The 123763-nt window shown below is 35.2% G+C and overlaps 13 protein-coding genes, 1 long non-coding RNA gene, 1 other non-coding gene and 4 pseudogenes across 44 annotated transcripts; 8 read left to right on the plus strand and 11 right to left on the minus strand.

Annotated features, from left to right (window-relative positions):
• Positions 1-9040: 9040 nt before the first annotated feature.
• LOC104790693 (uncharacterized) lies at positions 9041-9734 on the minus strand. Its single transcript, XM_010516473.2, has one exon. It carries the CDS (start codon positions 9705-9707, stop codon positions 9123-9125), a length of 585 nt encoding a protein of 194 aa, XP_010514775.1. The 5' UTR covers positions 9708-9734; the 3' UTR covers positions 9041-9122.
• Positions 9735-10922: 1188 nt separating this feature from the next.
• Positions 10923-13168, minus strand: LOC104790695 (putative NAC domain-containing protein 61). The gene is made up of 3 exons (XM_010516474.3): positions 12846-13168; positions 12095-12381; positions 10923-11479 (listed from the first exon to the last, which is right to left on the minus strand). The coding sequence occupies exons 1-3, from the start codon at positions 13000-13002 to the stop codon at positions 11195-11197; spliced, it is 729 nt and encodes a 242-aa protein (XP_010514776.1). The 5' UTR covers positions 13003-13168; the 3' UTR covers positions 10923-11194.
• Positions 13169-22894: 9726 nt separating this feature from the next.
• LOC104698833 (ALBINO3-like protein 3, mitochondrial) lies at positions 22895-27322 on the minus strand. Of its 26 annotated transcripts, none has more exons than XR_015558932.1 (14): positions 26841-27254; positions 26572-26678; positions 26306-26433; positions 25946-26017; positions 25670-25771; positions 25496-25552; positions 25274-25339; positions 24779-24826; positions 23986-24165; positions 23844-23899; positions 23619-23736; positions 23440-23459; positions 23248-23357; positions 22895-23173 (listed from the first exon to the last, which is right to left on the minus strand). XR_015558932.1 is itself a non-coding variant. In XM_087452923.1 (14 exons), the coding sequence occupies exons 1-14, from the start codon at positions 27170-27172 to the stop codon at positions 23011-23013; spliced, it is 1626 nt and encodes a 541-aa protein (XP_087309049.1). In that variant the 5' UTR covers positions 27173-27322; the 3' UTR covers positions 22895-23010. The 26 variants fall into 26 exon arrangements, 13 of the variants coding, with proteins under 13 accessions (XP_087309049.1, XP_087309050.1, XP_087309058.1 ...); XR_015558933.1 differs by having other exon boundaries at positions 23440-23504; XR_015558934.1 differs by having other exon boundaries at positions 23546-23736.
• Positions 27323-34489: 7167 nt separating this feature from the next.
• Positions 34490-35468, minus strand: LOC104790696 (uncharacterized). Its single transcript, XM_010516475.3, has one exon. It carries the CDS (start codon positions 35272-35274, stop codon positions 34549-34551), a length of 726 nt encoding a protein of 241 aa, XP_010514777.1. The 5' UTR covers positions 35275-35468; the 3' UTR covers positions 34490-34548.
• A 549-nt stretch (positions 35469-36017) lies between these two features.
• LOC104790697 (protein BIC2) lies at positions 36018-36796 on the minus strand. Its single transcript, XR_015558945.1, has one exon. It is a non-coding gene; the product is annotated as a protein BIC2 (transcript).
• A 1400-nt stretch (positions 36797-38196) lies between these two features.
• LOC147942489 (uncharacterized) lies at positions 38197-43483 on the minus strand. Its single transcript, XM_087456083.1, has 6 exons — positions 42829-43483; positions 41731-42741; positions 39232-41269; positions 39082-39177; positions 38451-38964; positions 38197-38343 (listed from the first exon to the last, which is right to left on the minus strand). Exons 1-6 carry the CDS (start codon positions 43481-43483, stop codon positions 38197-38199), a joined length of 4461 nt encoding a protein of 1486 aa, XP_087312209.1.
• Positions 43484-49029: 5546 nt separating this feature from the next.
• Positions 49030-50313, plus strand: LOC147942490 (zinc finger BED domain-containing protein DAYSLEEPER-like). The gene is made up of 4 exons (XM_087456084.1): positions 49030-49314; positions 49395-49725; positions 50032-50135; positions 50242-50313. Exons 1-4 carry the CDS (start codon positions 49036-49038, stop codon positions 50311-50313), a joined length of 786 nt encoding a protein of 261 aa, XP_087312210.1. The 5' UTR covers positions 49030-49035.
• Positions 50314-53702: 3389 nt separating this feature from the next.
• LOC104698836 (putative F-box/LRR-repeat protein 19) lies at positions 53703-54778 on the plus strand (annotated as a pseudogene).
• A 468-nt stretch (positions 54779-55246) lies between these two features.
• Positions 55247-57357, minus strand: LOC104790698 (ABSCISIC ACID-INSENSITIVE 5-like protein 1). The gene is made up of 5 exons (XM_010516478.3): positions 57121-57357; positions 56188-57029; positions 55981-56052; positions 55808-55837; positions 55247-55577 (listed from the first exon to the last, which is right to left on the minus strand). Exons 2-5 carry the CDS (start codon positions 57016-57018, stop codon positions 55491-55493), a joined length of 1020 nt encoding a protein of 339 aa, XP_010514780.2. The 5' UTR covers positions 57019-57029; positions 57121-57357; the 3' UTR covers positions 55247-55490.
• Positions 57358-59140: 1783 nt separating this feature from the next.
• On the minus strand, positions 59141-64478 carry LOC104790699 (putative lysophospholipase BODYGUARD 1). 2 transcript variants are annotated; one of them, XM_019246699.2, is made up of 4 exons: positions 64230-64478; positions 63715-63926; positions 62844-63105; positions 59141-59639 (listed from the first exon to the last, which is right to left on the minus strand). In XM_019246699.2, exons 1-4 carry the CDS (start codon positions 64377-64379, stop codon positions 59289-59291), a joined length of 975 nt encoding a protein of 324 aa, XP_019102244.1. In that variant the 5' UTR covers positions 64380-64478; the 3' UTR covers positions 59141-59288. The 2 variants fall into 2 exon arrangements, with proteins under 2 accessions (XP_019102244.1, XP_019102245.1); XM_019246700.2 differs by having other exon boundaries at positions 63715-63938; positions 64230-64467.
• On the plus strand, positions 59708-62105 carry LOC147942491 (uncharacterized). The gene is made up of 4 exons (XM_087455495.1): positions 59708-59713; positions 60660-60959; positions 61056-61574; positions 61652-62105. Exons 1-4 carry the CDS (start codon positions 59708-59710, stop codon positions 61925-61927), a joined length of 1101 nt encoding a protein of 366 aa, XP_087311621.1. The 3' UTR covers positions 61928-62105.
• Positions 64479-65937: 1459 nt separating the features above from the next.
• LOC104698837 (protein HIRA) lies at positions 65938-72173 on the plus strand. Of its 2 annotated transcripts, none has more exons than XM_087452936.1 (11): positions 65938-66104; positions 66546-66677; positions 67346-67621; positions 67721-67972; positions 68143-68534; positions 68678-69683; positions 70053-70263; positions 70583-70823; positions 70911-71033; positions 71314-71428; positions 71503-72173. In XM_087452936.1, exons 2-11 carry the CDS (start codon positions 66570-66572, stop codon positions 71860-71862), a joined length of 3084 nt encoding a protein of 1027 aa, XP_087309062.1. In that variant the 5' UTR covers positions 65938-66104; positions 66546-66569; the 3' UTR covers positions 71863-72173. The 2 variants fall into 2 exon arrangements, with proteins under 2 accessions (XP_087309062.1, XP_087309063.1); XM_087452937.1 differs by lacking the exon at positions 65938-66104 and adding an exon at positions 66280-66389.
• A 4569-nt stretch (positions 72174-76742) lies between these two features.
• LOC147942492 (uncharacterized) lies at positions 76743-76941 on the minus strand (annotated as a pseudogene).
• A 12646-nt stretch (positions 76942-89587) lies between these two features.
• On the minus strand, positions 89588-93283 carry LOC104698838 (uncharacterized; annotated as a pseudogene).
• A 7084-nt stretch (positions 93284-100367) lies between these two features.
• Positions 100368-104053, plus strand: LOC104790700 (fatty acyl-CoA reductase 3). Of its 2 annotated transcripts, XM_010516479.3 has the most exons (10): positions 100368-100702; positions 101251-101354; positions 101728-101933; positions 102175-102275; positions 102388-102580; positions 102689-102850; positions 102923-103004; positions 103148-103414; positions 103509-103636; positions 103743-104053. In XM_010516479.3, exons 1-10 carry the CDS (start codon positions 100612-100614, stop codon positions 103894-103896), a joined length of 1488 nt encoding a protein of 495 aa, XP_010514781.2. In that variant the 5' UTR covers positions 100368-100611; the 3' UTR covers positions 103897-104053. The 2 variants fall into 2 exon arrangements, with proteins under 2 accessions (XP_010514781.2, XP_087309064.1); XM_087452938.1 differs by lacking the exon at positions 102175-102275 and having other exon boundaries at positions 100434-100702.
• Positions 104054-105606: 1553 nt separating this feature from the next.
• On the plus strand, positions 105607-108143 carry LOC147942493 (uncharacterized). 2 transcript variants are annotated; one of them, XR_015558947.1, is made up of 4 exons: positions 105607-105669; positions 105902-105958; positions 106056-106386; positions 108013-108143. It is a non-coding gene; the product is annotated as an uncharacterized LOC147942493 (long non-coding RNA). The 2 variants fall into 2 exon arrangements; XR_015558946.1 differs by lacking the exon at positions 105902-105958.
• On the plus strand, positions 106493-107931 carry LOC147942494 (uncharacterized). Its single transcript, XM_087455496.1, has 3 exons — positions 106493-106807; positions 106904-107422; positions 107500-107931. The coding sequence occupies exons 1-3, from the start codon at positions 106493-106495 to the stop codon at positions 107773-107775; spliced, it is 1110 nt and encodes a 369-aa protein (XP_087311622.1). The 3' UTR covers positions 107776-107931.
• Positions 108144-109527: 1384 nt separating the features above from the next.
• Positions 109528-110429, minus strand: LOC147942495 (zinc finger BED domain-containing protein RICESLEEPER 3-like; annotated as a pseudogene).
• A 3623-nt stretch (positions 110430-114052) lies between these two features.
• Positions 114053-116789, plus strand: LOC147942496 (uncharacterized). The gene is made up of 7 exons (XM_087456085.1): positions 114053-114383; positions 114732-114860; positions 114966-115153; positions 115206-115382; positions 115457-116104; positions 116192-116363; positions 116626-116789. The coding sequence occupies exons 1-7, from the start codon at positions 114053-114055 to the stop codon at positions 116787-116789; spliced, it is 1809 nt and encodes a 602-aa protein (XP_087312211.1).
• Positions 116790-123763: the final 6974 nt, after the last annotated feature.

Here is a 123763-nt window from a genome sequence, read left to right on the forward strand (position 1 = left end):
ACCTCTGTTTCTTCTTGTCTTGATGGTGCTCCCTCGAAACTACTAGTAGAAGAATTGATAGGATCGTTGGACGTCTGATTTGGTTGTATAACGCCGAGATGATCAAGCAAAAACCGCAGATTTGTTGCCCGATCCGAGTTTGAATGAGACAAATCCTTCAAGCTGTCCCAATCCTTCTTGTCGTAGTAAGCTTGGTGTTCAAGAAACTTCACATCTCGTGAAATGAGTGTACGACCATTAGTCGGATCATAACACTTGTACCCTTTTTGACTTGTTGAATAGCCAATGAACATGCATCTAGTGCTCTTGGCGTCGAGTTTACTCCGTTGTTCACCTGGTATTAAAACAAAACAAACACAACCAAACACGCGTAAGTGGTTCAAAGAAGGTTTGGTTTTGTTTAGTACCTCATAAGGTGATACATCGTGTAACACTTTTGTTGGCGTCCTATTGATCAGGTAACAAGCCATCATCACCGCATCTCCCTAAAACCTCTTATTGACATTGTTGTGGAACATCATAGACCTTACAACCTCCATAAGGTGTTTGTTCTTCCTTTCCGCCACTCCATTTTGTTGTGGCGTGAATGGGCAACTTGTTTGCTGTAAAATTCCATGTTTTGAGAGATGTTCTTTTAACTTGTGGCTTGTGTATTCTCTCCCATTATCCGATTTTAGTACCTTTATTTTAGCATTGAAATGATTAGTAACATAATTCTGAAAATTAACAAAGGCGTCATAGACTCTATCTTTATATGGTAGCAATGTAAGCCAAGTATACTTAGATTTCTCATCAATAAAAGTCACAAAATACTTGTTATTATCTCTAGATAGGAAGGGAGATGTCCACACGTCAGAGTGTACTAAATCAAAGCAATGTTCATAAATTGTAGTAGATTTAGGGAAAATAGACTTGCAATGTTTGCCAAGAATACAAGACTCACAACTAGAACTATCAAACGAAACATTAGGCAACATTAACTCAAAAACACGAGAGTGAGGGTGGCCTAGTCTAGCACGCCAAACATCACTTGAAATAGCATTAAGGTGCGATAAAAACGAAAAACAATTAGATGAACTTGATGAGTTATTCTCTAGGACATAGAGAACTCCTCTAGCGTCCCCTTCTCCAAGAATCTTTCCAGTCTCAATATCCTGAAAATGTACACTATTAGGCCCAAAAATAGTATAACAAGTTAGATCAGTAGTAGCTTTCTTAACCGATAGAAGATTAGAAGTAAAGGTAGGCATAAAGAAAGCTTTGGAATTCTTATTAAAAAGATTCAAGTCTCCTACTCCTTTAACCGGTATACGATCTCCATTAGCAATGGTAACATTGCCTAGAGCTGGTTTTATGTTGTGTATGAGACTAGAGTTACTTGTCATATGGTGAGAAGCACCCGAGTCAACAATAAGAGATTTATTAGGTTTTGAAGCAAAGAATGTGGTACCGGAATCCTTTAGTGCAGAGATGGACTTGATGAGAGCCTCCAAGTCGGATTTCCGCACAAAGTCTCCATAGGAAACCATCATGGCCGTGGCTGCTGCACCTCCTTGATTCACCATATCGGTACCTTGACCACTCATTCCTTCTTGTGAGAGATTTGTCTTGAACTTCGCCGGCTTAAAATGAGGGTGAAGAATCCAGCATTTGTCCTTCATATGGCCCTTTTTCTTACAATGGTCGCATACCACCACCTTCTTATCCTCATGCTTGTAGACTCCTTTGTTGGCGGTGAGTAATTCCTCCTTGCCGCTAAAGAGACCAAGTGACCCTTGTTCTTTCTGAACTTGAGAGCACACATCCTCAAGAGTTGGTAGCTTATCACCTCTAAGGATATGCTTGATGAGGTCGTTAAATGCAGGGTTGCGAGTTAATAAGAGACCAAAGACCTTATCTTGTTCTTTTCTTTCATTTAGGATGGCCAGATCTATGGTGCTTGGTCGTAGCATCTCAAGTTCGGCCCATAAAGACCTAAACTTTCCAAAGTGCTTCGCAAACTCCAAGTATCCTTGGTGGAGACAGTTGATAGCCTTCTTAACCTCAAACACTCGAGTTAAGTTGGTCACGTTTCCATAAACATTCGCAAGCGTTTCCCACAACTCCTTGGCCGTCTCGCAATACGAGTATGCTTCAAAGATTGGTGCGTCCAGCGAGTTTTGGAGAATAGCAATCACGGTCTAATCTTCTTGGAACCACTTGACTTCCTTTTCTAGATCAGCCTCCTTGTCTTCCTTTTCTGCTTTACCATCCTCCTTGATGGCTTTCTTGGGAAGTTGATCCGTCTCAACATGGATCCATAGTCCCCAACCACTAAGTGCGGTCTTTGTGGTTCTTTTCCACAACAAGTAATTTTCTCCTTTGAGCACCACTAGAGTAACTATTGGTTTGTTGTTCTCCATAGTCACAGATCTGAGTATAAGCGGGTAGAATATCGAGTATAAAGAGAAAATAAGCGAATGGAATGAATAGAATATCGAGTATAGCTGGAGAATAGAAGTATGAAGAGTATGTTTAGAGAGTTATATATCGAATAACATGCTATGATACCATGTTAGGATTAGCGGAAGTAGTGTAGAGATGTGTGAGAATTAGAGAGATGATGTGTGTGTTTAACAAAGAGAATATGAGAATCAATGGAATTCCATTAGAATACAGAATACAATGTCGGCTAGAGCCCTTTTATAGTATAAGGGAACTAGGGCTACACACTTAATACAATCCCACATATAGATAGGAACATAAGGAAAGTAGGTGCGACATATCCTTGGTTTCCATAAAAGGACTCCACACGTGATCACATTTGATTTCTCGTCTAACGGTTATTACGAGGGATTCTCGATCCTTCTCTTGGGCTATCACCAAGTTCATGATCGATCACGGTCAATAAAAGGTTGCTTTGAAACCCAAAACATAAGGGTTGGATCAAATCGATACAACGCAATATGAACTTTTTGGTAAGGGGTTCGAATGAGGGAAGTGGTTGGATAAAGATGCTTGACATCATCAGATGAACAACTTGGATGGTAACCATCATTGAACATATCTAGTTCAAGACCATGCTTAACACTTTGGCTATAGTGATTCAAAATACTTAGACCATAAATTTGTAGGCTTAAGTAGTCATGCCACAAGTCCCTAAATGCAACTAAAACCAGGGTTCCTTCAGGATATATGGATAATTAAAGCAGCATTGGTGATACCTTTCTCCAATGGAGTCTTCGGCCATTGAGAAGAGGAAGTCGACGCAGAGCTTAACTTTGCATAGCATACACGTTGAGTTAATGAACCTAAGTTTTGTCATTTCAGAAATTAGGTAAAGGTTTACGGACTTAGGCCTTTAGAGTTTTGGTGGGCCGACACATGAAACTAGGTCCACTAGGGAAAACCTTAGTTTCACAATCGAAAGCCAGGGAAAAGCTTGGATGAGGCGGCTGACTGGAAATTGCCGAGAGATTTGCATTGCAGGATACAACTCCGGTGAATGGAAAATCGACAGGAAATAATGTAGGTTGTGGCTTGATTTGAGGTTGGAAACTAAGTCTACTAGGGAAAACTCTAGTTTTACAAACGCTTGCCAAATTAAGAACTGGTTGTGATGTCTGCCCGGAGTTGACGGAGAGATTGACGATGCTATCATCTGCGGTGCGGGAAAGATCAGCGGAAGCAAACAGTGGCCGTTGATTGAATCAAAATTAGAAACTAAGTCCGGAGAGTGAACAATCGGCGGGAGCAGACTATGGTTGTCGTTTGGTTCAGGGACAGAGGTCAAGAGAGTTCGAAAAGGGTTAAACAAGAGGAAAAATGGGGGAAAAGATTGCAAAACAGAAAATGAGCAGAAGCAGATCAGATGCGAACATGGGCTGATTTACTGAAATCCGACGCCGTCGAGCAGTTGCACCGCCAGCGTCGGAAAACTTGGTTAGAAAAGGGTTTCTCGAAAATCATGTCTAGGTGATCTTTACGTTATTTTTCAATCTAAGAGAATCTGTTCACTGATCTATTTTATGAAAAGCAAAGGTACAATTTCAAAGAAGCTTTATCTATAAGTATGCAGTAGAAATGAAGTTTACAAAGCACAAGACATTTAATTACATGTATATGTAGACGATAATTATGAATATTTTCGATAATGTAATTTTAAGTTACTCTAATTTTTTGCTGTACAGTAAAATATCTATAAATAAATAATGTTGGGACCAGAATATTTTATATTAGTATTTTAATTGTTAAAATTTTTGAAATTTTTTTACAAAAATCAAATTAGTCTTTTGTTTTAAATTTTTGGAATTGAAATTTTAATATTTAGAAAGAAAAAATATGACAATAAATTACAAACTATAGATAAATTCACTTTACACATGATATACATAAATTAAAATTTATGATTATTATCAGTTGCAAAGAAGTTTAAGAGAGACTCTTATAGGTGAACTTAGAACACATCTCTTCACTATTTTCGGAGAAACTACAGAAATGTTTGAATTTTGATTTTATTTGAGCTTTGTGTGGGTGGCTGCTGGGAAGCAACCTGATATGTACTTCAATGCTAAAGACCAGCATGAATCTCAGTTTCCCTCTCTTTCTCTCTTTTTCTCATGGTTTTATAGTCATTTAAAAATGCACTTGCTTTAATCATACAAAGACATCTAACAACAAAGAAGGGAACCAAACGACTGAAGATATATAGTGAACTGAGAATTGCTTGGAATAAGAGATTAACCCAAGTTTTTGGAGGGAGAGAAAGAACAAAACAATGCAGTTCTTCGTTTTGTCCATTTGAACTGTAGTACTTATGATGTTGTTTGACCCTATTTTAACAATTGGCGTGGAATGATTAACTTTGTAAAATTACAACTATGTATCTTTTGATGATCTATGAAAATAAATATGCTTTTAACAAATTGGTTTTGTAGTATATATTAATTGAATTTCCAATATATATATTTGAAATAATACAATTGTTTTTGAACGGCAAACAATTATATTATTATAAACATGTTACATAATACATGATACATGAACAATTCAAAAACAACAATTATATATATTCGAAATAATACAATATAGCACATAAAAATTGCTACAAAACAATGTAATATAGCATAAATTATGAGCTACAAGAAAATAAATTAAAGCATTCGATTAGCATTAAAATAAAATCTATATATAATTAGGAGTTCCCTCTCGGTCTAGAGTGTTCACCTAAGCATCCACCTAAGCAACACTATTTTGTTTAACATTATATGTAAATTTAAGATATTCATTTAGTGTATATTTATGTTGCTTATAATTATTAGAAATTCTAAATAAATTTAAATCAAAATATTAAATATTAATGAAATCTCAAAATTAGTAAAAAATACTATGAAATTTTCCTTAGGAGTATAGATAACAGAAAAAATAAAGAAAATATGATCATTTAAAAAAATGTGTTAATGAGCTCGAGAGTGAAAGTAAATTTTAATAAATGCAGGGTAAAATAAAAATAATTTTAAAAGAAATGCTCTACGGTGCCAAATAATCAGTGGCAAAAGGTCCTAAAGTTGTGTCCGTCTAGCAGCTGAATGTTTAACAATTAATTATGGTAAGTTATATATCAAATCTTTTTTTCCTTTTGAATGGTTGTTCATTTTTTTGAAAATTAATAATATATTCATTTTTATAAGGTAATTAAATTGCATAAATTTGTATTTTTATGATTTTTCCCTTAATGATTATTATTATATTATTTATTGAAAACCTATATTTGTATTTGTACTGATAATTTAATATAAACTAGATTAGGACCCGCAAATCGTGCGGGTTTTAAAATTATTTAATAAAATTAAAAATTTTAAAAATATTGAAATATTTCTTGTAAGTGAAATTAATTTTTCGAAAATCAATATTTTTAGTTAGAGAGAAGTTTTTTACTTTAATTAATACAATAATTTCTATTTTTATATTTCAAAATTATCATTACAATTCTTACAGTAACCTAAAGCTAAATTATGGACCACCAAAATGTTTTTCAAACATTAACTATTACGAATATTATCATTGTCAAATTTTAAAAACGTTCAACAACTTATTCACAAAATGTTTTACATGCAATCAACCCATCAAAGTGTCATCTTATTAGCATTCACGTACAATTTTACTCTATGTTTTACCACTAATAATGTGTTCTTACACCATAAAATATTTTATTGTTAAAATATGCTCTTTATCACCACGACACCACCTATAAAATGTTTCTGTGAACAAATTAAACCAATTTTTGTCTCTTTGCTTTCACTTTGATGTAATTTTTCCACCTCTCAATTTTGTAGTGTCAGTTTGTTTAACTACTAAAATTGTTTACCCAAAAAATATTTTGGATGAAAAAGTGAGGAAAAATATCTACATGATTGTAATGGGTTTATGATCAACCCAATAAATTTGAGAAATTAAAAGACAATTAAAAGAATAAAAAATTATAACCACGATGATATAGGAGTATTAGATAATTTATAGATATAAAATATAAACTAAAATAAAAAAAATCTAAAAATACTACAACATAAATAATTTAAAATAATTATTTTAAAAGAAATAAATAAATAAAGATCTTACATTTCTTCAACTGAACAAAAAAACTCAAAATAATATAGAAAATTTAATTTTAAAATATCACAAATTTCTAATAAGAAAAGAGAATCTGTTATAAATACCCTTTTTGAGATACCTTTTTTTTGAACATTTTCATTTTTACCCTCTTTTACACAATTACAATATGTTAAATTAATTCTTAGAATTTTTTTTTAGGTTTGGGTTCTCTATTTTATATTTATGATATAGTTTTAGGAGGTATGGTTTAGTATGTATGGTTCAGAGTTTAGAATTTAATCATTTTATATATTAAAAAGAGTATTTTTGAAAATGGACACCATGAAAGGATATTTTTGAAAAGTGACATAGAAAAATGAGTATTTTTGAAAATCCCCATAAGAAAATAAAATTTAACTAAATAATATAACTAAAATCTAAAAATGGTACGGCATAATTAAATTAAAATATCAAAAAGAATAAATTATAAAATATGGATAGTACGTAGATTGGTATCCAAAATTGTATTAGACAAATAGAATAAAAGTCCTTATTATCGTCTAAGTTGCGAACAACTTATTCATAAAATGTTATACATGCAATCAACCCATCAAAGCGTCATCTTATAGCATCGACGTACAATTTTACTCTTGTTTTACCACTAATAATGTGTTTTTACACCCTAAAATATTCTATTGTTAAAATATGCTATTTATCACCATGACACCACCTATAAAGTGTTTCTGTTAAAAAATTAAACAAATTTCTGTCTCTTTACTTTCACTTTGACGTAGTTTGTTTTCCCCTCTAAAATTTGTAGTGACAGTTTGTTTAACCACTGAAATTGTTTACTCAAAAAAAATTTTAGATGAAAAACTGAGGAAAAAATATCTACACGATTGCAGTGGGTTTATGACCTACCCAATAAAATTTGAGAAATAAAAAAACAGTTAAAAGAATAAAAAATTATAACCACAATGTTATAGGGGTCTTAGATAATTTATAGATATAAAATATAAACTAAATTAAAAAAATCTAAAAATATTACAACATAAGAAATTTAACTGAAAAGTAAATAAATAAAAGAAACTCAAAATAATATAGAACATTTTATTTTAAAATATCACGAGTTTCTAATAAGAAAATCAAATTTAACTAAGTAATATAACTAAAATCTAAAAATGCTACAACATAATTAAATTAAAAATTTAGAAAGAAGAATTAAACAAATATTGATAGTACGTAGATTCATAATATCCAAAATATCCAAAATTGTATAAAACCAAAATAATAAAAGTTCTTATCATCGTCTAAGTTGTGAAGTTGTAATTTGGGAACCCTGTATTTTGGTAAACTATGTTAGACAATGAAAATTTTAAAATAATGCGATGTCTATTATTTATAGATGTGAAAAAATTCGGATAGAACCAAGTCACCTTGGTCCAGTGGTAAAAGGAGAAAAGTCCCGCCACCTGGATTCGCGGTCCTAGGAGATTAGTGTTTGGGCCTTGGAAGCTTTTAGGATTACTTCTGAATTATCAAAAAAAAAAAAAATAGTCAGATTAGTGTAAGTAGTCGAAGATATATGTGTAGCATTGTATAAATATTGTACTTAAACATTGATTTAGTTTGTCTACCCATATATGAAGCGTAGTTAAATTCAGCCTTATATGAGGTTTATCTGCAAGTGTCTTGCAATCTGATCATCACTCATGATACCCCATTTTCTTTTGCTAGCAAGGTTTTCTAATCTCTCATGATTTGTAATTGTCTCTTTGTTGTTCGTGATTTTTTAACATACTTAAGATTTTGATTTGATATGAGATAGCACTTATTATACATTTTTATATAATAAGATAAATGCTCTATTTCCTTACGGTGATAGGTAAATATTTCATTTTTGCTTTTGGATTGTGTTTTTTTTGTTTGGTAAATATTTTTTTAACTTTTTTTTCTAGCGATTAACTTAGACGTGTGTCAAAATCTAAGATCGTTAATTTGACATATATCGCAATCATGTTAAGCAGTAATCTGGACACGTGTCGATATCTTATTTATACAATTGACATGTATCACGATCTTGTTAATGAATAATTTTGACATCAAACTTTATATAATAAATGTATACTATGAGATTTATTGTAAAAATAATTACATGTGGTATCTGATAACCTTAATATTTGTACTGATGATTTAATAATATTATTAGGATACCAGATGCCACATGTAATTATCTTTTTAACATGATGACTATTGTAATCCGAGCTCAAATTAATCGATATAATCACGTTACAAAAAGAAAAACAAAAAAATGATTTCTGAACCAAAAATTTAAAGTTTAATCGTACATATCTGATACCTGTTTGAATCTAATAATTAATTGACATGCATGTACTACGTTTTCTTAAAATATTTTTTTTTTCTATAGGCGAAAAAAAGGGAAACATGTTTATCTCTATACAACAAGATATACAAAAAGAAGTTCTAAGATCATATTGATTAGTGTAATACGCAAAACATATTGTTAATTTGAATGTAATTTTGAGATTGTTCTACAACAAGTCTGCTACACTCATCACAAACGTAATATGATTATACACATCCATGTTGGCCCCAAAAACTAGGGACCTTGTATCGTCTGGATCAACAGACAAAATCATATTGCAATAATCAGCAGCATCACGTGAAAGACTAAGTTCGTCATCCGTATCATCGACATTACCTTTTCCCATTGACAACACTGCCTTATGTAGCCCCTCGACAACAGAATCATTATAGTTCTCCATACAACTCTTGAAACATGGCTTCTTCGGAGAACCGATGAGAAACTGTGTATGTTGTGCCTTCTCTATGGCAAGATAAAGGGCAGCCTTAGCTAACTCCAATGCAGTTGATGCGGAGGCTGTGCGGGGATTTAAGGTTAGAGATTCGATACATGCTTCTTCTAGGGACGAAAATGATGCAGTGCCTTTACAAGCCTTTGATATCAGCCTTGACGGGTATGGACATGTTTTTGGTTTCGTTGATAAAGGGCTAGCAATGTTGAATTTTGCATTGGTAGATGACCATCGTGAGAGGAGAAGAAAGATTACAATATAGATTGATATATATGCATGGGAAGAGTAGAAAAAAGGCATTGTATATATGTTGAGTAAAACTTTTTATTTGGTTATAGGGTTAGGAGAAATATTAGCTTAAAGTTTGTACATATATTAAATTTTGATGTTGTCAATGGTTTAAATTGTGCTCTATTCATTTCCACAAATTTTAAGCATGAGATATATTTATAGGTTTGGAATGAGCGATGGAGGATATATAAACTCGTAAACGCTAATAATAAGAGTATATATGGTAATGAGAGAGAGAGAGAGAAGATTCAATGTCATGGCATGTCTCATGTACTAGGCACGTCAAACGTTTCTTGAAAAACAAATACTCACACAGTCACACAATTTATATAAACGTTCTTAGAACAACAAGTTTTAGAAGAAAAATTTATATAAACTGAACAAGGAAAACACCAAATGAAATAAAACACAATATTTTTTTATCGTCTACTATATGCGCTTCTCTATCTCCCTCTTTCACTATAAGAAACAAAATATATATATATATATATATATATATTATTTTTTATTTTACAGAAAGAAAGAATGAATGATAGGAATTTTAAGAATTATTTGACAGTTTTTTTCTTGTAAACGTTGAATGAGCAACAAACATCCATATACACAATCAGTCATCCTTTTCTTTTTTTTCTTTCAGTCAAGTGATGTATTAATACATATCGAGATCACACCTCTATATATAGTAGAACATATCCAAAATTTATGGGGTCCGATTGATAACATAACCAAAACTATATAAAAAACTGTAAGCTGGAAAAATAAACTGTACATGAAAACTGTATAAAAAAAATTGAGAATAAAATTATTAGTAAAACTTTTATGACTGGTAAATTTTAAAACTGTATATTCCTACAACTTTGTAAAGCGATTACCATTCAATACCATGGTAAGAATGAAAATGATTAAACAACATACTATATTAAAAAACTGAAAGGAATTGAAGAAAGTGCAATAAATGTAGGCGGATCTGATTTGTATTGAATGTGAGACTGATTTAATTGATTGAAGCTAATTTTTATCCATATTTTAGGAGGATAATACATGCAAAGTATTCTAAATATCATCCATGATCAACTAGAAACTAGAACCTTTTAGCAATCTACTCATCATTATTCAAAACCAACGAAAAGAAAAAGAAACAAATCCCACAAATGAACCAAAAAAAATGGAAGAAAGAAAGACGTAAGTATAAAAACATAGTGAATCTTTGGCCTAATCATCCGGTTAGGTAAAAAGAAAAATGTCGTGGTCGTGATAGACCCAAATATCTTCAATCTTCATTAATGTAGTTATTAGCGTGTTATCTCTACACACCATCCTACTACTCATATATAGTACTAGTTTTTTTTTTCTTTCTTTTATTATAACTTCTTATATATACTTTACTAGTTGGCCACTCAAAAATTGAAAGTTGCCCTAAATTTGAGGACTTCTTCTACTTTTTTTTCTTATCTCCTTTTTGTATATTTTAGTAGCAAATGAACATAAGAAGTAATTTAATTCATTTGTTCCCATTCCCAAAAAGGTAGTGATAGCCCATCAACCATCTCTGAGATGCTTATTTGTGTATTAATAGTAGTAGCATTCACCGCCAAATCAACATTGTTTCCTCCTGAATGTGAAGTTTCTGGTGAGGTTGATATTGTAACACGAGATGATGTCTCCACTCTATTGCTAGGAACCTTTCTCTCTATCCCATAAGCTTCTGTGGGACGTCTGTCAAAGGCCCTCGAGCTTCCTGACTTTATGTAGATTCGACAGATACTGAATTCGTTCCTCAGCTATATTGAAATAGCAACAAACTTTGTTAAAACCTTTTCTGATCAAGAAAGATTAACAATTTTTTTTTCTAATTATATATTATCAGTAATTTAGACATTAACGTATGCCTCTTAGGATGGTAGAAAACTATAAATTCGATGAAATTAATATATATAAACCAACAGAGAAAAATATGCATGATGCATGATATTTTTTGGTTTTTTATCATTTTATGTATGCATGATTTGGGTAATTTCAAATACTTAAAACGCATGTAAACCGTTTAAATCTACCGCTCACTCTTTTACCACATACAGTATATCACTTTTGAAAAGACTTGCAAGTAAAACCTGATATATATATATATTTACACATCTATGATAATGATTTTGGACAGAATCATATATATATAGCTAGGGTAATTCGTTTTGATATCTTTCTGTTGTAATAATTTTTGTTTAAAAAGATTATACAGCTAGTTCGCTGCTCATGGTTGTCCAAAAAGGGTTTTGAGACATCAGTTATGTTTTATATTAAAATTCCACATATAAATTTGGTGTTTAAGAAAAAGAAAAATAGTGTTCAATTAGTATATATTTGATGAAAATTTATATTTTAAAGATGTGATTATGCACCTTTGGGTTTGTAGATGCACTGGCTGTTTCATCAACAGCTTTATACTCATTCATCTTCCACTTTGTTTTTCTCCCAGTAGGTGCTTTACCGGTATAGAATACCATCGTCTTCTTAACTCCGATCACTCGGTTATCAGGCGAGAACACGGGGCCTGGTGAACCAGTTGCTTTCCAGTATCCTGAACGAGTGGTCCTGCTTGGTCTTCCTCCTCTAGCTTCCCGCTCTTGTCTTGGCACGAAGAAAAGCCATTGTTCTGCATCTCCTCGACACCTCTCTCCGGCAAGATCTACAAACAAAAACACACACACACCAAGAACACACTTCTCAATTTTTGTGTAAAACCTCACTTTATGTATGTACGCTTACATGTTAATTTTAAACAAAAATATATTTATAGAAAATTATATTGTTTAGTGTTAGGAATAATTATGATTCTTTTGTATATAGTTTGTTTTACATATAATCCCAAACGCAAACGGAAATAAATCCTACCTATTGTTTTTGTTTATAAAAATTTAACCAGCCTATATAGTTACAGCTACAAAATAAATAAACATAAATACAAACAAACAATTAAAACCTATATTTCATGCATACAATCTCAAGATGACATTAATCTACTCAAGAAACGCAAGAAGGAAGACTCTACAGTGAGACGACGTGACGTTATGCGCTCCTAATTATTTGATTACACATCTAGACAACAAAGATATCATCGACATGATTTATAGCTAGTGATTGCATACGTACTTGGAAGCTGAGTAGGCTCAACGCTAAACACATCAAGGATTGGTATGAGGCTGTGAATGGTGGCATTTCCTCCACTGAGCTGGATTCTTAGGTAGAACGTAAGAAGCTCTTCTTCCGTCGGATAGAACCGAAACCCTACACGAAGCTCTTCCCCCATTTGTTTCTTGAGTAAAAGTGAAACCTCATGAGCTCATGATGAGTATAAATAGTTGCAAGTAGCTAGAGATTAGTGTTTTTTCTCCGAGTGAAAAGAGGAAAAGTTTTACGCGTTTGGACTTTAGTTTTTGGTCGAGTGTATTATATTATTTGTCTTTTCATATTTTGTTGGAGAATTGGCCACGGGCCCATATGTGTGATAATTTCGTTCCATTTCTATCATGTCTATACGTGTGACAGTGAGTGCCTTTTTCTCAAACCACATACCTTTATCATTGAATAAGTCAAGGCTTCTTCTTACTAAGTCTCCTACAAATATATATTCATTATTACTATTTTTTATAATTGATAAACTAATATATATTCATTATTATATCCTCGCATTTTCCATTGTTACATCCATCTCCATGCATGCATGTTCTGTTTTGGGTAAATGCCTCGAAATTAATAAATCATATAAAGACATTTTATATATTGATCCAACCATATTGAGCCACCAAACACACACAATGATCCAACCATGACGTCTTCTTTTTGTGTTTTTCGAATTAGATATATTAATATCAAAATTGTAGTTAATAATTTTCTTCATTTTGTAGAAGTATGTTTTTCTACAGAAACATATTGTTTTTATGATGTCGCTCTACTAATGATTCTGTAGACGTATTTGACAGTTGACAAATAGACAAGATAAAATGTATAGTGAGATAATTTATACGAATATCCTTACCTACAACTAGGCATGTCAACTATGGCTAAATTCGGTGGTCTGATTCTGTCCAGCTTTAAAAAATATCGAGTTCGAGTTTAAATATATATGTTCAGAAAAAATTAGATTTTTTGGGCTCAGTCCGTTGAGCTATAGAGTTTTTAGGCTTAGCTTGATCGAATTTAGACCGGCCCAAAAAGCTTTTAAACAAATGTATTTGTACGTTTTGTTAACATTTTTGTTTGATTGCAATATTTGATTAATGATTTATTATAAATAAAGTTTTAAACTCTAGTTCTAGTTTTCATATTTACTTAATAACCTTACTTAATACTTTTTAAATTTTTTTGTGATATTTTATATGAATTATATGGTTAAAGTATATAAACTAAATTTAGTTTTTAATTTTTTCTTTTAAATTAAGCAGGGTTTAGTGGATATAGATGAATTATTTAAATTTTGATTGATTTGTTTTATACTGCACCTATAAACATTGTTTTCCAAGACTTATAAATTTGAATTTTGGATCTGTAAGATAAGCCCGAAAAAACACAAAAAGCCTTGTAACCCTGTTACGGCCGTGTCAAGGTTTTGAAATATAGCCTCGGAAATAGTTTAGACCGGGACGGACGTGGTTGAGCTCAAACATATGCGGACTTTATGGGTTTCGGGTCAAGCCTAGCCAAGCTCAAACATATGTGAGCTTTACGGGTTTCGGGTCGGGCCGGGCCAGTCCTATTAAACCCCTACCTACAACCTACTCAATATTATAAGAAAGTTAGAAAGTTGTTAGATACTAATCGAACAATTTAAAGATGCTGAATTATATAGCTGTTGCGTGATTACTCAGTGACTATAATTAAGTAGAAATGATAAGATAATGTATTTAAGTTTTTGAAAATTTTAAAATATAAAGTTTTCAAGTTGAAGAAAGAATTCATTTTGTTTTTACTTCCAAAGTGAAATTTTCAGTTTTAAGAATTAGTGTTAAAAATTTAGAGTTTATGATTTAATTTTAGAGTTGTAATACTCTAACTTATATATCCCTTTTTGAACATCGATCTAACTCTATAAATCTAATTAATTATATATCAAAGTCCTTTATTCATAATATACGAACTCCAACTTTAAATTGATACATTTTATATGTTAAATTTGGATTTAATTATGGATTTCTAATTCAAAACTAATTGGTAATGAGTGGAAAAATTATAACTATATATATCACTTGATAACTTTTTCAATTACTGATGTGAGACTTATTACACTAACATCCCCTCTCCTCTGCTCCTTACGCTCAGCATGACCATCTAAAATGTAGACATATGTGAGAATAACATCCACAAGTTAACTTTACAATTGGTTAGCTCTCGTACCATATGTTAAATTAGGATTTAATTATAGTTTCAATTCAAAACAAATTGGCAATAATGAGAGAGAAGATATAACTTTTATATTATTTGATAATTTTTTCAACTATATCAATATTTGTAGAAAATATTACATTAATATAATATAGAGGCTATTGAAAAATATATTGTCGAAGATATTTCATATTTGACAGGAATGAACAGAAAACTTATTCGAGACAAAAAAAAAAAGTCAGTCAATTGTGCCACGAGGTTTTCGCGAACAAAACAAAATGTTGTAAGGAGTAGGAACCAAAAGCAAAGAAACAAAGAAGGGTGAGATAGATGTTAGTGGGGTCCTCTTATAATAGTTATCCAAGAGTGATTTAAATCGGGTGGAAAGATTTAATTAAGTTAACACGTGATCACTTAACAGTACTGATCAATGAAGAGAACAACTAAATGGTGTTGACAGGAAGAAAAAAAAAAAAAGGAAGGCTGCCAATAAGAAAAGTGCAAGTGTAAAAACATTCATATGCACGAATAGTAAACGTTAGGCTAATTGGTCCATTAGGTTCACACGAGCTCGTTACTTGTATCTTTCAATATCTAAATATTGGATGTCTTATTAAAATGCACGGTTATAACTAATTCTTATCGGTCTAGTTGTATATATTTTAGTCTATCAATAAATAAATAAATTTAGTCGTGTATATACATATATCGGTTGAAGAATTTGAGGGTTTCATTTTTCTGTAGGAAATCAATATTTTTTAAGCAGCTCCATGACTTTTCTAATAGTTTTTGTTTGAGGTGATTTATATTATGTTAGAAACATAAAAAAAAAAAAAAAATTATATATCAGTATGGGTGAATTAGGTGAATAACCTAAAAAAAAACTAATGAAGAATATAGCCACATATTTGAAATAATTAGAGAAGTTGGATTAAGGGTATAGTAAATTACCTTCAGCGGTGGTCTGGTAATTCTCCGGCGGTGGTCCAGCGATTCCCTGACAGTGGTCCGGCGATACTCCGGCGGTGGTTCGGCGATACTCCGGTGATGGCCTGGCGATACTCCGGCAGTGGTCCGGTGGTTCTCCGGTGGTGGTCCGGCGGTTCTCCGGCAGTGGTCTGGCGGTTCTCCACCGGTGGTCCGGAGGTCGTCGGAAGTGATGGCCGGTGGTCGACGGTGGTGGTGGCTAGAGGAAAACTAAACCCTAGAAGATTGTATATTGGGAATCCAAGTGGTGAGGGTGATAAAGAGGTGGAGGTGGTGGTGGTGGCAAGGAGGTAAAGGTGGTGGTGGTGATATTGAAGTAAAGATGGAAAAGTTATGGAATGACAAAATAGTATATATTGTAGTTTATACAAGGTATATTAGTTTTAATGGTTAGAGTAGTTAGTTCTTCAATTATAATTTTTTTGTTAGTCATACAATGCAGATTATATTTTGGGAACATAGCTATGTTTTGGGATCAGTTCAGCGCTGATCTAATTAATCTCAAATGTTATTTTTTTTTATTTTTAATTTTTTTTTTTTTGAGCAAAACTCAAATGCTATTTCATGAATTTGTTTTTCAAGTATCAGTCCCCACAAGACTCTTTCTTACTGAAAAAGATGTTATCATGGCACTCAATAAATTATATATGTCGTCCTAGACTTCTTCGATAAATAAATACTTAAATAGTCAAGTAGTCGTGATATGTATGGAATATGTCGCTTAGACCGTGCTTTAGCTAATGAAGATTGGCATTGTGTCTTCCCACATTCTAAGGTTGACTATTTAGAAATGATTGGTTCAGATCATTGTCCTATTTTAGCTACCTGTTTTAAAACGGATTTACGGAGATACCGTCATCTTCGGTTTGACAAACGTTGGTTGGATAGAGATGGATTAAAGGGAGCGGTGGAGTCAGCATGGAACCGTACCAAAAATTTTAGGATACCGGTATTTGTGGATAAAATAAAGAATTGTCGTAACTCGATTTCTTGGTGGCGTAAGAATAATGTTTTTACTGGACCAACCCTTATTTCCTCTTTGAAAGCAGCATTGCAAGAGGCAAAGATGGATGATTCGAGGTCGCAAGAGGAAATTCGGGATATAGAAAGGAAATTAAAGGAGGCGTATCGGGATGAGGAATTATACTGGCAATAGAAGAGTAGGAAATTCTGGTTACGGGTTGGCGATAAAAATACATAAAAATTTCACGCTTCCGCGAAACAACGGAGGGCAAGAAATAGGATTCTTGGCTTATTTGGTCCTGACGACACCTGGACTGAATCGGTTACTGGTATAGAGGATATAGCATCAAAATATTTTGCGGAACTTTTTAAGCGGTCTGATGTGAGGGGCGTTTCACAGATGGTCCAGGAAGTTCATCCATTAATCACAGAATGCATGAATAGGGCTTTGATAAGGGAGATCACAGAATCTGAAGTCCCCAGAGCTTTGTTTGCTATGCATCCCGAGAAAACTCCATGACCTAATGGACTGACAACTTTGTTTTTCCAAAGGTTTTGGCCTTCTCTAAAAGAAGATTTGGTGGCGTTGGTAAAAGATTTCTTTTGTACAAATCAGTTTGATCTGCGTTTCCTATGACACTGACTGTTTTTTCTTGGCGTAGATCCATATATCTACTGCCATATATAGTCGAAGAGACGACAACTATCCCAAAAAAAAACCATTACAATTTTCAATATAAAAATTTCAATAAATATTTAACAACACCGCTAGTTTTAATTATTGTAATAATGCCCATGGGTGATGGGTTGATCTGTTGTTACTCATGTGGATTTAACCCTTTTGACCGACGTCGACAGTGAACAAAATTACAAGTCAAAATTTTGAGTAATATACTCTTTCACCAATGTGCATCCCTCCCCGTAAGAAACATAAAGCTTCTCGATTCATAATGAAGGATATTTTTTTTTTTCCTAAGTGAAGGATATTTAATTTGGTAGATAGTTGTTGGTGTGGTCCTCTTAACAGTAATCCAAGAATGAACAAAAGACTAAGAAATTGGGTTGAAATTCAGTTTCAAAACATGCATGTCTTCAAATATTCATGTATAAGTAAAAGTGGTAAAGTGTTCAAACATTTACATGAAAAAGTAGTGAACAAATGACTAATTGTTCCAAGTGGTCAAACAGCTCATTAGCACTATAAACTAATTTGTGTCCACCTGATTGTGTCTATCGATTTTAATTAAAGTTTCATGCATGTTGCTAAATAACTTCATTATATTTATCTCTTAAGCAAGTCCTTTACTCAACGTGTAAATTATTTAATCTAGATGGGAAAAAGCCTATGTTAAACTGAATTTTTTCACCGTGTATTTTACGAACAAATAAACGAAAATTAACAATATGCTCGGCTGGATGGCAGCCGTATCGGTGATGTAGATAGGTTACACAAAATAATATCTCAGTTTATACAGATTAGTGTATGACGTTAAATATGTGAGGTTAGACAAAAAGAACACATAAAATAGTCATGCCTAAGTTTTGATTTCAATATTGCACAAAGACATTGGAAAAAATATTGATTTGTCATTGTCTTATCATAAGACTCTCAAATAAGACAACCGCAAAAAATTTCTCGGAAACTGTCTTGGCTTTTGATTCCGGAGACCTAAAAGGCGAAAAAGTCTTGTTTCTTTTGTCCACATCCTGGAAAATAACGACAACATCATCATATATTCTCTTGGTTTTTTTTTTGTGCAAAGCATTTTCTCTTGTTTTTTTTTGTGTCTACTCCTTGTTAAAAGACTTGTAGCTTGCTCAATCTCGTTTCTTTATGGATTATCTTATTTTCTATTATTTTGGAAAAAAACAAACTTCAACAATTTATTTTCTAAAAGAAAAAAATTTCTACCAACTGAATATTTATCACTAATATAGTTATAAGAGAAAATTCGTCCACTTGTCGTTTCATCAATCTGTAATATACTTAAATTCATATTTCTTAATTAAATTATAATTTTAAAATGAGATATTTCTTATTATACTTTTAAAATGACCTAGTTTGTTTATATATATTTTATACTTATTTAGCTTTTTTCCTAGTTTAATAAGACACATAATTTAGTAGTTTGTGATAAAAAGAAAATAAATTCCTTTTTTTAATATCACTATGAAGTATTTGTGTTAATTATTAATATGTCATATATATATGCTCCAAACTTAATTAACACTGGTAATACGTAATGGATGTTGTTAATAAAAATGCAAAGTCGGATTTATGTCTATGCAAAAACATGAAAGTTTTGGGTAAAAATGCATCTTCATGGGCTATGACACAATGAGCAAATACAAACATAAAGGAAACATCAAGCAATGTTCCATGAGAGCTATGACACAAGGACTAAGAAGCAATTGTAGGCATGTGGGATCATGGTTGCAGAATTGGACATTATCGAGGATCTCGAGAGATGACAAGTAGGTCACGGTCAAAGGACACAGTGCCGTTGATAGTAGATTCAGAGCCAAGGGACTAACTGAAAGAAGAAGCACCAGCAGAAGTACAGCCAAGGTATGGATTCGGGGGACGAAGTCCCGGAGGGTGATGGAGGTGGTGGTACATGTTTGCTCACTAATGCGGAACTTGAAGTAAACAGCTAGAATCATCGAGGGGTGGTTATTGGTTGAGAAGCTTCTCAGACCATAACCACAACCTCGACAATTTGAATTCAGGTCTAGAATACCATGAAACTTCAGGACCTTAGGAGCATGAGATTTTAGAGTTGAACCTAAAACCAGGATTCGCAGAGTATAAATGCAGAACCGTAACATAATAAGTGGATCCTCTCTGCCATGGAAATGTTGATCAAGAATTCCACACAAAGTTTGTAATCGGAAGAACATTGGTGAAGAGAAATCAGACCTGAGCTTTGAAGGAGATAATTGTTGCAGAGCAATGGGAACAACAGAGATTACCGGAGAAGAAGCTAAAAGCAGGTGCACAAAATAAAAGTAGTGTCGTAGCAAACCAGGTGGGTCCTCTCTGCCATGGAAATGGTGATCAAGAATTCCACACAGGATTTGCAGTCGACAGAACCCGGGGACAAAGAAAAATAGCCTGCGCTTCAGGAAGGGGTATGAATGTAGGGAATTAAAGCAAACGTGGTAATTCCAGATATGGGGGCCAACGGACAATGTCGTAAGTTGAGCAGTCGCCATAGTTCTAATATACTCATTGTACATCCAAGACACACTAGCTAACTGGGTTCTCTGATGCAGTCTTCGAACATCGAGTATGACCAAACAAGCTAATAACAGTCTATAGGATAACAGGGAGTTTGATAGATAGAACCTCGTCCTTTGAGGATTTGGCAAAACCATTGGGTCTACCAAACTCTCGAGGTGACACGTCTGGGAGATGAGAGTCCAAAATCGGGGGCAAGACGCAGCTCTGGGAGATACTCCGTAAAGCAACCACTCAAACGAAAGATCGGATGATGTAGCTGAAAGGGGTTCTTTGAAACCTTTGACGGTAGGCCTGGGCGAGAAAAGTTGAGAATGGGGTTCGCCGGACACCACATCTTTCGATATAAGAGCAGAGGCAGGTCTTCATCGTCTGGATCTAGGATGTTGGTCGGGGATTGCAAAAGATTCATAAGAGGAAAATAAAAGGGGAAAAAAGATTTGAAAGAGGAAAAAAGGGAGAGCAGGAAGCAGCAAAGAATCGACGAAAGTGAGAGCACCCGACACCAGCGAGCCGGAGACCTACCGGCGTCGGAGAGAGATAGTGGTCGTGGCGCCTCGATAATAGTGTTTCAGACAGAAATATTAGGGCAAACGGTAAGAATTAAAGAGTACTATCTCCTAAATAACTATTTATAACTTATTATGTTATTTATCTTTTCTAAGGAACTATCTTCTCTACATAACAAAAAACAAATTTGTTTGAAAAGAAAAAAGAAAAGAGAATACGTCTTGGTCGTGAGCTTAAGACCATTTCACAATTTAGTACATAGTGAGTGTACGGATCAACTAGTGAAAATAGAAGTCGGAAATGATATGGAAGGATTTGATAAAGATATTTTAACATTTTGGTTAAAGCAATAAATTTTGGACAATATTAGTAACTATCCTGAAATTCAAAAGAACTTAAAAAAAATACCATTGTGTCAGAAAATTTAGGTAACTATCAGGTCCAACTTAGTACATATGCTGGGGTGCAACAGCACAGGGTCCAAAGGTCCAAAAAAAAGTTTACATGTTATTTTTTTTATATAAAATAATATAGATATATTTGGGTGTATTTTATAAATTAGCATTGGGTCCACCTAAACTTTGAGCGGGGCGTGATAAATTTCTTTTTTTTCTGTCAACAACAGAATCAGCTCAAACGAGTCAATTTTGAGCCGGGCCTGGTAACTATAGAAGGGAAAACTCAAAACTGTTTTTAAACAAACAACAAAAATATAACAATGTATTGCTATTGGTGGAAAAACATATCAGTTAATAAAAATATTATTATATACTAAAAGAAAAAGCATATTATTTATAAAAACAATGTGTTTTAATATTAAAAGTCGTGTTTTCAAAAGAAATCACATGTAATCTAATCTTAATAAATAACGTGTAATTTAAGAAAATAATTTATCAAAATATTATGTTATCACGTGTAATTTGTTAAAGTAGTATGTTACAAAACAAAATGTCATGAATTAAATAAAAAAAACACTACGACGGAGATTCCAACAGAAATTAAAATCCAAAGAGATAAAGTGAGATATCTTATGCAATTTGAAGGAGAGAAACCGAAAAGAAGAAATAAACATTAAAAGTAAAAATTAATGTTGTTTGATGTGTTTATAACAGAATAAATAATGATATCTCATGGTGAGAATGGAGATGTAGGAAGAGAGAGAAACGGAAGAATACAGAGGGAGAATAAGACAAATCTTGGTAATTTTATTAACCTTATGACAAAAGCACTGTAGACAAATGATACTTTCTTAATTATTTTCTATTTTTATGCTATTTACTGCATATTTTCATAAATTTTCCTCTCTTGGATAAGAAATAAATTATTAAAACATATCCCGATATAATAAAACAAAAGTACATAACTTTTTTTTATAGACTATATAATTTTTATAAGGTGGTTACAAAATAGGTTATAGATTAAATATAAGTTGGTTACAAAAAAATATTATAGATTGTTTGGTCAATCTGTGGGCTATATGAATACACTTAAAAATATCTTAAAAAAAATATTTTAAAGAGAATATTCCAATGGTTTATACAAATTCCTAAATAAAATCTTTAGTATTCAATTTCCATGTATTGTTACAAAATATATATTGTTAGGCATAAAAATATATTCTTAAGCGTAAAAAGCAATAAAACCTTGACAATTTATCACACTTAATCGTGATTTCTGAGATCTTATTATGCATGAAAATAAAATTTTACCTAAGCAAGAGTCATATTAAAACAAATTCACCAAACATGTTCAAAAATTAACCATATATAACCATTTCTTATATATAAAATTACAAAATTAACAATATATAACTTACAAAATATATGTTTTTTTAAGCATATGATTTTATTACATATTTTTTATCCAAAAAACTTTAAAAAACAATTATATAAATTATCTTCTATTATAAAATTATAATATAAGTAAAAGGAATTTCAATCTGTGTTCTAGCACGGATCCTAATCTAGCACGGATCCTAATCTAGTATAAATAATATAACCTTAATGTGGGGATCAAGCCATGTAATAATGTGAAAATAAATATGTACTTGCTCTTATTTTTTACTGTATAATAATATTAGTACACTGTAATACACATACTGATTTTGAATAGAATAGAAGATAATAAGCTATCCATATTCTTATTTATCTATAAAAAAAAATCGATTTTAATGGTCCAACTCCCAAAATAAAATCAGTAAAGTTTAAGGAAAGAAAACAACAGAAACAAAAAAAATTATGAAGTTTTGTGGGTAGAATTAGATGAAGAAGAAGTGGGAATGGTATCGGTATCATCTTCTTCGCATTGTTTCAGCAATTCACTGAAGGATGGATCATAAGCCACCACTCTTCTCAAATACTTTGCAGCTTCATCTCTCCTTCCTTCGTTAAATATAGCACTGAACACACAAAATGGTCAACACATTACACAAGACCTAACGCTTGAGACTAATTTACTTGTTAATCTTTCTACCTTGAGTAGAGAACCAATGCGTCCAAGTAATGAGCTTTGCTCTTGGGATCTTCAGGCTCTTCCATGTTTGCTACTCTTTCAAGGTGTGTGATTCCTTCTGATGTCTTTCCCTAAACCAAGAGCGAATAATTCTTTTGAGTATTAACGTGTCCAAAAAGATAGGTGAAACCATAAATTGTGTCAATAATGCACCTGTCGAATATTGGATACACCTGCCCATTGAGATGCAACAATTAAAAGATCAACTTCTGCAAGTTCTGTTGGACAAGCATCAAGAAGCTGAGAGGATCATAATTACCTCCGATTAATATGGTTATAGGTTTCTTATTAGATGTCATAAAAAATAAGATCAAAGAACATCGTCATCTCACCATTGAAGCAGCCTCCTCTAAGTATTTTGCAGCTTCAGCGAACTGGTCTTTCTGATATAAAGCCTGGCCAAGAATAACCATAGCTTGAAGATATTCAGGATCCTTTTCTAATGCCAATCTGAATGAAAAAAAACACAACTTAAATAACTGGAACAGCCACATCGACTAATACGGATCCAAGGATATGCTTTTTCCGATGAGAAGAAATCCTAGCTACATAGTTACCTTAATAGCGGAATTGATTTTTCTTTGTGCCCTCCTGACAAGTATTTGGCAGAAAGCTGGTAAGGAAAGCTGTTAACATTAGTAAAAAAGATGTGGAAGATTAAATACTGTAAAAACATCCCGATCCATCACATCGACTTACAGCAACCAACTCTTTAGGGGTTAAATTATGCACTGAGATCATGCGTCCTTTCGAGGATGAATCAGAGAGTTGCGGTTCATTAATGTTTGTCAATATAGGATTCCCAGCCTCTTTCTGAAGAGTGTCGTTTCCTTGTAGACCCAACTTAGCACTTACAACAGGATGGTTGAGGATTGATTGCTACAAAGCCAATGCACAATATGAGAGGACCTAAGGGTACTTACATCTCTAATGTAAAAGGGAAGGTAGAGTTGTTGTGAACAGAGATACAGACCATGAAAAACTGAGATAAAGTTGGATTATTTTGCTCATTGGTGCTGGATTCAAGAGCTGAGGAATTTCATCTTATGTATTGTAAACTCGTCTACCCATAACCAGCATAAAGACCAATCTCCCTAGAAAAGTTACTAACTTTTAACTAATTACTACAGAGTTATCAGTAACTTAGGGCTAACGTCTACGATAAGCTTCGGATCCTCAAGTTAAACACCCGCATCATCAATGCCTGACTCAGATGCTGAGTAGCACTTGCCACTATATAATGGAGTTTTTAGTTTAGACGAATTCAAGATTACAAACCTTAAATAATGTTTGGATTTGCCCAATTTTTCACAAAATTCTATATCTATTTAGTTTGGCTATGATCTCAAGTTTTGCCTGAATTCGTGACTCTCATTTTTTGGTCTAGAGAATGCTTGTCCCAATTGATACCGCATCATACAAACCATAAATTTCACACCATCAAAAGGCAAACACCATTAGTAGATCTTAGACTGCAATCTTAAGGACAAACCTGAGCTATGCTGAATGACAAATTGGTAGCCCAGTAGAGCAGACTTCCCTGAGAAAATTATGAAAAAAAAAAGAGAAGAAATGAAACTTTTGAACAGGTAGCAATGTAAAATAGAGTATTCCCAACAGAACGAATGGAATGAAAATGCTGTTCCAGGGAGTACTAGTAAACTGATAGCAGTTGCTCTTAACAAAACTCAGCCAAGACACTAGGTTTACAATGGAACAACACATACTCTTAAAAAAGGAAAAGGTCTAGTTTGAATGGCATAGTTTCAAGATTAGTCGCCAATACAGGTTTTAAAAAGGGAATATACGTCAAGTAAATCCGAGTTTTGTGTCCAAAGAAAACTTAGTTGAATGACCTTACGCTGAAACAGTATCAGTCACGATAATGGAAAAGACTATCTGGCTAGAACCTCTTTTTGTACTAACATAACCGGAAACAAGAATATGTGAGCTTCAGAAGGGGGTATATGATGAGAGATTAATCTACCTGAGGCATTTGGAATGAAAGGAAATAAAGACCAACTGTCAAAAGATTCAGAAATGTCTTGTAAGCCTGCAGAAGAATACATAAACAACCATCAATTGTTAGGTAACATGCATAAAGAAAATTTGAGATATTTCCTCTTTCAGTAGAATCTGGTAGTTTTACTTGATGCCAGGCAGTTCAACTTCCTGTTATCAAACTGCACAACGAAGTTGAAAAACTCACTTTTGCCAATTCAGCGAATTTATCAACTTTGTGAACTGAAGATGCTGTAAAAGTTATCTGCAGAAAAATGTATATATATTTCAAACAAGCAGAAAATAACAGGAAGTATAGTTCAGTAGAAATTATCCTAGTTGATGTAATGAGGAATGCAATAAGAGAAACAACAGTATATACCTGCGTGTTTGTGTAATGCAAACCAGCAATTAAAAAGGGGAAGAGTGGACCATAAAGACCATTGGGAATTTCAGTCAAATCTTGAAACCATAAAGCTCCACCCTGCAACCAATGGAACAAGGGATTCTATCAAAAGGAGAGTGAGGCAGAAGACATTTTCCAGAACATAGGCTTAATTACGATAGAAGGCCAGATATACAAGAAAATAATAGTCCTTCAATATATCATTTCAAAATATGCTTATAAGTGATCCCAATATACTGGCTGGTGACTTACCGAATCAAATCCAGGATGATCAGCAAGTGACATTCTTCTTATGCTAGTTATCCACAAGAAAAAACATGAAATCTGCAGAAGAGAATATGAAAGGAGTAAGCCTACAATTCTTGCCACTCAAAGAACTATATCTCATGTCATTCGATACAATATATTTACACCAAGAATGTTACATAAGTGGTAATAACTAAAAGACGCAGTAATAACACAAAACTAGCCATCTAAGCTCCATAAATATGGTCTCATTGATTCACTCATGGAAGAGTCAACAGGGCTACGAAATTCAAATTTTCTACAGAACTATGAGCGGCATGGAATATCAGATTACTTATAGTTCCTCAAGAAGATATGAAGTATCACCTGGATAGATAAATAAGCAGGAACCCACAAAAACGAAGGGCACCCGATAGCTTTTCTTTCCTTCCGGAAAAGCTTAAACTGATCAATAACACTCCTTCCTGAACCCTGTGGAGGCCAGAAAGGCGGTACTACGAAAGTACCACTATCAAATCATTATACAATGCTTTCACAACAACTTATGTTGAGTTCTGCATTAGCAATATCAATCCCACATAAAATTCAGAATCTGAAAAAAAAAAAAAAAAAAAGGGCCACAAGATACTCACACTTAGGTAAAAACTGTGAAATCCGTTTAGTTTGCTTGCGCTGCAGAATCAGTACAGGAAGCAAAGCCGTTCTGAAAGCCACAGTAGACGAAGCAATCACTACCCACCTGACCAATTCATCTGAGGCAAATTAACAAAACTAATAAATTTCGCAAAACCCTCAAAAAGACACAAAACTAGGAATCTTGATTTGTCAATTGCGAGGTGAAAGCTCAAAACTTTCCATCAATCTGAACTGAAATAAGCAGATAACTATGTATTGTTATTACCAAGGCAATCCAGTAAGGTCATGGTAAGAATCAAGCAACGAGATCGCAGGTCGAGTCAAGTAATCATAGTTTGACACACCAGCTCCGATCAAATCTTGGCTTAAATCGCCCAACTCTAACCCATGACCATTGCTTCCAAATCCATCGATTGAAACGTCTCTGAGTCGAGTCAGCTCAGAGTCCATGTCCGAGGGAGTGGAAAAGAATCGGGTTTGGAGAAGACCGAGAGGGATTGACGGATGTGCCGGAGCGGGGACATGGTGAGGAGAGAGAGAGGAGTAAGTGTGACGAGATCGGCGGAGGTGAGAGAGTAAAACCCTACGAAATGCCATTTACGGTGAAGAAGACTGTTACGGTTCCTTCTTTGATATATGAAAAGGTAACTGTTTATATGTTAATTGATATGAGATAGACATTTTTTTCTCATAAATGTTTCCATTTTATTTTATTCATAACAAGTGTTGCCAAATGAAATAAACATTCTAGCAAAAAAAAATTAAAATAAATTATGTAAAAATTATTTATTTGAAATTTATTAAAATAATATTATTTTTCTCTTATTTTTTTCATCACAAAAGTTACCAGTCGATTGGCCAAATTAAGAGAAAAGAGTTTATAAAATAAAATTAGGGAACATATAATAAAAATTCTATAAATTAATTTTTGATAAATTAATAATTTTTCTGATCTTTAATTGGACATATATAGTTTTGAATACAATTCGATAATAAAATATAATAATAACTTTTTGAGTATGACTAGCTAAATTTAAAAAGCTTTTACTTTATAAGTCTATGTTGTATAAAAAATGACTAAACAAGGATTCTTAAATTGAAGTTTTGGAGTGAAACTGACAAAAAAATAGAATATAACAAAGAGAAATACTCTAAAATAGCACTAATAGAAGTTTTATGGACAATTATAACACACATTCCATAAATTTCCGAAAATAGCACTATTTAACACATTAAATATTTAAAATTAATTTTTAGAATTTTGTTTTTTAGGTTTGGGTTCTCAATATCACATTTATGATATAGTTTTGAGGGGAAAGGCTTAGTGTTTTGAATTTAGAATTTAATTTTAAAAGATTAATTAGTGATATATTTGGAATTTTAGAGATGTTGTGCTAGTTTTCGAAAAAAACTTTTTTTGGTGCTATTTTTGAGAATCTCCCTATAGTAAATCTATACTTTTAAAGTTGGCTAACTCTCTTCCTCAGCTTGACACGTTAGCACTCGAGAGAGAGTGACACGTGTACTCTTCCTTCCGCCAAAAGAAAGAAAAAGAAATCTGGGCCTAATTCTAATGCAGTCCATTAGCGTCAAACCACTCGCAGCCCAGCTATACAACATTAAATACAAAAAAAAAAAAGCAAACTGTCGGTTCAGTTTTTTTGAAAAAATCTCAAATTCTCGATCTCCTCCTCGTCTTCTTCGCCATGAACCCTTGCTCCGACTGTGCTTCATCAATCATGCTTCATTTATTCTTCTTTGTTCCACCATAATCCAAGTGATTACTTAAAAAAAATGGGTTATATCAGCGTGTTCTTTTTTTTTCTAGGTATGTTCTATAATTCTGTGAAACCATATATGAGTGTTGTTATTTTGTTTCCGTCGCCGCTGTTTCAACCACCCTCCGCTCTGCCGTTGTCTCAGGCGTACTCCCTTCTCTTACCTCTATCGATCTCTCTGTGAGTTTCCGAATCACTGAAAATTGTTGAGATTGTCTTTCTCCGGAAAAGAGATTTGATTTGTTCGAAATCTGTTATTAGGTTGTATATCGTGACGAGGAGACTCTGAATCACGATGTCGTAACCAAACGAGCAGGTTTGATCTAGGAGTCTCTACTAAAGCGCCTGACCAGTACAATACCCACAACATGGTCGGGATCCTACGCTCCTTTGACCACCGTCTCTCGTCTCTTGTAATAGTCATGCGTCCCACCCAGGTCCCTTTCTTCATCTGTCTGTTTTTGGATTTAAGGCACTTTTAAAAATGTATGTTGACATTTCAGCTCGGAATTTCGGATCTCTGATTTGGAATTTTGGCCTCTTTTTTTGGTTTTCTGTGTGTGATTATTCTGTTTGTCTAGCTAAGAACACATCCTATAAGGAGAGCTGACGAGAATATTGACAGGACATTAAAAGCAGCTGAGGTTATATTGGATCAATATGATCTCAGTAAAAAGGTATGGTCTTTTCACTTACACTCTTCCTTATAAACGCTCCTCCTTTTATTTGTTTGTCTTTCAAGTAATCATTACTTTCCCCTGGCTCTATTAAGACTTCTTTGATGGTTAACATTTCTTTCTCGACTGCAACATTTGTTGGAGAATGCATCATTTAATCATAAAGATCAAATTTCACTTTCTTATGCAGTGAACCCTTACTTCTCCTGTTAGGAGTCTATCTGATTAGGCCACTTATCTCTATGTATGATAATCCATAGTTAAGATATCCATAGTTAATTCCTTTGCTTACATCTCATGAACAGCTATATGGGACACAATGTTGCGTATTGGTATTTGTTTTATTGAGACTTGTTGGGAGGATTGTAATGTATACTTCCTAAATGCTAATGTGTCTCTCTATGCAGGACACAAGCACCAGTTCTATTGTTGCCCGTAGCATTCCTCCTTATGATGCCTCTGCAACTACTCCTCCTAAAGCTTATCCTTTAGAGAATATCATCGATGAGGATTAACGGGAAGCTTTTCAAGATATTTACCTCCTTCTCCAACAGGAATCCATAGCAGCAGCAGTCATCAGTGCTTACCCTGTATTTTTCCGCAGCAGATTGCACAACTTGCGAAATCTCGAGGTAACACTTGATTCCTTTTTACAATATACATTGGTCATTGATGTGCGTGGTTTTTGTCACTTCAAATCTTTTACCTTAAAAGACCACACAACTGCTGCAAGTGCACAGCTAATCGGTAGTAGTATTTAAGGATCGATCCCACAGAGAGAGAGTTGTTGTTTAGAGAATCCGTCGGAAGAGATGTAAGGCTAGGACTCAATAAAAATAGAGTTTTGGTTGTCACGGTCGTAGTAAGCAATAAACCTAAATAAAAATCAAGTATAAATAAATAAAACAAGCGTTGGACATCAAGGAAAATCGCAGGGGTTCAATGATCTATCTATCTAGGAAAGTTTAGGATCAGTTTGTTTATCTAAAACTCAGACTACGAAACACGAATGAACCGTTAACTTATAGTTCACAAGTTAACCATCTAAGATCACTATACTCCGAGACTCAACTGTCGCAGGCAACGACGCATAGATCAAAGCATTTTAAGCAGGTTTGATTCTAATCCATGAGATTCCATAGGTAAGGGGTATGTGCTTCCTATGACTCCTCTCACATCTAAGTTAGCTCAAGCACACATGCAAGCTTTTGGCAAAGCACACACACTTAAGATCATAGTTAGTTCATGAGGCTAACTTAAAGCATTAAGCAAAGACTTAGAATTAAAGCATAGAATAAACTAGAATATAAATCTAACAAACCCTAAAAATTGCCACCTAAACTAAGATCATCTCCCCGTTTGATTTTCCTTTTAAACCCAACTAGAAAACTACTCTAGCATGTTTAAGGGAATCATCACAGCAAGGTTTAATAAACTCATAAACATAAAAGAATAAATAGAGAAAAGGGTTTAGATATTACTTCAATGATTGTCAAACAAAGTTGTAGGGTCTTCTTCCTTTAGAAAACTAGAACAAAAGATGGAACAAATAAAGAGAAAGAGTTTGGTGAACTTCAAGGCTTCAAGGAGAGGGACGAGAGAGAGCTGCTGTTGTGGCTGTTCTTCTGGTCGTGATCTCTTTGGAGGCAGGTGAAGGCACACTCTGATACTTTTTCGGCACACTTCAAACCCTAGGGCGTAGAAGAGTATTTATAGGGTTTTGTCTAGGTTTAGGGTTTTGTAAGGGTAGAAACGTCTTCTCTTGTTAAGTGCATGGCAAGGGGCGGCGTAGGAATGTTCTAGAACGTGGTGAAGACTTGGACTGGGCCGCCGTGGTGGTCGCTGGTCATGCCTTCAATAAAGAGCCCATTGGCTGAATGGTTCTCCTTATGTCGGTTTGTAACACTTCTCGGTAAATCGGGCATAACTTCCTGATGAAAGAACGGATTGACTTGATTCCACCTTGAGGTGAAAGATGACTCTCTCAGCTTTCCATATACACCAAGTACGTCGAAATTTGAGTTGTATAAGTTCTTAAAAAGTTGCCCGTACTGTAAAGCTCTGAATATGTCGTGAAACGTATTTTCCTTGTCTTTTGGTTTTTTTTGCTATAAAACCTGTAAAACTTTCTTGAAACCTAAAATACTTGATAATAGACATTAAAACATTAAAATCATACTAAACTCCTCCTAAATGCATACTAAAACTATAGCTAAAATGGGTAAAATAATGATGTTATCAGTCATCTTGTTGACTTCCACCACTTGCTCTCTTTGTCTCCTATGGTTGTCTAAAGTTGTTTCATATTTTAAAGTTTTCGATTTTGTAAAGTTGCTTTTTTTTTTTAAGTAAAGTCCCACAAACGTATTTGTTTTTTTTTTGCACTTGTTGGAGCAATGTTCTTTAGGGAATTCCTGGGAAAGATGGTCGGTTCTTTTCTATCATTAAACATTCAAACCTTCATCTGTTACTTCAACAAGGTAATCCCCTTCCTTAATATCTTTTCTCATATGAATCCGAAAAAATCTAGAAATAAATTTTCCTTTAAGTGGTGCTGTAATGGGTGTGGTTGGTTTTTTTAATCTGATGTTTTTGAAAAATTGGTATCCTTATTTGTCACTGGCCTTCTCGTCAATAATTAGTGTTCATTACATAATTATTTCATTTTAAATAAAACTTCCTCTTATAAAAAACCATCCTTGGGCCTTACAAAAATCCAGCCTTTGAACGTTAAACCAGTCTCAGCCCACATGGTTTAACTAAGAATTTTTCCTTTCTGCTCACTTCTGCTCCTCAAAACGTCTGCGAAAGAATTTTGTAACTGTCGAGAGACCTATGTTGCGGCCTTAAATTTAACCTAAATTGTGTCATTAACTGTTCTGCCAAAACGGCCACTCACCATAGGCTACCCATACTCTCTCGTCTTCACCATAACCATTGAAAAGTAACTGTCATCTTCGTAAGTACCTTCTCCCTAATACATAATCATTGGCTCCCACAATGACACTCCACCTAATTTGTAACTGTTGATACCTTACATCTCCCAAATTTATTTCTACAAAAAAAACAACAAAATGTCTCCCATCAAAGCCTTCCACCACATTCTAGGTACATATGTTGCCGTTGATGCTTTACGCCTGGGATATTACCCGCAACATGTCGTTGGTAGGATTTTAATTTTATGGGAAGTTCACTCTGAAATATGTACCGTCCATAACCAACGCCACTTCCTTGGAATATCACTACTCCTGCTCGATGAAAAGGTAATGGTATTTCTTCTCTACTATGTCCAATTATATACAACTCTCCAAGATCCTTATTACCCTCTACCACCAGCTCACCCCTTATTTATTTTTCTTATCAGAGTACTGTAATCCATTGCTTCATTCCTGCTTCACGAGCTGAAGGAAACTACGGTATCTTAAAAGAGGGAATCATCCTCCTAATTGGGGGCTTTAATATTAAATTTTAAATATATATCCCCCTAAACTTTAAACCTATTTAATATTAAATTGTTAAATTCAGAATATAACATGTGGTATATCGTAGTACTGTTTGTTTATTTTACATAATCGTAATTTAATAAACTTAATTAGATATACCTAATATTGAAACGTCGATGGTGTTAACAAAATAATGAACTGATGATTTACTAACAGTTAATAAAATAATTATTAATTTATATTAATACCCAAACCCATCCCACTAGATATCCAAACACCATTTTTCTTCTTTACTTAAATACAACATTCACGTTTTTCAAAATCCAAATAACGAAAATGCAAAAAAAGATAGTACTAAAAATCTTGCTAATCAAGTATACTTTATCTTCAAAATATCTTAATTTTGGAATTATTTACATATGATTAAGAAATAAGTTATTAAATATGATAATTCTTTTTTTTCCGTTTTTTTTGCAGATAAAATGGACAAATATGTATTGCGTAAAGATTAATTTGGGATTTGTACATACTTTTTTATTGTTAGCATTAAATATTGTAATAAATTAAGGAGATATTTTAGGAATTTTTTTCTGCACAAAATCTTGGTTTTAAATTTAATTTTATAAATTAAAATTAAAAATATTTAATGCCAATTGCATGCCTGTAAGTAAGCGTGAACTTTATGATTTATTTCATAAATGTCTCAAAAAATGTATATATAGATATAACCTACTCTATTACATGACCACACCCAATATATTAAATTACTTTAATTTTTTTTAAATTTTTAATTATGGGACTATAATTTATTTTAGATTTATTTTAAATCTATTTTTTGAAACTATGTTAAAGAATGAGTTGAACTAATTTTTTTAAGAAAAAAAGTATATTTATCTCTTTAAAGACAAATAAATTTAGTCATAATATCGTAGTTAAAGTGTCACAAATTTGTGACGAAATTTTTTTGTCTCAAAAATTAGTCTTAATAAAATTATTTTTTGTAGTGTTTATTCTATCTGTAAATAAACCTAAAAATATTATACAAACAAAATAATTTATTTTTTCATAATTATACAACTGTTCATTTCTAATTTCTACTTGGGTAGGTCTCCTTTATTTCAATTTGGTTCTTTAATTTCGTTAGGCGATTTAGCTAACTGGGTCACTTGGCAACTATTATTTAACTAACCCGCGTTTGATTCCCCAACTCCCTTTTTAAAATTTTCTAATATTCTCCATCACAACAGCTGGTGAATATTTTTTTTTATTAATTATAATAATTTGTTTTTCTCTCCCCTTTATATCTTTTTCTTCCTCCCGAGTCCCAAACCTCTCTCAATTTTCTGCAATTTCATTTTTCTCTTTTTATTTATCATCATTCAAACGATTATTGTACCCAATAAATGGTGTAACTGACCAAAAAGATCATTGATTCCAGTTATATATTGATCAAATCTTTCACCACCAAATTGAGTTAAACCGAATGATGTTACAAACCAAACCGAATAACCATAGATCCAATTAAAGACCCGACACAAAAACAGGCGGATCTAGTTATGATTATCTGGTTGATTTAATTGAAAATTTGATATTCCTAGACTAACCTTCTTGATTTCAATTAATTGACTCCTTTTGTCAAAATTGAATGGCAAATTTCGTAAATACTAACAACATTTTGGACATTTTATATTTTGTACTTCTCTTTTAATAGTATTAAGATTATCTTACTTTCAAATTAGTTGTGGAATGAATGTGGAATAAGGCTACTTCACACATATTAATAAATTTTTTTTTTTTTGTTTTATTCCTAATTAATATATTGATATATACTAAAATAATAGTGATAAAATTAAAAGATCTCTCAAAAATGGGTATTAAAAACATGAAATGATAACTAATTTGAAACAAAGTTTAACTATTAAAACGACAATAATTTGAAAGTATTTTGTTTTTATGGTTAAGATAGTCATCTTGAATTTTAAACTAAGCTTATTCTAATTCAAAAGACTTTTTCAATAACTGAAAAAAAAATATTAAATTAACCACAATCTAAAAATGGTACAATTAAATTAACTTCAAGTAAGAAACAGATCCATCTGAGACTTATTCTCTTGACCAATAACATCAAGAAAGACAGGATCAACGGTAACGAAACTATCCACGTGGACCCTAAAACTATGATCCCACCACATAACCTTAGCCGCTCCTTCAATCGTAAGCTTAGCCTCAAGTTTCATCTCTCTCTTCGCCACGTCAGAAAAGAACTGCCGCGCGTGTTGCGCAAGCTCCATCCCGTTCAGACGCGCCGGTAGCCGGAGTAGCTGACAAGATCTCGCCGGCTGCGAGCCAGCCTTGACCTCTGCCGAGCCAAGAACCGTGCCATCGTAGAGGATCGTCATGGTGGTGGAGGAGAAATGGATGGGTGCGATGTTAGGGTTAGTGACGTGTACGGTAAGCATTAGCTCTGCATCGAGGATAGGGAGGTTAAATTTCAGTGAGGTGAGGTCTATGGAGATAAGGTGGAACTTTGGATCTTTTGGCTTGGCGCTGAGGAGTGAAGCTGCTGCTGTTGCTGATACTGCTCCGATTAAGGCTGAGCTCCAACTCCATTTTACCTTTTGGTCCCTGGATCCCATCCCAAGATTATACACTCTTTTGCCCTTGTAGTTTAAGGAAGAGAAGAGAACAACTTCGATTTCAATTGTGCCGACCAGAACGATGAAGCTATCGAGATTGAGAAGAGTTTGGAGAAAAATACCGAAATGACCTTGATTGTATAGTTGTTGTCTTAAATGTGACATGGGTGTTTTAGTTTTTCCTACAGCTAGCTGTGTTATTGTTTTTGTGGTGGTTCTAAAGTATCATAAATCACGGACCAGGCTTATGCTTTATGAAAACATGTGATTTTTTCTTGTTCAAATTGATTTAGATTATTATTATGTATCGACCTAATCACGTTAGTGTGAGAATATATGTCTGATCAAATTTTTATCTTTACCAAGAGAAGTGTTCGTTCGCATATAACTTATCATTTCCAAACATGTCAATATCAGAAGAGAATGCATTAGGTAATTTTTTCATCTAATCAAATAGTAGCATCAGAACCCTACCAAAAAAAAAAATAGTAACATCAGAAACGTAAAAGAGTAGTGACTCGGATATTGACATGGAGTAGTGTGCCTCGGAGTTGTTGGCTCTACCAACTAAAGCTAAGTTTTAGGATTCGAGAAATGGTGACCGCAAGTAACTTATTGACCTTTAGATATCCAGCTAGCCCGATCGAAGAAACTACAAGATTAAAAATCGATAGTTTCTTGATTAATCGAAAAACTTGAAAATAGGCATTAAAGAATCATAAATTATAGACAATTTGATGTTTGATGATAACGTTGATAACATAATCTAACGTTTGATCAGAAAATGTCATGTTGTTACAAAAGCATGAATCCTTCACTACACAATTCTCAATCAATATCACTTAATTTTTTAATAGCTAATAAGTTAATTATCCTCCAACCAACGTTTACATAATCAAACTATATAATAGCCAAAAAAAAATAGGTTTGTCTTACCGGCAATTCCATTTACAAATCAATTCAATTACACAAAGTGAACTATATGAAACTTTGAATAATTGTATCAGTGGTTCAAAATTCCAAAATCAATGTGAAGATAGGTATCTAATAAACATTTCAAAAACAAGATGAGAGTAATATTTGCATAAACATTTCTCTAAGACAAAAAGGAATCAACAAGAACTCTCAACTCGAAGGCGTTGAGGCCTACTTCCTCTAGCCCCGGCATCATCTCCAGCGTCAGCCATTAACGCAGCTCGAGCAGAAACAATCTGGCTCGAAGTAAAAGCAGCGTCGAAGGCCGAGAAATCCATCCACCCCATAAGCAACCCTTCTTTTCCCCAACTATCCGGTATAGGAACTTTTCCGGCAACCTCATCTCTATGCCTCTTCAGCCTCTCACGTCCTGACAACACCGTTGTCTCAGGCAGACATGTCTTTGTAGCCGTCTTGCTTTGTTTCTCGACCAATACATGATCTCTTTGAGAAGATCTTGGAGAGGTTGGTTCCTTGGATTCCTCAGGCAAATGGGTGTTCTTCATTCTTGAACTCTCTTTCCTGCAATAGAGATTTTCGACGTGTGTGTTGTGTATATAAAAAAGAAGTTTTAGAGATTTAGATTCGAATAATAAAGAGAAGTAAAAATAATATACAAGGTTGAAAAGGAAGGAGAGAATGTGACAGAGATTTGTGGTGGCCGTGTCTTGTTGTAGGATCACATATAATAGTATTACCATTCTATGGTCTTTGACGTTTCTACGTCTCATGAGTCGTCGTGACATGTTTTTTTTTTCTTTTTCATTTTCTTAATCGGTTACATAGATCTTAAACATCGAAAACAATAAAATGTCTTTTCTTCAAATTATTAATGGGCATATATAACAGTTTTCCAATTTGTATATGTTACAAATTAACAATACGTTTCATAATTTTTGAATAACTTATTTGAAAGATATATTTTTTATTTAATTAAATTGTGTGGTTTTGCTAGATCCTAGATATTTTTTGAGTGTCTCCACATCTCAGATCTTTCGTTATTTCCACTTTGGGAAGAAAACAACGTAGCAGGAAGAATCAATTTTTTCTCTCCTTTACGTCACAACTCACACGCCATGAAAGGCACATTTCATCTTTCTTTTCTTCCTCATCAGACAAATTTTATCAGTTATGAAGATTCAAAATATTCATACAATAATTTAATAGTAAAACCGATCAATGTAAAAACATCAACCGATAAATAAAAAAACTGAATGATAATGTGTAAATTAACTCAAATTTATATTTACAAAAGATATTATATTCAAAAAAAACGTATGTTATGCGAGTTTGAATACGGATAATGACACAAACACTATCATTCTATCAATCTATGTAGTTAGTTTCACTTAAACACTCTGATTATGCTGCATCATTCGGCTTCTTTCTCTAATGCAAAATCACATTTATTTTTGTTCTCTGTGTGGATTGGCTCCATGTAATCTAATTTAGAGCATCAAAATCAAATGGTTGCATCTTTGCTTCATCTTTCTCCCCTGGTGTCAACTTCATTTGTAAGCCACAAAACAAGATATATTGCAACTTGCAGTAACGTCTGTCCACTCATGTTGTGATCATACTCATAATTTCTTTTTGTCGAGTGAAAGCAAATGTATGAAAACTGACCATTTTTAAAAAAGGAAAAATTAGGTTCATGACGATAATTTGTTCATAATTAACACAATAACCTATATTAAAAAAATACAGGCTGTATAACCAAGAAAATGTTTATGAACTAACCACAAAAATTTTATGAACTAACCACAATAATATAGATGTTTTTTTAATTTTTTTTTTTTTTTTTGACAACAATAGAATCAACTCAAACGAGCCAATTTGGAGGAAAAGAGTTTACAAACAAAACATGTTGCGGTGACAGTCGCGCTTGGCGTGCCAGAGAATCCGCTTTGACATTTGCATTACGTGGAACTAGAGATAGAGAGAAGGAAGAGAACTCCGCTTGATCTATCTTGATGTCGTCGAGGTAGGGTGTGAAAGTCGGCCATTCATGAGGAGAAGACACCATCTTCACCAAATCAGAACAGTCCGTATAAAAAACCACGTCCCGATAATCATGTCCAATTATGCAACGCATCGCCCAAATGAGAGCTTCTACTTCAGCATGGAGTGGAGACAAACTTCTACGGAAATTGGTTGCTCCCATATCTGACCTCGAATCTTCAATGGAAGAACAAAACCAACCTGCACCTGCAAGAGCATCTGTCGCTTTCCAAGAGCCATCAACAAAACACCGATATCCTGTAAAAGAGGTAGGAAGAAAAGGGATGGGCCCCCTTTGTCTAGTAGAGGGGACAAGTGGAGAATGGGGTTGATCCTCATCCTCCACCTCCACCTGAGCCTGTAACCAGACATTTGCCTCCCCCTCCGCCAACCGAACTACAACCATTGGATTTTCCATCACAGGGAATACCCCTCCGCCGCAGGTTTGCCGAAACCGAAATACATCCTGACAAAACCTGCCACATAAAATGCTTAATTTTTGGTGGACAAGAGACATCCCAAACAGCAGCCAACAGAAGAGTTATCTCTGGGCCCACTCGAGGGACCATCGTAAGCTGTGGAGCAAAACGACGTTCCACTTCATAACCAGATTTAACAGTATACTTTCCTGATTTCGTATAATGCCAACCCATGGAATCGTCTAGACGACGACTTCCTAAAGGAATAGCCCCTATCAGAGCAACATCTTCCGGGGCAAAAAACTCCTTAAGTCTATCCATACGCCAAGTATTGGTGTGACAATCAATTAAATGAGAGATTTTAAGAGAAGGATCCTTATGGGGACCCTTGCTGAATGCTGGTCTTGGGGATTGAGCCGGTACCCAGGGATCCGTCCATATGGAAATGGACTCCCCCGAACTGACCCGTATAATAAGGCCTTTATTAACCAAAGATCTAGCAGAAATAATACTTCTCCACCCGTAAGATGGAGAGTAAAAGCGTAGCGGATCCATAGGGTTCGAATTGCGATAATACCTGCCCTTGAAAACCCGAGCAAACAATGTATCCGGGGCCTCAATCAGCCTCCACAATTGTTTTGCCAGCAATGCCGTATTGAAGGCATCAACGTTCCTGAAACCCAAACCCCCCAACTACTTACTGAAGCAGAGTTTATCCCAAGCTAACCAGTGCAACCCCCCAGACGTTATTGTTTTTGGAATCCGGAAACAAGACATCACAAAAGTGGGAACCGCCGTGGCAATGGACTTGATCATCACCTCTTTTCCCCCTTTGGAGAGAAGTTTCGTCGACCAACCCGTCGTGCGACCCTGAAGGCGGTCCCGAACAAAAGAGAAAACTTTTGTCTTGGACCCTCCCAGACTCTCCGGTAGCCCGAGGTAAGATCCCATCCCACCCATATTCGAAATCCCCAAAACCCCCTGCATCTCTGACCGCACAGTGTCATCCACCTTATGACCAAATTGAACCGAAGATTTGGCAAAATTTATTTGCTGACCCGATACAGCCTCATACTGGTTTAAAATACCCAAAATAACCTCACATTGAGCCTTTTCCGCTTTGCAGAAAAAAAGACTATCATCCGTAAAAAGCAGATGCGTAATTGGCGGACACTTGTTTGCTACCTTAATCCCTGTTATTTGTTTTTCCCGTTCCGCCCGCTTAATATTAGCAACTAAGACCTCCGTGCACAAAATAAACAGATAAGGAGACAAAGGGTCTCCCTGCCGTAAACCCCGTTCGAGAACAATCCTACCATTAGGTTGGCCATTTAAAAGAACCTTATATTCTACAGAAGTGACACAAAACATAATCCGATAAATCCAGATCTCCCCAAAGCCCATCTTCCATAACAAAGCCTCAATAAAACCCCATTCAACCCTATCATACGCCTTACTCATATCCGTTTTGATCGCCATAAATTTTCCTTTACACGATGGATTTGTTCGTAAACCATGGAACATCTCCTGGGCGATGAGGATGTTATCCGAAATCAATCGTCCTGGGGCAAAAGCAGATTGTGTTTCCGAGATAAGCTCAGGTAACACTCCTTTTAACCGTTGACACAAATTTTTTGAAATAAGCTTATACCCCACGTTACACAAGCTAATGGGCCGCATTTCTGCCATCCGGGTTGGCTTAGCCACCTTCGGAATTAAGCAAATATGCGTCCTATTCAGACTTTTATCAAAAACACCCTCTTCAAAAAACCGATTTACCATAACCACAAGATCCTCTTTGACCACTCTCCAAGCCTTCTGGAAAAACAATGCTGTCATTCCATCCGGTCCCGGGGCCTTATCCGGAGACATCAGGAATAAGGCCTTACGGACCTCCGCCTCCATTGCTGGAGCTGTTAAACGTTCGTTTACGTCCTCCGTTATTACCCTCTTCACCTCACTTAAAGCAGCTTCAAAATTAGACGGATGAATAGAAGTAAACAAGTCCTCAAAATACGAGACCGCCACCGTGCAAATATCATCATCCTTAGTTGACCAAACATTATTCCTGTCATAAAGCCCAGTGATCCTGTTACGAGCCCGTCGCTGCTTTGTTTGAGCTTGAAAATACTTCGTATTTTTATCCCCCACCCGCATCCATCTATTACGACTTTTTTGATACCAATAAATCTCCTCATCATTATAGGCGTCCCGCAGACGCATGGTTAAATCAGTGATAACCCCCGAAGAAACCGCATCATCCGCTTGGGCCACTGTCAACTGGCGTTTGAGATCCTCAATAATGTCTCGCCCAAACGGGACCTGCTCCTTGCGCCAATGAGATATAGCTCGTCGACAATTCACAATTTTGTCCACAACTGATGTCGGGCCCTCATGATGTCCCCCATTCCAGCCCTGTGAAATAGACTCCATCAGACCCGCCTTACCAATCCGCCGACGATCGAACATAAAGGTTCGTTTCCCACGCGATCTCTTGGCACCTATATTGACAATAAGCGGGGCATGATCCGAAGCTATCCTCGGCAAATATTCTGTAACCGTGTCCGGAAACAAATCATGCCAGTCCTCATTACCCAAAGCCCTATCCAAACGACAACGGATTGGTTTTTTATCCCACCAACCCCTCCACGACAACCAATCTCTGAGATATGGAAATTCCAAAAAACCACAGTCCCGAATCATTCCATTAAAGGAGAGAAATGAAGAAGCATGACGAAGTTTACCCCCTCGCTTCTCGTGATTTCCTGTTAATTCATTGAGATCCCCAATAATAAACCAAGGAGTCGACCGAGTTGAGCTTATTCTCAATAACCGTTCCCATACTAAATCCCGATTTTTAGGGACAGGATCCCCATAAATAAAAGTGAGATGAATTACTCGCCCGTTATAGACAGCTTCAACATCAATTATACGATTTGACTCAAATAAAATTGACACATCAAAAACATCTTTATTATAAAAGAGAGCCAACCCTCCACTATAACCAATAGGTTCCACAGTTTTTAAATTTTTATAACCAAAATGGCCTACAAATTGTTCCAAAAAAGAAAAAGATTGTTTTGTTTCCATGAGAAATAAAAAATCTGGCCGATGCTTATTCCAAAGATCCCGGAGATTCCCGATAGTGGCCTTATTTCCGAGACCTTGACAATTCCAACTCATAATATTCATTTAAAAACCATTGGCTTTGGTGGTTTGTGCCCACCGTGACCTCCCTTAGACCCTTCCTGGGCCTTAAGAGTATGCTCGCTTTCCCCAAGAGCTGGAACAGTCGGAGGAGGTCGTCGCCTTGGTGACAACAGCAGATTAGCGTTCCGCTTCTTCGTGCTGACCCCCCTAAGAACCAAATGTCCTTTTCCTTTCTTCCCCTTCTCCCATTGAGCCGCCTGAATGTCCTCACTAGTTGGTGCCGCGAAAACATCCCCTACACCATCCGATTCCACCAGATCTTTTTCAGCCCCCTCTTCCACCAACAGATCATCTGCCTCCATGTTAAAAAACTCCCCAACAGTCTTTTCCACTCCCATAGGATCCTTGTCAGCAACACCAGAAGCGTGTAACCCCATGTCTCCAATAGCAAGCTCCTCCACAATTGAAAAATCCTCAATTGAAATATCCTCAGCCACAACCTCGCTCATTGGAACCTCAACACTTGGGGCACTCGAACCTGCCGCTGCGACCGTGACAGCACAAGAACCACCAAGTAAAATCCCCTCTTGCTCCTCTCCCGCCTTTTCGTTAACCTCCTTAACACCAACTGTATCCATAGGAGGAATACCCGACAAAGACCCGAACGACGCAGTACCCACAACCCCAGGCGAAACATCTAGAATCTGACCTTCCTCACGAGGGCTCTCCACCAAACCAATATTGCTGTTAGACCCTTCCTCAACTATAGTACCCTGAAAAAGAGCCTTCTTAGCAGATTTTGGTGTTGACTGCCCCACCTCTACCTCCCCCATCTCCTCCAAAACTGGTGGCAAGACTGGAGCAACTTGGTGTCGAGCCTGACCCCTAGGGAGACCCTGCCGTCCTCGGACCCCCTGTGTGGAACCCAAACCAGAAGCTCCCTTGGACAACCCCTTTCTACGAGACGACGAGCCTGAACGAGCCTCTACTCTAGGTTTAGCACCTCCGTGATGAGACCCATTATGATGCCCCTTGGAAGCACCACCATAAGAAGCACCACCCCCATGAGAAGAACTCCTTCTCACATCTGCCAGAACCGCCCCTTTATAGCTCATAAGCTGACCCTCATCATGCTTCGCTTCCGAAAGGGGAAGTCAAGAGGACAATCCCTTACCCTTCACAAGGGGACAGACATCCTCAGCGTGACAAATACTGCTACACTTCTTACACCACCCATGCAACCTCTCATAGAACAGCTTGACCACCGTGACTTCCCCATTGAAGAATTCGATATCCGTTTCGAAGCATAGGGGCTTAAGACCGTCAATAGTGACACGCACTCTGCCTCTGTCAATATCGACCTCCTCCACTACCCCCAAATCAGAACCAATGTCCCTAAAAAGGGGTTCCGCCCAAAACTGGATTGGAATATCAGAGATCCGGACCCAAAATTTTAGTGATGAAGGATAGTTGGGATCCACCACTGGTGTCCACCTCACCAAAGACACCATCCATGAATCAAAATGATAAGGCTCCTTTGACAAAACCTCAACAATGTCCGCCTCCTCGTCGAAGTCGAACTGGAACTTGCCTGAGCCTAGATCAGCCCCAGCAACCCGCCCTTCAACTTGCCAAATGCGAGGCAACATGATCAACAACGATTTCATGTCTTGCATTTGTGGGTTAAAAAACCTCCCGACCACAGTTTTTGAATAACCCACAACAATAGCCGAATTATCAAAATAGGAGATCTTGATTCTACGCCTTGGCAACACCTCCCCCTCTTTCTGACCCGCTAACCCCTTACCCATCAGACAAACTTGCGACATCTCAACCCAAACCAAAACTCTCAAACACACGGCTTTGTGACCCGAAAAAACCAAGACCAAGAAGAAGAGAAGATAAACGAAAAATCAGTGCCTAGACCGAATGATTCTCAAGCTTCTTTTATAGTGAAAAAACCACCAACCAATCCCCCGAACAATTAAAACCCGATCTGGAAAATACTGAAGAAGGATCCGAAATGTAGAAGATTGATACCTCAAGGCAACAAATGGAAACATTCGCATCAAGATTGATACGACACCCTCACTCTGTACCACAAACTGTAACTTTGAAGATCGACCAAATCTAAAGAGATTCCCATACACCCTTCTCACGGAGTTATAACAACCCATATCGGATTTCGTATCTGACACTAAACGCAGATCATGAAAATCCAATCTCCGAAATCCCCCATCAAGAACACCACAAGAAATAGACAGAACCGTAACAGATTCGCCCAAAAAGAGCCAATCAATCAGAGATACAGCCTCAAACATCAGATTCACAGACCCAAAATAGATCAAAATTGAAACCACAAACCGCAAACGACCAGCCTTGCAAATCCCCCTTCTCACCAGCAATGGAATACAATCCCTTAATTTGTGTTCATCCGCGTAAACCTCTGATCTAACCAAATCCCTGCTATAGCGAAATAGAAACCAAATCTCCAGATTGAACCTCGAGACACCCACAAAAATCCCCCAAATTATTGACCATATTAAGCCCCCATCACTCCAAATCGAGAAAAAAAGGAAGCCATATCCAAACCTACACCATCGACACCCCACAAAATCAGAACAAATCGCCAGAGGACTCGGAAAGATCCCAAATCCTCCCCAAAACGAGACCCAAATCGCCTCCAGATCTTTGGTTAAGAGTTGTAAAAATGTGAAGATGATTTCATTGATTCTAGCAACCGTTACCTCCTCTTTGAAAGTCTATAGTAGTGGTTAGATGTTTTTTTAATTATAAATGATATTTTCTACACATGGGAAGTTACCTATAATATTACATAAAACTTGTCTTATTATTATAATAAAATGTTTGAAGATCCTCTTACCAAAACACTACATAAAAGTTTCCACATTACTTATAAACCAATATGTTTTTTTTGGCAAACTACTTATAAACCAATACAAGTGTGTTTATTTACGGTATATGCCATTTATACTGATTATAAATGTATATTTGTCTCTTTTACATATACATATTCTCTTTTTGCTTTACTTTTTAATTGTTTCCATTCATTCTCTTTCTTTTATTTTATATTATAATAATAGGTGATCCGAACTTTTATCATCTTCAAATTTTTATCATCTGATTAATCTTTAATGGGAAATATAGCACACTCTAGATTTTGTAATTAGCTTAAAACATGATACAATTTCGACTGGCAAAATATAATGATTAAGTAAATTTTGCATTCTGCGCTAAAAAGGAATCAATTTCTACCGTAGACCTACAACAACAACTCTTTCTCATGTGAAAGTCACTATATACCACTACCACTTAGTTTTATCTCTTCATCTTTCTTGGTCACTTTCTTTTACAATCCATCTCTCTTTTCTACTAATTATTGACCGTTTCATCCACTACTACTATCATTCAACATCACCATTACCACCATCATTATCACTACCATCACCACCATTGTCACTGCCACGCTTAGGGCATCTCCAACAAGACTCCTCATTTTAAAGGGAGCAAATCATTAAAATGAAGATTTGAAGGTGGTTTGCTCCAATAATAACCCCTCAAAAAAATCTTTAAAAACTAATTAATTTGCAATATAGTCCTTAATGTTTCCAAAATTCACTAATAATGATAGAAACTCATAAACAAATCTATAACAAATATTTTCTAATTATACAACATAAAATATTTTTTCTTTTATTATACAACACACTTTATTACATAATAAAAGTTACATGATAATATAAATTACATACATAATGATTAAAACTTTCATATAAATATATATATATATATATATCTAAAACACAATAAAAAAGTATATCAAACAATATTAAAAAATAAAATACCTTATATGATGAAATAAAATAATATGTAATTTCAAAAAACAGAAAAGAAAATTATATGTAAAAGAATAAATTACTCAATACAAATATTTTCATAGTGCTCCCATATATGATAAATTATTGCATTATTGTTGTAAAAAAAATATTTTGTAAATGGTATATCTTTTACATATCAATAATTTTAATTTAGTGTGTTTGAATTTATATAGGTATATTTATAACAATTGAATTTGATAAAATTATTTGTAAGATATATATATATATATATATATATATATATATATATATTACAATGACTAAAATGAAATTTGTAAAAATATTCGAGGGTCTCAATAATGCACCCTCAAATTTGAAGGCTCACTATTCAAACCCTTCAAATTTGAAGGTTTAATGGTTTGTTGGAATTCAAAAACCCTTCAAATTTGAAGGTTTGAAGGTTTGTTGGAGATGCTCTTATCACCATTAACAACTTCATCACTCCATCGTTGATATTGCCACCACCACCACAATTCTTGATGGAAATCAATCGATCCTCGAAGTGATATAGCCTCAAATGTTTTTTAATTTTTCATGAGTTTGATAGTTTCAAAACCTCAAAGGGTTTTGGGTTCGAGGAGAACAAAGCAAAGGTGCTTGGGTTTGAGGAGAACAAAGGAGAAGACGTCATTGATGCCATTGATGTTTAGGTGAACAAAACAGAGGGGTTTCTTTGTTAGAAGAGAAAAGTGTAGAACCACATATATATTTGAAATCCATGATAGAACTTATTTTCGATGACTCTGAACACATTTCCGTTTTGATCTTAAGAAAGTTAATAGCTAGCTTTTAAAGCTTCTCAAAGTCTCAATGACCTCATCTCAGTGATGCAGAAGGAAATGAAGCTTTTCCACTTTATCGAGTTTGACTAAAGAAGATTGATTGGCTTCTGAAAATAAAAATTTTAACTTTAAATAAAACTACCGTGCGACAACCGCACAGGAAAGTAAAAGCTTGAAATGACTAACAACAACCTTCTCGATGTATAAAAAAAGGAGAGAAGGATCTCTCTCTTTCTTATAGACTTTCTTATAGACTTGGGCAATGACTTCTTCTTCTATTTTAGAAGAATCTCTATATATTTCGTTATTTTTAATTATTTTAAATCATAAATCTGGAATTATGTTTTGACAATTTTAAAAATATGAAAGACTTAAGATTTTAAATTGTTTACTAAAATATTATAAGCCCTTGATTAAGAAGTTTGTGATATTAATAAATAAAATAAAAACACAGAATTTAAAGAACAAAAATAGTTGGATTTAAAATTTGTTTTTAATGGTATATTACCGATATTAGCATCTAATTAGTTATTGCAACTGTTTTTACATTTCCACAGAAAAAAAATATATAAATATATATATAATATAAGACTATTTTATCCCTAATTCCTGCACACCTTAAAATGATCAAAAATTTAATAATTCAACAATCTTCTTAAATTTTTAAAACTTTATACCATACCCTAGATTGTAGCATGTAATATCACTAAGGGAAATAAGTTTATTAATTAAACCCAAGTTTCTCACCAGGAAACAAAAAGAAAAGACAAACGGTAAGATATTTATTCTTCAACGTACGTTAAGATGGGCCTTCTTTATTTGATTACTTAAACAATCGATCCATAGTTCTTTATATTTCCCGTAGGCCATAACAAAAGATTCAGGCTAAATTTTCACACGATCATCTTGAAACTCATGTTACCCATACCATGTATTTTTTAGGACATCTTTTCATGAGTATATATGACACTGCTATATAAATCTATCTTAATATTTTTGGAATACAAATTTGTACCACTTTTTTTCCTTTACTCGGATCGGTTTAAAAAAAAAATCTAAACAGGTTACACTAATCGGATCTTCTCTAATTATTCTCCACAAATCGAGTAAAAATCGAAATGTATAACCTGAAATTTATTTACGGATTTTCCTTAATCTTCTACTATATTCGTTACTAAGTATATTTATACTAGTATTTTTGCAGCAGTTTTTGCTCAAAAATACTTTTTGGAAAGTTTTTGCATTTAATGCATTGACTTTAATAATAGTTACCAAAAATTTCAAATTAATTATAAGTAAGGTTTTAAAAAAATAAAAAAATCTTTCTACCTCACTCAAACATAAATATATGATTCCTTTTCATTTTTATTTGAATTTCTATTTAAATGATCTTGAATTATTCTATAATACAAGTTAATAAAAATTGTGATTTTTTTCCTGCATATGATGTAATACAAATTTTTAAAAACAGACATATATTACTCAATTTACGAGAAATGCTCAACCGTTCTAAGAATTCTAAGTATTATAATTATTTAAACTTTATAAGAAGCGTCAATCTTATAAAATGTAAATGGTTACAATCTTAATAAATAACATAGCAACTCAAGCTAATATTTCTAATACAAAACAATAAATATTTAAAATTAACATGCTATAGTGCGAGTTAAAATATCTCTAACGAAGTTATATAGCGGGACGGGTTTGTCGATATTTATATAGATTTAAAATATCATTAATTTGGTGTTACACGGATAAAACATCATTTCATTATTTTGTTAATACTATCAGTATCAGAGAATAGACATATTTAATTAAATTGATTAAATAAAAATTATGTAAAAAATAAATTATATTATGGTATTACATGTTTAAACTTTAAATCATAAAATTAAAAATTATTATATAATTATAACATATTTAACCAACAAATAAAATTTATAATTTAAAATATTTTATTTATAAATAATTTGCACCGCGGTGTACCGCATGTCCTAATCTAATTCTGTTTTTGTAAAGTAATGCAATGAAAAATTCACATTAAATGTAAACTTTAAAATCGCCCTACAGATAAGGAAAACAGTTAATAAGTAGTATATGATCTAAGAATTAATGTGTGTCGTATAAATAAGGGAAGATCAGTTCGTTTTGTTAAGGTGCCTTTTAGAATTAAGGGAAGATATGAACTCAGATTTGCAAAGTATTCAATCGGAATCCACAAAACCATATAACAATTATATAGTTTTTAAGCTATAAATCCGGTTTTGGTAGGGTTTTTATAGATAAGGAAGAAAAAAATGACGATTTAGTGCTAACATAATGCCATTAAATCAAAATAATATCTATATTTAATTTTCTTTATTAAATATTAATAAAATCGCTAAAATACAGTAATAAACTACTAATTAGTACACCTACACGACACTTTAACGGAGTAATCACACCAAATTCTATCATCACCAGAAAAAATTCTATAAATAACGTGTGAAGAGAGACCCAAAATGTCCAAATTGTGATGGATGGAATCATGGAGAGAAAATCTGTGAGTTGTTGAAGCCGCTTAGTGATATCACCACACACTTTTCAGGTTCTAAGTATCCTATTTCTAATGTCTATTTTACACAAGTGTGGAGAATTGAAATGTTGCTGAGGAAATTTGCATCTTGTGATGATGAAGATGTGGCAAAACTGGTTCAAGATATGCAGATTATGTTTACCAAGTATTGGGAGGATTATAGTTTTATTTTGGCAATGGGAGCTGTTTTAGACCCAAGAATGAAACTGCAAATGCTTAAAGTAGCTTATGAAAGAGTTGATCCAACTACTTCTGCATCGAAAATCAAAAAGCTTAAAGACAATTTGGAGATGCTCTATGAAGATTATAAGGCTAAGTCTAGGACATGTTCTTCAAGTGTTTCTGTAACTCCAAATCCGCATGATTGGATCAATGAATCTCCACTTGATGACGATTATGACAATGTAAGAATGTTGCTTTTGTTGTTTATGTTGCTTATGTTGCTTTTGTTGTTTATGTTGCTTGTGTTGCTTCTTTTCTGTAGGATCTTTTTGAGCTTGAAAAAAGCATCGGAGCTGGAGTCGGCAAGACAAAGACACATCTGGATATCTATTTAGAAGAGCCGAGATTGGAGAGAAAGTCTTTTCCAAAATTGGATGTTTTGTCCTTTTGGAAGGACAACCAGCATCGACTTAGGGAATTAGCCTCTATGGCTTGTGAAATACTAAGCATTCCCATCACCACGGTAGCATCTGAATCAGCCTTTAGTATTGGATCTCGGGTCATAACTCCTTACAGAAACCGTTTGCTTCCAAAGAATGTCCAAGCTTTGCTTTGTACCCGTAATTGGTTACGTGGTTTTGCAGATTATGAAGGTAACTAAACAAGTAAACTCTTAACTTTTACATAAAACTATTTTCCTTAATAAGTGACTTTAATTCACATCTTTAAGAGGTAACATAGAGACCAACGATGACATTGGCACAAAAGAATGTTCAAGATGTTATTGTATTTTGATTAAACAGTTGTTGTTCTATGTGATAGGACTTTTGCTACTATGCCAACACAATCTTCTTCTCTATCCTAAGAATGAAAAGCTTTTTATGGTGAGAGTATAAACGGGTCTACACGTGCCAAATAAATGGACAGAGTATAAACGGGTACATGGTCTAAATGGGCAGGGTATAAACGGGTAGGCTATAAACGGGTTCAAAACGGGCAAGGCTTAAATGGGCAGAGTCTAAATGGGCAGGGTAGTCCCATTTTAAGATCACTATGCCCAATGGTAAGATTTTTGTACACTAATTACAATATATTGGCATCTACAATGATAATATATAGATTATTATTTTTACTATATTATAAACTAAATAATTGTTTCTTTTCTGTAGATGTGCTTAACCAAATCGTTAATAATGGGAGATGCAAATGCTAGAGTTGAACAACAAGCCAACAAGCTTTAGTATTAATTATTAAGAGATTAAAAGTGAGTTTAATAGACTGTTTTTTTTTTGAACAAACTGTGAGTTTAATAGACTTTAATAATTGTAATCTAGAGTTCTTTTCATTGTATTGTATGATAGAGAAATAATTTATACTTTTTGGTATAGTGATGAGAGAGAGATTGTTGTGTACCTTGTGGGGTATGATTTTTGAATAGGTCTTTCATATTTTCATGCAACTAACGGAATTATGAATCAATTTTGTATAAATTTTGTTTTTTAAATTTATTTTCTTTTAACGTTTACTAAATATTATATTTTCGTATTTTTAAGTCAGTTTCCTTAGTAACAAAATCAATTTATAGTTAAATTTTATAAATTGGGTTACAAATGAAGTAAAATTTAGATTGGATTATATTTTCGTATTACACCGCGGGACGAAACATAATTAAATTTTATAAATTGGGTTACAAATGAAGTAAAATTTATATGTATAAAAAACTAATATATATATATATTGTTTGTGCATGTCGGATGTAATATATAAGCTATTAATATAATATATGTTTTAATCCGCGGTGCACTGGAAAATAAATGTGTTAATTTAGATTGATATAGTAAGATGATTTGTAGATGTAGTAGTTTACATCAAATACTGGTTATTCGTATTTGACCCGTTTCAAAAATAAGGGTAACAATGACTTTAAAGTCCATTATCGAGTACTGATTTTTTATTATCGGTTTTGTTATTTGATCCATTACCATCGAATTATACGACCTAACATATCCGCTTTATTAATATAATAGAATAGATAAGTATTTTATTTAGTTTATTCAATTTATATATATATATATATATATCTATTTATTTATTTATTTATATGAATATTCTGACCTGATTTGCTTTCATTTTTGGTATGATTTTATATTTCATATATATTATATGTTAGATAATTTTATTTTCTATTGTTATGTGAATTTTTGTGTATTAAATATTTATTACTCATATACTGTAGAACCTCTATAAATTAATACTCGGTAAATTAATAACCTCTATAAATTAATAAATTTCTCCGGTTCCAAGTTGGGACTAGTGTAATTTTGGACACTATTCGATAAAATAATAAATTAATAATTTTTTTGAAAACCTCATGTAAAAATATGGTCCCATCAATATCATAAATTAATAATCAAATAAACTATATATATATATCTAAGAAATATATATATATATATATATTTAAGAAAATCTAGTGAAATATGAATTTATTGTTGTTTGTTTGTTCTTGAATTTGCATTCTTGTTGGAGAGCATCTCTAATCTTTCTGACTGCATCAAAAACTTATGGTGTTGTCTTCTCAAATCGCATCCAAAAATTGTAGAGAGTTCTTGACGCGATAATTGCTTCTTTACGTTAACTGGTTCTAAAGGTACCGTCATATCTTCTTCAACTACATCATCACCTTGAAAAATAGTAGTAGCAATTTCTTCTAAACTCTGAATTTCTGATAAAAAAAATCTTTTCATAAATTAATATTTTATTAATTTATCGATAAATTATTAATTATTAATTTATCGATAAATTAAAACCTCTATAAATTAATAAAATTTCATGGTCCCGACCTTATTAATTTATAGAGGTTCTACTGTATTGAAAATGTGATTAGAATACAACAATTTGAGACAGCGTTTTAAAGATATATAAACTTATGATTTTGTAAATTAAGATTACACTTAATATAGATGTTTAATGTTTTGATACAACTACCAACAAAAAAATGTAGCTAAAAAGTTTGATTATACTGAAGTGACAGTGTAGCACATGAATCCTAGCAAGTAATATTAAATCCAAATTAGGTATCAAATTCAAAATAATGACAAAAGAGATAAAAAGGGAAAAAAAGGTATCTTGATTAATAAGAACCTAGCAAGTAGCAGTAAGAGTGATAATCTGTCAACACACTCATCTACACAAACACAAAATTTATGTATAAGTGATAACCCATAGACTCGAACCTGTCTCAAGAGTTGGAGAATCTTATTTAGTCTTTGGGTCTATAACATTAATAATGTATCTTCAAGAAATTGTTGTAACAATTCTATTCTCATTCTGTTTCTTAGGATTTATTCATCATGACAACTGTGGTGATTAACAATCTCTTTCAAATTGCTTCTAAGTGATCAACAAAGAGAGAAAATAAAGTCATCATCAAAGGAAAAGCCACAATAAAAGATTTTACCTTCTCAAGGCACTCACATAGCGATATTGGTGGCTTCTAATCCATGTCAGGATTTGATTCAAAGTCCCGAATAAAGAATAATGGTTCACACTCCATCTGCAAAGCAAAAGAGAGAGAGAGACAGAGAAAACTAAAGAGACTGAAAATCCATTAATTTAATGCACATCCAAACCACAAAGACTGTATTCTCTCCATCTCCTGTTTAGTTTGCTGCTTTTTGTCAAGTCATCTCCGCTCTTCTCTGTGAATTTTACTGCAAAAATGCAAACACACATAAATCTGATTACATTTTATACACTCAAGTTTAGATTTTTAGTCGATTAGGATATGGATTAATGTACCATGGTTTCATATTTATGTTTCTCGTAAGAGACATAGACTTGTTTGACGTATTCCCCAAAGCCAATAACCTATTTCATATGTAAAAAAAACACAAATAAAACCATAGAGCCTCTAAGCTAAACATCAAACAATGCGATTGGTCGTTTTACAACGACAGAATGGAACACGACCACCGGGAAACCAAGTAATTTCTGACTTGATTCCAACAACGTACAACACTTGGATCTTGGTTTCAACATTGTACTGTTTCTTCTGCAGGTCTAATTGTTGGACCGGTTCTCATTTTTACTTACATAATCCTTATTTGCATCATTCTAAAACTGCAGTCATATACACAAAACATTCAAACACCAACTTACATGATCTCCAGAAGCCAACTTCTCTTCCTTGAAATCCAAATCCAATTTCTACTCATCAGCTTCAGAGCCCAAGCTTAGTCGATTGACCATGAAAGACATCTTCTTCTTCTTCTTCTGGGCGGCGACGATTGACAAGGGAGAGAAAAGAAGGTCAAATTAAATTTATTATTTAGAAAGAAAAATAAAAGTTACAGGATCCGCGTGTTTTTAAAATGGATTCGATCAAACACACGGGTCTTCTTCTATGAAACTGGTCGGGTAATCAAATTTCCATTTTTCCTGACGATTGTATTCTTCTCAATTTCCAGAAATGTTTTCCTTTTTGTAAGATTGAGTGGCAATTTATGTAAATACTTGAATAATTTCGGACATGTTAAAAAAACGTACTCCTCGTTTAATAATAGGAAGATTGTTTAACGTAAGTCAAACTAAAAGAACTCTATTTAATTTCGTCAAAGCTTTGAATTTCATGGAAGTCAACAACGGCGAAGCAAATGCAAAGTTGGGAGCAGAACTCGTCCCCTGACTGGACTGAGCTGACTTGGGAATGTCTCATCGATATATTCTCACGGTTGAGCATGGAACAAAGGTGGAATGCACCTATGTTAGTTTGCAAGACGTGGATGGATGTGTGCAACGACCCGTTGCTCAACTCGATATTTGATCTTGAAACTTGGTTTCTAACTTCCACCGACTCCATGCTCATGCTTGTTGTTGAACGAAGTAAGGGCTGTCTCAAAGAGATTCGGGTGAGGCACTGCACAGATGAATCTCTCTTGCATGTCGCTGATAGGTACGTCTATGGAAAAATTTGATATTTGATTTTTTTGCTTGATTCCATGAAATTAAAGTTTTGAACTTATATTAGAATGGTATCATGCATTGAATGTCTTGAAGTAATATATAAGTTATATGAGTCTATCCACCCAACAAATTTATTTCGAGATCAGATGGAAACTCATGCTTTTTAATATTACAACATGAATTTGAAAAATCTTATCAAATTCCATATTGTTTCATCTACCTTAATTGTAGATGCCCTCATCTCGAGGTACTTTGGGTTAAGCATTGCCCAAATGTTACAGATAAATCAATGGAAAAGATAGCTTTAAAGTGCCCTAAGATCATGGAACTTGATACCAGCTGTTCTTATGCATTATCTTCTGGGTGTTTGGAAATGTTTGGTAAGAACTGCAAGAATCTTCAGATTATAAAACAAAATTTTACGGCACTATCTGAGGTCTCGAGGTTCGAGTCTTTTGATAACTACATGGAGAATCTACCTATCATTCCTATAGGGAATGTTGATTCTCATGGGATTGGGTGTCATATGCAACAACTTAAGCACCTGGAAGTCTGGAACTTCGATTCTTAACAATAACTGATAAAGCTCTTGCCAATGTTTGTAAACGATGTCCAAAACTAGAGTATCTTGACTTGTTTGGGTGTCAAAACTTGACGAGGTATGGTTTGATTAAAAGTACCTCGACTTTGAAGAATTTGAAGGAGATCAAGAAGCCGAATTTTAGAGCTTTATTCTTTTAATAATCTCTTATGGTTTTGTAATAATACTATTCTTTTCCTCCTTGGTTGAATTTGAAATGAACGTTTCAGTTGAACTCTTTTTTGGGGGTTCTTTTATCTTCTCATTTAATTGGTTTTTCATTTGACAACAAAAAATTCTTTTAATTTGTAAATTATTAGATTATAATTTTTTAAAGTTTCACAAAAGTTTGTCTTTTTAAACCAAGTGGTGATGGTATAGTGGTTTTCACTTGAGGAGCAGTTTTCCTATAGGTATCACAAAATCACAAATTTCATCTGATTCTGATTTGAAAGGAGTTGGAGAGAGTCGAGAGATTGAAGGAAAGCAGCGACGGTGGTGGTGACAGCAAGGAGAAAGCAGCAACGGTGGTACTGATGACAAGGATAATGACAAGGTGAAAGCTAACGATTTAGAATTTTAGAGGAGAAGAAGGGGATGAGAGATTGATGTAACTTTTAGTACCGAAATTAACTAATTTACCTCTTATTCAAATTTACACACAAAGGCTCAATTCAATTTTCAAACCATTACACACACTTTCATAAGAAGGAAAATAAGTATCCGGAGATACGTTATTTATGAGTATAGATAAATAGATGATCCTATACACAAATAGATTTATAAATATTTATATATTTGTATAGATTGAAATGACCAAATATAATATTATATGTAAATTACACAAACTCTCATATCTGATATCTTTCTTATCTACCACCCGGCGCTAGCCATCCTCCGAATCTTTCTCAATTTGTCTCCGCTCTTCTCTTTTGTCACATGTTTGCTTCTATTTATTATCTACATATACGCCAATTCATTAATTAATTATCATCAAACTTTTTCCAAAACAAAACGCATTAACTTTGAAAAAATATTTGTTGGATAACGATATTGTTACTTTATAACGCTCTTTACAAACAAAAACCATGCAAACTCCCACTAGTATAAAGTCAACTTTGAACCCAATAAATCATATGTAATCGTTACGTAACTGTTTTAGTACAAATGGAAATTAGAATACTAATTACCTCTTGTCTTCTTTTCTTCTCATTCTCCTCCTAGCATTAATAAAATAAAATAAAAAAGTATAATTAAAAATGGTTAATATGACATTATTTTTCAAATAAGCGAAGAGTACTAGCTTTTTTTTTTCACTACAAATGGAATTATAATAATGTTTTAACAAGGAATTAAAAATTACCACACTTTCCTTCAGCTTCGTGTTTTCTTCGGTAAGGTTGTGCACTTCCAACTCCAGTTCCACAGTATAAGCCTATAGAGGGAAACCGTATTAGCATAACCAAAAAGAAATAAAATTGCAAACCGGATTTAACCAAATGACCCTAGTTCATGTTATACAAAGTGCAGTTTCTATATATTTTTTGGTTCATAATTAACTCCGACTTACTTGTCTCCGGGCACGAGACCGAGCCGCAGATTCCCGGTTTTTGATCATCCGGCGTTGTCTCCGCTCCATCAAAACCTCAGGTGGACCGTCAATGATCCGTTTCTTGATCCTAAAAGCATCTAAACCGGTTATGTACTGATTATTACTGATCCTCCCATTCCCGGTCATACAGCTTGAAGAGTCTCCCAAAACCGAGTAATACGGCCGGTTTTCTTTGTAAACCGACCGGTTATCAGCGTAATTGTTTTGGTTCTGACAATGTAAACCGACTCCAAACTCCGGGTTATTATAATCAAAATCAGCACTGGACGACATCCTCATGGTTGTCTTCAATGGTTCTTGTACAACACCAGCCTTAACAAGAAAATCCTCGAGAGTGATCTCACCAAGGGTTTGTTGCCGGCGGATATCTTCGTCGGAGTTTTGACGGGAAGTTGACGAACGGTGATGCTGTTGTACACCGTTTTGTATCTCGAGCCAAACCTCGTCCACAGTCTTCTTGCACAAAGGAACCGGGAGGGACAACGAACCTTGCCGTGGCAGCACCGCCGGCTTCTCCCCGTGGTGAGCCACACTTCCTCCTCTTCCTCCTCCTCCTCCGCTGTTGTCGTTTTCTTCAACGGTCGTCCACAAGTTCGCTAGGAACTCGTCCATGTTCATCGCCCCGAAGCTCTTGCCGCTTTTCATCTGAATCTCGTCAAGAGTTAGCGACAAGATCGAGTTTTGTCTAGCAACCGGTGCCTCCTCCACGGGTTCTTGCACAAACGTTTGCATTTGCGTTTGCGGGTACATATGGAAGATTGAAGTCTCCGTTTCAAAAACAGCAGACATCGTTTGAACACCTAGAAATCTTGAAATTGTTAACATGCATTCATATATAGGAAACAAATGTTACCAAAGTAATACAAAAATAAAGACGATAAGTTTCGTTACCTTGAAAAAAAAAAGTTGTAAGAAGGAAGAAAAAGAAGAAAGGGAAATAGTTTAGGATTTTGTCAGTGGAAACTGATACTTTTAAAGTGAAGAAGAGGCGGAGTCTACAATGGTGTGGATATATATGCAATATGCATGCACGCGACTGTGATATTTATTTTCATTTTTTATTTATAAAAACACGTTTATTGGAGTAGTAGTGAAGTAGAAGAGTGTAAATTGTAACTGACAAAAGCTACCAAATTAAAAATAAAATATTTTGACATTGATTAATATGGTACGTCGAATCTGGATTCTATTATTTTTGCCTCTTTGTTTATCGATTGACACGTCCATGACACTTGTCTCAAACGTTCTGCTAAAAATCTATCTTATATTCTTCTTGCGAAATTGTGTTATCTTATTTTTTCACTCGTATACGGAATTTTTACCTCGTAGCTAATTGGCTATTCATTGAATCCTATCGGAAACGTTTGTTTGACTGTCTTCTAATATATATACCATAATAGTTTTATATTGCAAGATTTTACAGTATATATTCTACACGTTTACAATACATTTGAAATGTTTTACAATATGTCGTATATGCATGGAATATATCTTCTAGAAGGTTGTAGCTTTAACACAATACAAACAAAGAAATTTAGATGTATTGGCGTAAATACGTGCTGCTTGCTTTCACATATGCTGCAACTAGATGATGTCAGGGCAATGTGAAGAAGTAAATAACGTTTAACTTTTTAAAATATAAAATAAATTAGAAATGTTATTTTGTTGTTGAAGATTGTTAATGGTAGTAATTAATCCAAAATTTATATCAGTTTTTACGGTTTTGAAAATTTTTATGAATAATAGCATCAGTTGATAAAAAGTAATAAATAATAGAATCAAAATAAGACATGAATTTGACAAAAGAATAAAAAGAGAGACAGAACTAAAGACATGTAGAAACTTGGGATACGAATGGACCGGTTGAAAAAATATTATCATAATGACTGTTAAGCTATGGCTTCCATTGGTAACATGTGAAAAAATAAGTAGTGAAAACTGCAGATACATGTTTTGAGTTACTATAAAAAAAATAATTTAATTTTATAAAGAAATTTGATGGGTAATAATAGTTAACAAAAAGGAAGTGATGGGTAATATTTTTTTTTTTAATTTAAATTACTGAATAAATTAAAGAATTAATACAAAGTTTATTAACATATGGTAACATGAGACAGTTTTGGGGACAACTCAAGATTTGTGATATAACCATGGGACCTTTTTTCAGCGACTACATTTGTGAAAGTTTAGTGGACAACTTTATGGATTGAAATTTACATCCAAATTGTATATTTAATAAATAATTAATCAGGTAATTTTTCAATATTTTTAAATGGGGTAAAATCGAACTAATTCACTTTTACTAGCCAAAACATTGATATTATCTAATTTTTGTCGTTATCTTATTTTGATAAAATTATTAAGCATATAAAACTAAATATTTTGATATTCAAATTAATTTATTTAACGAAGTTTCTTGCCAAAAAAAAATTATTATACTAATATTTTCAGTAGACGTTAGTTTCATTTTTAAGAAACTTTAATTGTTTTGTTTGTTTCCGCCAGAAATCACGATTACTTTCTCCTGAAACTGGGCTAGTCAATCATAATCGACCGTTACTTTATCAAACAAAGATAAAAGTAAATTCAGCCAAACGACCTAATTGAAATATTTGTTTTTATAGATATATTTCTATATATTACGATCTAGATGTTGTTATAATGTTACAAAAAGCATTGAAATTCTTAACAAGTTGGGTGTTAGGTTGAAATAATAAGCTAGATTATCAATTACCTTAATATGTGAAGTGTTATTTAATCTATACCCTACATTTTATTGGCAAAAAAAAACACTTTAAATTTTACATACCAACTATAATAGATCAATATGTTGACTAGGAGAGGATCATATATTAACGGATCAAAATCCATCTAAAATCAGTCATTACGATGAATTTAGGACAAAAACTGCTATAGAGAATTTACCTTTTCTTGTAGTGGATAAAACAAATACTATGTCAAAAAACACAAATATTTTACAAACACAAATTCAATGTTTGTCAATCAAAATCAACGAATCAAGCAAGAAAACGAATAAATTAGAAATAATAACTTAGTCTCTAAACTGGCTCAGTGATCACAGTCTTTGGTTTGTACATTGGGAGATCTTCTCCTAAAAGAAGTGATTTTAAAATCGCATCGCAGACTCCATCGTAGTGCACGATCAGGTGACCTCCTTTAGGGACCTCATGGTACCTAATCCATGGTAGCTTGCGGCACAAACATCTTTGCAGCTGAAACGGTATCACTTTGTCTTCGTAGCCTTGCCATATTTGAACAGAATATGAGATATTTTTGGGTTCAGACAAAAACGGGTTGGGTAGGTCTGCCGGGTCGAAGTCCCACTCGTCGAAGGCTACCAAAAAATCGCTTCTCAGCGTTTCGAACACGCCATGTTCTCGTAACTTCTCCTGTGGACACATGCGTTTAATATATATGACTATATGAGAGTATTCATAAACTGAAATTTAGAAAAATTATGAAGGTTATCAGATTTTGCTACAACTTTATTTTTGTAACTAAAAATAGATTTAGTTATCTGTTTTGTTAGGGTTCGATTTATCTAGATTTATTTCGTTATCTGTTTTTTAGGGTTCGATTATTTACAGATTTTGAGAATGTGGAGTTTCGAATCCATCTGTTTTGTTAGGGTTCGATTATTTACAGATTTGACTCAAAAATAGCTTTTGGATTTGAGTATTTGCGCCTTCATAAACTGAACGATTTTTTTTTTTTCCCAAGTGTTGGTGATTGAAATGTTGGGGAACTGAAGCTTCTCATTTCTCTGTACTCACACAACAGGTTAGTATCACTCAACCAATAGTTAAACATTATTATTACACACGAATATTGGTGATTGCTATGTTTTGTCCTTTGAGTCTGATTCGTATAAATAGTGATTAGATTAGTGAGATTTTACACAGTTAGATATTGGTTTAAGAGCATCTGTATGTGTCTGAAGTAGTGCAGTATTGTCTGAATTGTTGCTTAATGTGAGCTTTGTATAATATGTATCTCTATTTTATCTATAAAGGTTAAAATTTATATTATAACATATAATGTTGGACAAGGCATGGGTGCATCTATGCAGGTAAGGAATTATATTTCATAATTAGGTTTTATTTTGGGTTTGGATACTTTAAGATGTTCTTTTAGTTATGATTTTTTTCTTTAATTATCCATTCAATGCCTTGGAAAGTGAACTTGGCAGAATCAAGAATCAGGTTAGATACTTAAGAGTTCTCTACTATTCATCAGCCAGTTAGAGTAATATAAATTGATGTTATTTTTGTTTATGTTACAGAGACCAGAAGCTGAAATGGATGAAAACTCAGCTGCAAGAGTAACATATTCTTACTTCTTTTCATATCAGCTAAGTGATTCTTCTTAGTGTCGTTTATGATTCTTAGTTGCTCATGAAATTGTTGCAGAGTGTAAACAAAAGAGCACATCCTAAGTGTGTGTTTGTTGATTGGTCTGACATTGATGAAAATGTTGGTGAGGGTCGGATTCTTTCTTCTGATCCGGATGACATAGTGAATGACTGTCGTCTTGGCCCTTATGATCTCAAAGTGTTAGTTGAAGCTGCATATAAACCAGATGCATTTCTATGGAGACCTGCACAAAAGATCTTTCATATGAAAGAAGCTGTTGGACATATAATCGCATGGCCAACTGATAAGTGTAGACTGGTAGACAACAACATCCAAATGGAAGACATTGCCCCTATGGTATTTATAATTTCTAGCAATGTGTTAGCAATGTATTACCCCTGTCTATAATGCTAATTAATTATATTGGATTTGTTTACTGATTGTGTTTAACAGGGTATACAAGGAAACAAATGTAAACTATTGGATTTGTCTAAGGGTGACGTCATTGTTGCTGAGGGGCGTTGGGAGACACAAGAACCAAGTGCGTTGGTTAACGGAATTCCTCTTGGACCAAAAGCAGTTAAAGTATTTGTGGATTCAGTAAAGCAGCCTGATACATCACTATGGAGACCTACAGCTGAAATGTCATTTCTTGAGGACTGTTTGATGGCTTACGTATCTTGGCCCCTGAGTAAGGTTGATTTTGAAAATCCCTCAACTCCAACTGGTCAGAATGCTACATCACATGCTTCTTTGTCTGCATCAAAGGCCAAGTCTGCAGCCACAGCTTCTAAGTCTGCTACAGAGTCCAAAACTTCAGCAACAGCTTCAAAGGCTGCATCGCAGGCCAAATCTGCATCTATGTCTTCTAAGTCTGCATCTGGTTCTGAGTCTCCTGTTGATGATGCAACGGGTCCAATATCACCAATAAAGAATACTTTACCATCACAGTCTCCTCTCAGGAAGTCTCCAGTAAGTGTTTTCATATGTTATGAAGTTGTTTTTGTTAATTATATGATGACTGATGGTTTATATTGTAAACATGGCAGCGCATTAATAAAGTTATTTCCAAGGAGAATAAGAAGTGCAAGTTGATGGATTTAACTGAAAAGAATAGGGTTGTGGCTGAAGGACGATGGGGAACAAATGATCCAGAACATAAGGTTCACTTTACTCGCTTGGGTTCTAATGCAGTTAAAGTGTGGATAGATGTTGTGAAGGTGAAAAATGTAAAAGTTTGGAGGCCATCCGATGAAATAGAGATTATTGAAGATGCACTTAGCTCTTGCATTGCTTGGCCAGAGAACAAGGTCATTATGTCTTAAACTGATGGTTTTATTGTGTAATGTTAAGTACTTGAGATTGCTTGTTTATTTTGGATGTTCTTGAGACTTTGATGGTAAACTGATGTTCTTGAGACTTTTGTTATGTATTTTGGATCTGAGACGTTTATTAATCAGATTTTATGAGATTTTATAAAACAGGTTATGTGTGCTATAATCACATATCAGAAAATGCTATAAAAGTACAGGTAAACGTTATGATAAAAGAATATACCATAGCACAGTAAACAAGATAAAACAGCATTTCGCAACAGCTATATTAGATATGTATAACATAGCACGAAAAATTAAATATTGTATAAATTTTTGCAAAATTATAATCTTGATAATACAGCAGTTTATTAGAGCTATGCTATAAAACTATAACATAGCACGAAAAAACAAATGTTGTATAAATTTTTTCAAAATTATGATCTTGATAATATAGCAATTTCTTAAAGCTATGTTATATTTTTATAACATAGCATACGTAATAAGTGCTATTGTATATGGGGTACATATAATAACAGTGCCCTAAAACAGCGCTCATGAAAACGCTATCAAAGACCTATGATAGCGTTTTTCTCTGGTTAACAATGTGCATATTTGTTGTAGTGCAAATAGATACTTATATTCAGTATCACATTTTTTTTTTGTTCTCGTCTAGAACTCAAATTCCCAGTTTATAATAACAATCGGCAACACTAACACTACAATAATTAATTTAACTTTAGTATAAATTCTTATTTAATTGGTTGTAAATACATGGCTTTGAAAAAAATTTCTCCTAGATCAGGTCATGGATAATATTGGGTGTACGTACATTTGGTGATAAATTAGAACTTAGAAGTTAGACAATAATTTAGAAATTAATGAACTATATCGAAAAAAGCTTCAAGAAAAGAGTAATAATAGTAACCTTCGTGAGCATTGGGAAGCCTTTAGTGTGCTTGAGGACTTCGATGTCTTGGTCATTGAAGTAAACAGGGTTTTTCTCTAGCATCGAAGTTGTAGAGAACATGTTCTGAGTCACTAACCAATGTAGAAGTCCCGGAAAATACTTTGCGATCCAAAGTGACCATTTCGCCACTTCTCTTCTGTAGTCTTTTTGCATCAGACTCTTTGGAATCGACGGCCATCTATAATTCACCACCGGAGCCACCATTGCCACTCCTGCTAGCCTGTTCAGTTTCATTTATTTGTGAACAATCCATAAATTTGATCGTAACTAATATAACAAACACATTATTCTTACATTTGTAATTTGTGTTACTATTTTTGTCAAATTCATTCGATAACAGCATAATGTGGATCAATGAGTTCGAATCCAAGAAATTGACACTACTCATAAGGTCTAAATTAATTGAAACCGAATCAAATCAAAATTAATTAGATCCAACCAACCATCCTGAACAACAAGTTTTTTTTTTTATATAATGAGATATAATATATATATTAAAAAAAAGCAAACTAAAACAGGCAGGACTAAGCATAGACTGTGTTAGTTGGGTACAATTATTGTTGCGACAAGGAAGAAGAATAAAACAGCTGTGCACGTGCTATAGACTAGACTATAGTGAAGGTTTAAATATAAAGCATCAGTTATTGTTATGAGATTTTTGTCCAAAAGTTTTAAAACAAAAATTGATCCTTCAGTATGATTTTGAACGTGTTAAAATTCTCTGACAAATTTGGCCAATCTTGAAGGAAATATTTTTACAACATGTGTGTGTACTTGGAAGATTGACTTTGAAGTAAATTTATTTAGTCGACATATTAGTTGTGTTTACCTTTGAGGAATGTGTTTAAGGCAACTCCAAACAATGTACGAACCCATTGAGATTCCGATCAAATAAAACCTGGATCCGATCTTTAACCGATCCGCCAGTTCTTCGACATCGTAGGCTTCGCTCTTCAACGAACGTTTCGGATTTGGGTCGCTTTCTCCGTAACCAGCTCGATCGTATAACACAAAGGATATCCCAACTTCATTCACAAGCTCCTGAGATTATAACTAAAACAAGCCTCATTAGTCTTCCAACCAGCTACTGTCTAATAAAATCTCATTTTCTAACTTAATATTTACACAAAAACATTCCACATTAAAGAGCACAAGGAAAAAAAATCATAGGTGATCTCTAGAAGTCAGTTTCTTGAATCTTGTAATGGACTGGAATCCGAAGATGCTGAATTGTCAGAATTTGAAGCATATAGTTTTGGATCTATGTGATTAGAACTTAGAAGTAATTCCAAAAAAATGACTCAGATTAAAAAAAACATAGGAATCAAGAGGATCAGTGTATACTTGTGAGACATTGAAGTTCATATCTTTGGAGCTACCAAATCCATGAACAAGAACGATGGTGAACTTTGCATCATCTTTGGGGACACCTCTTTCCTTGTAAGCCAAGTATCTACCATCTCGAAGTTTGATTCTTCCTTGATGATCCGCCATTGTTGGTGTTGACCTCGCGAAGAAGAGAAACGAAGAAAGGAGGATTAATATGTTAAAGCATTAAGACTAGGGAGAAAGGGAGCTAGCTGGAATTATTAGTGAATCATTATTATAATTATATAGTACTGTTGAATAAGTATTATTTTTTTTTATACAACAAAGATTGGGTTTCTCTTATTGGTTTGATTATCAACTTTTAAAATAGAATACTTTAGGGATCATTGGAATATTCGGAGCTGCTTTGAAGGATAGAGGGAGGGAGCCGGAGAAAGAAAGGACAATTTACAAAATTGTTTGTTAATATTTTTATTTTTTGCTGTTTTTGTATAAAAATCCACTCAAATCAGTATTCATCTTGATATTTTTTGCTATGTCTAGAAAAACTGTAAAAAGGAGTGTGTAAAATTAGTGCTCCATTTGGCCTTCTCTCATGGCAATTCACTTAGGCTAATCCGGCCCTGACCTTAAAGCTTACTTATCAATTGAGAACACTAGTTTTAAGTATCAAGACATAGTTAACTCCTTTGCACAAAAAAAAAAAGACATAGTTAACTCCAAACCCTTTCCACTTTCAAAATGCCAACTTCATGATAAAATCTTGCAAATATGTTAATAAACTAGGTTTTCACCTACGGGTGTACCGCGAGACTAAATTATAGATTAATGTATTTTAAATAATAATTTTTAATTTATTTAGTTTTCAAAATTTTAATTAATTAAATTTTATCTAATTAATTTATAATTTGTTCAAGAACAAGATGACCTAAATTATCTTTGTCCAAGAACAAGATGAGCGATTAATCAATAACTCAAGTTACATATTTTCAATAATGACTTTTTTTTTACCAATTTTTTAAAATAAATAATTTAAATTGATGGTTTCTTTGGGTGTAAACATGTCCAGCTCAAGGTAGATAGAAGTGTGACTGTCCATGGTGACTTTTGGTCAATTCTAAAAATTAATCTTCTACAGAGGCCTATTTAAAAATAATTAATTAAATTAGTCCAAAAAGTCCAATTTTTTTTTTGAGATTAATATTAAAAGTCTTAAAAAGAGGCGGAAAATTTAAAATTTTCACATTTTTTACTTGATTTGGGCCCAAATTTTTTTAAAAGTAAATTTATTTTGAAAACCCTTAATGTTTATTTTTTATTTTTTATGTCAAGTATTCTACACTCTCCCACACAGTACATATTTAGTAAAGATGGCCAAAAGAATATATTTTTTGGTCTTAAAGCCCTAAATTATGTGACCGGCATACCCTATAAAATTATGGTGAGCATAATTATTCGTGGGCCAGATGGTCGTGGTAATGGACTCGAGAAAATTGGTGACCAAGATTAGCTGAGCCTCAAAGTATGTGTGCCCGTGAACAAGGGTCCAGAATTGTACATGTCGAGCATTGCTATTAGCTTAGTTGTGTATGAGCATGAGACTATATATGATTCGAGAAACTAAGCACCACCCCAGTGGTCACAACAAGGAGCATTGGTTCGTTTGCGAGAAGAAGTAATCCAAAATCAAGATACTTAAAGCCATTTGCCAAACATCTACATTGGTAGTAGTAGTAGTTGCATTACCACTAATTATCCTTAAAAAGATCTTTTTTTCTTTTGAGTTCGATAAACTTATACCAAACAAATTGTAATTTAGATTGAAAAAAAAAAAACTTATTAAATCGAGAATCTTACAAGAAGAAGTCGAATAGCCTCTTTTCTCCAAAGGTAGGGTTTTTATTCTCTCGCTGTCTCACACATATCATCCAGTTTTTATTATACACAAACACACAAACACACAAACTTTGTCTTCCAAATTTTGTCACATTTAGCCCCAATTGTTTTAGGTTTTTTTTTTTTTTTTTATCTACTTTGTCTCTGCTCTAACCACAAAAAATTAGGGTTTTTTTTTTTTTTTTTTTTTTTTTTTTATTCTTCTCTAAAGAAAAAAATTTACCGGAGGAAGAAAGAAAAAATTAACCTCGAAATTGACTTCATTCTCCAGTTCCTAGGGTATCTTCTTTCTGGGTTTTTTGTTTTGGTTTCGTCAATGAATTCGTCTTCTTCGTATTGTTCAGAACTGTTTTTGCCGAGTCCTTTAGTAAACTTCCCTGAGCTTTGTTTTGTGATCTCGATGGGATTTTTCTGATTTTTTCGATTTCTGTTTAGTTTTTCGAATTGAGAAGAGAAGAGATGATTGCGGAGAAACCTGTTTGGGTTAAACATGAAGGGTTACAGATATTTTCTATTGATGTTCAGCCTAATGGTGAAAGGTTTGCTACAGGCGGTGGTGACCACAAGGTTTTGTTTCTCTCTTCTTCTTCTTCTATTGCTTTTGGTTTGCTAACTGCTCTGTGGTTTCGTTATTGATTGGTGAGGGTTTGCACCTAGTTTGGTAGCTTGTTTGAATTGGGATTTAGATGCACCTTTTCTGTTAGATTGGTGCAACTGCTTCTTAGAGCTAAATTTCTTAAGGCTGGTTCTTTCACGGCTTAGTATGTATGTACATGTGCAGTTCTTTAATCTATGTTTCTTGTTTGGATTTAGTACTGCTGCTTTCTTTTGAGCTTTGAGAATGTTTGTCTATTAGACACTATGCATTTTGGATGTTGATTACTTGAAATTAAGTACAAACTGTGGTTTGTTATGCCAGTGCTTGTGTTCTTCTTGGCTTGATGAAGATTGTAGGCTTTGTTTCATTTGTGCCCATGTCACTGGCATTGGTCTGTTTATCCTTTTCCCTCATTGAATGGAACAGAGGAGATTTTTAGTTGAGAGTATTGCTTTCATAAGTTAGGAAGTGGTTTTTAAGCTGTTTAAATATGGGATAAAGGAATACATCTGTTGGATACTCGATACTGTTTTTGCTTACATGGTTGTAATTGATTAGTGAGTGGATGCATAGCTGAACCTTTCTCTTAATTGTGCTTGGTAGTTTTAGTAATCGTAGTCTGTTAATATCAATATAGGTCCGCATATGGAACATGAAGTCTGTTGACAAGGATTTGCAAAACATAGATACAAAAGAGAGGCTTCTCGCAACTCTTCGTGACCACTTTGGTTCAGTCAATTGTGTTAGGTGGGCTAAGCACAGTAGGTACGTGGCATCTGGTTCTGATGATCAGGTGATTCAAATTCATGAGAGGAAGCCTGGTTCAGGCACCACTGAGTTTGGTAGTGGAGAAGCCCCCGATGTTGAGAACTGGAAAGCTGTTATGACTTTAAGGGGCCACTCTGCCGATGTGGTAAACGCCATTTTGCTTTTCTTTATTATCTTCAATGGTCATTTCAGTGGTTATGTAATAACTGAGGTATATTTTTTTTTCTAATTATCCTTGAAGTAGGTGGATCTTAATTGGTCTCCAGATGATTCGATGCTTGCTAGTGGGAGTCTGGACAATACAGTTCATATATGGAATATGCGCACTGGTATGTGTACTACTGTTCTCAGGGGTCACTTGAGCTTGGTTAAAGGCGTAACCTGGGATCCAATAGGGTCATTTATTGCTAGCCAATCGGATGACAAAACTGTGATAATATGGCGAACAAGCGACTGGGGCATGGCTCACAGAACAGATGGTCACTGGGCAAAATCGGTATGCGATATTTGTTTTAGCTATTCTGTTAGAATGTTTTAACATAAAAGAAATGATTGTATAAAGAATTTGATTAGTGTTTCCAACTCTGTTATGTGAAAGTTTTTGCTTCCCTGTTCTCCTAGGACGTTTACTGCTAATAGGATCTGATATATATATATTTTTTCTAGCTTGGATCAACATTTTTCAGGCGACTTGGATGGTCCCCTTGTGGCCACTTCCTTACTACCACTCATGGGTTTCAGAAGCCGAAGCATTCTGCTCCTGTGTTAGAAAGAGGGGAATGGTCTGTAGCATATGACTTCTTAGGTCATAGTGCTCCAATCATTGTTGTTAAGTTCAATAATTCAATGTTTAAAAGATCCCCCTCTAGTACCCAGGATACTAAACGAGTTGGGTGGAGCAATGGAACATCAAAGTCAGGGGGGAAAGATTTGCAGTCATACAATGTTATTGCAATAGGAAGTCAAGACCGTACTGTAACTGTATGGACAACTGGAAGTGCGCGTCCTCTTTTCGTCGCGAAGCATTTCTTTGGGCAAAGTGTTGTCGATCTATCATGGTAAAGTTTGCCCTTTTTGGTTCAGAAATCTGCATATCCAGGGATTTCATGATTTGCAGTTATGTCTTCATAATAGGTTTTTGTTTGTGTCTCAAAAGTACATTGATCTTTTAAATGATATATTTAACCTTCGGAAATTACAGGAGTCCTGATGGATATTCACTTTTCGCATGTTCCTTGGATGGAACAGTCGCGATGATTCACTTTGATCCAAAAGAACTAGGCGTCAGGCTGACCGATACTGAACTCGAAGAATTGAAGAAAAGTCGATATGGAGATGTCAGAGGCCGGCAAGCAAACTTAGTTGAGTGCCCAGCCCAGTTATTACTTGAAACTGCCTTGACAAAGCAAACAGGTACTAAGAGGTCGGCATCGGATGTTCAACAAAATCAGGTTACCGCAAAACCATCTGCTAGTGTCGAGATTACTGCAAAGAGGCGTAAGTCGCCAGTCGATGATCGGGATAAGACAGCAGATGCTACTACGGGTGACACATTAAATAAAGCATCTATCTTAAATAGGGTATCTAGTCCTGTGAATCAAAAAGTGTATAGAAGGCCTGACGGAAGAAAGAGGATCATTCCTGAAGCTGTTGGAGTTCCCCAACAGGAGAATAATATCGCGGTTAATGGGATTGGGCAAGCTCAAAATTTTCTGCCTGCTATCACTGCTGCTCCTGGTATGGGAGATAATGGAGATTTTCCTGTGGAGATTAGCAATAGGGATTCATCTGTGAAAGAAATAGTGTGCAGGAATCCTGATCTTAAAGAGCGTTCAAGGATTACAGCTCGTACTACCGTAACTGAGAGTCTTGTGATTGATAAGGTTCCTGGAACCTCTGGTAACGATGGAGTTTTAAATGTTGAGCAATCCGTAGGTATAAAAGAATCTTCTAGCACAGATCTGTTGATAAGGGTGTTTGATTGGAAAGAAGGGAAAGCTGCACCACCTGTTTGCTTAGAAGCTTTTCCAAGGGAGCATGCTTTGGACACTGTTGGTGCAGTAAGTACTTCTATGGTCAAGGAAACTGAAATTATTTGCAAAAAATCAGGCGAAACTCTTTGGTCTGATCGGATTATGGGGAGAGTCACTGTTTTGGCTGGAAATCCAAATTTTTGGGCTGTTGGATGCGAAGACGGAAGCCTCCAGGTAAGAGTAATATTTTTGCTACATTTTATATTTACGAAGAAACTCCGTTGATCAGAGTAGACCTCATGGTACTTTCCGCTTTCGGCATTTGATATCATTCCTATTCAAACACCCTCATTTATAAGTTGGATTTTATAGCAGCACTCCCTCTTGGTGTTGATATTCTGAGTCACTAAATTTTACATCAATAGTAATATTTCTTTCGGGACCTGATCCACTTAGAAAATGCTTAGTTCAAGATTTGAGGCTTTGAGTATAGTAAACTCTTGGTGAAGGAATTTCTTAGCGACATATATAACCTGAATGCGATGTGGTTCTCGGGATAATATGTGGTAACATGTATACTCTCTTTTTTAATTTTTTTTAAAGGTGTACACTAAGTGTGGAAGGCGTGCTATGCCTACAATGATGATGGGGTCTGCCGCAACATTTATTGATTGCGACGATAGCTGGAAACTGTTGCTTGTGACAAGAAAAGGATCTCTATATGTATGGGATCTATTCAAAAGAAAATGCGTTCTCCATGACTCTCTATCTTCTTTGGTCTCTTCCGATGTCAATTTATCTTCCACAGGAAAAGGTATGCTCCAATTCTAGAATACATTTCTGGCTCCCCATCGTCCAAAACATGTCTCTTGAGGCACCATACTATATTTTGAAATGGATGGGATGGGCAATCCAGTTAAAAGAATGAAAACTAGTATTTACTAATTTGATCTCGTGGGTGACTTGGTAGTGGAGATACTAACTTGGTTTTTGAATGAGATGTTATGTCTTATAGCAATATATGAAGATAGCTTATTGGTTTGGACTGTTTTACTTACCTAGTGGAATCTGTTAAAAAATTTAACCCTGTGTGATGCGACAAGCTCTGTTGACACATTGTTACGATTGTGCAGGAACGATAAAGGTGATATCTGTGAAATTATCCAAATCTGGTTCACCACTTGTTGTTCTAGCCACACGTCATGCATTCCTCTTCGACACGAGTTTATTGTGCTGGCTGAGAGTAGCTGATGACTGCTTCCCGGCCTCAAATTTCAGTAGCTCCTGGAATTTGGGCTCAGCTCCATGCGGCGAGCTTGCTGGTTTGCAGGTTGATGTCAGAAAGTACATGGCTAGAAAGCCAGGGTGGAACAGGTTGGGCTTTTCTTCCATTCCTTGGATGTTGGCCCTGAGATGGACCACCTATTCCAAGTCCTTAAAGACGCTTATTTCATTTTACAGGATAACTGATGACGGAATGCAAACACGTGCACATTTGGAATCTCAACTTGCCTCTTCCCTTGCACTTGAGTCCCCTAATGAATACCGTCAGTGTCTCCTCGCCTATGTGAGGTTTTTAACAAGGTATGTGCCCTTTTCTCGTATAAAATCTTTCAGTTCAGATGTCGATACATTTTAGTATAAATAAGGATTAGGTCTCTCATTTACAAAACTCATCCAAGTTAGAGGGATCTTTGGAGGTTTATTGGCTTTGTGAGAGCTTAAACATTTTATACCGAGGAGAAAATATATTCTCAATTTCAGATTCTGTGTCGTTTTTTGTCGTGACAATAAAGTTCTATGTCTGCGTCTTTTTCAACTCTATCATACTGCACATACTTACGGTCAGTGTCTTTTTCTGCAGAGAGGCAGACGAGTCTAGATTAAGAGAAGTCTGCGAGAGCTTTCTTGGACCTCCAACTGGTATGGCTGAAGCAGCATCTTCAGACAAAAACTTGTCTTGGGATCCTTATGTTCTGGTAATTACTTTTTCTTGATCAAGGTCTAACCTATTTCCAATTAGAATACTCCAAAACTTGATTTTAATTTCCAGGGGGTGAAGAAGCGTAAACTTTTGAGAAACGATATTCTCCCTGCAATGGCGTCAAACAGAAAAGTGCAGCGTCTACTCAATGAGTTTATGGATCTTTTATCTGAATACGAAGACGCAGAAACAGCAGATCCTGGCGCCAAGGGCTCGACACTTACCATGAACTGTGGTGGAGTCCCATCTTTATTGGATCAAATAAGCTCTGACCCTCCAGCCATGACAGCTACTACTCCTATGACAACAGACATTGACAAGCCAGTTTCTCTGGTAAAGTCAGCGGCTTTGGAGATAAGTGTGTCCGAGAAACCGGGTTCTGAAGACCCGGATAGACAAGACCAGAACTCAAAAGACTCGGGCTCCTGAACTTCTCTCTATGTTTCTTTTGTATATCAAGCTCAGAGAGCTGTGTAAAGGTTCTCAGTTTAGGCGTCTTTTAAGATTGATAACAGAGAAAAATGATGAGACGTAAGAGAGGAATGTTCTCAGGTTAGTTATAGAGTGACCCGGTTTAGTATCCCATATGAGTGAGATGGTATTTGTTTTAGTTTTTTTTTTTTTTTTTTTTTTTTTTTTTTTTTTTTCACTTATCAAAATTAACAATATTTTGTATCAATCGATTTTTTTCTTTTTTTTGTTAAGTCTTACCATTCTAAAATACAATGTTTTTCTATTAACTCCTTTGTCAAATGTCAAAGAAAAATGTGAAATGTAATTTTAGGCCAAAGTTCCAAAACTGATTGATTTATCCCCTATATATTAACAAAGAAGCACTAAAAAAAAGCTGAGTTGTTGTGGTCATAGAGTTCATGTACCTTTCTAATAAATGCTTTTACTTCTCATTGTTATTTACATAAATATGTCATTTAAATATTATGAGCTAATGCTTTTTTTATTAATTTTAAAAAATGAAAGATTTAATCAACTATTAAATAAAAAAAGTATTTAATTATCATTTTTATAACCTATTTACTTATTAAAAGTAAATTACATTTCACAAACAAGAAAAAAAATTATTCATTTATTTATCACTATTATCATTTTTCTCATTGCATTTTTAAACTTAGAATTAGTTTAAATTAAATCTATTAGTTTTAAAATATTGTTTTATCTATTTAATGGTACAGCGACATTGATAATAATGTGAAACATAAATTATATGAATTTAATTTTTAGAAACACAAAAAGACATCAAAACTTTCTACACCACCTTAAAACTCTTTTCCAAGTTCAAATATTCCACGGGTGAAACGTATTTGAATAAACGAAAAAAAATTTACTTACATATTTTGTTTTACACAAACAAATCTTAAATCTCAAATAATAATTTTATTCATAATATTTTATTTAAATCAATTTATCCCGCACATAGTGCGGATCGGTACCTAGTTGACTATTATATGGGATATTCCTGGGCAATCGGGTACCTAATCGGGTTTCGGTTCTATCCAATCGGGTTTTTGGGTAAATCGGTATAAAAGACCTATAGATCCCATTCGGTAATTTACAAAAAATTTGGTTCGGTACGGTTAGTAAATGGCCGGGTTCGGAGCGGTTTTCTACTCTATTACAAAATCCGAAATAACCCGAAATTTTTCCGGGTTATAACCGGTTCTGTTAGTTTCAGTAACCAAAGTAATCAAATAACCGACTAAAACCCGAGATAACCGATTAAAATTATAAATACCCATGTAAAAAACCAAAATAACCGATTAAACCATAAACTAAAACCATAACATTAAGTTTCACCATAACACAACCAAATACCATAACATTAAGTTCAATAAACTCACAACCAACTTAAAACAAAAGATAGCACAAGTTCAAATAGCCGATGAAAATTGGGAACAATGAAGAAGCATCCACACTAACAAAAAGGTTCTTGCTGCTCCATGCCCCTGGGAAACAAATGAAACTTGAATGATTCAGCCAAGTAACAGACAAAGTCTCAATGAGAGTAATAAACAGACTAATACACCTAAAGACATTAAGTTTCAATATACCTTTACTATTGCCGTAATCCATGCCTTAAAAAACACCACATAAGAAGACCAATACAAAGATAGATACCTTCAAAACATCAAACAACAGAACTAGTATTAAATCGGGTACAAATATCAAACCAGAGAAAACTTATTGAACACTAACAAATAGAGGAGATTGATTACCTTTTCTTTTATGAGAATAACTAAGCCTCAAGATTATTTTCATCTCCAATACCAAACTTTGCAAAACAGTGTTAAAATTAAGTTAGAAACAGAATTATAAAACAAAGTATTATCATTTATGAATATCAAAATTTGTTAAAGATTACCTTTCTCAAGCTGATCAAACATTTCAAACTCTGAGAGCAGTTGAGCACTTGTGATCACTGTCGGGTCAGCACCACTCTTGATATCTTGCCTCATCCATTGCTCAGTACACATGAGGTCCTCAATCATGTAATGAGTCAGACAGGACCTATGAGGGTCTAAAATTCGACCACTAGTGCTAAAAGCACTCTCTGATGCAACATATGAAACTTGCATAGCAAGTACATCTTTAGCCATCTCAGCCAAGACATGATACTTGAAGGAATTCACTCTTCACCAAGACAACACATCAAATTCTGCACCCCTAATATGCTTTGGATTCTCAATAGGATATGTGAGATAAATCTCTAACTCACGCCTTACTTCTTCATCTGCTTTGTCAGCTACCATCTCTTTATAAGCTATATCCATTCTCTCATAACCCAAATCATCAACCAAATCCATCTTCTCAGGAATCACAGTTGATTGATGTTGTTTAGCCCTGGTAATATGAGAAGATGCACCATTTGTATGGCTGTAAAGAGCAGCATACTCCTTATACATTGAGTCGACGACGTAGAAAACTGAATCATACATATCCTTGGAGTCAACAATATCTTCACCATACAGTTTCTCAAAACACATCTTGGCAAACTTAATCTTCTTTGTTGGATCAAACACAGTTGCAATGATCAACATCTTGTTGATATTCTTCATTCCATCCCAGTACTTCACAAACTTCTTCAACATTTCATCAGTTTTGTTCTTTAATTCGTCATCTTTGCTATTACTCAGAAATGAGAGGTTCCTCTCTATTTTAACAATTTCACCATAACACTTATGCGCATTCAAGTTGGTGGAAGCAGAGGCAACCAAAGTGGAGTTGTAGAAAATCACTAGAAACTTCACCAAACTATGACAGAAACATGAGAGTGTAAATAAGTGTAAACATTGGTTTAGTGCAATAAACATATTAGTATAAAGATAGATTACCTTTCAATTGCATTACAGTCATTTGATTCAGGAGGTCCAACACGTTTGTTCCCATTGTCTAATTCTAGAAAGTAGTCGTGGGACAACCTATCTTCTAGAAGCATCTTGTCAAAATCAACTCTGTACTTTAGGGCATTCGTCAACATTGTATATGTTGAATTCCATCTGGTCTTCACATCAAATATGAGACTTCCTCTTTTAAGCTTCCCTGAATCAACCCTCAGCTTAAATGACTTCTGCCTAACATATGATACACCATTGCGTATAGCCTCCACATTATTTCCTAGCTCTTGTAAACCATCTCTCACAATCAAGTTGATGATGTGAGCATTGCATCTGACATGCATGTAGTCTCCATCCAAGACAAATGCTTCATTGCTAACCAAGCTGAACTCTCTTTGAAACCTCTTCAGAGCCAAAGTGTTGGTTTTTGCATTGTCGACAGTGACACAAAACACCTTCTGAATCCCCCATTCAGCCAGAAAATCTATAAGAGTAGTTGCAATTGTTGATGCTTTGTGATATGAGACATACTTGAAGCCTATGATCAGTTTCTTCAGCAGCCAAAATGCATCAATGAAGTGAGTTGTGATCACCATGTAGCTTGCACCTGTTTTACATAATGTACATATAAAATAATAATCAGATATGAGTTATAATTAAAAAATCAATCAATGAAATAAGAAAGAAAGAGTGAACAAACCTGTATTTGGAGCAACCCATATGTCTGTAGTTAGGGACACCCTTTGCTTGTTTGAATTAATCTAGTTCTTCAGCAGAGCTTTCTTCTTCACATACATCTGCACTATGTCTCTGCTTGCTGTTCTCCTTGAATGAGGCCGGTAGAGGTTGGCACGTGAGGAGAAGTGTCTCCAAGCAACAATGTCCACAAAAGACAGTGGCAACTTCCCTAACACGAGCATCTCATTTGTTGCCTCTCTGAATATTGACTCACTTATCTTTCCAGCTTGCACGGTTCCATTGTCTTTGATCACTTGTTGAAACTTGTTTTCCTTATAGGCTTGGTACTATTTGCAGGTTGCCATATGCTTTGTCAAATTAGAAGTCCTTGACTTAGACTTGCAGCAATATTCCTTCTTGCAGTAGTGGCAGATACACTCGTTTCTATCTTCTTTATTCCCTGTGAAGTGGTCCCAAACAGGAGATCTTGGAAGGATGACTTTGAGCTCTTTAGCTGGCTTTTCATTAGCTGCACTTGGTTCTGGAATGTCCTTCCTCTTTCCAGCACAATCAGGAGTTTCAAGAACTTCTGTAGTTGCAGCAGCTTGTTGTCCAGTACTGTCAATGTCTTGCTCTTCTTCATGATTCATCTCTTCTTCGAATATGTCTTCATCTGGAAAGCATGAAGAACCCATCTGAACACACACATAAAAGAAACCACTACAAGAAATTAGAGTATTGATAGCACTACAATATAGCGTTTTTTGTCTTTTTGCTATAGTTGATATACCCTTTAGTTTTAGATAGCGTTTGTTAAAATATAAACGCTATGTTTCAATGATAATATTTTATTTTTAATAATATTTTTTTTAATTGTAGTATACATAGCATTGGTATTTTTAAAACGCTATGTATACTTGAGGCGGAAAAATAAATCTATTTTTTTTGCTAAATACCTTTTTTTTTTGTCATCTGAATTTTTATTATTGAAACTTGTTGTGGAACCATGCTGAAATACAACGCCCAAAAGAGGGAAACTTAAGCCAGCGGACGAAGTTTATGTCCCTAGAGTCTAAGGCCGGAAGAAAAGGAGATTTCTCCGGAAACTAAACCCAAAACAAGGGAAACTAAAGATAATACAACAAAACAGAAAATTTAAACCCAAATCGCAAGACAGCAAACCCTTTACTAAGAACAGAAGAAACCAAGCTAAAATCTTTAGAGAAGCAAAAGAACCTAGAAGCAAAGAACCTCTTCTTCTGAAGCATCTGCGATTGAGATTTACCAAGGGTGCCCGCGACCAACCCAAAAGCAACATCAACCACCTCCTATCACAATGAGAGCTGATCTCTCTGAACCAAGAACCAAGGACTTCATAACCCGGCAAGCAAGACAACTGAGTTAAGAGAACCTCTTGCTGTCACAAAGAACACACTTCCGGATACGACGACGACGACCAAAGCACCAATTACCCATTAACGTCTAGTTAGAGCCCTTCAAAAAACTATCCTATCTAAACAGATCAGGAAGTAGAGACAAGGAGAGAGGCTTAACCCCCCAATTAACATCAATCTCACAACCGAGAACGACAAATCTAGGCAATTATCAAACACAGCGAGCAACACCAAGGAGAAGAAACAACTGCGAACTAAGAGGACTATCACAACATACAACCAAAACGAAACTTCTGCTTAGAAAGGAAACAACCCAAAGAATTCGATGGCTGAGATGAGGAGACAAAGAGCGAAAGGAGGTGCACAGGCTGGACGGACAGGTGCTAAAATCCAACAACCACTACACAATGACGGCTTAGAATGATGATCACATGAGCGGCTACAAGATCAAGGACCGGATCCAGCAAACACATTGTCATTATTCTTAGAGCCACACCGTCGATCAAACAGATCCGGATCCAACTTTTTCGCTAGACCCACAAAATCCATTAATCTGGCCACTCCGACCGCATCCACGACACCCAAAATCAGGCCTCAAAGTAAGCCAAACGAATTCACAAATGATGGACAAAACCCCTGCACCTAAGACTTAACAAAACAAACCCAGCAAAAAACAAACTAAGTCGATTACCAAATATAGCAGATCAAAGAAGAAACCAGACAAGCCAAATTCTTCACCAAACCAAACCGGATCTAGTTGAATCGGAGACAAAAGACAAAACTAAGCATAAGAAACAAAGGGACCCTCTCACAGCACCAGCGAGGAGCGCCAGCTACCGGAGAGGGTAGGCGGAGATCAGAATTTGGTTTCCTCGGCGGCTAGGGCGAACTCACGTCTAGGGAGAGAAAAAAAAAAGAAAAAAGTTGATTTTTGCTAAATACCTACTGTTAGCAAAAAAATAGAGCCGCTAACAAATTTTCATTCTCCCTCTAACTCCATTGTTTCACTTCTCAAGCTTTTTCGTACTATTCTCAAGCTTTTTCTCCCACTCGTTTACTTTTTTCTTATCAAATCCCCAGATTTAGAACCAGGATTCTCATCCGATGAAATCCTTATGCAGATTTAAAACCAGATGAATAATCTTCCTCTTCTCCATATAACAAAACCCTAGTTACGCCTTCTTCAGTAAATCCATATTTTTATCATGTTGTTTCTCTCCCTCTCCCTCTTCCTTTTGAAATCGATCCCTAGCCACCGTCAAAGAAAGAGAGATTGGGACTCGAAACCCTACCCACCATCGTATAGATCTCTCTTTGTCTCTGCTAGATCTGTTCGTTTTATTTCATATGTATTGTGAAATCTAAGGTAATTACATACTTGCATATCTTCGTTTCACTTTAGTCGCTTAGATATGTGTTTGGTCTTTTGAAATCAGATTGGAAGGTCTCGCTTGCAGATCTAGAGATCTTCGTACAAGTCTGTCGTTTCTTCCGAGTGTGGGATTGATTTCAAGAAGTACATTGAGAAAGGTTTTTTATGTGGTTAGGTTCAGTGAGATTATGTTGTGGTCTTTGCAGCTCCAGTTGTGATTAATGGTTTTGACTTGTAGATCTGATTTGTTTGTTGCACAAGGATGTTATCTGCTTGATTCTTTGATTCATAACTTCTAATTATACTCTCCTTTTTTGTTTATCGAATTGCAGATAAAAGTAAACGGGACTTGAAGTCTTGAACCACTTTTTTTTCTGGGTTTCAATGGAGATTTTGTTCTGAATAAAAAGGGGCTAAAGTTGATCTTTAGATGAGAAGCAAGGGAAGTTTAATTTCAACCCTAATCTTGTTTATTAGCTCTCAATAATTCTATAATTTGTTGTGGGTTTTATGTTTCGTTATAGCAATATGGTAGATTAGGACTCATAAGATGATTTTGACTAAGAAGACGTGTTGAGTGGAGCTGGAGAACTTTTGTTCTCTTATTTGTTGAGCAGTGATTGAATTGTAAGGCTGGTTAATGGTACGTGTTCGTGTATATTTGACTTAGTCTCTTGTATCTTCTAACTCTTTAATTTTTGATGTGTTCATAAGGTTATGGGGCAGTAGGCGGCTTAAAGAACTCAAGACTCAACTCACCGGAGGTACTCAAAACATGCTTTCTAAAAGCATATATCACTTTGCTATATCATTTTCTGTAAACTTAGATTATTAATGCTTCTTTGCTCTTCATGTGTTTGTGTTATTTTGTTGCAGGTTGAAGCTGAAGCTGATTAAGTTATGATATCAAAGAAGTTTCAAGAGTGTGGAAAATTCACAAGTTTAATATACAAGAGTTGTTTGAACTTATTTTTAATTATGTATTTTTACTTTGTAATATAGATATTTTGTATTCCTCTTTCATATATATATAAAATAAAATATTAATTTTTATAAAATTATGGCATGTTTCTCGTTGAATTTTTCAAATAATCCAAAAACCAAAAAAATATCCCAAAAAATTGTAATTCAATAAAATTTAGTATTACATTTAACAGCAAATTACAATTGCTATTATTGAATGTATGATTGCATAGAAAAAATGTTATATTTGATGAAGACAAAATAGCATGTTGTAAAGTGCTATCTAATGTCTCGGACCTATTATCGCGGGCGATGATAGAGCGTTTACTAAAACGCTATGATATTGTTCGATAGCGTTTTCCCGATGGTAAGAATACACGATTTTCTTGTAGTGAACAAATCAGTAACTAAGAGAAGAACATATATAAGATCATCAAAGATCATAACACAAATAAGATCATATTAAATAGAAGAAGACTTAAAAAACCGTAACATAACACAAATAAGATCATAGTATTGTTCACAGAGACAGTTTTAAAATTAAGATAGACACATGTATGATCAAGCAAATATATTTTACCTAACAAACTATCAAATAAAAGCTATCAAATTCTTATTACACTTATCAATTCGTCTAAAAGCTATCAAATGATTGTATTACACTATCAATTCGTCACTATAAGTTACTATAACCAAAACCAACTATCAATTGCCAACTAAAAGCTATTAAGAACATCCTAAGACATAATACAATTACATGATTTAGGAAGACTTGGGACGAACCTGTGATTTAATTGTAGAGATTAGTGAAGGAGGAGATGATGGAGGGTTGAAACTTATGGTTCTTTCTATGGGGGATTAGGGGGTTTATATAACGCTTCTGTTCTCGGAATGGAAGAAAGGTACCAAGAGTAAACGAATCGAAAATGTTACTTGAATGATTGCAGATAGACAAAACATGCTTCATCTCGTGCAGAAGACGAAACGAAAAGCAAGCTTCGATGAAAGGTTCTGTATTGGGAACAGAAGAGATAGCTGCGCGGTGCCGCCAACGCAATAGGGTAAGGTGACTTAGGCCTATAGAGTTAGCTGTCGTATGATGCTTAGTGGGTCAAGTCTTTATTAGGCCTTTAGGTTAAACGGATCTAAAAGGGTGGCCCAATATACTTTAGTTATAAACTGAACTCGGACCGAAGTCCATTTTACCAAAGCCTCTTAGCCCATTCGGTAATTCTGCTTAACCCGAATCCTACCCGATACCGCTTTTATCGGTTTGGTTCCGGTATGGTTCTTCGGTACCGAATATTATGCCTAGGACTAATATGGGATATCATTCAATGCTCAAAGCCTCAAACCAAGTGCTTAACGAAGTGACAACCAAGCTAGCAACATTAACAAAATGTTTGTCGAAAGCTTCTTTTGTTTCATGTAATGAAAAAGGGAACCTACTTGGATACAGAGTAAATGACTACTTTTTAGGAGCTTGGATGAGGCAGTCGTTGGCTGGACCGATTATTCGTTTGGTTCGAACGGATGTGTGCTCTAGTATTAACGAAAAAGTAAAAACATCGTTGAAAACACTAAAATGCTAACCAAGTGGTCTCCCTCTAGTGGTTTTTATTTGAGGGAAGGAGTTGCCCTATTGGTATCCAGGCCAGGGATCAGTTACCCCCAACTGCAAAATACTAATCATTTCCATTGAGTTAGAGGCTTTCACATAGTCATCCCCGGGCCTTAAAAAACCTACAATGCTAATGTGGATAATACGTGATTTTTATGCGTTTAATAGTTTATATGGGACATAACTTACTGAATGTGGTTAGACTACGACTACCCAACTCCGACCCAAGGAAAATTAAAGGCCTTTGGGCAATTTTTTTTTCTTTAAATCTTTATCACTGTTAATATTTTTTTACTATATTTATAATAAGTTTTTGGTGTTTTATTATAAGTACAATTACTTTAAAAATCCTTTTCAGAATTTTGTTCATTGGAATATGGGCTTTTTATATATAATTTTTGGGTTATATCTATTTTTGGAAACAAATATAGTATGAATACAGTAGTATGTATTTGCGGTTCTAACGAAAAAGTTAAATTAGGTAAGGAGGATTAGGCAAGATTGGGTGAATTCCAAAAGTAATAAGTTGTTTATACAGAAAAAATAGCAAAATACTATCCCATATTATAATAGAAATGACCATGAAAGTGATCTCTACATGTAAAGATTGATTTTAGAAATTTCTGGAAATTATAAAGCTTTGTCAACGTTTTTTGAAATGGCTTCCAGAATTGTTTAATACAAAAATATCTAGTATTATGAAAATAACAGTTGAAGCCTAGCTTTGGCCACATGATAGTACGAAGATTTATGAAATTATTTTGGATAAGCTTATAAAATTATTTTCGGAAAACTATACAATTTGGTAAATAATTATATTTTGTGAGGACAATTAAGAAAACATGTTAATGTAAGAGAAGAAAAGATCATTTGATTTTTTTTTTTTTCAATTTTCTAAAATATTTTTGTTTGTTTTAGTTTAGCCAGTCAACATCCTACTAGTTGGGAATACAAAAGAAATTAATTTCTGCGCCTACTATATCTTAATTATGAAAGATCGATCATAACAAATGAAAAAGCAAACACTCGTTACGTTTCAACTACCCATCAATTAAATTTCTATTATGACATTTTTACTAATTTCTTAATTATTTTATAATATGTAACGTACTTGTCATTTGAAAGGGATTTTGTAGTTTTGTTTTAAATTATGAACTTCCAAAATATCATTGTCTTCTATTTCATGAATTTTTAAAAGATATTTTATGGGATAAATTTCGATACTGCCAAATTAACCATATTGCTGATTTACACTCCCTCCATTTCAATAATGTATTCTTCACACATATTATAATATAAAATAAAATTTATATTATTATCATATTTAATACATTATAATTAAAATTTGTTAATTGGTCAATACATCGGAATAGTATGGATAAAACTGAACACATTACAAACAATCTGTAGAAAAAACCTAATTCAACACTAACTATTAAACCAACTTTAAAATTTTTATAAGCGACTTGTGTTTGAGCTGTTATTTTTTTTCTTTAATGGATTAGCTCAAACAAACCAATGGTTTGAGCTGTTAATTTATATTTTTATCCAATGATTTTTTGTTTTTAACATCATAAGTGTTCTTACACTAACATTTTATATCTTTGCTTTTATTAATTTATATGTTTTACTCATTTTGTAAGTCACTTGGCTTATATTTTACTCTCAGCTTATTTTGTGTGGTCAATCTCTTTTACATGGTTTACTATTCATTTTGTGAGTAATTTTTTTGGATCTCATTTATATATTTTTACTGTTGTTCATTATATGATAAAATTTCTGGAATAAATTTTAAACATTACAAGTTATTAAAATTTGTTGATTCATATGTATTTATGATTGAATAAATTATAATTGGTTTATGTTATTTCTGTTGGACTTATTTACAACGATTGGGTTAGTTATTCAAAAATAGAATATTAAGCAAACAAAAGCAAATAAAAACTATATAGGTTCAAATGATAACAAATCAATTTATCTAAAAATGATGTTGAAAAATCTACCACAGTTTTATAGTAACTAGGTTAATACCCGCGGTTTTTACATTTTTATAGTAACTAGGATTGTTTTTAAAGTCTACTTGTTGATCAGTTTTTCAAGTGAATAATTAGCTTGCATGTTATTTTAACAAATATATATATATATATATATGTTTAGTTTAGTATGATATAATTTGTCTTTTAATAGCATTTTTGGTGAATATTAATTTCTATAGAGATTTTTTAATCTTGGTTAGCAAAATCTATTTTTATTTTTTTGGTTTTCACTATCAATAATTTTTTTATTCAGTACTGTAATAATTTCTTTTTTAAAAATACATTTTTTAAATGTCGCCCTAAGCCTCCTCTACTCTAAACACGACACTGGTTAGAGTCTTCATTCAAATATTCGTTAAAAGTCATTTTTAATCACCAAACTATGACGTTTTTCATTGTTGGCCTTTTTCTTTGTTTGTTCCTTCGCTCCATATTCACTGACCTTTTTTTGAAGAGACTCGTGATAAAGCGAGAGAGAGTTGTCCATGAATGAAAACAGACATTGGTAGATATATGCAAAACTCCATGTGCAAGCAATCATAATTTCCAACTTCCACCATATGCAAAACTCCATGTGCAAGCAATCATAATTTCCAACTTCCACCTGTTCAATAAGTAAGGGTGGTAAGAATCAGTAATTCAAGAGTGAACAATGAAAGAGTTTGAGTTTTAGTAAATAACCTAGATTTTTTTCCTAAAACGGAATACTTAGATCATATCAGAAGTCAGAACTCGCCCTAATGTTGTTATTGATTGGAGGAGACAGAACATAGTTGTGGACCTGTGTTCAAACTAATTAAAAGGCGAAGTTTATCATAAGTATTGTTGTATCACAAAGACATGCACATAATTAAAGAAAAATACTACAAAGTCCACTACAAGAAAACAGTCGATTTGCGATGGAAGAATCCATCGCAATTCCCTCGCAAATCGACAGTCGCAAGGGATTTGTGAGACACAACTATTCCTCGCAAATCGCTTCTCGCAAATAAGCTGACATCGCAATTCCCTCGCAAAATTTGCGAGGGATATTTTCCCTCGCAAATCTAACGCAATTTGCGAGGGATATATTCCTCACAAATCCCACGCACATTGCGAGAGACGGTTGTACTCGCAATTGTCAAGCAAATTGCGAGGACTTTTTTCCATCGCAATGTTCGATCCGTCGCAAATTTTGCGACTACTTTGCGACGTCCATCTGCCTAGTATTGTTGGTATTCGCTAATTTTGTAGCAATTCTTCATTTTTATTTTTTTTTTCTTTTACCATTTTTATGTTTGATTTTTTTTTGTGAATAATGTTTTAGATGTAAAAAAAAAATAATAATAAGAAGAACAGAATTGAAAATTCAAAATAGAATAAAACATAAATATTACAAAACAAAAGTCATGTTTAAGTTTTCTCCCTCACGGGGATATCAGAACAAAGTGAGAAGAGTTCTTAAAAGGATTGAGAGAGAGAGGTCACGTTTCTGGTCCCAGTTTGGCTACCAGCTGCTCTCGTTTCACCTGTGTTGCCCTCTGGGTTGGTGCCTTCCTGGTTGGTGCCTTTTGGGTTGGTGCCTTCTGGGTTGCTCCCTTGTTGGTTGGTCGGGTATCGAAAATTGGCAGCAAACTCAGGATCCTTTTCCGCGAGATAGTCAAAGTATGCATCATAGCTATGCATTCTTTGACTACTTTCATGGATTTGAATCGCCTGGGTTTGGATTTGAGTCGCCTGGGTTTGAATGCATTCCTCAGCGGCAGCAAGCTTCTGAGCCAAGATAACCGGATCATTAGCTGGAGACAGAGGTTGCGGACAGCTAGTGGTAGAGGACGCTTCAAACTGCAGAGAACCAACCCCAAAAATTCTGTTTTTCTTCTTCGGAGCAACCTAAAAACAAAACAACAAACGACAAGTAACAAACATACAAAAGAAAACAATGGATCACATACTAAACAATTGCAAGTTATCACAAACTAAACAGTCCCAAGTTATCACAAACTAAACAAGGAAGTTATCACAAACTAAACAATCGCATGTTATCACATACAAAACAATCCTAAGTTATCACATACAAAACAATCGTAAGTTATCATATACAAAACAATCCTAAGATATCACAAAATCATTAACAAGACAATCGATAGCAATATACGATTGGCAACTGAACACACCAGAAGCACTAAAAACTAACTTAACCACACAGTTCAACCATTGAGTATTTTTTTTAAAAAGAACTAAGAACGTTTATCTTACCTCAATGCAAATTTTGTTTTTGATATGAATGGGCACCCCACCAGAAGCAGAACTCTCTCCATTCTCCCCTGTGCAAAGCTCAGATTCTAATTCTTGAATCTTGGACGACACCTCACTGAACACGGACTCGGACTTGCCATCCGTAAATGAGCCATCTGGTTTTCGATGAGTGTCTTCTAAGATTCGTAGGAAATCCGGAGTTAACTCCCCAGTGATCTCAGACTTGAAAGAAACAAAAAAGAGGTTGATTAGTTAACAAATAAAAGAGTGTCTGAAGGCCTAATCTTAAGAAAAAAAAACTTAAGGAACTTACATGCTTTCCATGATGCTTTAAGCATAACCACGTGTGCCTGAAGAAAACAGACAGAGACATAATGTACTACAATATAAAAATTTAGGAACTTAAATATTGTTTCAATGTAATGTTAAAGAATATATATATCATATTGCTACAAATATGATATATTGACACACATTCACACCATTGTATGTCTTATATGGCATCTCAACGCTCAAAAATTCTAAAGGGTATGTCTTTCTTTCATAAATTTCTCCAGATACATCCGCACTGAAATTTAGAGATAGAGTCAAATGGATCAATAAGTTACATACAACTAAGACTCTAAGAGACCACTAAACAAAAGAACAAAACTATGTCATAATCGAACTCTAAACTGGTCAATATAACTTTCTTTGTAACTTATAGTTAATATGTTTAAATATAAACATTTAAGGCTTGGTTCGTGACTAAAGTCGTAGCAGATAGAATCAAGTGTATCTTTGATCAAGGTCTTCAAGGTGGGATTGGGTGCGAGCTTAGAAACCCAAAGCCAGTAATGTCCAACCATCATCAAATTATCTGAAATTACAAAAAAAAAAAACAGAACAAAAAACACCCAAATACAAAATTACATCATCTAAAGAAATATAATCCACTTGAAAATAATAAGCAAGAGTCCTAAAAAAACAAACAAACTTCACTAACCAACATCGAGAGGCTTTTGAAAAGATTTGTGAGACTTTTGTGTTTTGTTATTAATTTGACTTTAGATTGAGAAAGTGAGGTTGCTTCTAATATGCGATGAGGCTACCTACATACACCCTAATCATAAACCCTCAAAGAACCTCAACTGTAACATACCATAGCAATGTTCTACCCAATCACATCATATCCAATACTCTGGATCAAGCTATGGTAGTAAGAATTGCTACACAAATATATCAGACAAAAATCTAGGAAATGAGAATGAATCAATACAATACAAACCACACACAAAAAACTTACAAACAACAAAATGGTCAAAGATACACTTAAAAAGGAAACATTAATATCATGCTTGTCAAAATTGAGGTTACCTTGAAGACGGATCCAAATCCATCTTCATCCACTACAAGAAATGTGAGTATTAATAGCGCGTCATATCCGCTATGGTAGGATTCCATAGCGCTTTTACGGACGTTGCCCGTTATAAAAAGCATGAGTGTTTTAACAACGTTTTTCCAAACCGCTATATTTAGGTCTATTTAACATAGCGGTTTTAATGTGCAATATATAAATATATAATAACGCTTTTTCTATGCAATATTAAATTTTATAATAGCATTTTTCCTATGCAATATAAAATTATATAATAATGTTTTACATGTACAATTTTAAAAGTATAGAATATCATTTTTATTTAGTAATTAAAATTATGAAAGTATATTATCATTATGCTATTATTTAGTGGTCTTTTATTCAAAATTAAAATTGAGAAAATCTGATAAAACACAAATTTTAAATAGTATCAAAATGTATTACAAAAGACCACTCACACAGTAACACAAAAGCAAAAAGGTTGAGGTTCAAAACAACACAATTGTAACAAGTTCTTGCATCACTCTAATTCAATCTTGTCATTAGGCTAAGCAACCGTTGTACCTATAGCATCAGCAACATATTCGATTTTAGAATTTGGTCTCCACACTTTAGCATCTCCATTCTTTGACACATCTACCCAAACCTTGCTAGCATTATGACCTAATGAGATGAAGTGTACTCGATCATCTGGGTCAGAAGAACAAACACGACCTTCTTCAACAATTTCTCCTAAACCAATGCAATCGAACAAGATACATTTCTTTTGGGAACTTTTGGTGCTACTAGCGCTTTTACTTGTACCCTGGCGGACAAATTGTCAAATACATCCATCAGATATCTAGCAACGTCTTAAAAATGAAGGAAAAACAGAGTAAAAAGATATTAACCTCATGTGATGATTTTGCTGAAACATCTGCTACTGATGTGTTGGCGTCGAATCCAATCTTATCAAGTGGCCATGCGATAGTCTCATTTAGAACATCACCAAGTACTGCCATATCAATACTTGGCCTCCACAAAAAAGCATCATGATGAATCACCTTGAGAACCTTAACAATTGCAGCATTAGGACCCAGAGTGATATGGTTAACCTTGTCAGTTGGGTCAACTGAACAAATTACACCCTCACCAATAATTTCAGTTCCATTCCAAGCAAAGATGTTGCATTTATCATTTGTTTCATCGGATGCCTAGAGTCATTCATATATTAGTTACTATCCATAATGATATGAACATATAAAACATGATATACTTCGAGAATTTACCTCAGGCTTATGTCCAGTTGTGGAGATGTTGTCTGAAGCCAAAATTACCCTTTCAGCTGGCCAATGAATTTCAAGTCCGACAGCTTCAGCAATGGTGTAAAGCATTTTGGTAGGCCTCCATACAAATGCATCTGGATTTGTAGCAGTGTGAACAATAATAGCCGCCGCGTCCGGACCGAGTTGAATACGACCAATCCTATAGTTTGGGTCGGACGAGCAGAATTCCCCTTCCCCCACAACAACTTCTGGCCCGCACCAAGCCAATATCTTACACTTAATCCTCTTTTATTTGTGATTGAAACATTAGACTAAGCATCGAAATCTGCACCGGATGGCTAAAAAGCAGAATTGGTTAATTAACCATTACCCATTATTGGCCATTATCAAAAAACAAGTGTGAAACTTACCCTTCTTCCAGATAGTAAACAACGAACTTCATTCTACAATTCTACTATCTTGCCCAGCATTTCAGCTTGTGAAGCCTCAAGCTTCTGAACATGTGCGTCTCTAGCGTTAAGATACTCCAGCTTATTTAGACTAATCCCTCTACCCATCCCTCTAACTCTTCCGTATCTATCTTTCCCTAAAACTTGACTGATAGCGTCTTCCCTTACATTTTCAGTAGTGGTGGAGTCCATTTGACTATCAATTGATCGTATCTTCTCCTGATACAAATAATTAGTGAACAATATCAGTTAACCAGTTTAACATGATTCTAAAATAAAAAAGATGTTGGCTAACTCAAAGAACTATTCGTACAATTGTATCTTGAAATTCTGGCTTCACAGGTCTCCCATCAGAGTGAGTGTGGCCAGCTAACCACACCTTACTTCTTGTCACCTTCCTTGGGTCAGGACTCTTTTTCTTCTATTATAATTTTAACGAAAGTATGTAACCATTTCGTTTAACACTTTAAAAGTGCAATATACACGAGAAAGACACACATACCATTTCCATAGATAGACGAAACATGCCCTTACGGCTGGTTGTGTGAGGAATTTGAGACTTCCTTAGGTTTCTGTATTTCTCATTTTTAACCTGCAGTATTTAAAAGTTAATTACTCTTGTAGCAAGTACAATGAACTATAAGAGAAAATTGTAAGAAGTACATAACCTTAAAAGCAGGGGAAGTCCTACTCTTCACCCAATTGTTCCAAGATGATAAAGACTGAATGTTGCTTGGTTTAAACTTAAGCCTCTCAATGCCACTCTTACATTTTTTTTATTTTAGTAACAAGTCTACATTTATAAGCCCTCCAGCTTACACCCATCTGTTTGAAAACACTGTGTCTTTGCCAACCTTCGTCCAGATTAAACCTTGCCTACACAAATGTACAGAAAGCTTAAACATTGAGTTAGATTAAAATATTGAAATCACATTCAGAATAGCATAAAACACTTAGTACCTTAATTTCCTCCCACATTATGTCCTTAGTTGCACAATCAACTGCCCTCCAATCATCAAATAGTACCGGTACATGCTCCCTCACAAGAGCACCAAGAAACGATGAAAGTGTCACTGATCTTGGGCCTGAATGTTCGTCAGTAGCTGAGAAATCCACATCTACCTTCTCTATAGCGTCTTTTGCCAATTTACGCATCTTAGTTGGTCCTCGTGTTCTCTTTTTGTTGTTTGCAGTCAGCGACGTTTCCCTCTCTTGTTGCTCAGACTCAGCTTCCTTCTCTGGTTGCTCAGTCTCCGTTTGTGTCTCTGGTTGCTCAATCTCTGTTTCCTCATTAATTTGTTTGCGCTTGCTACGTCGGACACTAGGATCAGTTGCTTTCATATTTCACCCTTCAACAACAACAATCATCATTAGTAAAAACCCTATATCATTATTCACAACTCTACAACACAGAAGCACTGGTTGATATTATTATATTAAAATCCCTTCACAGTCATCCCTAACACAAAAATTTCATCATCAGACGCTTGATTCAGGTCATCTTGCTGCACGACTGATACTGATCCACTAACAAATTCCTCTTCTGTCTCCAATTCATGATAACCTCTAGGTGGCGCCCACATAACAACATACCAAGATGAAGAATCATCTTCTCTAGAGTAAAAAACTTGCTTTGCTTGTGATGGCATAATGTATGGATCTTGTAGAAAAGATGACTGGTTCATATGGAGGTTCACAAGAGTGACGCCGTCTTTTTCCTTTACACCATACCCTCTGTTTGCCCAACTGCACTTGAATAGTGGAACTTGGAACATGTGATAGTCAAGCAGAATGATCTCCTTTATCACTCCGTAGTAAACAACCATGTCAGCCATTTGTCTACTATCTTGAGCACTAGATCTACACATACTGAAAGCTTCGTATGTCACTCCACTGTTCTGAGTCATTCGCTTTACGTCGTCTCTATGAAATCGATGGCCGTTAATGACATATCCTTTGTAGCTTTGAGCCGTATGTCGTGGACCAAATGCTAACCATCTAAGCTTCGTTGAATTACCCTATGAGTTTGTAGGTATCTAAACATAAGGTTACATTATTCATTTAAATAAAGAGATAGAATTGAAACTGATAATATGATAGTATAGTTTGTACAAACCTTTGCTTTTATCCACTTTGCAAACCGGTCAGTATGAAGTTTCCAACAATAAGTCTCATCTCTTGCACATCGTAAATTAGTAGCTTGCAATTCTTCCAAATGCAGTCTGAGTCACAAAGATTAACAAGATGTTATTCATATATTCTTAACTGATCGATGGTAAATTAAATAGATGTAAACTTACTCAATATAAGGATCCATAATGGCTGTATTCATTAAAACATACTGATGAGCTATGTCTAGCTCTTTAGATGAAAGTGTTACTTCCATCTTTTTTTGTAGTGGACGACCTTCGAGGATATGTTCATCACATTCAACATCTTCATTACGGTTGATGGCCTCTTGTATTGGTAGAGTGCTCTTACTAAACTCTAAACAAAAGGCAAGACATTCTTCAGCCAAATATGCCTCCGCCATACACGCTTCTGGCCTAGAAAATTTTTTTACATACGTCTTCAGTGTTTTCATGTACCTACAGGTCAATCCCAAAACATATTTGTCAATTATGTTTACAGTTAAAAACAAACTACAATATTATTTCACAAATAAGAAAGAGTACCTCTCAAACGGATATATCCACCGAAAGTGTACAGGTCCACCCAACCGTGCTTCCCTTCCTAGGTGTAGAGGAAGGTGAAACATGATATCGAATAGTGAAGGAGGGAAAAACCTCTCCATTTGACACATTGTTTCTACAAACTCAGACTCAAGAGTAATAAGATTTTCTGGATCAATCACACGCTGGCATAACCGGTTGAAATAGTTGCATAAACGAGTAATAGCAACTCTGGGTCCTTCTGGCAGCAAACATCTCAATGCAACAGGCAATAAGTTTTGCATAAGGATGTGATGATCATGCGACTTCAAACCACTAATAACCGGAGGATTCAGAGAAACACAATTTGCAATATTTGCACAGTAACCATCAAGGCCTCTAAGCTTGGCTAACCTCTTGCAAAATCGGATCTTTTCATCCTTAGAGAACCAATAAGCTGCTGGCGGCAGGTAAATTTTCTTTCCCCTGGTTTGTGTGTGCAAGTTTCTTCTAATCCCCATCTCTTCCAAGTCTTTCCTTGCCTTGACTCCATCTTTTGATTTAGCACTATTCATCATAATAGACAGTATAGCGTCTGACAAGTTCTTTTCAACATGCATAACATCGATGTTATGGCGAACCGGCAAATCCTGAGACAATAAATCAAGAGGGTTAGTTAATTAACAAAGACTAACATAGAGTAATATATTAAATATTTAAGTAAGTAGTAACTACTAACCTTCCAATATGCTAACTCAAAAAATATTGATCGTTTCTTCCACCGCCATTGATCAAAGTCCTCTTCATATTCTTCCTCTGAGCCTACATCATCTTCACATAACTCAGCTCGTTTTCTTTTACTATCCCTACTCAATGGTTTGCCGAAGTCATTCTTGAAATTCTTAATCGCCTCAAAATTTCTGATCCGGTTTGAATTCTTCTTGCTGTCTCATTCTCAACTGTGTTATCAAACCATCCTTTCCTACGTCTATAAGGATGTCCAGGACTAAGCCGTTTCCTATTTCCCAAATACACATACTTCCTATTAAACTTCAGCCATCTATGTGGTGTATCCTTCCCATAAACATTACAAGCTTGTTTCCCCTTCACTTTACATCCAGACAAAGTCTCTAAAGCTGGATAATCACTAATACTCCACAACAAGATAGCTTTAAGTGTGAACTTCTCTTTCAAATATGCATCGTACACTTCAATACCTTCTTCCCATAAGTCCTTCAAATCATCTACTAATGGTTGTAGATAAACATCAAGATTATTGCTTGGTGCAGTTGGCCCAGGGATTAGCATCATCAACATAATATTCTCAGCCTTCATAGACATCACTGGAGACATATTATAATTCACTAAGAACACTGGCCACATACTATATTTGGTATTCTGAATAGCGAAAGGGTTCATACCATCTGTAGAAATACCTAGTCGAAGGTTCCTAGGTTCGGCAGCAAACTCTAGCCAGTTGCCATTGACCTGAGCCCAAGTTATCGAGTCCACCGGGTGTCGCATTATACCATCCTCTGATGCATTGTTGAAATGCCAACGCAACTCCTCAGCGATTCTTCTTGATCTAGACATCCTTTGAAATCTTTCCTTGATTGGAAAATATCAAAGGACCTTGGCAGGTATTCCATCCTTCACAGTATCAGTCTGTTTATCGATTTCCCATCTTGAAGAACTACATCTTGGACAGGTTTCCATCTTTTCATATTGCTTCCTATAAAGAATGCAATCGTTTTTGCATGTGTGTATGACTTCATAGCCAAATCCAAATACCTTCAAGAACCTTTTCAACTTATTTGTTGACTTTGGAAGTACGTTGTCATCAGGCAGCATGTCGTGGACCATCGTCAGAAGCTGGTCAAAGAAGTTTTCTGACATCCCACTCTTCACCTTGATGCGGTAGAGGCCCATAATTGCAGAGACTTTGGTGTAATTGTGACATGTCGAATAAAGTGGTGTTTCAACTTCATTCAACTTCTTACAAAACTATCAATCTTCTGCAGTTTCACCATTGTCAAACTGAGATCCATTAGGCTTCTCTGACTGTGGACTATCCCCATCATCACTGAAAGCTGACCTAAACAACGTATAAGCATCCAATCCAGAACTCTGACCATCATTATTCTTATCTTCACTTGTGTCTCCATGTATACTCCACACTACTTTCCTCTTGTATTTATGATCCATCCCTCTAATCACTAAATGATCTACTACCGCATCTACCGGTTGATGACTAACATTACGACAATTGATACACGGACATAAAATCTCAGTAGGATAACCCAAAGATTTTGATGAAGCATTCACAAACTTATTTGCCCCTTCAGCATACTCACTGCTATCCATGTAAGTAAAACAAGTCCAACTATCAATATAACTATACACACTAATAATTTAAAATTATAATAATATGACCGAGAGTTTCATACCTAGGTAACCAAACCCATGACTTCTCCATAGTAAACACAACTCAGCTCCTCCACCAAATATATAAAGCCAATTGATCAGACACTCAAATAACTAGCTAACATTACAGAACAACAATATAGAAAAACAAGGAGAAAATATTCAAAATCTTACGATTCAGAAAAAGTCTTCTTCGACAAAAGATGGGTAGAATTTGTAAACACAATTTACAAAGGACATTCAGACAAAGAAAATTCTGTAAATAACAAGAAAATTCAGACAAACAACGATTTCCAGTTGCAAAACCTAAAATCGATACAAAACCCAGAAAATTTAATCGAATATTGGTTATTACAAGAACCCTAAATTGATACAAAAACCTAAACCCAGAATATTTTATTCGGAAATGGGTTATTAGAAAGAACCCTAAATCGATACAAGAAACAAAGGGATCGACAACAGCTGAGAAATCACATGGTACCTCAAGAACCGACGAAGAGAAGAAAATGACGGGATCAACAACAGCTGAGAAATCCACACGGTGACGACCACGATGTGCAGTGAGTGAGAGAGAGAGAGAGCGAGAGAGACTGAAAGGTTTTTTTATTAATTTTTCTCTAAGTGTTTTAGTTTTTAGTGTGAGGCCAAAATTTTTAACACGCGGGGAACAAAAAAATGAAATCTCGGTTAAACATAAGATAACACAAAATACACTCAGATGCAATTAAAAATAAGTTCAAAGTAAAAAAAATAAAAAAAATCACACTTTCTAACCACACACACTTTTAATAGCATAACCAATACGCAACCGCTACTAAAAAGTAGTGTCTATCTCTTTTATTGCGGAAAACAAAAAAAACGCTATCTTTTAGTGCTATTAATACTCACATTTCTTGTAGTGATCGAGTTTGTGGGTTGGGTGAAAATCTTTGGTATTACTTCTACTCAAATTATCTGTCTCAAAAACTTCTTCTCGGTTTTGTGATAGAAAATTGACTGAAATTGGAGAATCAAAGAGAGATATCCAAAGAAGAGAGAAATAGGAGATGAGAGAGAGAGGGCCTAACTCTCTAAATGTGTTGCATTTTTACTTCGGGTGAAAACTATGGCAAATCCATTACAACTACGCTCTAGCTTGAGAAGACAATTATAAAAGATATGTTGGTGGTGATACACATAGTGTCTGTTACAACTTTAATGAACACATCAGCCGCTACTCTTTCTCTATGGGTTGAGGAAGAAAAGCATATGGCGTGAAGAAGACGAAGAGCGAGACTTTTGACTTTTTGATTTGGTCGGCCAGAGGCTTACGAGTAGATAGAAGGTGACGTGGAATCAAGAATAATTAACATTGGTTCAAAAATCTGAGCTGTATTAATCATTATATTTTGATTGGCTAGCTGTTTTAAATTATGTGTCAGCTCCAGGTTTCTTTAAATCTATGAGGTGTCATGCTCTGGTGAGAAGCCTTTAAGTTTTATTGTATTGATTCATGGTGGAATATGCCAATTAAATAGTAGAGTAACATTTTAGGTTGCCTTTTAAATTTAGTTCCAAAAGTATCATTTTTTTTTGTAAAAATCTAAAGTATCTTAAAATTATACAAATTACCGAAATAGTCGATCTTCACTCTAATCATGACCCAATTAGAGAGTTTGGATACTGGTTTAAGTACTCGAACTTCAACCAGCCTCGGTACCAAAAACATTTATATTATATTCCTTCTGTTTTACAAAGAGTGTCATTCTAGCATTATTTTTTTTTGTTTCAAAATAAGTGTCATTTTAGTTTTTCAATGTAAAATTAAACATAAATTTTCAACTTTAACCTCATATTCATTGAAGAATATCAAGAGTCAATTTAAATTTAAAGAGTATAAGAGATATTATAATATACTTTATTAATTTGTGTGCAAAGTGTCAAAGTGTCAAAATGACACTTATTATGAAACAAAAAAAGTATTACTGTTTTTACTTACAAAATATATTAAATACTATAAATGCAAACCCTTAATCCACTAATACACAATAAATGCCAAAAGGGACACTTGCAAGTTGTTACAAACTCTGATTTCTTTTTCCATCAAAGACTCGCTGAATATAATTGATATCAAATGTTCTAACCCAATCCAAAATAATTCAAATAATATTACTTCCTTCCTCTGTTTTATATTACTTTGTCATTTTAGATAATTTGACATATATTAAGAAAACAATCAAATTTTCTGCTTTACCCCTCATTAATACACTATTTTATTTGATATAAGTGATTAATAAGCTAAAAGTTAGGAATAAAACTGAAAATCTGATTCATAAAGTTACATCAGAAATACAAAACGATAAGTAATAAAATTAAAAAATTAAATCTAAAATGACAAATAAAAATAAGAAGTATTAAAAAATCCACAAACACATATACCCACATAAATTTAGTTAATGGTTGTGATGATCGTGGTAGACAGAACCATGAATTCAAAATCTGTCATTACTAAGTTTAGAAAGATATGCCAAATAAGATATCCGAAGAGTATATGGTTGAGATAGTGGAATATGTCCGAAAATGAGATGTTCTAGATTCATGGTGATTAAGACTAGTCGTCTAGCTCTACACTATATGCATCACAACATGTATATGTTTAAGTGAGCATGGTTGATTAATGTTTGTTAGAGCATGTCTAATGGAGAGAACTTCTATTAGTATTTTAAATATCTTATTTTAATAAATTTTGTATAATTTTTATTTTTCATTCAAATTTTATCAATTATGTTTAAACATTGTCAAATGAGTTTCTCACAAGGTTCTCATGTTTCTTTTTACCTTTTTAATATTTTATATTTTTTTCTGAATGAGAGACTCATTGAGAGACTATTACGGCCAATGTCCTTATGTGTCATGAACTTTAAAGTAATTCATTAATTGGATTATCGCTTTAGGTCGATGGGTAAAAATGATTGAAGTTGTAACGTCTTGATTGTTACATCTTAGTGGGTCATGTCTAACGGCCGATTTGCTACGTCCAGGAGGCTTTAACGACTTTTTACCTTCCCTACAAATCACCACATATCTTTCCCTGTGTTTTGTCCTCACTTGCACAGTTCCGACAGTCACTTTCGGGAAGTTTACCGATCCTAAGACTACTCCAACATAAGTACGCTTAACTGTGGAGTTCTCTCAGGACCATTGATCGAAAAGATAAGTGCACTTTGGTGATACAGTGGCCAAATCAATTTTTTAAACCTCTCCACAAACCTATGAAACTGGGATGTTATAATTCACCCGCACTAACAGATCGCAACGTCCTTGTTGCACACCAAGACCATCCCTCCAACGGTGTGAGCCCACTCGACTCCACACTTGTCTGGGTTCAACTCTAAGAGATAATGCGTGTTTCAAAATAAACATAACCAAAAATTAAAATAGGTTTATTTTTTTGTATTTTAGAAAACCGCAAATCAATATAATTTATTTAATTGATGTAATTAATGCGGATTTTTTTTTTGAAAAAACATTCCAGCTTTTTTATATCGCCATTCATGACCTAAGTATATTAGTTTGTTCTTTTATTAGTTAATCATTTCTCTCTTGTTAGATGAATTGTCTGATCGGCCGGGATGTTTGGGATGCATCATGCACGACACCACCACCATCAAATTTTTAGTGTATCCTTTTCGGGTCAGCAGAGTTGGGGAGACACAATCATTGAATGGTAATCTATCGCATAGGGTATTGAAGGATAGGAGTTTGTTGCTCAGCATGAGCTGGAAAAATATATACCTTGGGACTATTAGTTATTTAATATACAGAAATTATCAAGTGATGCACTTGCACATGAACTAGATCAAGAGCCCTGAGCAGTTCAGGATCATTTTAAACTATTAATATTTTATTTTCTTATCTTTTGACAAACTAAAATGCTTTCGTTGACAGGGACAGACCCACATTCATTAGAGGGGATGCAAGTACACCAGATAAAAGTATAAAACCTTTAGTTTATGTACATTCAATAGCAGTGGCGGATCTAGGAAGAAAATTAACATGGGGCACTTGAAATTTTTTTTGGCAATATTAATACAAGGCCAAAACATTATAAATGATAAATTATTGTAGATGAGAGGCATCGAACTCTTCTCCTTTGACATAGTATGTGACACTTTTGACCAATTGTGCTAAGATATGTTATTCAAAATAGATCAAACTGAATAATTATCAAAAATGAGTGTGGGGCACGTGCCCCACCTTTTTTACACCTAAATCCGCCCCTGCTTAATAGTGATATAAGTAGCTTAGTGGCCATTGATGCACCACATATTATTTGAGTTAAAGGATTCAAATCCCCAACTGAACACTTTTGGGTTTTTTTTGCACCACCTCAAAAGATCTGCTGGATCCGCCACTATTCGTTGATAACGGTCGCTAATAAGCAACAACGATATCATCTATTGGAATCTATTTTTCCAGTTTTAACGTATTTTTTTCGAACTTGCAGTGTGTCGTTTACTAGCCATGTGATGTCATCATCGTTGTTTTGCCAAAGTAACTCGTAATGAACTAGCAATGGTTGTTTACTTTTAAGCAAGTTTCTAATTTAATTAACCACTAGTAGTCGATCATTAATGACGAATAATGAACATGCCAAAATCGTCGCTGATTATTGATGGATCATTATGATTTAATCGTGTGTTTTCTTGTAATGGTCATAGAGTATATAGACCATGCATATGTACCGTGCAGTTGCATTTTGTTTAAGAAAAAAAAATTCAGATCACAAAATTACTAATTAACAAGATCGTGACACATGTCAATTGTATCATTCAGATGTTGAAATATATAAAGATATATACTAAGTGGTATCCCATATCAAATCAAAACTTTGAATACGGTAGAAAATCATGAACAACAAAGAGACAATGTGTGGACGTTAGATTTGGATTTCCAAATTTTTTGTGGATGTTACCTGATTTTTTGACTGATTGTTTATTGTTAAATTTAAAATACTAACCAATATACATATTATCTCATATGATGCTCATATGAGTATTTTTTATTAAAATTTTAACTCTAATACATGAAGAAGTGAATTATGGTTTTACGATGAAATAGATAGTTAAATGTGATTACTAAAATGAATGTCTAACGATGAAATTTATTTTAGATTAAAAAATTTCAAATATTAATATGTATCATTTTTAAAAAATTGATTCAAGAATATTATTCATATTTTTATGTTTGATTTTATAATTTGAACACATGTATTTTTGTAATGCATATGTTAAAACATAAGATAATACGAAATATCTTATAATTTATAGGAATGAATCTTCACTAATTTGATGTTAATGTCTATATATCTTTATATATGTTTTTATTTTATAACTTTCACTTATTTAAAATTGATTATGAAATGAGTTAAAGTTAGTACTTATGAGATAACAACATAACAAATATATCTTAAATATGTGGATTCAGTTTTATTGCGAATTATATTTTGTTAATTTTTATTTGTATTTTCAATTCTTACTAAGATATAGACTTGATATGATTTATTAATTGTGCTTGATATAAAATAAATAGTTCTATGCATTAAGATTAAATGTATAATTAAACTTAAAATATTGTTTATTACGATGTTATAGATATTTAAATGGTACTTCATGTCCTATAAGAGTTTTTGGATAAAAATACAAAGATTAATAAACAATAAATATTGTGGAAAAAAATAATAAACAATAAATCTTATGTCATTTATAAAACTTCAACCAATAAGAAAATATACGGAAAACGATATATTTCTCCAAGAGAATATCATATCAAGCCAGATAGAGCTCAATCTATTACCACGTGCTATATTATCTCCGAGAAAATATTTCTCAATCTATATCTCTCAGACTCCATAGTTCAAGATCTATATCTCTTTTGAAACATAGTTTTCACCTAATTACCCACAAACATCGGTTTTGCTTGGTTCACTATTTACTGAACCAACTAAATAAAATAATAAAACAAATATAACCTAATTTAAACCGAATTAAATTAATTAAAACAAATTAAAAGAAAATTGTACATAGAATTTGAGAAAATATTATAAAATAATGCAAAAAGCCTTCAAACTCTTATATAATAGAACTGAGAGAGTATTAAAATGAAATATGAGAAGTTCATATTCAATATTAAAATGTTACAAAATAAAATCTAAAAACATGTCTATTACTACTTAATTATTCTCAATTATTTTTAAAATTTTTACCCGCGTTATTACTTGGGCCTTATCTAGTATATATATATTTTTAAATATGTTTAAGGATTCTCTCACTAGAAAAAAATGGCACTTATATGTTATCTTGTTAATGATAAATCCATATATGTAGTTTACTAATAACAAAAATCAAGTGCTTATTTTCATCTCTAGTACCACATATATATAATACTTTTATTTATTTGATCCCTAAAATCTGAAAATATTAGTATTGTAGAATATAAAGGAGGATTAGTAAAATATACATTCTCTCTGCTTGCTAAAAGCTGATCAACATACTAATTGATGCTTAGATATACAAATAAAGTTTTGTTTTTGTTTTAGACTCTTTAGTAGATTAGATCATACCACTTACGTACGAATAAGGTATAATCTAATGTAACCTTCACATAAATTCGACGTAGTTGTGGATGCCCACAAAACGTCGATTGTTGTGTAAGTGGATATTAAATATGCATTTAATAACCCATCGTTTGTGGTTAAAGATCGACCATTCTTTAAGGGGAAAGAATTTAGTAATCCAACTGAAGTATAGGATGTTAGCCCTGGGTATATTATCCGAATCCGAAACCTGAACCCGAACCCGATTCGAAATAGGTGGTTCAGTTCGGGTTTGGGTTTTGTGTAAAACCTGATCGGGTTCAGTATCTTTAAGGTTCGGATATCCGATCGGGTTCGAATATTATTCGAACCCGAAATAAAACTTGATGTTTCATCGTAACAATATTTTAAGTAAAAACACGCAGATTAAAAAATAATATTAAATATTAAATTAATTTTGAAGTTGTAAAAACTTGAGAAAATCCTATATTATTAAAACAAAATAAATTTTGTAAGATATTATATATTATAAAATGGAGGGAGTATTTTATCTAAAAAACGTGTGTACTTTCTAATTTTTCTGGTGCGTGTAAATAAAGAGTTTAGAAAGTGGGGAAGACATTAAATTTATTAGTTTTGTTTCGTCACCCTTGAAATTATTATGTATATATCGACCACAAATAACATCCTTCTATGGGAATGTAGTGTCGGTGCGGTCATTAGCGTTTGTCTCTATAAAGCCATTAGAAATCTTAAACTCTCCACACAAATTATTTTGTTGCTGTTGTACTCTGTCCACACACGATATGTCGTCTAAGAAGGAGTTCGTAAGTGTTCTCCAGTACCTTGACAACAAATCTATATTGGTGATCGGAGCTGCCGGGTTCTTAGGAAAGAGTACTGATCTCTCTCTCTCTCTCTCTCTCTCTCTCTCTCTCTCTAGATATATCAGCAAGAATAAAGTTTCGTGACGTCTACCTAATTAGTAATTGTAATTAACGGGTATATTTGCTATCTAATCTTATATAGCATATTAAATCTTAACAAAAGTTACGTGAGTCATTTTATGTTTGAGTGAAAGTTCACTATACCATTTAATTTACGACTCAGAAATAACTGAACTGGCAAAGATTTTTGGATAGTACATAGTACTATATCTGAATAAGAAATTAAGAATATCCCATGCATGCAAGTATTTGTAGATCATCGTATTTGTTAGGTAGGGACGTACGAATCTGTCCTTGTAGGGTGTTAGTTTTGTTTTCATTTGGATAAATAGATTTATATAATTTTTTTTTGCTTCTCTCGAGGGAAAATTTGGTACGAGACTAGATATATGCTATGTGTGTATATTATAATTATAGATTAAAAAATGAAAGTTAACCTACATTAGGTATTATAAGTTATAAATAATTTTTATGTTACTATATTACCCATGTATGCAGTTTTTGTGGAGAAGATACTTCGGGTTGCACCACATGTGAGGAAATTGTATCTTCTTCTAAGAGCATCAGGCGAGAAATCTGCTACTGAGAGGTTTAACAATGAGGTTTGTATCATTTCTTACTTTGCAAAACATTGATTCAATCAAAGAGTCACACATCACCCTCCCATAGTAATTGAGGATTTGCCCTCTTAGTCAGGGGCACGAGATACTAATTCCCTCTTTGTGTTTGCTGCAATATACTTTATATATATATATATATATATATATATATATATATATATATATAGACCACAAGATCCATAACTATATCGAGTGAATGAAACCTCGACTTACCATAAATTTGGGTTAAGATTTGTCCGGTTATATTAAAATACTGATACAGACAAAAAAATTCTGATCTAACAGCATATTTGTTAGATGAAATATTTAGCATGCTAATCTGTAACCCATGAATTGTTCCAAATGTTGTCTCTAGATTTTGGGAAAGGACCTATTCAAGGTGGTGAAGGAAAAATATGGACAAAATCTAAATCTTATTTTGGAAAAGGTCACTATTGTGAATGGAGACATTTGCCTTGACAACTTGGGTCTGAATCTTATAGACTCCGAATTGGAAGATCAAATGGTCCAGCAACTTGATGCCATTATTAATTTAGCTGCAACTACTAATTTCGATGAAAGGTAAATATGAATTACAACACTAAATTTTTTCTTCTTTATTATGAAATAAACTTGACTATCATCATCGACGCTAAAACTGTAATATTTAATTATCAAAAAGGGTTTTCAAATGCTTAATAAGGAATTCTAATACTATAGTGATATTAAATACAATTAATACGTTATCGGTCTATTCATATTTTCCTTTTCAACTTTGTAAATTTTCGAACAATGTCAAAGTTGCCACGTTAATCAATTACAGATATGATGTAGCACTCGGGATAAACACATTAGGTTCTGCCAATGCCCTAAACTTTGCCAAGAGATGTGCTAAGGTTAAAGTCTTTGTTCATGTGTCGACAGGTATATATATAAACACGAAATTCACAAAAGAAAAAAAAAACTTCCAGAAAAAAATACTCTATATCAAATCCAGTCCATAATTTAAATTCTAAGAACATTATTATATATGTAGCTTACGTAAGTGGTGAAAAATCGGGAGTGGTAATGGAAACACCTTACCGTATGGGTGAGACTTTAAACGGAGCCATCGGCCTAGATATCAATCAAGAGCAGAAGTTGGTTAAGGAGAAACATAGCCAGCTTCAAGCCACCGGAGCCTCCCCCGAGACCATCACAAAAGCCATGAAAGATTTTGGACATGCAAGGTGATCCCTAGGATTTACATTGGTCATTTAATTTGGTCCTATATATGTCAAAGTTGTATTTCTAGCTCATTCTAATTTTCTTTAATATATATACAATATATAAAATAGGGCAAAGGTGTACGGATGGCCAAACACATACGTGTTTACGAAGGCAATGGGGGAAATGATTGTTGGAGCAAAAAGAGAAGATACGTCGCTCGTGATAATTCGTCCTTCGATTGTGACCAGCACCTACAAAGAACCATTCCCCGGTTGGACCGAGGGCATCAGGTAAAATAAGATGATAATTTATTTATTAGTCTTAAAAAATAGTGAAGTAACGACTCTTTGATCAATGTATAGGACAATTGATAGTCTAGCTGTCGGATACGGTACTGGAAAACTCACATGCTTCCTTGGTGATATTAATTCTGTTTCGGATGTGGTACCTACTATCATCATTATATATGACTCTTTTGTTTTGTTTAATATCATGTTCCCCACATAGAGAAACTTTATATATATATATATATATATATTACTGAGTTGTTTTAATTTGATATGTTTGACGTACTTGATGGACGACAGATACCTGCGGATATGGTTGTTAATACAATGCTAGTATCAATGGCTGCTCAGGCTGCTAGACAGAAAGAGACGATTTATCATGTGACTTCTTCAATGAAAAATCCATTCAAAAACGAGAAAATGCCGGAGATAGCGTACAGGTATTTTACAACTAAACCATGGACCAACAAAGAAGGGAAGGTGGTTCGGGTCGGGAAAGTAGACGTTTTGAGTTCTATGCCTAGTTTCCATAGATACATGACCATCCGTTATATACTTCCTCTGAAGGTAATGTTTCTGACCATATCTCGTGAATTTATTATAATTTGAGTTAACATGCAATTGCTTAACTATATCCGTATGCTAATTCTGGCTTGTATAGGGACTTGAGTTACTGAACATGGTACTTTTTAAGTCGTTAGAGAAGAAATTTAGGGATCTCAATAGGAAGATAAGTTTGGTATTGAGGCTTGTCGATCTCTATCAGCCTTACCTCTTTTTCTATGGAATGTAAGTTTTGGTCCTAATCTCAACCTGGCTGGCTCCTTTTTACCTGGCCTAATACTGTAAACATATCGAACTATAATAACAAAATATGACGTATACATACACGCAGATTCGATGATACAAATACGGCAAATTTACAAAAACTGTTGCCAGTGACTGGAGTGGAGACCGAGATTTTCTATATTGATCCGAAGATTATCAATTGGGACGACTATTTTATGTACACACATCTTCCTGGGTTGGTTAAGTATGTCTTCAAATGATTTCGTTTGTAGTATATTTCCTATTGATCATCTGTCCCAAAAAATTTATATAAATTGAAAAATTATGTAGACAATTTGTACCAGCTAATTAAGACAAGTAGACAACCGTACTTGCTACAACCACGAATACAAATGTACAACATGCAAATTTCTTATCTTCTTTTTTCTTCCATGATATATTTTTTTCTTTATCTCAATATTTATCCTCAATCTTGTACGTTATTATTGTCTATCTTGTCTAGAACTAGAAGATAACATTGTTAAATGCGACAGATTGATATATATTTTGGTTAGAAAGTCTTGCTACTTGCTTTAATTTTTGTTTTCTAACAAATTTACGTCTTTCAGATCCTTCTTGTAGTTTTTACTATATTTTGTAGCTTCTACTATATTTGATAATTTCTTTCACACAATACCATAAACCAAAAGGAAAAAAATAAAAATAACCATTCTCATATTTATCTTTTGTTTTTTCTAATGAGACATCTTTCTTTTTTTTTCTTTTTTATTTTATTTTATTTGTTTCCACATCATCCATCGAATATAGGTAAAATTCTAGCTGCTTTAAATTAAGAATTTGGATAAAAAATCAGTAGTGATATGTGGAGATAATTTAATGACATCTCATCTCTATTTTGTTTCCAGTTTTATTTCGAAAATAGGTAAAAACAAAACTAAATTTTCCATCCAATCTCCTTATGTTCATATACTCCCTTTAGTTTCAACAACTATAGTTAAGTTACAAAAGCTTAGGTATTTTTATGGTGGACAAAATTTAATTATTTTTTTCAATGATTTTTTTATCTTTGTCTACTAGATTATAATAATGTTGTCCATGATTTTATTATGTTCACGAAGATTCGAAAGGATACTAGTTTCTGGTATATAGACAATAAATATAAAAATTTGGACACATACTTTTGTCCATGTTTACAACAAGAGGAACTTGTCTACTGACATTTAACAAATTGAACTTATCACTACAACAAATATGTACATTGATAGCAGACGGATATAGCTCATTTTCCGTCACTGCTATGAAAGATGAGATTTTTTTTCGCTTACTTTTTAATAGCATCTTATTAACGCTATGATAGGAAAATTATGTAGCGGGAAACAAAAGTGACTTTTGTCCGCCAATACTTAGTGAAATTATTCACTTAATCGCCAAATAAAAAAAAAACCCAAAAACTCGACACACTCTCTCTCTCTCTCTCGTTACAACCTAAGCTCAACCTAAGAAGATTTCTTCTTCTAAATTCTCTGTGTGTGCTCAAATTCTTCTAAATTTCTTATCAATTCTTCAGTTTTATCGCCGTTTGTGAAAAGCCCCAATTTCGCCGTTTGTGAAAAGCCCCAATTTCGCCCTAAATCTCCATATCCATCGCAATTGATAGCTCGAATCCATTTTTGAGGCATGTCTTTCTTCTTCCTCCTAATTTCGTTATTTGTTTCGATTATTTGTGATTTCAAACAGCTTTTGATTTCGATAAGGGTCAGATTTAGTTATCTGTTTTGTTAGGGTTCGATTTATCTAGATTTATTTCGTTATCTGTTTTTTAGGGTTCGATTATTTACAGATTTTGAGAATGTGGAGTTTCGAATCCATCTGTTTTGTTAGGGTTCGATTATTTACAGATTTGACTCAAAAATAGCTTTTGGATTTGAGTATTTGCGCCTTCATAAACTGAACGATTTTTTTTTTTTCCCAAGTGTTGGTGATTGAAATGTTGGGGAACTGAAGCTTCTCATTTCTCTGTACTCACACAACAGGTTAGTATCACTCAACCAATAGTTAAACATTATTATTACACACGAATATTGGTGATTGCTATGTTTTGTCCTTTGAGTCTGATTCGTATAAATAGTGATTAGATTAGTGAGATTTTACACAGTTAGATATTGGTTTAAGAGCATCTGTATGTGTCTGAAGTAGTGCAGTATTGTCTGAATTGTTGCTTAATGTGAGCTTTGTATAATATGTATCTCTATTTTATCTATAAAGGTTAAAATTTATATTATAACATATAATGTTGGACAAGGCATGGGTGCATCTATGCAGGTAAGGAATTATATTTCATAATTAGGTTTTATTTTGGGTTTGGATACTTTAAGATGTTCTTTTAGTTATGATTTTTTTCTTTAATTATCCATTGAAGAGCTGATCCTGGTTATAAAAGTGGAGCTTGGAAATTTGTAAGGGATGTGTCTGCGGCTTTAGGTGACATAGAAATGATAATATGTCCTTGTAAAGACTGTCGTAATGTAGTACGACAGTTAAACAGTGTTGTGGTTGAGCATCTTGTAATAAGAGGGATGGATGAGGCATACAAGGTGCATAGTGATTGGTATCATCATGGAGATGTGAAGTCAGTAGATGAATTTCAAAGTAAACCAACTCAGTGGAATGAGGAAGTTTTTGAGTTATATAAAGCTGCTGAATTTTTTGATCAAGAGTTGGCTTTTAGAGGTGACTTAGCTGACCAACCTGTGGGCGACTTAAGTGAGATTGCAGAGGGTGAGGACCAACAAGAGGATGAGTTCCTTGCAAAGATCCGTGATTCTTCTTAGTGTCGTTTATGATTCTTAGTTGCTCATGAAATTGTTGCAGAGTGTAAACAAAAGAGCACATCCTAAGTGTGTGTTTGTTGATTGGTCTGACATTGATGAAAATGTTGGTGAGGGTCGGATTCTTTCTTCTGATCCGGATGACATAGTGAATGACTGTCGTCTTGGCCCTTATGATCTCAAAGTGTTAGTTGAAGCTGCATATAAACCAGATGCATTTCTATGGAGACCTGCACAAAAGATCTTTCATATGAAAGAAGCTGTTGGACATATAATCGCATGGCCAACTGATAAGTGTAGACTGGTAGACAACAACATCCAAATGGAAGACATTGCCCCTATGGTATTTATAATTTCTAGCAATGTGTTAGCAATGTATTACCCCTGTCTATAATGCTAATTAATTATATTGGATTTGTTTACTGATTGTGTTTAACAGGGTATACAAGGAAACAAATGTAAACTATTGGATTTGTCTAAGGGTGACGTCATTGTTGCTGAGGGGCGTTGGGAGACACAAGAACCAAGTGCGTTGGTTAACGGAATTCCTCTTGGACCAAAAGCAGTTAAAGTATTTGTGGATTCAGTAAAGCAGCCTGATACATCACTATGGAGACCTACAGCTGAAATGTCATTTCTTGAGGACTGTTTGATGGCTTACGTATCTTGGCCCCTGAGTAAGGTTGATTTTGAAAATCCCTCAACTCCAACTGGTCAGAATGCTACATCACATGCTTCTTTGTCTGCATCAAAGGCCAAGTCTGCAGCCACAGCTTCTAAGTCTGCTACAGAGTCCAAAACTTCAGCAACAGCTTCAAAGGCTGCATCGCAGGCCAAATCTGCATCTATGTCTTCTAAGTCTGCATCTGGTTCTGAGTCTCCTGTTGATGATGCAACGGGTCCAATATCACCAATAAAGAATACTTTACCATCACAGTCTCCTCTCAGGAAGTCTCCAGTAAGTGTTTTCATATGTTATGAAGTTGTTTTTGTTAATTATATGATGACTGATGGTTTATATTGTAAACATGGCAGCGCATTAATAAAGTTATTTCCAAGGAGAATAAGAAGTGCAAGTTGATGGATTTAACTGAAAAGAATAGGGTTGTGGCTGAAGGACGATGGGGAACAAATGATCCAGAACATAAGGTTCACTTTACTCGCTTGGGTTCTAATGCAGTTAAAGTGTGGATAGATGTTGTGAAGGTGAAAAATGTAAAAGTTTGGAGGCCATCCGATGAAATAGAGATTATTGAAGATGCACTTAGCTCCTGCATTGCTTGGCCAGAGAACAAGGTCATTATGTCTTAAACTGATGGTTTTATTGTGTAATGTTAAGTACTTGAGATTGCTTGTTTATTTTGGATGTTCTTGAGACTTTGATGGTAAACTGATGTTCTTGAGACTTTTGTTATGTATTTTGGATCTGAGACGTTTATTAATCAGATTTTATGAGATTTTATAAAACAGGTTATGTGTGCTATAATCACATATCAGAAAATGCTATAAAAGTACAGGTAAACGTTATGATAAAAGAATATACCATAGCACAGTAAACAAGATAAAACAGCATTTCGCAACAGCTATATTAGATATGTATAACATAGCACGAAAAATTAAATATTGTATAAATTTTTGCAAAATTATAATCTTGATAATACAGCAGTTTATTAGAGCTATGCTATAAAACTATAACATAGCACGAAAAAACAAATGTTGTATAAATTTTTTCAAAATTATGATCTTGATAATATAGCAATTTCTTAAAGCTATGTTATATTTTTATAACATAGCATACGTAATAAGTGCTATTGTATATGGGGTACATATAATAACAGTGCCCTAAAACAGCGCTCATGAAAACGCTATCAAAGACCTATGATAGCGTTTTTCTCTGGTTAACAATGTGCATATTTGTTGTAGTGTATCTATAAGTCTTGAAATGCAACTTGTCCACATACTTAACTTGTCTATAGAACAAAATAACTTGAAAACACTATACACATCCCATCAGTAGACACGTTAACTTAATGCCTCAAATGTGGACAACTTAAATTAAGGATAATAGTAACTTGTCTACTGACTTTAACAAATGCCTATTGTCTACATACATTCTCAACAACCTTTTGATAAACTACTTGTAAGTCATTAACTTAAGCAAATTGTCTACTGATCTTGAGGGAACAAAGTTTATGTGGTTCGTATGAAGATTGATGGTGTTAACAAAGAACTCAAACCTTAAGTCTTAACAATGGACAACATATCATGACTAACAAAGGACAAGTAACACGTGGACAAGTTGTATCTTCGTTGCTGATGTTGTCTACCAATTCTAAAAATTGTGGACAACAATATACAACAATACATGTTCAAATGTTATCCTCTATCAAATTATAACTAAAATCATTTTTAGATTATAAATATTTCTAGTTGATGGACTATTTAGACTAGAATCATAAAACTGGTGGACAAGTTATCATCGACCTTTCGAATATTGTCTACCAATTCGAATATTGTAAACTTGTTTACAAATGACATCCCATCACAACACACCAAAATTTTTCTACACAATAATTCTTTTTTATATAATATTTTTATTTGAGAACTTTTATAAATTAATTAATATTCTGCAAAAATAAAAAAGTACATAAAGGAATATGAGTACACGTGGGTGTGTATACCTTGAACTAGGGATGTCAAAATGATTTACTCAACTCAGTTCAACTCATTACCTAATGATTTTATATTCAATGAGTTAAATGGTTAAATGATTAACTCATGTTAGTGAGTTCATACATTAAAATTAAACTAGAAGTACATCAGATATCTCCTCTGCTTTGTTCTTTATTCACTTACAAAGAAAACAAAAACAAGATACAAAACAAAACAAGACTATGATCAGAGTAGAGACGTCTCTATAAATTGGCTCATATCCGTTTGCAATCATCTCATGTAGAGGACCAATCACGGACTCTGATTTTGGATTCACAAAGATAGGAACAGAGATTCTGTTATTGTAACCATTGGCTAAGATACAATGCTCCACGCTCTTGTACACATTCTTCATTCATGTACTATTCCACTAGAAGTTGGATTTTTTCGAATAATAACTATCTCCTCCTTGTCATCTACATCATACAAATCCACAATTTATAAGAAGCAAGGACAGAAAAATGACATAAGAATGACAGCTCAACAACAACACATACGAGCATAGTCAATCAAACAATAACAACATATACAAGCATAATTTTGTCTCATACCTTCATTGCTAGTCGAATAACCATAAAGCCAAGACCGAGTACGCAACAGAGCTTGGAAATTGCTAGGAAGGAGACAATTTCGATACTTATCTATTACGTGAGACCCAATACTGAAAGAGGATTCAGAAGCTACTGTTGTAATGGGGATACTAAGCATGTCCATCACCATGTATGTTAGAGCACCAAAATGTTGTCTATTTCTTTCCAATACTGCAAAACGTTCTAATTGGGATGACTTTTCATCTCTAATCTTGGGTCCTCCAAATACATTCTTAATGCTGACTTTCCTTCTTCAACTTCTGGAACATCATCTAAGTCGATTAGATCTTGTATCACATGAAAAGTTATATCAACGAGGTCCAAGTCTTAATCTTAAAAATTTAATACAAGTCAGATCATTCATAAAAAACTTACCTTTAGCACGTCGAAGTTTTCACTTCCTAGTTCTGAAACATGGAAATTTGTTCTTGCAGAATTCACAACAGCAGTCAAAGGAAAATCTTTTCTATATTCTTCGAAAAGCTTAATAAGCTTACCTTTTAGTAAATCTATTTTTTGCTGTGAAGTGGATGGATCAAGCTCATCATAACAATGCTTCAGAAGTTTAAATTTCATCCTAGGATCCAAAACAGCCCCCATTGCAAGAATAACACTAAATTCTTCCCATTATTTATCGAATCTCACCCTCATTTTAAAAATCATATCCCGAATTGCCTTGTCTTCATTGTATTGGTACACTTCCAGCAAACACTGAATCTTCCAAATATGTCCAAAATATAAATCTCCTAGACATCAAAGTAGTAATCTTGTAAAATGGCATCAGAATCTCATGAATAGACATTCCTCTTTTCCATTCTTCAGTTGAGGGACAATGTTTGTAATTTTTATCAACTATCTTAAATCTATTCAACGCACGCTGATACTTCAAAGCTTTTGTAAGAATCAAATATGTTGAATACTATCTAGTTTGTACATCTAAAGATAGAAGCACTTCCCCTTCACCTTGTACTCATTCTACAAGCGCTATTCTCCTAGATGTTGAACCTTTAATGTACTTCACAATGTCTCTGATCTTATAGAATGCATCATCAAGCACAAACAAACAATTTTGCACAATACGGTTTAGGATATGTGCGCAGCACCGCACATGAAAAGAAACTCCTTTACACAACAAATTATCATCCAGATTAAGGCGATCTTTCAATATATCTTGCAAACAATCGTTGGCTGTAGCACTATCCAAAGTAAGCGTAAAAACTTTCTTTTCTATACCCCACTCTTTTAAACATTCATGGATCCTACTAGCTAAAGCATCACCAATATTGGGAGGAAGAATGTTAGAGAACGATAAAATCTTGGTATTCAATACCCACTTTGCATCAATGTAATGTGCTGTTAAAACAATATATCCATCTCCACCAAGTGAACTCCAACAATCGGAAGTCAAACATATCCTACTAGAAATCTTTTCTAGCTTAGACTTCATAATCTGTTTTTCCTTTTTCCGAGTTCTAATCACATCAGCTGCAGCAGTGTTCCTAGTATAACACTTATAGTCTGGATTTAAATACTGAAGATAATCCCTCAACTCTTCATATTCAACGCAAAGGAAAGGAAGATCATGTCTACTAATCACTCGACTAAACCTTCCCTAGCAATTGTGTGATCAATCTTTGCTATTTTCTTTCAACCCCCGTTGAACATTTCTTATGATGATGAATCATATTTGATGTTCCAGTAGTGGGGAACATCAAATATGTCTTTGGGCAGTTTTTACAACATGCTTTCTTATCACCATCCTCTTCTTCTTCTAATCTAAAGTAATTCCACAGATCTGATGTCCTACTTCTTTTACGAGAAACACTTACCAGACTTGTAGATTGTGATGTATCTGCTGAAGTTTTCCCACCACCCTAACCATGAGAACATATGTCCATTGATCTAGAAAAATAGACAAAACAAATAAGACTCTTCTTAGAATGAATATGACAAAGTGTTCTATCCCTAGAGGTCATAGAAAATATAACAGTTTCAAGTAACTATTTCACATAGAATCAACGAAGACAAGAATGTAAATTGGTTTAATATCTAAGAAAGGATATCAAAAACGATTATATTCATGTCCCAAACATAATAAATCCAGAATGAAAACATGATAAAATCATGGGCTCAGTGTTGTGGATTTGTTTTACCACTAAAATATGTTCTTACATCCAAAAGTTCTTTATTGTTAAAGTTTTCTCTTTATCACCACCTATAAATTTTTTGATAAAGGGGACGAGGTGGTAGTCTGTATAGAGTATGAGAAGTTGTCTGGGTATTGCAAGCATTGTTTCAGATTAACTCACAGTGTGTTGGTCTGTCCTGAGCTGATGAAGGTCCAGGCTAACCGGGGGTTGGTGGACCATGCGGATAAGTGAGGGGTTCAGCGGCAGCAGGTTATGGTGAAACAGGGTACTCTTCAACATGATGGTGGGTGGGAGAAACCAAGGAATCATGTGAAGAGGGCCTTGGACTTCCAATCCGAACAGTCCACTGAGAGGAGACAACCTCAGTTTCGGGGAGGTAAGAGTAGTTTTTCTGGGTTTCCTCTTCAAGCGAGGAATCAAGGTTCTGGTTGGGGTCAGAAGACGAGATACCAGAGTAGTGGGTCGGGAAACAGTCTGGGATATGTTCCTTCTGGATCGCAGCTGGGTGGAGGTGACCTCATGGATTCTTTCTCTAGTTTACCACCACAACGGAAGGGACTTAGACCAGTATGGCCGAAACCAATGTATAAGGCAAAGCAAGGTTCCGGTGAGAAAAAGGATCAACGTCTGGTTCAGATTGAGGAATCTTCTGCAGTGGTCGAGGACCACTCTATGGAGGTGTCCGTCAAACAGGTTTTAGGTGTTGGGAATGAGGATACTGAGGATCCGGCTTTTAATGAAAGTACCGATAATCTGTTAAAGGATGGGGAATTTGATGATGTGGTTAATCCAGCGGATTCAAGGGCAGTGTCGGAGCCAACTTTCGATGCTGGTACTGAGGCGGTTTTGGATGAGGAGGATATTAATATCCAAGGTAATCATGTCTCTGATTCTTTAGCTTTGGGATTGAAGGATATGCATTATTCTATGGAATCTGTCTCTTTGGGGAAATTCGTTAGTGTTAGAGGTAGAGTGGGTAGTCCTCAGGTTAGAAAAGGAATTCATAGTTCAAAGAAAGTTGTTTTGCATCTGGCTTCACCCAGGAAACGACTATTAGCTAAAGCTCTTTCTTTAAAATCTGCCGGCAAGGGAAATAAACAGGCGGCAGCGCGTAAGCAAGGCCAAAAGGCTAAGGACGGCATTCCCGTGGGAGGCGGAAGTCGTCCTCTTAAGAAAGGGATGGGAGCTCTCCTAAAACCTCCGGCTCAAACGTGAAGATACTAAGTTGGAACTGTCAGGGCACTGGGGCGGACCTGACAGAAAATCATTTGGGTGATTTATGGAGAAAGCATCGACCAGACATTTTATTTTTATTAGAAACAAAAAATGTTTTTCTTATTTACAAAAACTTCAGATAAAGTTTGGTTATAATAATTTGTATACTGATGAACCCCGCGGGGCTAGTGGTGGTCTAGCCTTGTTTTTTATGGATGAAATAAAACTTTCAATTATTTTTCATAGTGATCGTATTATAGATACACAAGCATTAATCGGTCAACAATTGGTTTTTACGTCTTTTGTTTATGGTGATCCAGTTCCCCAAAATCGAGGAAAGGTTTGGGATAAACTAACGGATATTGGTTCTTTCCGTATTGATCCTTGGTTTCTAATTGGTGATTTTAAAGAATTGGTGGGTAATCATGAGCACCAGGGTGGTGCTTTGCGCTCAGCTTCATCTTTCATGCCTTTTATTTCAATGCTTCGACATTGTGGGATGCTTGAATTTTCATGTTATGGTGAACAATTATCCTGGCGCGGGAATAGGTGCAATAATCAGGTGGTTCGCTGTCGATTGGATCGTGCATTGGGGAATGAGGACTGGCATGGTTTTTATCCAAACTTGAAGGTAGTTTATTTAGAGATGATTGGTTCTGACCATGTCCAATTTTAGCAACTTGCCTGGTGACGGCTAGGAGACGACACCGTCAGTTTCGGTTCGATAAACGTTGGTTGGGGAAGGAGGGTATTGGTGATGCGGTTGAGTCAGGGTGGAATCGTACAAGAAATTTTCGGGTTCCGGGTTTTGTGGAAAAGATAAAGAATTGTAGGAACTCAATTTCTTGGTGGCGAAAAAATAATGTAAGTTCTGGCCCTTCGCTTATCTCTTCGTTGAAGGCGGCTTTACAGGAGGCAAAGATGGATGATTCGATTTCTCAGGAGGAAATTCGGGGTATCGAAAGGAAGTTAAAGGAGGCATATCGTGATGAGGAGATATATTGGCAACAAAAAAGCAGGAAATTCTGGCTGAGGGTTGGGGATAAGAATACTAAAAATTTTCACGCTTCTACTAAACAAAGGAGGGTGAGGAATAGGATTGTGGGTTTGTTTGATATGGATAATGTATGGAATGACTCACCCACGAGTATGGAGCATATTGCTACAAAATATTTTGAGGATCTTTTCAAACGATCGGATAGTAGGTGTATTTCAGAGATGTTACAGGAAATTACTCCAATCATTACGGACAGTATGAACAGAGATCTAACTAGGGACATTTCTTAAGCGGAGGTTCGTAAGACTTTGTTTGCCATGCATCCGGAGAAATCTCCAGGACCGGACGGAATGACAGCCTTGTTCTTCCAACGTTTCTGGCCTTCTTTGAAAGGGGACTTGGTGGCTCTGATTAGAGAGTTTTTTTGAACGGGTGGTTTTGATCCCCGTCTAAATGAGACCAATATTTGTCTCATTCCTAAAGTCGATAGGCCGCAGCGTATGGCGGAGTTTAGGCCGATCAGTGTCTGTAATGTGAGCTACAAAATAATTTCTAAAGTGTTGTGTTTTCAGCTAAAACGTTTCTTGCCTCTCATGGTTTCAGAAATCCAGTCAGCTTTTGTTTTTGGACGGTTAATTACAGATAATATTCTGGTTGCTCAGGATATGTTTCTTGGGCTCAATACTAACCGTCGGTGTAATTCGGAGTTTCTGGCTTTTAAAACGGATATGAGTAAGGCCTATGATCGGGTCGAATGAGATTTTTTGGAAGCGGTTCTGGTTAAATTGGGATTCGATAGGAAATGGATATCATGGATCATGTGGTGTGTTTCTTCAGTGTCGTATCAAGTTCTTATGAATGGTCAGCCTCGGGGTTCTATTACACCACAGAGGGGTTTACGCCAGGGGGACCCCCTGTCACCGTATTTGTTGATACTTTGTACTGAGGTCTTGATAGCGAATATTAAAAAGGCGGAACGGGAGAAGAAATTAACGGGTATCACAATCGCTCCTGATAGTCCTACCGTCTCGCACCATTTGTTTGTTGATGATAGTCTGTTTTTTTTGTAAAGCAAAGGCGACTGAATGCCAAACTGTCAAGGAAATTATCAGCAATTATGGTAAAGCTTCAGCGCAGGAGGCTAATCTAGAGAAATCTTCTATAATGTTTGGTAGGAAGGTCCCTTCTGAGACAAGGGATCAATTGAAATCAGTGATATGTATAACTAGAGAGGGCGGTATGGGTTCTTATTTGGTAAGGAGATTATGATTAAATCGGTGGCATTGGCACTTCCTACTCATGTGATGTCATGCTATAAATTGTCGCAGGAGTTGACGTCTAAACTAACGAGTGCTATTTCCACCTTTTGGTGGAATTCCAATGATAGGGCCCGAGGTCTACATTGGGTGGCTTGGGATAAATTATGCAAAGATAAGTGTGAAGGGGGTCTAGGTTTCAGAGCTCTAGAACAATTTAACGATGCCATGCTAGCAAAACAGTATTGGCGGTTAATTCACAATCCGATATCATTAATGGCTCGGGTGCTGAAAGGGCATTATTTTAGGAATAAACATCCTCTTTTGGCTACAAAACCATATAACCCCTCCTTCGCATGGCGGAGTATTTATTCAACTAATGAACTAGTAGAGCAGGGAGCGCGGTGGGCGGTAGGTTCGGGTTGTTCTATCTCAGTTTGGCGAGACCCATGGATACCAGACATTCGACCACGTCCAGCAAACGGTCGGGGAAGACTCTGGCTACCAAGTTTGATGGTTAACCACTTAATTAATCCTGTTACGAAGGATTGGCATCTGCCTACCCTGGAGGAGTTTATGGACCCAAGGGATATAACGATCATTCGGAGTATGGCGGTCAGCAAAGTCATGAAACCGGATAGGTTAGTATGGCACTTTACTAAGTCAAGGAAGTATACGGTTAAATCCGGATATCCGCTAGCCCGAGATTTAATGGCGGAAGTTGAATACGGGCCGACATGTATGGCCCTCAGGGCCCAATCGTGGAAACTTAATGTTCCCCCGAAGGTTTAACATTTCTTCTGGCAGGTTGCCTCGGGTTCTCTCCCAGTGTTTGAACGGCTTGTGCACAAGGGTGTCCGGTGTGATCCTCTGTGCAAACGGTGTGCGTCTGCAACAGAAACTATAAATCACGCTCTTTTTGAGTGCCCTCGTTTGCGAGATGTTTGGGCGTTGTCCCCGGTATTGTTAGTTCCGGACGGTTTCACATATGGTTCAATCTATGCAAATTTAGATTTTATTTTCTGGTGGGCGGCTCCCCAATCGGGGGATACTGATATAGTTTCTAGTCTTCCCTGGATTCTTTGGTCACTATGGAAAGATCGGAATAAAAAAGTATTCCAGGGTTTAGCGGCCGAGCCGATGGATATCTTAAATCAAGCGAATAATGATAAATTGTTGTGGGAGGAGGCCAAATCTTATTCGGGGAGCTATCTGCATCTCCTGCCGTTGTTGGAGGACAGGGGGTCATTTCCCCGGTGTCAGATTGATGGTTCATAGAAAGGTTCAGACCCTTTTCAGTGCCTGGGCTGGTGGTGTTGTAGTGGTGAAGATTCGACGCTTCTTCTCGGCGTACAGAATCATAGATGCGGTCCTACATCCTTACACGCAGAGTTACAAGCTTTGATCTGGGCCATGTAGTCACCGTTGGCGGCTGGAGTTGTCTGTCAGAACTTCGAGACGGATTGTGCAGAACTAGTAGCGATGGTGCAGACGCCTGATGATTGGCCCGCTTTCTCGAATCTGTTGGAAGAGTTATTTTTGCTCAGAACTTCTTTCCCTTCCTTCTCCCTGACCAGGATCTCACGAGAGTTCAACGTTAGAGCAGATTGTCTTGCCCGTTCGTCAAGAACTTTATTTTCTGAAAAATCATTTGTAAACTCTTTTCCTCCGATTTGGGCAACAAACCTTGGAGTTATCTTTTAATTTGATTAATGCTTGGTTAAAAAAAAATGACTTTATGAACAAATTAAACCAATTTTTGTTCGTTTTCTTTGTCAATTTTACATAGTTCCTTTTCACCACTAAATTTTTTTTTTGACAGTTTGTATAACCACAAATATTTCTTTAAAATTCTTTACTCAAAAACTATTGTGGATAAAACAAAAAAATATCTACACGATTGCAATGAGTTTATGACCAACTCAATAAAATTTGAAAAATTGAAAGATAGTTAATTTGACATAATAAAAATAAAATTGAAAATAATAAGCACGATGATATATGAGTCTTAGATAAGTTAGAAATATAAAATATAAACTAAAAATAATTTGAAAATACTACAACAGTTAAAAATTAAGAAAAAAAAACATTTATCTTACATATACTTAACTAAAGAAAAAAGTTCAAAATAATATAAAAATATATTTTAAAATCATAACGAATTTCTGATTGAAACGACCCGACCCGTTTTTTTAAATAAATAAATAATAAATAATAACAATAATAATAAATAAAGTACAACTAGTGGTCCCATATCCACTAGCTACCTAACCACAATCACAATCAACAACGAAATAACAAATACCCAAAATCCAATAAATATCCAATAATAATAAATAACCAATATTTCAAATATAACCAATAACCAATAACCAAACAACAGGAAACATAGAACCCGCAACCTAGCAATGTTTCTAATGACCCAACTCTAGCAACCTAGCAATGCCAGACAACAACCAATCGAGTCCCTAGAACATCCTCCTCTTCATTGCCTTGATTCCACGATCACACTTTGCCTTTACCTGCACCACAAACACAAATTGAGATGCATGAGTTTTTGATAAACACTCACTCAGGCAATCCTCCCATCTATTGGGCTATACACACAAGCAACAGTGATACCAATGTTCCAAACGATCAACAAACAAGACATACAAACCAGGAAAACAAACATCATCTCGCTGGAAGGGAGGTGTCGACCGACACCAGCCAAGTGTCGACCAACACTGGCCTTGGTGTCGACCGACGCTACCCCACAGTGTCGATCGATGCTGATTTGCTGGTGTCGACCGACAACACTAGGTGTCGATCAACACTCCCTCTGCAACCGCGATCCACTCGAAGCCGAGAGTTGAATCTCGCTCCCAACCTCCTCCAAATCGCCCAATACTCAAAACCCAAGTCATATACGTCCACAGGAACCTGTAGCAACCAATTCCAACAAGAAAAACACACAAAACAACAACAAACAAGCAAGAACAAGGAATCAAAGGCTTAGATTAGCCATGGTCATGCACTCACCTCTTTGCAGGAAGTTTCTGAACCACAACAACGAATCCAACCCTCATAGCAAGCCTCTAACTCCTTCCTAGCCTTGGATCTCTCAAGAAACAGCAAGGAATCTCACAAATCTCTCTCAAAAGCTCAAGAACAAGGTTTTCTCCCTTTCTCTCTCAAAAACATTAAACGACGACAAAGACAAATGCCAAAAACCCTTCTTTTCGTCGACAAACACTTAAGTAACACGGTTCAATGGTTTTCCAAAACCAAACCGAACCAAATCGATGATTACATCAATCTAGTCGAACCAGAAATAAGTGGTGTCGATCGACACCCACCCCAAAACGCACAGTTTTGGTTTGCGGGTGTTATAATTCTCCCCCACCAACATAGATTTGTCCTCGAATCTCGAACAACACTCAACCAAGGACTCTCGTGCTACCGTTTCCACGACCCGCACTCCTCCGACCGATCTACGAAATATCACCTCTAGGCGATAGAGTCACGGGCCTAAACCTTGAGTTTTTATTGGCTCCTCATCAGACCGAAGCCTGCATGCCATAATATTGGCTCCTCATCCGGCCAAAGCCCGCATGCCATAATATATAAGGAAGTCCAATACTCGTCTCTCGGGTTGCCACCCTACAGCACGCCCTCGGATCGTCATCCGAAGTCGATATACCAATTATACTCTCAAGCCACAAAGTCGTAGAATATGACGGTACTAGGAGAACCTAAGTCCCCCAAGAGTCGCGAGCAAACAATTCAAACAAGTCTGAGTCCTATCCCTATCCAGGTTTCCTTCCCGTGGCTCGCGTAAGACAACACAATATCCTACCAACCACATATCCCCCTCACTGGAATATCTCATGACCACACAAGGATCATATACATGCCGCAAAAGCCGCCTAAAAGGCCAAAAAAATGTCCTAAACAGGACCACCACCAAGGCCACTTGTCCCGAAGGACTGTCACAAACACCATCTGTCCCGAAGGACCGTCACAAAGACCATCTGTCCCGAAGGACCGTCACAAAAACCATCTGTCCCGAAGGACCGTCACAAAGACCTTCTATCCCGAAGGACCGCCTAAACAGGCACTCTGGCTAAACAGCCTACCACAAAGGCCACACAATTGGCTAAACAGCCTGCCACAAAGGCCACACAATGGCTAAACAGCCCGCCACAAAGGCCACACAAGGCTAAACAGTCCGCCACAAAGGCCACACAATGTCTCAAAAGACCACCACACACGGGCGCAACGACTCAAAAGTCCACCACTAAGGCCACACAAGCCCCTACTAGGCTCCCCGCCACTAAAATGGACAAATTCTAACTCTCATAAAACTTTCCATTTTTAGACTTTCCACTTCTGAAGCTTTCCACTTATAGAAACTTCTATTATAGGAAACTTTCCCTCAAACTACTGCCTCACGGAAATTTTGTAACCCGAGCACCACCTCATCTTGTTACTTAGTCGCACAACCAACCACCCCTAAGCGACCAAGTAAACAAGAGACATGGGCTGGAATATTCCATTCCCGCTCCAGCCATGGATTACAGATGGGGTCAGGCTAGACAAGCTCAAGTTGCAGCTTGCTTCTCATACCACTTTTTAAACCTTGCCTTCATCCTCGTCTCAGGCTCCCATGTCTGCTCCTCAACACCATCACAGTCCCAAAGGACTCTCATCAAAGGAATCTTCTTCTTCCGAAGTTCCTTGATCCTCCTCTCGAGAACCCTCACTGGTCTCACCTCCGAAGTCATGTTAGGCTGAAGATCCTCAGGAATCTTAACCACCAACTGATCATCCTCACGAATACACTTCCGCAACATAGACACATGGAAAACCTTATGCAATGCTCGCATAACCTGTGGTAACTCCAGTCTATATGCCACTAGTCCAACTCGCTCAATCACTCTGAACGGACTCATATACCTCAGACTCAACTTAGTCTCAGTCAATGACCTGTTCGGACCCCACAACATGGCCATATTGAGGTACACTCTATCCCCAACCTGAAACTCAAGATCTCTCCTCCTCCTATCGGCATAACTCCTCTGCCGATCCTGAGCTTTCTTCATGTTTAGCTTGAGAACCTGAATCTTCTTTGAGGTCTCCTGAACAAAATCTGCCTCGTACATGCTCCTCTCCCCACCTGAGTCCAGCATAACGGTGTACAACACGGCCTTCCATACAAAGCCTCATAAGGAGCCATGCCAATACGCGCCTGGAAACTGTTGTTGTAAGCAAACTCTACCAAGCTCAGGTGATCTGCCCAATGGCAACCCCAATCCAGCACACACATCCTCAACAAATCCTCCAACGTTTGGATCGTCCTCTCTGACTATCCATCTGTCTGGGCATGATAAGCTGTACTCATATGCAACTTAGTGTCCATCTCTGCCTGAAATGCTCTCCAGAACATCGAAGTGAACATGGAATCCCTATCAGACACAATGTTGGCTGGCACCCCATGCAACCTGACTATCTCCTTCACATACTTCTTAGCCAAGATTGTTGCTCCATCATTCTTCTTAATGGTCACAAAATGTGCCGACTTAGTCAACCGGTCCACAATAACCCAAATAGTATCAAACGTCCTGGACACTGGCAACCCAACCACAAAATCCATAGTAATCATATTCCACTTCCACTCCGGAATGGGAACTCTTCAGCAAGCCACCTCGTACCTGATGTTCAGCCTTCACCAGCTGACACACATCATACCTCGCAACCCAACTAGCCACGTTCTTCTTCATCATGACCCAGTTATAGTACCTCTTGAGATCACGGTACATCTTAGTCGCTCCTGGATGAATAAAGAACATGCTCGCATGAGCCTCTCTCAGGATCTCCTGCCTCAAATCCTCATCCTTAGGCATAGAAATCCGCCCATGCACCAAAATAGTACCATTAGCCGAAACCTGATACTCTGAATCAACATCCTTTGAGGCATTCACCAGTCCCAAATCATTCTCCTGAGCCAACCGCACTCTGCTCAACAGATCTGCTCTATCAGCTGAAACCAAGCCCAACGGCTCCTGAGAAACCGCACACAAGCTCAACGCGCTTATCTCTCCTACCAGAGACTCCATATCCTGCTACTAAGCTGAAGCCGCCCGCTTCCGACTCAAGGCATCTGCAACCAAGTTAGCCTTAACAGGGTGATAGGCTATCTCCAAATCATAATCCGCCACCAGCTCCATCCACCGCCTCTACCTCAAATTCAGCTCGGGCTGAGTGAATATATACTTTAGGCTCTTATGATCTGTAAACACTTGTACCTTTGCACCATAAAGAGAAGATCTTCAAATCTTCAGGGCAATAACTACAGCACCCATCTCCAAATCATGAGTAGGATAATTGTCCTCATAATTCCACAACTGCCGCGAAGCATAGACAATCACCTTCCCATGCTGCATTTAAACACACCCCAAACCAACTCTGGAGGCATCTGTATACACCACATAGGGTTCTCCATGCTCAGGCAAAACCAACACTGGAGCGGTAGTCAACATCTCTTTCAGGCTTGCAAAGCCCTCCTCGCACTCCTATGACCAGACAAAGAGAACATCCTTCCCTGTCAACTTAGTCATAGGACGTGCTCTGCTCGCAAACCCCTGCACAAACCTCCTGTAGTACCCTGCCAAACCAAGAAAACTCCTGATCTATGTGGCATTATGCGGTCTAGGCCAATCCCTTATAGCCTGAATCTTCTCCAGATCTACAGAAACCCCATCTGCAGAGATAATGTGACCCAGAAAACCCATCTCACGCTGCCAGAAACTACACTTGTTCAACTTAGCAAACAACTTCTGCTCACGTAGCTTCTCCAGAACTGCTCTCAAATGCACTGCATGCTCCTTAGGACTCTTAGAATAAACCAGGATGTCATCGATGAAAATGATGACAAACACATCCAGAAACTCCTGAAACACGCTGTTCATCAATCTCATAAACGCTGCTAGTGCGTTAGTCAACCCAAACGGCATCACCAAAAACTCAAAATGCCCATACCTCGTCCTGAAAGCAGTCTTCCTCACATCTGCCTCATCTATCGGGATATGATGATAACCCGACACCATATCTATCTTGGAGAACCAAGTAGCACCTCTCAACTGATCCAACAACTCATCGATCCTTGAAAGAGGGTACTTGTTCTTCACAATGACCCGGTTGAGACCCCTGTAATCGATACACAAGCGGAAACTCCCATCCTTCTTCTCAACGAATAACACCGGTGCTCCCCATGGTGATACACTAGGACGGATGAATCCCTTGTCCAACAAATCCTCTAACTACTTCTTCAGTTCTGCCATCTCTGCTGCAACCATCCTGTAAGGAGCCTTGGATAACGGTGTTGTCCCTGGTTCCAGTTCAATCGTAAAAGGATCAGACCGAGAAGGTGGTAATCCCTGCAATGACTAGAACACATCCTCAAACTCCTCCACAACCTGAATACCGCTAACCGTAGACTTCCCCACTGAATCTGACATAGATATAGTAACCAAATAAGCCTCACGACCCTTCTCGATCATCTTCCTTGCCTGAATGGTCGAGATCACGAGACTCCCCGAAATCGGTCTAATCCCCTAAAAAACCAACTTCCCTCCTGAGCGCTCAAACTCCACTCTACCCCGATGACAATCCAGATAAACAATATGCCCAAAGCGTCCCGTGGTTCGCGAGCCACTAGGCTGATAAGCAAATCCGCAGGCCAAGACTCTCCCGCGATCTGAATATCGATACCCCTCGCTAGACCAATAACTCTCACTAACTTGCCTCCAGCAACCCTGACAACTCCTGCACGTTCTCTGGGATCTCCCATGATACCCGCACTCTCTGCACACTCCGGAGTAATGAAGCTATGAATAGCTCCATAATCAAACATAACATAGGACTTAAATCCTCCCACCAACAAGGTCTCTACACAAGCCTCATGCATTGAGAACCTAACACTTTATCACAGAACAACATAAAATCTGAACTTACTAAGAATTCACAAAGACAGAGTACCAGAAATTATACATGTTATCGCCCCGGGAATGGTTCCACCAGTCTCTACAGTCATGTAAACCCGTGGCACCTGCTCAATCCGTGCCACCTGCTGCCTTCCTGGCTGCACCTGTTGCAACGCTGCCACTGCTACCGGCTGCAACATAGGACACAAAACCTGATGTGCCCTGTCTCCCTACAATGATAGCATACACGAGCTGCTGCCGTCGGAGCACTACTCTTGGGACAGCTAGCAATCTTGTGATCCTTGCCCCCACACCCGAAGCAACTCGGACCACCCGGCCTCTGCGTAACCTCCCATCTCCTCTTGGTTCCATGCTCAAGCTTGTCGTCCTTGCTAGAACCTCCCTGATGCTGAGT

The sequence above is a fragment of the Camelina sativa genome, chromosome 6 (genome assembly GCF_030686135.1).
Source record: "Camelina sativa cultivar CO46 ecotype springtype chromosome 6, ASM3068613v1".
NCBI classification, from domain to species: Eukaryota; Viridiplantae; Streptophyta; class Magnoliopsida; order Brassicales; family Brassicaceae; genus Camelina; species Camelina sativa.

Coding starts and splice junctions, on each gene's coding strand:
- LOC147942489 (XM_087456083.1), bottom strand. CDS start 43,483: ATGTCGCAAGTTTGTCTGATGGGTAAGGGGTTAGCGGGTCAGAAAGAG. Junction 42,742..42,828: donor TGTCTGTCCCCTTGTGAAGG/GTAAGGGATTGT, acceptor CGGTTCTGGCAG/ATGTGAGAAGGAGTTCTTCT. Junction 38,344..38,450: donor GAGGGGGAGGCAAATGTCTG/GTTACAGGCTCA, acceptor CCTCTTTTACAG/GATATCGGTGTTTTGTTGAT.
- LOC104790698 (XM_010516478.3), bottom strand. CDS start 57,018: ATGTCTGCTGTTTTTGAAACGGAGACTTCAATCTTCCATATGTACCCG. Junction 55,838..55,980: donor CGAAGCTGAAGGAAAGTGTG/GTAATTTTTAAT, acceptor TATTAATGCTAG/GAGGAGAATGAGAAGAAAAG. Junction 55,578..55,807: donor AGAAGAAAAGAAGACAAGAG/GTAATTAGTATT, acceptor GCGTATATGTAG/ATAATAAATAGAAGCAAACA.
- LOC147942490 (XM_087456084.1), top strand. CDS start 49,036: ATGCAGATTATGTTTACCAAGTATTGGGAGGATTATAGTTTTATTTTG. Junction 49,315..49,394: donor TTGATGACGATTATGACAAT/GTAAGAATGTTG, acceptor TCTTTTCTGTAG/GATCTTTTTGAGCTTGAAAA. Junction 49,726..50,031: donor TGGTTTTGCAGATTATGAAG/GTAACTAAACAA, acceptor CTAAATGGGCAG/GGTATAAACGGGTAGGCTAT.
- LOC104698833 (XM_087452923.1), bottom strand. CDS start 27,172: ATGGCATTTCGTAGGGTTTTACTCTCTCACCTCCGCCGATCTCGTCAC. Junction 23,527..23,618: donor TAGAGGAGGCTGCTTCAATG/GTGAGATGACGA, acceptor TGATCCTCTCAG/CTTCTTGATGCTTGTCCAAC. Junction 23,358..23,439: donor GTGTATCCAATATTCGACAG/GTGCATTATTGA, acceptor CTCTTGGTTTAG/GGAAAGACATCAGAAGGAAT.
- LOC104790699 (XM_019246699.2), bottom strand. CDS start 64,379: ATGGCGGATCATCAAGGAAGAATCAAACTTCGAGATGGTAGATACTTG. Junction 63,927..64,229: donor TGAACTTCAATGTCTCACAA/GTATACACTGAT, acceptor TTATAATCTCAG/GAGCTTGTGAATGAAGTTGG. Junction 59,640..62,843: donor GCTTCCCAATGCTCACGAAG/GTTACTATTATT, acceptor ATGTGTCCACAG/GAGAAGTTACGAGAACATGG.
- LOC104790696 (XM_010516475.3), bottom strand. CDS start 35,274: ATGTCACATTTAAGACAACAACTATACAATCAAGGTCATTTCGGTATT.
- LOC104790693 (XM_010516473.2), bottom strand. CDS start 9,707: ATGCCTTTTTTCTACTCTTCCCATGCATATATATCAATCTATATTGTA.
- LOC104698837 (XM_087452936.1), top strand. CDS start 66,570: ATGATTGCGGAGAAACCTGTTTGGGTTAAACATGAAGGGTTACAGATA. Junction 71,034..71,313: donor TATGTGAGGTTTTTAACAAG/GTATGTGCCCTT, acceptor CTTTTTCTGCAG/AGAGGCAGACGAGTCTAGAT. Junction 71,429..71,502: donor CTTGGGATCCTTATGTTCTG/GTAATTACTTTT, acceptor TTTAATTTCCAG/GGGGTGAAGAAGCGTAAACT.
- LOC147942491 (XM_087455495.1), top strand. Junction 60,960..61,055: donor TGGAAGACATTGCCCCTATG/GTATTTATAATT, acceptor TGTGTTTAACAG/GGTATACAAGGAAACAAATG. Junction 61,575..61,651: donor CTCCTCTCAGGAAGTCTCCA/GTAAGTGTTTTC, acceptor TAAACATGGCAG/CGCATTAATAAAGTTATTTC.
- LOC147942494 (XM_087455496.1), top strand. CDS start 106,493: ATGAAATTGTTGCAGAGTGTAAACAAAAGAGCACATCCTAAGTGTGTG. Junction 106,808..106,903: donor TGGAAGACATTGCCCCTATG/GTATTTATAATT, acceptor TGTGTTTAACAG/GGTATACAAGGAAACAAATG. Junction 107,423..107,499: donor CTCCTCTCAGGAAGTCTCCA/GTAAGTGTTTTC, acceptor TAAACATGGCAG/CGCATTAATAAAGTTATTTC.
- LOC104790695 (XM_010516474.3), bottom strand. CDS start 13,002: ATGGGGGAAGAGCTTCGTGTAGGGTTTCGGTTCTATCCGACGGAAGAA. Junction 12,382..12,845: donor TGAGCCTACTCAGCTTCCAA/GTACGTATGCAA, acceptor TTTTGTTTGTAG/ATCTTGCCGGAGAGAGGTGT. Junction 11,480..12,094: donor GTGCATCTACAAACCCAAAG/GTGCATAATCAC, acceptor ATTTCAATATAG/CTGAGGAACGAATTCAGTAT.
- LOC147942496 (XM_087456085.1), top strand. CDS start 114,053: ATGGATGATTCGATTTCTCAGGAGGAAATTCGGGGTATCGAAAGGAAG. Junction 114,384..114,731: donor TACTCCAATCATTACGGACA/GTATGAACAGAG, acceptor TCATGGTTTCAG/AAATCCAGTCAGCTTTTGTT. Junction 116,105..116,191: donor CCCGAGATTTAATGGCGGAA/GTTGAATACGGG, acceptor TTCTTCTGGCAG/GTTGCCTCGGGTTCTCTCCC.
- LOC104790700 (XM_010516479.3), top strand. CDS start 100,612: ATGTCGTCTAAGAAGGAGTTCGTAAGTGTTCTCCAGTACCTTGACAAC. Junction 101,934..102,174: donor ACTACTAATTTCGATGAAAG/GTAAATATGAAT, acceptor AATCAATTACAG/ATATGATGTAGCACTCGGGA. Junction 102,851..102,922: donor GGTTGGACCGAGGGCATCAG/GTAAAATAAGAT, acceptor ATCAATGTATAG/GACAATTGATAGTCTAGCTG.